The sequence below is a fragment of the Gopherus evgoodei genome, chromosome 2, assembly GCF_007399415.2.
Source record: "Gopherus evgoodei ecotype Sinaloan lineage chromosome 2, rGopEvg1_v1.p, whole genome shotgun sequence".
In the NCBI taxonomy this organism is placed as follows: domain Eukaryota; kingdom Metazoa; phylum Chordata; order Testudines; family Testudinidae; genus Gopherus; species Gopherus evgoodei.
In genome coordinates this window covers 834,564-943,640 of record NC_044323.1, presented here as the reverse complement: position 1 = coordinate 943,640, position 109,077 = coordinate 834,564, and the positions used below count along the sequence as shown (strand labels likewise).

The 109,077-nt window shown below is 51.6% G+C and overlaps 4 protein-coding genes across 5 annotated transcripts in view; 2 read left to right on the top strand and 2 right to left on the bottom strand.

The window, feature by feature from the left end:
- LOC115647268 overlaps nt 1-738 on the top strand; it is a 25,229-nt gene extending 24,491 nt beyond the window's left edge. Inside the window, exon 13 of the mRNA XM_030554172.1 lies at nt 1-738. This exon is cut by the window's left edge and continues 633 nt beyond it. Coding sequence (XP_030410032.1) covers nt 1-83 — 83 coding nt within the window. The 3' untranslated portion in view covers nt 84-738.
- Nucleotides 739-2,006: 1,268 nt separating this feature from the next.
- LOC115645290 (zinc finger protein 250-like) lies at nt 2,007-4,814 on the top strand. The gene is made up of 2 exons (XM_030549709.1): nt 2,007-2,923; nt 3,256-4,814. The coding sequence occupies exons 1-2, from the start codon at nt 2,785-2,787 to the stop codon at nt 4,278-4,280; spliced, it is 1,164 nt and encodes a 387-aa protein (XP_030405569.1). The 5' UTR covers nt 2,007-2,784; the 3' UTR covers nt 4,281-4,814.
- Nucleotides 4,815-19,782: 14,968 nt separating this feature from the next.
- LOC115647267 (zinc finger protein 436-like) lies at nt 19,783-55,494 on the bottom strand. Its single transcript, XM_030554171.1, is given in 9 exon segments — nt 19,783-20,393; nt 20,396-20,912; nt 21,110-21,226; nt 21,714-21,790; nt 22,432-22,533; nt 23,252-23,378; nt 24,326-24,356; nt 33,435-33,559; nt 55,381-55,494. Coding segments are annotated over 9 exon segments (1,821 nt in total).
- A 10,979-nt stretch (nt 55,495-66,473) lies between these two features.
- Nucleotides 66,474-75,953, bottom strand: LOC115645279. Of its 2 annotated transcripts, none has more exons than XM_030549681.1 (4): nt 75,827-75,953; nt 72,139-72,815; nt 69,679-69,882; nt 66,474-68,617 (listed from the first exon to the last, which is right to left on the bottom strand). In XM_030549681.1, exons 2-4 carry the CDS (start codon nt 72,674-72,676, stop codon nt 67,575-67,577), a joined length of 1,785 nt encoding a protein of 594 aa, XP_030405541.1. In that variant the 5' UTR covers nt 72,677-72,815; nt 75,827-75,953; the 3' UTR covers nt 66,474-67,574. The 2 variants fall into 2 exon arrangements, with proteins under 2 accessions (XP_030405541.1, XP_030405542.1); XM_030549682.1 differs by lacking the exon at nt 75,827-75,953 and adding an exon at nt 75,085-75,157.
- Nucleotides 75,954-109,077: the final 33,124 nt, after the last annotated feature.

Here is a 109,077-nt window from a genome sequence, read left to right as displayed (position 1 = left end):
CCCTCAAGGACCATCAGCGGGTTCACGGCACGGAGCTGGGGGCCCCCCCTGGGCTCCCGCCGGCCCTGGGCAGTGGGGACTAGATCCCGGGACTCCGTGGCCTAGACCACATGGCAGCTCGGGACTGGGTTGTAACCGACCACGAGTTAAATCCAAGGCAGCGAAGTGAAAACCAGTGCCAGAAACGAAGCTTTTACCAAATACGTCTGCGGGGTGCGAGGCAGCCGGGATGTCTGGCACGTCCTCGGAGGGACCCCCAGCACGTTTTTCATACCTATCTCCCATCCCCTGGACAAGCCCCTTCCATGCAACCTGCAGAGAGAACCGGAAAGGCCGGTGCATGCGCCGAACGCTGCTCCCCGCCTCCTCCCGTGCCCAAAGAGCAGCCCCGTCCCTCCCGAGTCCCCACTAATGTCCTGCTCTGGTTCTAAACCCCCTCCTGGGGCTCTTCTCTAGAACCCGCTTCCTTTCTCCCGCTCCACACCCACAGCGGCACGATTGTGTGAGAGCCTTCTCCTCTGCAGCTCCTGCCCCCAGAGCTGCCTCTCCCCACATTTCTCCTCCCACTGGATGTAGATTGACTCTTTCTCACCTGTTGCTCTGTGTCCTGCCCTTCTCCCGCCCCCCTGTTGTTTTTACATTTTAATTTCATAAGCGTGCAGTTAAACTCTGTCAAGTGTTTGGCGGTGTAGTTTTATATGGCAGATGCAATGCAAAATAAAGTTGTGTTGGCCTGTTCCTGGTGTTGGATCATTCCTACAGCTAACCCTACTCAGCCAGCCGGCCCCATGAAATCCTATGGGAGACCATTGCCAAGAACACAGCAGTCGGGTTTTTTACACTGATGGTGGCCCACCAGGGCCAGTGCACCCTGGGCGGATTCTCGTTTACACTAAAGCTCTGCTGGCATGAAGGGGCTGGGATAGGTCCACCCACTTTCCAAGCTCCTCTATGCTGCTGGAGTGGGGGCAGGGCTTCTAATGTAAATGAGGATCGGGCCCCTTTTCTCATCAGAACCCAATGGAAAGTCCTTCCTCGCAGGTTTGCTTCTGCCCACGTTGGGTGCAGTGAGAGTGCCACTGGCGTCTGCCGGGGTGGGCTCGTCTGATGTGCGCCACACTAGGACAGCCCCCCCACTGGGTCCCCACAAGCTTGCCGCTGGGATCACCGGAGCTAGGGCAGCTGCAGGCCAAACGGACCGGCCGTCAGGCAGAGGCACATCAGAACCTGGCACGTGGAAGTGGCTGGTTCTGGCCCCGTCGGGTTGGGCTGATCAGCAGTGGTGTGATTAGAGTCCTCGCATGCTAACCAGGACTGGGTATTGACCCAGCAACATGCTGCTCCTTTCCCCACGAGCTGGCAGCCCCTGCCCTCCTCTGCCGTTTCCTTATTTGTTAGCTCGGCGGGCACGAGGAAACGCTCTGTGATCTCCAGTTAGAAGCCTCTTCACCTGCACGGCCCAGTGAGTGCATAGGACTTCGGTGGTCCCTCGTCCCGGCCTCTGCAAGCACAGAGAGGTAGTGGTGAGAGGAAGCTGCTAGCTGCCTGAGATGCATACTGCAGGGGGAGGGGTTACCACCAATCTCCCGTCCCCCCAGTGCCCAAGAGGTGGTCCAGAGTCTCCGTGGACCTGATCGGCTGACGTGTCTCTGACCTTGGTCTGGTCTGGTCTGTGTTGGGCGTGCCACCGTGTTCTCCTGTTGGGTCGTTCTGGTGCATCTTGTCCCTGCCCTAGTCCTCACTGGCCTCAGTCATTCTCTCTCCTCAGTAGAGTCCTTTGGGCCTCTGGCAATGACAGGTGCTTGGTTCCAAGGCCTCGTAAAGTGGCAGGGAGCCGGTGACATGGTGAAATGTAACCGCCTCTGATGTCCTTTTCCAGATGGTGCTATTTCCAAACCTTACCTCCTGTCCTGGACAGAAGAGCCGTGTGTCCGGGACCCGGGGGGCTTAGCAGAGAGCGTGATCCCTGTGGGATTCGGGACAGGTCAGTAATCACCTGCAGCTGGAGCTGGAAAGAAAAACAGACCTAACCAAATCCTCATAAGCTCTTATGTAATGAGGAAGGCCGGTGCAGTGGTCAGCGTGCTCGCCTATAACTCCGGAGATCCGAGTTCATTCCCTGCCTGTGTGACTCACACTGTGCCGCGGTTCCCCATCTGCGTAATGAGGCGAACGGCTGCCTGTGTGTGAGGATAAACACATGAAAGCTTGGGAGATGCTTGGGGCCACAGGTGAAGTCAGTGTCCCCCCAGGCCAACAGCTCATTGGGCTGAGGCAGTTAAGGCATGTCAGCTTCATAGCCAGCCACACACGAGGGAGCTCTGGGGTCAGCATCAAACACAGCCGCCTGTGACTGCCCGAAGCCAACCAGGGCAAGGTGGCAGCCCACGCCCTTCAGGCTTGCAGTGGAGCACTGTAGCCGCTCAGCCACCGCCCCTCGAGCCCTGGCAGAGCCAGAGGTAGAAATGGCGTTTGCTACAGAATTGCTCCAGAGTCTCTTTGCTTCCTGTAGCAGCTTCCTGATCACTGTACTGCAGCAGCATCCACAAGGTGCTAGTGCTTGCCACAAGCCCTCCACATAATGGACCATCACTCATGGCTTCCCACCAATCCCAGCTGCTAAACCTGCCATTTTTGACCTTCCGACAGGTCTCGAGGCCCCCTGGTTTCCTTTGGCTCCGATCCCCAGGTGTGTCCGTTTAGCTCCCCCCGGCCAGAGAGAACGCCGCTGGGCCGAGCCCTGTTTCGGGAACTGCTTTTCTGATCTCCGTGGGATGCTTTGTAATGTTGTTCTCTCTCCCGCCAACAGAATCTCTCGTTTCCCCAGCTGGAGCTGTGGCCCGGACAGAACAAGGGGAAGAGGTCTGTGGGGGGAGCCAGCAGGACTCCGAGGAAAGAGAAACATCGGTGGCTCTGAGCGCCGGTGAGCGATAGTTTGAATGTGGCCTTTTGGCCCATAGCTCCTAACAGGCTTCACGAACTCCAGCTAATGAGAGAAGGCAGCACTGGGCTGGGACTCAGGATAATGATCTGACCTTTCTCCCCAGCCCAGACTGGTCAGTTCAGATTCTGTCTGTCTAGGTGGATTCTCAGGTGGCCCTTAGCAGCAAAGGACCAGAGCTCTGCAGAGCAGGGATGTTTCTTAGGATGTGTTTGAACCATGCCGGGCACAGTGGGGACCCGATCTTGTCTGGAGCCAAGCGGGGGCTCGTTCTCCTGGCACAAAGGTGGCTGGATTCTCTCTTTATGTTCCAGGTGGGATCATGACCAAAAAGGAGGCACAGTGTCTTGAGGAGCATCACCCCCACCGTGAGCGGCACCAGATGGCGTCGGGAAGGCGGGTTTTCTGGAGTCCCGAGCAGAGAGGTCCCCAGGATCCCCACAGGATGGAGGATCAGTGTGGAGCTGCGCTCAGTAATTCCCCTGAGCAGCCAGTCCTGCTCCCAGGGTCAGAACCTCCCTTGCCCTCTGCGGGGGCAGGATCAGGCCCTGGGCAGGCCAGAGTTCCCTGCGAGAGCCGAGACGTGGCTGCCCCTCACGCCGCGCAGGCGAGGGAGTGGCCTCATGCCTGGAGTGCTGTGAAATCCCAGGCCCACTCACCGGCAGATGAGCCAGTCCAGTGTGAAGGGAGCTTCCCCCAGCCCACGAACCTGGCCGCCCACCAGCCCAAGCCCAGTGGGCAGAGGCCCCATGCCTGCAGCGAGGGCGGCCAGGGCTTCAAGCAGCAGCAAAACCTCATTACCCACCTGAGAACCCACGGCAAGGCCAAGCCACACCAGTGCAGCCAGTGCGGGCAGAGCTTCCTCCACCGCTCCCGGCTCACCTACCACGTCCGCATCCACACCGGCGAGCGGCCCTACGCCTGCGCCCAGTGCAGCAAGACCTACAACCGCAAGGAGCACCTCCAGAACCACCAGCGGCTGCACACCGGCGAGCGGCCCTTCCAGTGCCATGAGTGCGGGAAGTGCTACATCCGCAAGGTACACCTGCAGTACCACCAGCGCGTCCACACCGGCGAGCGGCCCTTCCAGTGCGCCGCCTGCGGGAGGAGCTTCATCCGCAAGCAGAACCTGCTGAAGCACCAGCGCGTCCACACCGGGGAGCGGCCCTACCAGTGCGGGGAGTGCGGGAGGAGCTTCCGCTACAAGGAGTCCCTCAAGGACCATCAGAGAACTCACGATGCTGAGCCAGGGCTGCCCTGTGGCCTGCACCCAGGATCCGGGCTCAGAAAGCGGACACCTCTGTGTGAGAGGGGAGCCAAGGGCGGGTCTGGGAGCTGATGATAATACTCAGCCCTTGTGCAATGTTTAGGGAGCCTGGCTCTCCCCAAGCCTGGGGCAGGAAAAGTGAAAGGACACAGTGGCAGGAACAGAACTTGGGTCTCCTGAATCCCAGCCCTGTTTTCTAACCACTAGTCCACAGTGCTTTTCTGTAGCAGGAAAATTCTTTTGGCTAAAACCCCCTCTGAATGTGAGTTGGACACATTTCTCTGCTCGTGTAGAACTCATCTCTGCCACCTGGAGCAGTGTCTCAGCTACGGGCATCACAGCCTTCTCTGCAGCTCCTGCTGCTCTGAACCTCTCCAGCTGCTTTCAGATCTCCTGGGGATGTAGGTAGCCAACCTTGCTCCCATTCCCCTCTATTCTCTTACACAATGGAAAATAAAGTTTGGCTGAATTCTGCTGGAATGGGCCTTTTTTTTTCTCCCCAAGCCAAAGGCAATTCAGGCAGCTCTCTCCTGTTCTCACAGCAGGGCTGTCAGCTCTGGGGAGCCAGCATCTGCTTGAAAACATAACCCTGCAGTGGAGCTGCTGGGATGGTACAGCCAGCTGAATTTGCAGTTCACGTGTCTCTCTGGCCCTTGGGCGCCTTAGAGCGCCCTGCATGTCGATGCAAAGGTTGCCGTGCTCAGGAGAACCGCAGCCCCTTCCTGTGGGGATGCTGCCCTGGTGCAGCGCTGGTGAACGGCTGGGGAAAGACCCCCCGTTTTGAACGGCTGCAGCCCTTCTGCGTTAGGGGTTTGCACTGGGGTAGCTACATGGGCGCACGTTGCCCAAATGCAGCCAGGCCTAACTCTGTGACCCGGGGACCACTGCTACCTTGTCCACACTAACACTCCCACTACAGTGGGCAATGCTAAGGCTGTAGTCTGCGAGGCCACAGAGCAATGTTCTTCCTAGCGGTGAACCGCCACAGGCAGCCCTGCTGCTGTTCGTGCCAGGGAAGTTTCCCTGCAGAGGGTGCCCCAAGGTTGGTTTGCAGTGTTAGTTGTGCAATAGTCTGTGGCAAGGGGCTGTCCTGGAGGCAAGAGGAGGAGGAGAAATGGAAAAAAGGGGCCCGGCTAGCAGTCCTCTCTGGTGTCCCTGCCATGCGCAGACCCAGAACAAGGAGAATTGGAGCGTGCAGCGCTAGAAACGCCTGGTATAGCTAGGCCGGCAGCACCTCCTAGTGGAGACACGGGGTGTGCCAACAGACAGATTTTTTCTACCAGCAGGTACCCCATGTCCCTGAACGCTGTTCGCTAGGCCAGGACAAGGCGGGGGAGGTCGTATCTTTCACTGGACCAACCTCTGCTGGGGGAAGAGAGACACTTTGAGCCTGCGCAGAGCTCGTCGCAGTTGAAAGCTTGTCTCTCTCCCCAACAGAAGATGGTCCAACGAAAGATCTGACCTCACCCAGCTTCTCTCTAATATCCTGGGGCCGACGCGGCGACAGCAATACTGCACGTGAGCTTTGCTGCCAGAAGCATTTCATAGTTGCACCTATGCTGGGGGGTTTGCCAACATAGCTAGGGGGTATGGGGTTCCCCCTACCCTAGCACACTCTTTTGTCCCAATTCTCCAATTTGTCTAGGTCCCTCTCTGTCCTATCTCTACCCTCCAGCGTATCTACCTCTCCCTCCAGATTAGTGTCATCTGCGAACTTGTTGAGGGTGCAATTAATCCCATTATCCAGATAATTGATACCGGCTGCCAGCTAGACATCGAGCTGTTGATCGCTACTGATTGAGCCCGACAATATAGCCAGCCTTCTATCCACTTTATAGTCCAATCATCCAGCCCATACTTTAAGTTGCTGGCAAGAACACTGTGGGAGACCATATCAAAAGCTTTGCTAAAGTCAAGCTATATCACATCCGCCATTTCCCCATATCCACAGAGCCAGTTATCTCATCATAGAAGGCAACCAAGTTGGTCAGGCATGACTTGCTCTTGGTGAATCCTGATCATCTTCCTCTCCTCCAAGTGCTTCAAAATTGATTCCTTGAGGACCTGCTCTATGAGTTTGCTGGAGACTGAAGTAAGGCTGACTGGTCTGTAGTTCCCCAGGTTCTCTTTCTTCCCTTTTTAAAATATAGGCACTATATTTGCCTTTTTCCAATTGTTTGGGACCTCCCACTATCGCCACGAGTTTTCAAAGATAATGGCCAATGGCTTTGCAATCACATCAGCCAACTGCCTCGAATGCATTAGAGCTGGACCCATGGACTTGTGCATGTCCAGCTTTTCTAAATAGTCCTTAACCGGTTCTTTCACCACTGAGGGCTGCTCAGCTCCTCCCCATACTATGTTGCAGCAGTCTGGGAGCTGATCTTGTCCGTGAAGACAGGCAAAAAAAGCATTGAGTACTTCAGCTTTTTCCACATCCTCTGTCACTAGGTTGCCTCCCCCATTCAGTAAGGGTCCCACACTTTCCCTGACCTTCCTGCTAACATACCTATAGAAACCCTTCTTGTTACTCTTCACATCCCTTGCTAGCTGCAACTCCACCTCTTGTGCTTTGGCCATCCTGATTATACCCCTTCATGCTTGAGCAATATTTTTATACTCCTCCCTAGTCATCTGGAACAGGTTCAGAGACGGGCTACAAGGATGATCCGAGGAATGGAAAAACTGCCTTATGAAAGGAGACTCAAAGAGCTTGGCTTGTTTAGCCTGGCCAAAAGAAGGCTGCGGGGGGATATGCTTGCTCTATATAAATATATCAGGGGGGTTAACGTTAGGGAGGGAGAGGAATTATTAAAGTTTAGTACTAATGTAGGCACGAGGACGAATGGGTATAAACTGGATATTAGGAAGTTTAGACTTGAAATTAGACGAAGGTTTCTAACCATTAGGGGAGTGAAGTTCTGGAACAGCCTTCCGAGGGAAGTAGTGGGGGCAAAAGACTTTCCTGGCTTTAAGACAAAGCTTGATAAGTATATGGAGGGGATGTTATGATAGGATTGTTAATTTGGGCAATTGATCTTGGATTACCACCAGATAGGTCTGCTCAATGATCTGCGGGGAGATGTTGGATGGCATGGGAACTGAGTTACTGCAGAGAATTCCTTCTTGGGTGCTGGCTGGTGAGTCTTGCCCACATGCTCAGGGTTTAGCTGATCGCCATATTTGGGGTCGGGAAGGAATTTTCCTCCAGGGTGGATTGGCAGGGGCCCTGGAGGTTTTTCGCCTTCCCCTGCAGCGTGGGGCACGGGTCGCTTGCTGGTGGTTTCTCTGCAGCTTGAGGTCTTCAAACCAGTTTTGAAGATTTCAATAACTCGATCCTGGGATAGGGGTTGTTATAAAATTGGATGGGTGGGGTTCTGTGGCCTGCCTTGTGCAGGAGGTCAGACTAGATGATCAGATTGGTCCCTTCTGACCTATGAGTCTATGAGTCTATCTGTCCAATTTTCCCACTTCTTTTAAGCTTCCTTTTTCAGTTTAAGCTCACCGAAGATTTCACTGTTAATCCAAGCTGGTTGCCTGCCATATTTGCACGTTGGGATGGTTTGTTCCTGTGCCTTCAATAAGTCTTCTTTAAAGTACAGCCAGCTCTCCTGGACTCCTTTCCCCCTCATGTTATTTTCCCAGGGGATCCTGCCCATCAGTTCCCTGAGGGAGTCAAAGTCTGCTTTTTTGAAGTCCAGGGTTCGTATTTTGCAACTCTCGTTTCTTTCTTTTGTGAGGATCCTGAACTCAACCATCTCGTGGTCACTGCTGCCTAGGTTGCCACCCACTTCTACATCCCCTACCCAATTCTTCCCTGTTTGTGAGCAGCACGTCAAGAGGAGCATGGCTCCTAGTTGGTTCCTCCAGCACCTGTACCAGGAAGTTGTCCCCAACACTCTCCAAATGCTTCCAGGATTGTTTGTGCACTGCTGTATTGCTCTCCCACGATGATGTCAGGGTGATTGAAGTCCCCCATTAGTATCAGGGCTTGTGATCTGGAAACTTCAGTTAGTTGTCCGAAGAAAGCCTCGTCTACCTCATCCTTCTGATCCAGTGGTCCATAGCACACGCCCACCACAACATCACCCTTGTTGCTCTTGCCTCTAAATGTAACCCAAAGACTCTCAACAGGCTTTTCTCCAGTTTCATACTGGAACTCTGAGCAATCATTCCACTCTCTTACATACAGTACAACTCCTCCACCTTTCCTCCCCTGCCTGTCTTCCTGAACCCTATACCCGTCCATGACAGTGCTCCAGTCATGTGAACTGCCCCACCAAGTTTCTGTTATTCCAATCATGTCATAGTTCCTTGAGTGTGCCAGGACTTCCAGTTCTTCCTGCTTGTTTCCCAGGCTTCTTGCATTCGTGTACATTCACCCAAGATAACTAGCCGATTGCCCTGTTTTCTCAGTATAAATCAGGAGGCTTCCCGTCTTGTACCCTCCTTCTTGTGTTTCCTCCAAGTATCCCACTCCCTCACTTACCTATGGGTTTAGGTCACCATCCCACGGCGAACCTAGTTGAAAGCCCTCCTCACTAGGTTAGCCAGCCTGCCTGCGAAGATGCTCTTCCCTCTCTTAGTTAGGTGGATCCCACTTCTTCCTAGCAATCCTTCTTCCCAGAACAACATCCCGTGGTCAAAGAATCCAAAGCCCTCTCTCCGACACCACCTGCATAACCACGCATTCACCTCCACAATTCGATGGTCTCTACCTGGGCCTTTTCCTTCGACAGGAAGGACGGACGAAAACACAACTTGCACCTCAAAGTCCTTTATCTTTCTTCCCAGAGCAATACAGTCTGCAGTATCATTGGTGCCGCATGGAGAAGCAGGAAGGGGTAGCAGTCCGAGCTCTTGATCAGTCTCAGCAAACACTCCGTCACATCCTGGATTCTAGCTCCAGGCAAGCTACACACTTCTCGAATCTCCCAGTCTGGTTGGCAGATGGATGACTCCGTCCCCCTTAGGAGGAGTTCCCTCCTCCTCTTGTGGGTGGTGGTCATGGAACCCCCATCCCTAGGACAATACATCCCATGCCTTCTGGCCAATGGGGTCTCCTTCTGATACCTTCCCTCAGAGGGCTCTTCCAAATCATTTTCTGCTGTAGTACCTGTGCAGAGAGCCTGAAAACTGTTTCTTACCTCTCTCTGCGTTGGGGATACATGAGTTCTCCTCTGTCTTCTTCTGGAGGTCATGTGTTGCCAGTTTTCTTCCCTGTTCTGCTCCACACTCCTGGATTCTTCAGCATGTTTTGCTTCCAGAACCAAACGCTGGCTTCAATCCAGAAAATCTTCATTTTCTCTGATGAAACGCAGGGTTGATACTTGGTTCTCTAGTCCTCTAACCTTCTCTTCCAATATGCAGACCAGCTTGCACTTCGTACAGATTAAGTCCAGGGCCGGCGCTTCCATTTAGGTGACTGCGGTCGCCTAGGGCACCAGGATTTGGGGGTTGGCATTTTGCCATCCTCGACGGCAATTCGGTGGCGTGGGGTCCTTCCGCTTTCTGGGTCTTCGGCAGCAATTCTGCGGCAGGTCCTTCACTTGCTCCAGGACCCGCCGCTGAAGTGCCCCAAGACCGGGAGCGGGGAAGGACCCCCTGCCACAGAATTGCCACCAACGACTGGGGGCGCGGAAGGACCCCCACCTAGGGCACCAAAAACCCTGGCGCTGCTCCTGATTGTCATGTCTGTCCTCTGGGAGAAAGACAAACATGACACATTCTGACCAGGTCACAACAGCTGATCGCTCACTATCCATGTCTTCCTTCTAAGAGGCTCCTCAGATGTTGTATGTACTGCTCCCAGGAGTCTGAAAGGCTTAAACACTGTGTACAAACTCCCCGCAGGCAAACTCCCTCTGTTAGCCTGTCCTCTGTTCGCTGCTCACTCGATTCGCAACTGGCTGCCTTTTTATAAGGCTGCTGGCTCAAAGCATGTGACCTGGCTCAAAGCCTTCCCTCCAATCAACCACTCAAGGCCATGAGTGATGACTCAGTTATCAAGTGATGTCCCCATCTTCCACTTCTGGCTTCTGAGGATTTCACAGTCTATTTCTTCCAGGAGGGGCGGGGGATTTTAGAAGAATGGGAGGAGCTATACCAAGAGGTGACAAGGGAGATCTATGACGCATTGATCTTACTAGGTAAGCAGTAATTTATCTATGTAAGTACATAAGAACAGCTAGACTAGGTCAGACCAATGGTCCATCTAGCCCAGTGTCCTGTTTCTGACCGTGGCTGGGGCTAGATGCTTCAGAGGGAATGAACAGAACAGTCAATTTATCAAGTGATCTATCCTGTCATCCACTTCCAGCTTCTGGCAGTCAGAGGCTTAGGAACAGTAGAGCTTGGGGTTGCGTGTCTGACCATCTGGGCTAATAGCCATTGATGGATCTGTCCTCCAGGAACGTATCTATTTCTGTTTTGAATCCAGTTATAGTTTTAGCCTTCACAACGTTGCATGGCAATGAATTCCACAGGTTGACTGGATGTTGTGTGAAGAAGTACTTCCTTATGTTTGTTTAAAACCTGCTGCCTATTAATTTAATTGGGTGACCCTTAATTTTTGTGCTGTGTGAAGGGGGTAAATAACACTTTCTTATTCACTGTCTCCACACCAGTCATGATTTTATAGACCTTTATTATATCCCCCCTTAGTTGTCTCTTTTCTAAGATAAACAGTTCCAGTCTTTTTAATCTCTCCTCATGTGGAAGCTGTTCCATACCCTTAATCATTTTTGTCATGTGGAAGCTGTTCCATACCCCTAATCATTTTTGTTGTTGTTCTCTGTATTTTTTCAAGTTCTAATATATCTTTTTTAAGATGAGGCAACCAGAACTGCATGCAGTATTCAAAATGTAGGCATACTATGGATTTATATAGAGGCAATATGATATTTTCTGTTTTATTATCTATCCCTTTCCTAATGATTTCTAACAGTCTGTTAGCTTTTTTGACTGCCACTGCACATTGGACAGAAGTTTTCAAAGAACTATCCATGATCATGATCATGATTCCAAGATCTCTTTCTTGAGTGGTAACAGCTAATTTAGACCCCATCATTTTATATGTATAGTTGGGATTATGTTTTCCAATGTGCATTACTTTGCATTTATCAAGCAGATGGTATTAAGATGAGTTCTGAAGGAACTCAGATATGAAATTGCAGAACTACTATCTGTAATATGTAACCTATCGCTTAAATCGGATTATGTACCAGAAGACTGAAAGGTAGTTGATGTAATACTGATTTAAAAAAAAAAGTCTCCAGAGGTGATTCTGGGAATTACAGGCCAGTATGCCTAACTTCAGTACCTGGCAAATTGATTGAAACTATAGTAAAGAACAGAATTATCTGACACACAAACACAATTTGTTAGGGAAGAGTCAACATGGCTTTTGTAAAGGGAAATCATACCTCACCAATCTAGTAGGATTCTTTGAAGACATGGGACAAGAGTGATCCAGTGGATATAGTGTACTTCATTGAAGAGTGATCTTGCCATGCATGAGAAAAGTCACCTGCAGGAGATTATGCATAAATGCCTGGTCTGTGGGAACACCTTTGTAAGTGTTACCTTCAACTGCACTATACGTCCCACACAGGGGAGAGCCAATGGAACGAGTGTGGGAAAACCTTTAGCTCTAAGTAATACCTGAAGGCACAGCAGAGAATTTGGCATAGCACCCAGTGTGCTGAGTGTGGGCAAAATGTTCACATTCCAACAAAACCCGTAATCCCACCCAAATTGTCCCCAAGCCACTACACAAAGGCTCTGAATGTGGGAAAAGTTTAAATCCTGTCACACTAGAGACTTCACTACAAAAAGGAAGCCTATAGATGTCTGGTGTGTGGTAACCGCTACAGTTCCCAGCATTATCTTTCTATGCACCAGAGATCTCATGGGGGGGAAAACGTGTACAAAGTATGGGAGGAGTGTCATCTCCAAGAGTTATCAGTGCAAGCATCAGCAGTGGTCACCTTATCTAGTTCAGAGCCACTGACCCCCCCCCCCCGCCCTATGTTGTAACCATCCCCGGTTCAACAAGGTATGGAAGGGTGGCCGGGGCTGCTGGTTTTCTTTGGCTCCAGGAGCAGGTCTAGCTGAAGCGGCTGCATTGTCAGAAGCCTGTTAGCTGCCGGCAGTGTCCACTTACACCAAGAGAATTCAGAGAGCAGCAGATTAAACCAGTGACGGCCCCCATCCATACCAAACACGCCAGATTGCTAAGACTCAACCAGCTCTGAATGCTGGGAATCAGTGGCACCTCCTTCGGCTGAAGTGGGTGAAATCGCTCCCTCCCTCCCTCCCTTTCACTCTTTATCTCTCTGTCTATTAATTGAGACCCAAAAGCACAACAAGTCACTGGCCTAATTCCCCTTCCTCCTTCCCTGAAGCAGGCCGGGACATGGGGGTTTGTTTCTTTATGTATCTCCACCTTCATTCTCCCCTCCTCCTATTGCTCCTCATCCCCACCCTTTCCTCCTTTGCCTTATTGCCCTCCTCCATGCATGGGGGAGGCAGGAGCCTCAGAAACAGGGACAGCCTGGGGAAAATGGGGGACAGCGGGAAGTGTTGGGAGAGCCAGTGGGGCCTGGGGTTTAGGGGAGTCGGGGGGACTAGGCGTGGTGGGGGTTAGTCTAATATTCTGGGGTGTATTAGCAGGAGTGTCAGAGGTAAGACACAGGAGGTCAGTGTCCTGCTGTCTTCAGCACTGCTGAGACCCCAGCTGGAGAACTGTGATGCTTTGGATGTCACCGTTTATTGGAGAGAGTCCAGAGGAGCACAACGAAAACAATCAAAGGCTTAGAAAACCCGAGCTGTGAGGGAAAGTTAAAAAAATCTGGATATATTTAGTCTTCAGAAAAGAAGACTGAGGGGGACCTGGTAACAGCCTTTAAATACGCTCACGGCTGTTCTAAAGAGGACAGTGAGCAATTGTTCTCCAGGTCTCCTGAAGGCAGGACAGGAAGCAGTTGGCTTAATCTGCTGCAAGGGAGATTCAGGTTCAATATTAGGAAAAACTTTCCAGCTATAAGGATAACGAGGACCCAGAAAAGGTCCAAGGAAGGTTGTGGAATCCCCAGCAGTGGAGGTTTTTAAGAATCCCTGTCACAGATGGACTGGCCCTGCCTCAGCCCTGGGGGCAGGACTAGGTGACCGCTTGAGGTCCCTTCCAGCCCTCCGGCTCTATGATTCCAGGATTACCAGTGCCTCCTCTAATGATGTCTTGACCCTCTTTTTGTTGCAGCAGGTGAGAGGTTCACCAAATAAATCAAAACAAAGAGCCACCACAGGGAATGTGCTGAACAATGAGACCTACTCAAAATGGCCTCAGAGAGAGCCAGTGAAACCATTATGGGAAGTTCTCAGGGGGAGAGAGCCTGCGAGAGTCACAAGAAATCCAAAAAGTTGTCAGAGGAACCCGGCAAGAGAAATGGCCCCAAAGGCCGTACAATGTGAAAGGGGAAGCCACACAACGGTGACGCCTTATAAACATGGGGAAATGTGGCGGTTCCTGGCACCAGCACAGCAAGCGCTTGCCTGGGGAGACAAACACAGGGGGCGGTGTGCCGGTTGCCATGAGGGCGGCAGTCAGGCTGCCTTCGGCAGCTTGCATTCGGGAGGTCCGCCGGTCCTGCGGCTTCGGCGGTAATTTGGCAGGGGGCACGCCGAAGGTGCGGGACTGGCAGATCAGCCGCAGATGCGCCGCCGAAAGCCACCTGATTGCCGTGCTTGGGGTAGCAAAATACATAGCGCTGCCCCTGGTTCAGACTGAAACCACTTCTGCAAATTCACCAACGAATCCGTGCTCGAGAGAGGCCCGTTCCTCAGATGGTGAGTGGGAAAAGGATTGGTAGGAAACCAGGTCTTGAAGAACCCCAGAGAATGGATACAGGAGCGTCTACAAATGTCCCGAGTGTGGGAAATGCTGCAAGCCCTCAGCCATGCTTGGAATTGGGTTCCAGGTAGTTCGTGTTAGGCAAGTAAAACCTGTGGCCCATAATTATTAATGCTCCAAATCCAAAACCCACCGCATTTCATGGGGCCTAGATCCCAGCAGGGCCAGTGTACATGGCTGGCTGGCTGACTTCAGTGTGAGTTGTGGGGCTCAAAACCCCTGACAATTTGGCTCAGTCTTTGAACTTCCCGAACTCCCATCTATTACATATGGAACGTGGAAAATATAGAGTGAGTCTTGTCGCTCTTTATTCCAGCAGGTGATGGGTTCACTGACAGAAAACAGACAAGGAAGCTTCATGGGGCAGAGGTAAACCGTTCAGCTTTCAAGCTCTGACCAGAGCCTTTAGTATAACCATTTACCACAGAGTTTTTCTCCCAGACAGTCAACGCAGGAATCGCCATACCTGCTCAGACCACTTGCATGTCCCCTCTGCTACCAAGGCCAGTGCCAGATACTTTGGTGAAGAGTGAGAGAAACCCTATAATGGACAAGGATATAAAAAGGGGCCCATACTATGGAGGAAAATTAGTCCTAAACGCCTAATAGTTGGGTTACGCCCTGAAGTGCAATATTTTATCACTCATGTAAAAAACGCTGCCTTTAGCTAACTGTGGCTGTTTGCTAATATACAGCTCTGTTTTGATTCTTAGCCTCTGTGATATCTTGGGCTAATGAGTTCCCCAGGTGAATTACACATTGTGCTTTTAAAACAAACAAAGTTTCGTTTATTCATTCATATTTCTGTAAATAACTCCATCTGTAAATAAAATGCAAGCATGCTGCACCTTTTAAACATTCAATTTATATCCCTAACAGCTAACACAAAAGAACAAGAGAGTCCTACTGATAGTTTGACAAAAATAGGATGGGTGTTGGGTTTGGTTTGGTTTTTATTTAAAGCATTTGCCTTCATCACACGCACAAAAGAAATCGTAATGATCCCTGGCCTGACATTCACACATGATTACTTATGGTTTTTGCATTACTTATACTCCACTGGAGCATTAGAAAGAAACCCAGGCAGAGACACTGGGAGGAAAAAGTCACTTTTAAAGCAGCAGCTGGTCAGTTTCATCTCCAGGCTATATTTGCAGTGAAATTCATTAACATCAATGACCAAGATAGAAACAACCATTTGATTATTCACTGAAATTAAATATCAGAAATTAGGTGAGGTTACATATACACAGAAATATTTAACATACAATTCAATACATTTCTCAACACATAATCCTTTAAAAACGGAAGAACCCCCCCCCCAATCACAAATACCAGATCATCCTTATTCCTGACTTGAGTTCGTATATTTATTTACATCCAGTTTTAAACCCAGAGATCAAAAGCTATGACCGTTCCCCACTCCCGCCAGCTGTCCCATGGCTTTGTAAGCAGCAAGAAGATCCTCTCTCTACAAACAGTGCTTGGGCTGCGAATGGCCAAAAAACCCAAATTAAAGGAGCAGGCCCCAGCAGCCATTTTGAATGTTCACATGCTTGCCGTATGGTCCTATGTTCACGGCTGGTGTGACAATGCAAAATGGCTGCCACACAATTCCGTTGTAGTGGAGGGGTTTAAGAGGGTGTTAGGATGAGAAGGAGATTAAACAGCTAATGGAAAGGCAGGGGGCTGGGATAAAGCAATTTTCTATTATGCAAACTGGCTATGGCTTTGAATTCTGGGATGCAGCCGGTGCATTTGCAGTTCTGTTCACGTCTCAGTTTTGAGGGAGGATCAAGGGGTCCTGCTTTAAGATAAACTAGTGCGGCTGCCAAAGAGCGTTCGGGCTACTAGATAATTACCACCAGACATTTGGGGCCATCATCACACTCAGAAACAGAGCCCAAGAGATTCCAGACTGGACTGACACATGCACTCCCATACCACAAGGAGGAAATGTGCCCAATTGTTACATGCTTATAAAGGACCGAGAGGCACGTCTGCCCTCAGGTTCTGCCTGATGACTTAGGAGGGGTCACTGCAGATTTATACTGGCATAACTGAGATGCTGACCCCAAGTGTCTGCCTTAAACTTAGGAAAGCAAGTAAATAGCGCGTCTGTCCTAAAGGCTCCATCACCTCACTTCAGCCCCCTGCCAGAAGAGGCATTAAAGTGAGCCCTAGAAAGGACTCTGTGCTAACAGAAATGTTGTCAGTAAAGCAATAGTCCGACCGTGCACCCCTCAAACAGCCAGATAACAAACATCACTGTGTCTATTTATTGTTACTAGTATTAATGATTCATAAGAATGAATATTTTGCATTTTCTGCCTCTAAACGCAGGGTGGACTCGCTGGTATTCAAAAAATGCCATGTTTTGAAATGCCAACCCCCATGGTTAATGTCACTGAAGAGTCCCTCCATTTCCTGAAACTGCAGCAATTCAGGGCCAAATGATCTATGGACAGAAACTGAGGCAGCCCTGTGGATTTCAGTGGCATTGGCCCTCCGTCCCCCAGAGCCAAGCACAGCAAACATTAATGAATCTACATGACATCTCTCCCCCAGGGTTAATACACTCACCCCATTTCACAGAGGAGGGCGTGGAGGTACAGCGTGGTTAAGTGATGTGCCCCAGGTAGCATGGTCAGAGCCAGGGTCAGAACTCAGCTGTTTCTAGTGGTCTAATCCCTGGGCTAGGTCTCTAGCGCAAACAGTAGGAACTTAGTGACACATGAAAAGCAGCGCGATGGGGGGAACCCACCCTGTGCTGGTCTCTGACTCTGCAGAAGCTGCATGGCCAGGGTGCATAGAAATCTGGAGTGCATTGCTGCCTCCAATCGCTTTTCAACGCGCTAGGGACACAAGTCTCTTACCTCTGACTTGGGGACTATTTTAAGAGCAGAACGGCCACACTGGGTCAGACCAATGGGCCATCTAGCCCAGTATCTTGTCTTGTGACAGCAGCCAGTGCCAGGTGCTTCAGAGGGAATTAACTCACCAGGGCAATTATTGGGTGATCCATCCCGTTAGCCAGTCCCAGGTTCTAGTAATCAGAAGTGTAGGGACACCCAGAGCCTGGGGCTGCCCAAAAGAAGCAGTGGAAGCCCTGTCTCTGAAGTCACTGAAGCCTGGCCTGGCCTGGCAAAGACATGGAGAATACAGAGCAGGGAACAGCTTTGTGTTGTCCCCCCGGGATAAACATGATGTGATTTTACTAGGTCCTTCTATCACCAACTTTTGGGATTCTAAATCCCAGTAAAACGGGTGACGTCAATTGCATTTGGATATTGCAGGTTCATATAGCTGAGTGCCAAGAGACATCTCGTCATCGTCAGCGTCCTAAGGGTGCGTGAAAATGCCCTAATACACTGCTAGCCAACTAGGGGGTCTCCCCCCAAGTCTTGTAACAGGAGGAGGGTGATTAGCATGTCTGCCTAGCAGGGGTAGAGGGGATGAAGCAGGCTGGACCAAGCAGGGCCTGTGCAAGGAAAAGGCAGCTGTATATTTTCCCAGGTCTGGATGCCTCCCCATTGGTAAGGACTGACGCTGAGCCTGTGCTGTGTTTGGGAGCAGCCATTTGGCAACACGTCTGCTAAGAGAAGACTCCCCAGAAAGGAACACGTGCCAGGAGGCTGGGACCGAAGGGGGCTGAGGTAGCCCTAGCTTGGTTGTTGAGCGAGTTGAGGTAGCTTGTTGTGAGGTGAGCAAAAACGAAAGCAGCACAGGGTGCCAGCAGCCTGGCTGGGAAGGAAGCGCCCTGGTGCCCACACGGAGAGCCCAGCTGGAGGACCTAATGCATCTGCAGTGCACCCCCCCACCCCCGCCTCCCAGAGAGCAACGGGACTCAGACAGAGCAGCTAATGTGTGCTAGCTCAAGCAGAGGGCAATGCAGGGCCTAGGGAGTGGAGATCAGTGCAGATAAACTATGACTGAGCCCTTCCTTGGGTGGGTTTTGCAGTGCTGGAGGCGTTGCGAGTGCAAGAAGGAGCAAGCGTGACGAGTTAGGGCCCCCGAGCCTGTGTGCACGGCTCGCTGCAGCAAAGGAGGTAAAGGGCAGCGGCAGCTCCAGGCACCAGCGCTCTAAGCGTGGTGGGGAGGTCCGCCAGTCCTGTGGAGACGGCGGCAATTCGGCGGTGGGTACACCGTGTCCATGGGACTGGGGGCCTCCCGCAGGCAAGCTGCCGAATCCGAGGGACTGGGGACTCCCGCAGGTAAGCCGCCGAATCCGCGGGACCGGGGGCCTCCCGCAGACGAGTCGCCGAATCCGCGGGACTGGGGGCCTCCCGCAGGCGAGTCGCCGAATCCGCGGGACCGGGGGCCTCCCGCAGGCGAGCCGCCGAATCCGCGGGACCGGGGGCCTCCCGCAGGCGAGCCGCCGAATTGCCAGGACCGGGGACCTCCCGCAGGCAAGCTGCCGAATCCGAGGGACCGGGGGCCTCCCGCAGGCGAGCCGCCGAATCCGCGGGACCGGGGGCCTCCCGCAGGCGAGCCGCCGAATTGCCAGGACCGGGGACCTCCCGCAGGTAAGCCGCCAAATCCGCGGGACCGGGGGCCTCCAGCAGGCAAGCCGCCGAATCCGCGGGACCGGGGGCCTCCAGCAGGCAAGCTGCTGAAGGCAGCCTGTCTGCCATGCTTAGGGCAGCAAAAAAGCTAGAGCCACCCCCGGTAAAGGTCATAGATAGATGAAAGGTCCCGTGGGAGACGAAAACGCTATAGGAAACCTGGCACTGGTTCGGCAGTGGGTGTGCTGCCCACTGACCAGTACCAGCTCATTGTTTCCCTAGACTCCCCGGCCTGTCTGTCTGTCTCTAGCCATTTGTTTTCTCCTCTCTTAGCAGTAAGCTTGTTGGGGCACGGATGGCCTTTCTATTGTGTGTTGTACAGCACCTAGCACCTGGCCCAGGACTAGATGATTCTGCAATACAAAGAAATAATCGGAGCAGTGGGACAGGGCCACGTATGTGCTCACACTTGTTCACAGAGAGGCCCGCGGTGCTGTGACGGAGACCCCCACTCCACATGCATGCTACCATCTACCCAGGCATGCTGAGTGGCTGAGCTGAGTCTACCCTGGCAGGATTAACTAGGAATTTCCTGGTAAGTCTGGCCGAGAGACAGACCCTCCCCATCACGGCCACGGTCCCTTGCAGGATAACAACAGACGCTGGGGGAAGCTTGCAGCTGCCATTAAAGCATTCAGAGTGTGGCTGTCGCCAGGGGCCCAGTGGCAGTAGGGATCCCTGGTGTTACACGGGCCCGTGCCACGCTCTGGGGGCTGGGGAAGGTATGGTGCTTGGCTGGCTGTTGCCCAGTTTCCAGAGGAACGTAGACCTGGCTGAACAGAAGCAGGCTCCAACAGCCTCTGACCGCGTCGGCTGCGTCCCTCCTAGGTGCTTTCCCTGGGGCTCAGCAAGGCTTGGGCAGGCTGGCTGCACGGCAGGGCCCTCTCCGCCAGGTGAGTCCGCTGGTGAGCGGCCAGGTTGGTCAGCTGGTGGAAGCCCTTGCCGCACTTGAAGCAGTGGAAGGGATGCGCTGGTGCACTGTGAGCTGGGTGTGGCAGATGAATCCCTTCTGGCACTGGGCACAGTGGTAGGGGCGCTCGCCGGAGCGGGTGTGCAGGTGCAGCACCAGGTTGGAGTGCTGGATGAAGGTTCTGTCACACTAGGTGCAGCGGTACAGCTTCTCCTGCATGCGCTGGTGCACGATGAGATGAGAGCGGTGGCTGAAGCATCGCTGGCACTCGGCGCAGGCGTAGGGCCGCTCGCCGGTGTGCGTGCGCTGGTGCACGATGAGAAGGGAGCGGTGGCTGAAGCGTCGCTGGCACTCGGCGCAGGCGTAGGGCCGCTCGCCGGTGTGCGTGCGCTGGTGCACGATGAGATGGGAGCGGTGGCTGAAGCATCGCTGGCACTTGGCGCAGGCGTAGGGCCGCTCGCCGGTGTGCGTGCGCTGGTGCACGATGAGGTGGGAGCGGTGGCTGAAGCGTCGCTGGCACTCGGCGCAGGCGTAGGGCCGCTCGCCGGTGTGCGTGCGCTGGTGCACGATGAGATGGGAGCGGTGGCTGAAGCGTCGCTGGCACTCGGCGCAGGCGTAGGGCCGCTCGCCGGTGTGCGTGCGCTGGTGCACGATGAGATGGGAGCGGTGGCTGAAGCGTCGCTGGCACTCGGCGCAGGCGTAGGGCCGCTCGCCGGTGTGCGTGCGCTGGTGCACGATGAGGTGGGAGCGGTGGCTGAAGCGTCGCTGGCACTCGGCGCAGGCGTAGGGCCGCTCGCCGTGTGCGTGTGCTGGTGCACGATGAGATGGGAGCGGTGGCTGAAGCGTCGCTGGCACTCGGCGCAGGCGTAGGGCCGCTCGCCGGTGTGCGTGCGCTGGTGCACGATGAGATGGGAGCGGTGGCTGAAGCATCGCTGGCACTTGGCGCAGGCGTAGGGCCGCTCGCCGGTGTGCGTGCGCTGGTGCACGATGAGGTGGGAGCGGTGGCTGAAGTGTCGCTGGCACTCGGCACAGGCGTAGGGCCGCTCGCCGATGTGCATGCGCTGGTGCACCGTCAAGTGGGAGAAGTGGCTGAAGCGCTTCTCACAGGCCGGGCATGGGAAGGGGTGCTCGCCTGTGTGGTTGTGGCAGTGCACCACGAAGACCGAGTGCTTGCCGAAGGTCTTGCCACAGTCCAGGCACTTGAAGGGCCTGTCACCCGAGTGCATCCTCAGGTGCTCGGTGAGCCTCTGGGCGGTGAAGCTCTTCACGCAGTGGGGGCCCTGCAACGGCCTCGCCTCCTGCTCAGCTCTCGGGCGATGCTGCGCGGCCACGCTGCCCTTATCTCTGGGGCGCCGGTGCCGCTGCTCCTCTGCCTAGCTCTGCTGGCGGTTCGGCGGCAGCCCAGAGGTGTCCTCATGCCCATTGTGCATTGCTCCAGAGCCAGTTCCCCAGCAGCCCAGGAACTCAGGAGCCTTTCCCAGCTGGCAGCCAGGCTGCGCCCGTGGTCCAAACTCACTGCAGCTGCTACGGCCCCACTGGAAACGTGCATCACAGTTGGGTAGAGAGGGGGCTTCTCTAGGCTGCTGCGGCTGCTCAGCAGCCCGATTGAAGGGGTCCGCTTCTTGGTCAGGGCCTAGGAAGCCATTTCCTGAAAGGTTCAAATACAGCATGCCACTGACTCTCTGAAACAGCCCAGCCCCAGCCCCAGCCCCTCACTGCTCAGTCTGCGTGCTGCAAACCCCCGCTGGGGGCGCTGTCCTGGCCACTCACCTCCTGGGGCGGGAGGAAGTTTGAACAGTGGGGGCAGGTCCATCACTGAGCATTTGCTAAAGGTTCTCAGGGACATCGCTCTGTCTTACCCGTTCAGGGTTAACCCCAGCCCCGGGGCCAGGGTGGCTGTGGGCGTGGCCAGTCCTTTTGACTCATTTGAGGGTTACGGCCTTGGCTCTCAGAGCCCAGGATTTTATAAATGCAGCCACCATATCAGTCACCATGTCCCACTACAATTCAACCCCTGGGCTTCCTAGGGGTAAGCGCGGGAATATGGTCCCGCTCCACCAGGATTTTGTCTGAGATGCTGGGTACAGATTTTGTAGTAGCCCAGAGGTGGCCAAACTTACTGGCCCTCCGAGCCGCAGACGACAATCTTCAGACATTTGAGAGACAGGGTTCACCTGCTGGGGCTCCTGCTGAAGCCCTGAGCCCCAGCAGACATGCCTCCCCAGGACTGAATTCCTGAGACAACTCCACACCCGTGGGGCAGAAGCCAGAGACAATGTATGGGGGGGCCTGTAGGGCACATGCCTCCCCAGATTTTTGCCAGGGTTTGTTGGTCACATGGTGAAGCAGGGCCCCCTCCCTGCACAGCAGCTGCTGGAGCTGCGGCTGGGAGCTGCAGCTGTGGGGAAAGCTGCAGTTTCTGTGGCTGCCTCTCCCCACAGAGTTGAAGCAGTGGCCCCTCCCTGCAGCTCCCAGCTGTTTGCTGCTGCCTCTCCATGGGAGTTTACACCCCGCTGAGGATAAGAGAAGGGTGCGGCATGACTCAAGCTATGTGGGGGAATCTTTAAATTGTACACCCTCTCAGCAGGCACCAGTCATCTCTGGCAGAAGCCCCTAGCCCCACCACTTCCCCGCAGGGCAGAAGCCCTGAGCTCTCCCCCCAACCCCCAGTGTGGTAGGCAGAGAATGGGAGAGGCTTAGGGGGCTCTGCGAGTGGCACTTGAATGGTAAAAGAGCTGCAGTTCGGCCACCCCTGACATAGCCTGTGCAAACACTTTAGGAGAGAGAACTGGACCCCCGTCAGATTTGCCCACAGAACCTTGTGAGCCACACACTCACCCTCAAAGTGGGTCTTAGGTGCAGGGTCTCTGGGATACTGGACACATGCCTCACCTCCTCGCTCCATCAGGGACACGACACCTGGCCTGGGGATCTGGAATCCTTCCCGAGAAAGACGATGACAAGCTTTAGGGTTCAGACTGAGGAGTCTCTGAGAAACTCAGCAGAGCTTTTCTCCGTGAACAGGAGGGCTAGAAACTTACTTTTTCTTTTAAGGAAAGCTGAGACTCTCGTGTAATCACCTGATTCCAGGAGTTGGGGCTTTAAGAACAGCAAATATCACAAGCTGCATGATGATATCATGCGAGTTGGTAACGCCGGCTCTTTCTCGAGACGCCCTTCTTCCACTCAGTCTAACCACTCAGGCCCCGCAGTGGGAGTTTAGCTGTGGGACATTTCGTTACGCTAGAGAGAGATTTTTTAATTTCCTTGAACATCGCTGGGAGGAATGTAAGAAGGAGCATGTATAATTCTACATCTGCATTGTAACAGACCCAGGGCCATTTGGGACTTCACTGTTCTAACTAGTTTGCTTGTTACAGTCAGCTGGAATTTGGAGGTGGGATGGCACTAGGACATGGATCCCCCTGCTCCAAAATCACAGTCTTCTACTACCTGAGCCAAAGGACAATCTCATTTAGCTGTTAGCAATATGGGCCCTAGGACACACAGTTGGCCAGTTCTAGTCCCATCCACTAGAGGGCAGTGTGCACCTCTGCACCCAAGCCAGTTCATTACAGTGTAACAACACTAGAGAATCCTGCCCAAAGTAACGCAGGAGGGAGGGACCGGGTACAGGGATGGCAGACTGGTGCCTTACCTAGAGAAAGCACAGTCTCCAGGTTCTCCTTCATCACCTCCTTGTAAAGCTCCTTCTGCCATTCTGCCAAAATCTCCCACTCCTCCTCAGAGAAATAGATGGCAACATCGTCAAACGTCACCGGGACCTGAAACAGCAACAAGTGCACATGTGGTATGATTAGTCTCATAGCACAGCAGCACCCATGGGCCCTCATTGGGCCAGGGGCTAAACAAACACATGGGGAGACACAGTCCTGTCCCCTGGCATGCACAATCCAATTTTAAATCAAGATATGGTTCAATGGACAGAGGGCTGGGCTGGGATACAGGAGAACTGGGTTCAGTTCCTGGCTCTTCCGCTGACTTGCTGGGCGATTTGTACAAGTCCCTCCCTCTTGCTGTGCCTCCGTTTCCCCTTTCAGCCATTGCCTGTGTTGTTTCCCCTTCATGAACCTCCCCCCTTTATTGACTCCTCCTGCAAGCAACCTACCCCCCCCTTCCATTTCAGCTTGCTTATGGAAGTATAGTTACTATCGTTTAAAAAGCTTGTATTCTTTATTAAAAGTCATTCCCTGTAAGCAACTCACTCTCCAACTTCATTTAAAAAGCATGTAATTATAAAAAGAGTAAGAGAAATAACAAGGTATCCCGGGAGTGGTTTGGGAGGAGGATAGGAGGGAAGAAAAAGGCCATTAAAGAAGCCTTGAAAACGAGTTTCATCATGGGCCAGGGTACGGTGTGACTGCTGTGTTTGTTTCCCCTTCATGAACCTCCCCCCTTTATTGAATCCTCCTGCAAGCAACCTCTCCCCCACTTCCATTACAGCTTGCTTATGGAAATAAAGTTACTATCGTTTAAAAAGCTTGTATTCTTTATTAAAAGTCATTCCCTGTAAGCAACCCACCCTCCCACTTCGTTTAAAAAGCATGTAATTATAAAAAGAGTAAGAGAAATAACAAGGTATCCCGGGAGTGGTTTGGGAGGAGGACAGGAGGGAAGAAAAAGGCCATCAATATAATGACAGCCTTTTGGTTGGACTGTCCACGGGGGTGGAGTGGGCGGGTGCAGAAAGCCTTCCCCCACGCGTTCTTACACGTCTGGGTGTGGAAGATATGGAACATGGTGAGTACTGAGGGTGGTTAAACATGGGCTGGAGCGGCACTCTGTGACCCCACAGCTCTTCCTGAAGATCCACCAGATGTCGGAGGATGTCAGTTTGATCGCGCAGCAGCTCCAGCGTTGCATCCCGCCACCGCCGATCTTCCTGCCTACACCTCTGATCTTCCTGCCGCCACATCTCATCTCGAGCGTCCCTCCTGTCCTCACGTTGGTCCCTCCTGTCCTCACGTTCACTGGCATCTTTCCTGTACTTTGCTACCACGTCTTTCCACTCCCACAGATGAGCTCTTTCATTGCGGGTTACTGCCATGATTTCTGTGAACATTTCATCTCGTGTCCTCTTCTTCCTCCGCCTTATCTGAGCTAGCCTTCGGGCTAGAGTAGGGAGGCTTGAAAAATTTGCAGCTGCATGAGTGGGGGGAAAATAGTGATAGAAGAATTATAAGAGATACATTTCACAGAACAATGGTTATACTCTTTCACAGTGAACTACACTATTCACCTTACATAGCACATGTGATTTCACTACAAGGTCGCATTTGGATTCTTTTAGTATTTAGTGCCTGCGGCTGTGGTGTAACAGATCAACACAGATGCAGGTCCGGGGATCACAATTCAGCTTGCATGCGGTCATGGTAAGCCCTATATCTAATCACACACACACACACACACACACACCCCCGCGTGGCTAGTAGCTGGGAAGATTCCTGCTGGCCAAATGCTAAAAAACACATCTTCTCCCTGTTCTTCTGCTTTTACATGGAGCAGCAGACGACATACTCTACCCCTAAGGGAATTGTTTTCCCCCTCCCCACACCACATGGCTGCTATAATGGCAGATCACTGCTAATCACCCCCCCTTTCTCCTCCCCCCACCCACTGCATGGCTAGTAGCTGGGAAGATTCCTGCTGGCCAAATGCTAAAAAACACATCTTCTCCCTGTTCTTCTGCTTTTACAAGGAGCAGCAGATGACATACTCTACCCCTAAGGGAATTGTTTTCCCCCTCCCCACACCACATGGCTGCTATAATGGCAGATCACTGCTAATCACCCCCCCTTTCTCCACCCCCCCCCACACCGCGTGGCTGGTAGCTGGGAAGATTCCTGCTGGCCAAATGCTAAAAAGCACATCTTCTCCCTGTTCTTCTGCTTTTACAAGGAGCAGCAGACGACATACTCTACCCCTAAGGGAATTGTCTGTCCCCTTAATAAAATACATTAATTTTAACCAGGTTACCATGAACGATATCACTCTCCTGAGGATAACACAGAGAGATAAAGAAATGATGCTTCTTGAATGCCAGCAATCACCGGGACCATACGCAGCTAGGCTTTGTCATGCAATGATACCCGATTACGTGCTCCAGGCATGGCGTGGTTAAGTGTCCTACCATGGTGGACAGAACAAGGCTGCCTTGCCCAGAAACCTTCTGCAAAGGCTTTTGGAGTACCTCCAGGAGAGCTTCATAGAGATGTCCCTGGAGGATTTCCGCTCCATCCCCAGACATGTTAACAGACTTTTCCAGTAACTTTAATGCCAGCTAATGCATGCAAGCCCTCATGGCAAATCAATCATTAAAAAACGCTTGCTTTTAAACTATGTTTTATATTTACAAAGGTACACTCACTAGAGGTCGCTTCCACGGCTTCACTGTCTGGGCTAGTGGCTTGGGAGGGCAGGGACGGTAATTCCGTCTGGGTCACAAAAAGCTCCTGGCTGTTGGGGAGAATGGAGTGCTGTGTGGTCTCTGCAAGCTCTTCCTCCTCGTCATCTTCCCCCTCTGCTGAATCCTCATCCATGGGTGAGATTATAACCCCCACCTCGGAATCCACGGACAAGGGGGGGGGGGTTGTAGTGGCGCAGCCCCCTAAAATTGCATGCAGCTCAGCGTAGAAGCGGCATGTTTTTGGCCCTGATCCGGATCTGCGTTTGCTGTTTTGGTTTTCTGGTAGGCTTGTCTGAGCTCCTTGACTTTAACTCTGCACTGCACCGAGTCCCTGCTGTGGCCTCTCTCCCTCATGGCATTAGAAATCTTTTCAAAAGTTTTCTCATTTCGTCTACTGGAACGCAGTTCTGATAGCACAGAATCTTCTCCCCATACAGCGATCAGATCCAGTACCTCCCGTGCGGTCCATGCTGGAGCTCTTTACCTATTCTCAGGAGACTGCATGGTCACCTGTGCTGATGAGCTCTGCGTGGTCACCTGTGCTGATGAGAGCTCCACGCTGGCCAAACAGGAAATGCAATTCAAAAGTTCCCGGGGCTTTTCCTGTATATCTGGCCAGTGCATTAGAGTTCAGTTACCTGTCCAGAGCGGCCACTGGTGCACTGTGGGATACTGCCCGGAGGCCAATAACTTCGATTTGCGTCCACACTAACCCTAAATCGATATAGTAATATCGATTTTAGTGTTACTCCTCTCGTTGGGGAGGAGTACAGAAATCGATTTTAAGAGCCCTTAAAATCGATTTAAAGTGCGTTGTAGTGTGGACGGGTATAGCGTTAAATCGATTTAACGCTGTTTAAATCAATTTAACTGCGTAGTGTGGACCAGGCCTTAGACTATGGTCTTTGGGGAAGGGTCAGTCTCTTTCAGCTGTGGCCTCTACGTGCTATGAGCGACTGTATTGCCAACAACCGGCACGAGGAGTGACTGGCCCAGACGGAGACAAAAGGGAGATGGCAGCGGGACGGAGTCACACTGAAATCAGAGCTGCTTTTTTTAACCTCTGCCTTTGTCTCTTGGCATGTTTTAAAACCTCAGCTTTTGCCAGTTTCTGGATTTTTTTTTCAGTTCCCCTCTAGTTCAACCTGATGGCTCCTGGGGCAGCGAACCATCCAGGGGCCTTTCCAGCCTGCCAAAAAGATAACTGACAGTGGAGACTTTCCAGGGCATTTCACCTCAACAGCGCAGATCTGTGGCTGGGGCAGGAAGTACAAAGAATCTTGTCTCCTGCTGAAGCAGCCGGGGGGGAGCTAGGGAGCAGGTGAAGAGCAGAGCCTCTGTCTAGACACAATCCCAGCACTGTCTTGGACTTTCGACGCATCTGCCAGAGGCCCGCTGGGGATCTCCCCCAACCTATATGGAAGGGGAGCTTGGGAAGTTTATCGTCTATGATGGAGATGGGCAAAGTGCTGGGTCAGATTATCCCTGGGATAGCTCCAGTGAAGTGAATGGGATTAGAATCTTTCTGGCCCTGCCCATTCACTCCTTGCCTAATCATAGGTCCCAGTTGGCCATTAACTAGATCGCATTCAACAAGCTTCCTTCCGTCTTGTCTCCTTACCAGTCTCTTACCCTGATTTTTCTACATACCCAAGGTGCTGCAGGGACAGTGCTGGATTTGGGTCTGGAGGTCACCCTCTGAGCGTGCGGGATGATGATAACCCTTGAGACCCCCTGTCCTATTAGAAACCTCTCTTTAGAAAGGATGGGGAGAGAGAGAGGGCAATAGATTTACAAGGGATACAAAGACAGCCCTTTTTTAAAAAATGCAACATCTAATTAATCTGTGGAACTCATTGGCACAGGATATTCTTGAGGCCAAGAACTGAATAAGGTTCAGAACTGGTGAGAAATATACAGGTGAAATTCAGCCCCTGTAGGGACCAGCACAAAGACCAGTTACATCCCATTTCAGCCCTACAAGATTTATGCATCACTCAAGTTCCGTTTGTGCTGGTCCCCTGCACAGGGTGAATTTCACCCTATCCAGATAACTGAGATCTGCCCATTCATGTACAATAAGAAACAATTTTGCAATGTCATAGATGGACTCAATTACTTAACAGAATATTAAAAACATAAGAACGGCCATACTGGGTCAGACAAATGGTCCATTTAGCCACAGACCCCAACTTTCCAAAGTTCCGGGGGTGCTTGACATCCAGCTGTGCCCCATCCCCACTCCACCCTTTCCCCCAAGACCCCACCCCTGCCCCATCTGTTCCTGCCTCCGCTCCATCCTGCACCACCTCTTCCTTCCCAGTTCCCCACCTCCCTCGAGCGTGCCTCATCCTTGCTCGCCTCCCCCCAGCCTCCTGCATGCTTCGAAACAGCTGATCATGGCATACAGGAGGCTGTGGGGGAGGGGATGATCAGTGGGACTTGCCTGTGGGCGGGAGGTGCTGGGGGGTGGGAGGGAGCTGATAGAGGGGTTGCTGGTGGGTGCTCAGCACCCACCATTTTTTCCCCATGGATGCTCCAGCCCCGAAGCACCCATGGAATTGGTGCCTATGCATCTAGCCCGGTATCCTTTCTCTGACAGGGGCCAGTGCCAGATGCTTCTGGCAGTTGGCGGTTTAGGGACACCCAGATCATGGTGTTACATCCGTGACCATCTTGGCTAACAGCTGTTGATGGATCTATCTGCTATGAACTTATCTAATTCGTTTTTGAATCCAGATGTACTTTTGGCCTTCACAATATCCCATGGCAATGAGTTCCACAGGTTAATTGTGGCTTGTCTGAAGAAGACTGTTCTTTGGTTTGGTTTAAACCTGGTGCCCATTAATTTCATCGGGTGACCCTGGTTCTTGTCTTATATAATGGGGTATATATTTACTGTCTCCATGCCAGTCATGATTGCATAGACCTCTGTCATATCCCACCTCACTCACCTCTATTTCAAACTGAACAATCCCAGTCTTTTTTCTCTCTCCTCCCGCGTCTAATGTTCATGAGGCCATGGAAAGCTCCGTTTGTGATCTATCCTAAAGAGAAGGTGCCCTGTCCTTATTGCACATAAAGCCCACTCATGGCAAACAGACTTGGCTGAAAGGCACTTTCCCACAGCCAGAGCACACTGACGCTGTTTCTACCAGCTGGGAAGGGCAGGCCTTGGAACTGCCATGCAATGTGCAGACCTGTCATTCCATGGCAAGTGATCAATGCAGAGAGAAGGGCAGGGAGGAACATTTCAAGCCAGTGGACAGGTAGGTCAGAAAAGAATGTCCCTGGGTCCCCACCTATGGGAAAGCCTAGGGCCACAAGAGCTCTGTAGAAGTCAGTCAGGGCCCTGGGGTATAAGGCAATGGGGCTGATCCTGAGAAGTGCACCTTTCCCCCTGAGCACTCTCCGCTCCCTGTGCAGCTAGTGGGAGCTGAGGGAGGCTCTGTTCCTGGCAGACTCAACCCCCAGAATAGGAGCAAAGAGAGGGAAAGGCACAGCTGATGCTGGGGATTTATATACAAAGCTGCCTGAGCTACCCGGTCTTTTGTCTCTTGTTGCTGGGCTGGAGATTTGCGTTTAAAACACAGGCAAAGGGACCAAGGGGAGTGAGGAGTTGTCATAACTTTAGTCCCAGATTTGGACCTTAGCGTCCAAAATATGGGGGTTAGCATGAAAACCTCCAAGCTTAGTTACCAGCTTGGACCTGGTACTTGCTGCCACCACACAAAAAATTAGAGTGTTTTGGGGCACTCTGGTCCCCCTGAAAAACCTTCCCTGGGGACCCCAAGACCCAAATCCCTTGAGTCTCACAACAAAGGGAAATAATCCTTTTTCCCTTCCCCCCCTCCAGGTGCTCCTGGAGAGATACACAGACACAAGCTCTGTGAATCCAAACAGAGTGACTCCCCCTCTCCCTTCCCGGTCCTGGAAACAAAAAGGACTTTCCTATTCCCCCAGAGGGAATGCAAAATCAGGCTAGCCAATTCAACACACACCGATCTCCCCTGATTTCTTCCTCCCACCAATTCCCTGGTGAGTACAGACTCAATTTCCCTGAAGTAAAGAAAAACTCCAACAGGTCTTAAAAGAAAGCTTTATATAAAAAAGAAAGAAAAAAATACAAATGGTCTCTCTGTATTAAGATGACGAATACAGGGTCAATTGCTTAAAAGAATATTGAATAAACAGCCTTATTCAAAAAGAATACAAATCAAAGCACTCCAGCACTTATATTCATGCAAATACCAAAGAAAAGAAACCATATAACTTACTATCTGATCTCTTTGTCCTTACACTTAGAAACAGAAGATTAGAAAACAGAACTACTTCTCCAAAGCTCAGAGAAAGCAGGCAGACAGAAAACAAAGACCTCGGACACAAACTTCCCTCCACCCAGAGTTGAAAAAATCCGGTTTCCTGATTGGTCCTCTGGTCAGGTGCTTCAGGTGAAAGAGACATTAACCCTTAGCTATCTGTTTATGACATGCCCCCCAAATTGCAGACAGTGGGGAAGCTCACTGGCGGCGATTTCCTTCTAGAACTTGAAAATAAACAGATTAATACAACACATGCACCTTTACATATACCACTAAGTATATAACTAACAGACTTTTACAGTTTAAGAACACTTTTTAACTACTGGATTCTGGGAAACTCTCACGGGAGAGTGCATCAGCTACTTTGTTAGAAGCTCCTGTGATGTGCTGAATCTCAAAATCAAAATCTTGGAGAGCTAAACTCCAACGAAGAAGTTTCTTGTTGTTCCCCTTGGCAGTATGAAGCCACTTTAGCGCAGCATGGTCAGTTTGTAGCTGGAACCGCCCCCCCCAAACATATGGGCGTAGCTTTTCCAGGGCATACACAATGGCATAGCATTCCTTTTCACTGACTGACCAGTGACTTTCCCTCTCAGACAGTTTCTTGCTGAGAAACACGACAGGATGGAAGTTGTGATCTGTTGCTCCCTGCATGAGCACTGCTCCTATACCACGCTCAGATGCATCCGTGGTTACTAGGAATGGCTTGTCAAAGTCCGGGGCCCTGAGCACAGGGTCCGACATGAGCGTTGCCTTAAGCTGGGTAAAGGCTTTTTGACACTCATCAGTCCACTTAACGGCATTTGGCTGGGTCTTTTTGGTTAGGTCGGTCAATGGGGCAGCGATTTGGCTGTAGTGTGGTACAAATCGCCTGTAGTATCCGGCCAAGCCTAAGAAGGATTGGACCTGTTTCTTTGACCTTGGGACAGGCCACTTTTGGATAGCATCCACCTTGGCCTGTAGGGGGTTTATGGTTCCTCGACCCACCGGGTGCCCCAGGTAAGTCACTCTGTTTTGGCCTATTTGACACTTTTTGGCCTTAACAGTTAGTCCTGCCTGCCTGATGCGCTCAAAGACCTTTTCCAGGTGTAGTAGGTGTTCGGGCCAGGAGTCTGAAAAAATGGCCAGATCATCGAGGTAGGCAACTGCAAATTCTCCCAGTCCAGCTAGTAGACCATCTACCAGCCTCTGGAAGGTGGCGGGTGCATTTCGAAGGCCGAAAGGAAGGACATTGAATTCATACACCCCCGCATGGGTGACGAATGCTGACCTCTCCTTGGCAGGTTCATCTAGCGGTACTTGCCAGTACCCCTTGGTTAAGTCTATTGTAGAGATGAACTGGGCACGTCCCAACCTCTCCAATAGCTCATCAGTGCGAGGCATTGGATAGTTGTCCGGACGAGTTACCGCATTTAGCTTACGGTAGTCCACGCAAAAGCGTATTTCCCCATCTGGTTTGGGTACCAGAACCACTGGAGATGCCCATGCACCTGTAGATGGGCGGATTATACCCATCTGTAGCATGTTCTGGATTTCCTGTTCTATAGCAGCTTGGGCATGAGGAGACACCTGGTAGGGTGGGGTTCTGATTGGGTGGGCATTACCTGTATCAATGGAGTGGTATGCCCGTTCAGTCCGTCCTGGGGTGGCTGAGAACAATGGGGCGAAGCTAGTGCACAGCTCCTTGATTTGTCGTCGCTGCAGACGTTCCAGGGTGGTTGGGAGGTTCACCTCTTCCACGCCACCGTCTTTTTTCCCGTCGTAGTAGACACCGTCAGGCCACTCAGCCTCATCTCCCTGGACTGTAAACTGACAAACCTGTAAGTCTCTAGAATAGAAAGGCTTGAGAGAATTAACATGGTACACTTTAGGCTTTAGTGAGGAATTGGGAAATGCTATGAGGTAGTTTACAGTTCCCAGGCGCTCTTGGACCGTGAATGGCCCTTCCCATGATGCTTCCATCTTATGGGCCTGTTGCGCCTTCAAGACCATAACCTGGTCTCCTACCTTGAAAGAACGTTCTCTGGCATGTCTGTCATACCAGGCCTTTTGCTCTTCCTGAGCATCCTTTAGGTTCTCTCTAGCAAGGGCTAAAGAGTGTTGGAGGGTGCTTTGTAGGTTGCTTACAAAGTCCAGAATGTTAGTTCCTGGAGAAGGCGTAAACCCCTCCCATTGCTGCTTCACCAACTGTAATGGCCCCTTAACCTCGTGACCATACACAAGTTCAAACGGTGAAAACCCTAAACTGGGATGTGGTACAGCCCTGTAGGCAAACAGCAACTGCTGCAACACTAGGTCCCAATTATTGGAGAATTCGTTGATGAATTTTCGTATCATGGCCCCCAAAGTTCCATTGAACCTTTCCACCAGGCCATTGGTTTGATGGTGGTACGGGGTGGCAACCAAGTGATTCACCCCATGAGTTTCCCACAGCTTTTCCATGGTCCCTGCCAGGAAATTAGACCCTGAATCTGTAAGGATGTCAGAAGGCCAACCTACCCTGGCAAAGATGTCTGTTAGGGCCAGGCACACAGTGTTAGCCCTGGTGTGCATGTGGGTGTGTTGTTTTAACCCTTTTGATGCTGGGGGGATTCAGAGGAATGGCTCCTACTCATGTGGTCAGGTCTCGATCCTCCACCCCACTGCCCAGCATGGAGATTAACCACCAGGGAACATTGCCCATGACTCCCAGAGCCCTGGCCTCCGGCACTTTCAATTCAGAAACCTACTGACATGTCAGACATGTTGCTTAATTTACCCCTGTCAGGGCCGAGCAGCAGCCCTGGTCTGTGATGTGCTGGGGCCACGACCGACTGGCACCTGCCAATGTCTGAAAGCTGCTCAGAGAGGCAGATAGGGGCCGGGCTTTTCGCTCCATTGAACTAGGCCATCCAGGAGGGGGGACGGGACAACGATAAACATATTGGTGACGTGGGGACTGTTCTCCTCAATCGGGGGCGAGGCCTGGGTGAGCTTGGGGTGTCTGGTTAAGAAGAGTGGGAATGGCCACAGGGAACCCTGGGCATTGAGCCTGTCCAACAGGGACCAGTAACCACAAGCTGCTCGGGTCCGACCATACACCCAACCCTTACCTTGCGAGAGAGCCCTTCAGACATGTCGGCAGGTGAGGTGAGGTGTCCGGGACTGGGAGCCAGTCAGCAGCCTTCACCCAGATCTCTCCACCTCGCAGGGCTCCATCGCTCACGTTTTCATGTGACTGCAAGAGCCAGTTTCCAGTCAGCCAGTGCAGGCCGCCCCCTGCCCTGCTCCACAAGCTGATGGATACAGGGCTGGGGAAGATTAGCTGTCACAGCTCATAGCAGGGGCAGGGGATATAGGGAGGGGGTGGCCCTCAGAGCCAGTGAGGGGGACAAGCGGGAGCACCCCAAACAGAGCTCCAGATGTTCACTGCTTTGGCTGATCAAATCCCCCTCTGCTGAGATGGTCCTCAAATCAGGGGGGCATCTCCCTACATCAGAGCCAGCTCCCTTTGTAGGAGCCTTGGCGAAAAGGGCCGCGTGGGCTGCTGCTAGAGAGGGACCCTGGGAGACGTAGTTCTTCTGCCCAGGCCTTGCTGTGGGATGCCTGCGTGTTCCAGCTGCAGTCCCCAGCACAGACCCTCCCCAGCTTCCTATGGGAAGAGGGGATTTTACATCTCCCAGCCGGGCCTGGGCTGAGAGCCGGGCACTGGATAGGAGAGGGAAGCTGCAGAAGCACCTGTTCCGGTCCCACTCGCTCGCCCCTCTGCTGGAGTGGGCCCTGGGGCTAGTGCTGAGCCGGTGGCTTGGGGCACCTCTGAGTGTGTGGGAATTGCTCAGAGGAGACTGAAATGCTAGGTCCCATCTCCCTGGTGTGGACATTAACAAGCCTGGGGATGAGATCAGGGATTTGCCCTGATCTCCTGAGCTCATATTTCAACCCCACCTCCACGGGGTGCAGTGCATTATGCCTCTAGTTGTGGGCCTAGAATGTTGCCAAATCACAGACATTTCCTGCCTCAACTCCCTGGTGCCCTGAGACCTCAGCACTATGAGGAGCCCTTCATGTGCCTCAGTTTCCCCAATTATAAAACAGGGCCGATGATGCTTACCCACTTTGTAATGTGCTTTGAGACCCACCGATGATAAAAGACCAGTGTTTCCAGCCACAGGCAGGCTCCTGAATGCATTTATAGGCAGCTTATCTGAGAGTGGGCTGATTTCCAGAGGGACCAAACCCATTCTCAGTGGGACTGCTGGGTGCTTAGCTCTGCAGAAAGCCGGACCAATTGTATTTAGAATATACATTAAATATGTATTTAGGTGTCTAGGATGTAGGCTCACAGGTTTGAAATGATTGGCACAAGACTTTTACTATTAATGTTTTTCATTATCGTAACCATCGGCCCGCATGTGCCGGCTTCCTGGTGTTCTTCTCTCCCCTGACCTGACATCTGAGTAACTTCTTGTGGTTATGAACCCAACACCCAACGCTCAAGCCCTAAGACAGGCCCATTTCCTCATTGCGGGGGGTTCTGGCCCCACTGAAGCTAGTGGAGGTTTTGTCATTGGTGTCACTGAGGCCACAGTTCCAGTCAGGGCTCTGAAGCTGCTGACCAAGAGTAACGGGAAATGTCACCTGACAAAACACTCTTCGAATTCCAGCAAGAGAGTCTGGCTCTGTCTGGGATTTTTTTACCCCTTTAATGCATTGGCCTATCAGGCAGCTAGACCCCACCAGCTCATTTCACAGGCTTAGCTGGCAGAATAATTTGCATTTGTGTATGATCTTGGGTGAAGTTTTCGGGCCAAACCCTGAAGGCCTGGGTGTGGTCAAACTCTCTCTGAAGTTAGTGACGATTTTGTCTGCACCAGGATTTGGCTCTTTGAGTTTGTGGACTTGATGTTTTTCCTCCAGTGAAGCTCACTGGGGTTTTAGAGCTGACTCCACCACCAGCAGGCTCTGATAAGGCCACCTGAGAAAGTTGCAAGGCAGACTCTTATACTGCACTAGGTGCAAGGGGACTCCGTCCCCTCGCCAAGCCTGAGCCCTGCTGACCTGTTGGGCCCCATCGGCATAAGTAGCTGGGGAGGCTAGAGCTGGGAGCAGAGTCCCTACATTGAGGGGCGGGGCAAGGGCAGGTGCCATGTTCTCATTGCGTCCACCCAGGTCGGCCCCGTGTCAGAGGGTGGCCCAGATCCCACTCCAGCTTAGACTCCCTCTGGCACCAGAGGCCAAGTCAGCAGGAAACCTTCCGGAAGATGATGCTGCTCGCTGCACCTTCCCTGGGCCTGGGCTTGAAGCCCTAAAGACTTAGGGTAGAAGATATCTCACGGAGAGCACGTCCTTGTACTGAGTCGGACCCTACAGACCATCCTCCAAGCCTCCTTGTCTGATTGGACAGACCCTCAAAGAGGAAGGTGCCCCCCCCGCCCAGCTCAGTCACCCCACTTTATCTGGGCATGTTGCTCCCCCTCTTACTTCCAGTCAACAGCTTTGTTTAGAGGGCTCAGAACCTCGGGCATTCATAGCAGGGAAACAGATGGTCCCCCAGATCTTGTATTGGTTGGTGCGTTCAGTTGGCAGCCTCGCTAGAAAGTGACGCAGGCTGCCGATTGCCTGGGAAAGCCCAGCAGCTACCTTGGCTGGAAGGTAAATGCAGCCAAGTGGAGTAACCGTCCTGGAGGACAAGGCACCCGGCACATTCCTGTAAACCCCTTCAGAGTTAGTGGAATGCCCCAGAATTCGGGTGGCCCCAAGGTTTTTGAGTGAGGAGCTGAACAGGAAGGTGGTGGCGGAGACTTGAGCAATGGTAGAGACAGGGCCAGCGAGCTGGAGAGGCCAGGAGGTAAAGGAAGCTGGTGATAGGTAGCTGGAAGCTGGACCTCACAGGGTCCCAGAGCCCCAGTCTGAGCCCAAACATCTACACAACAATTTTACTGCCCCACAGCCTGAGCCCCATGAGCCCAAGCGGGCTGACCCGGGCCAGCTGAGGGTGTTTAATTGCTGTGTAGACATAAACTTGGAGTCATACAGCCATGGCACTGCCCACACAGAGCTGTTCCCTGCAGACTTCACCCGTGTTTCACCAGTTTTGTCGCTTGGGAGACTATCCTACCGGCCTGTCCGGAAGGCTCCCCTGCTGTTCAGCTGAAATTCTCCTTTCCTGAACTTCCTCTCACTTCTCGTGCTCATAGCAGCATGCGCCACGTCGAACAACTCTCCTGCCTGGGTGCTAACAGCCTACATCAGCTGTTATGTTTCCCCTTAGCCTTCAGTTCGCCAGATAGCACATGCCCTGCTCTGTCGATCACTGCTCAGATCCCAACCCCCACATCACTTGTGTCACTCTGCTCCAAACTCACTTCCATTTGTCAGTAGCCTACATTGACCTAAACTGAACATTATATTCCAGGTGTGCTCACACCACAGCTGTGTGGACAGAGTCTATCGCCTTCCTTCTCCTGGATGGGACATCTTTGTGGGGGAGGGAGGGAGCCAGCCTGGATTCTTCTGGCCTTACTTCAGCCAGACCATGTTGTACATTCAGGTCAAATCTCCTGTTTATGATGACATGTCTGCCTCCATTGGTCATTCCTGCTTTCCCAGTTTCTATCATTCATTCTGCTTGAAGATCTCAAAACAAGTTCTAAATATAGCTCATCTGTTGTACAGGTTGGGAAACTGAGGCACAGAGTGATTAAGTGAATTGGCCAAGATGATGCAGCGAGCTAAGGATCAGAACCCAGGAGTGGTGTCTCCTGGCCCTGTGTTCTGACATCTAAACAATACTGCCTCTCTGTAGTTTTTCAGAAGGTCTTTTCCAGATGGTCTCACCATCATTCTGTTGTCAAGTTTGCCATCACTGGAAAACAGGTACATCTAATCCTGGGTCTTGGCTCTGACAGCAGCCAGCACCTGCTGCTTCAGAGGAAGGTGCAAGAAATCCTGTAATAGACAACTATGGAATAACCTGACCAAGATGGGTTCCAGTTAAAACACAGTTATGCTGACCGGACTGGTGCCTGCTTGAATCACAAACCTCTTTGAGAGTGGTGGGGGGGGAGGGTGAAAGCACCCTTTGGATAGTTGCAAGGAACACTTTAAGGGGCCACATCTAAAACAAGGCCTAATCGAGTCTGCCCAGAAAGTGGCATCATGTGGGTGGGAGTATTGTGGCCAGGGTGTGTGTGTGTTTGTTTGAAGGAAGATGGAACACACAAACTGAGAGCCCACAGAACAGAGAGAGATGCAGTGGCAAAAAGCAAGAAAGCCAAGCAGGAGCCAGTGAGCACGGTATGTGTCCCTGGGAAAGCTACAGAGAGTTTGGGACCTGTTGGCTAAAGAGGTTTGGGACTGTAAGAAACTGCTCCTTCTGTTCTTGGTTGCTCCTGCATTCAGAGAAGCAGGACTTTGTACTTTCCTTGTAAATAACCAAGATTGTATCAATGCCCATCTCAGATTCCAGACATTTCACCTTCCAATGGGAACCTCCCCTGGGCTCTGAACTTTGACTAGCTGCTTGGATCAGTCAGGAAACCTGACCGGGGATGCAGAAGCGTCTTAACAAATGAGACCGTCTCCTCCGAAGTCTTGCCTTGTGCTAACCCACCACCAAGCAAACAAGGTGCTGCCCTTGAAAGAGAAGGTGAAAACCCTCCAGGCTCTCTCCTTAGTGTTCAGGGCAGGTAGGTCCCGCTGCCCTCGTGGCTGGCACGGTTCAAAGAGCGACCAGCATGGTGCACAGGCCAGGATGACCCAGGCGCTGTGTGAGGGCAAGCGCAGGGATGGAGAATCTACCTGTGGAGGAACTCAGTGAAAGAAAGGCAACGGAACAGGCTGCAGCACAGCCCCTGCATATAGGCCGCACCAGTGGGGATTCTACCTCCCAAGCTATGTCGTTACTGCTTATTCATTGAAAACCAAACCCACTAACCTAGGGGTAGGCTGTGAAGGGGTGATCTGGAGGGTGCTGGGCGCCGGCCACTCCCCATATTGGGCCAGCTATGGGGGGGGGTCCTCACCCAGGCCCCAGTTCTCCATTCCTGTGTGTGGTGGTGGTGTGGTGTGAAAAGAAGTGACTGTAAGCCACTGTTTCACTTCCCAGGCAAGTTAGAGCAGCCTTAGGGCTGCTCTGCCTGCAGCAGCCCTCTATGGGCCATTTGTCAGCCATTAATAGCCAGAGCACCAGGCATTCCTGGTCACTTTCCCTCCCTGTGCTGGCCACGTTCCCTTGCTGGGGACTGTCTTACAGCCCTTTCAGTAGCTTAGTGCTGGCCAGGGCACCCTCTTATGCTGGACTTAGCTCCCTAGGGGTCAGTTCTGTTCAGTTTGTGGTTCCTTTCTGCTGCCAAAATGGCACAAGGGGTGTGAAACAGAGCAGGTGGGGATAGCTCAGTGGTTTGAGAATTGGCCTGCTAAACCCAGGGTTGTGAGTTCAATCCTTGAGGGGGCCATTAGGGATCTGGGGTAAAAATCTGTCTGGGAATTAGTCCTGCTTTGAGCAGGGGGTTGGACTAGATATGTCCTGAGGTCCCTTCCAACCCTGAGATTCTAGGAGTCAAAACTGGGGGTGACCCCACCGGTGTCAACAGGGCATTTCTACAGAACTCCTCACTGCAGCAGAATTATTCCAGATTTAGCCCCTGAGCTCACAATCTGGCCTCAGTTTTCACTCAGTCTCCCTGCCCCTGGGAATTTGTCCATGTAGCAGAACCTGGAGTTTACAAACACCGACCTGCCAAATGAGTGGCTACACCAACAGAAAAAAAGAAGTAACCCACCTAACAATGAAGTGACCCTGTCCCATTCCAACATCTCCAGACCCCTGGAGACCAACATGTGGTGATTTGAAGGACAAGAAGGAAGTGAGACAATAGTCCATACAGCAATGTTTGCAGTAGCCCTACTGTTATTTTGTGATGTTCAATTTTATGAACTCCTCAACCCCAAATTAGGTTGTAAGAGAGGAGTTCTATTGCCTGAGATCTGAGTAAAGCCTCCTGGGTTTATCTCACTGCTTCGCTGCAGCAAGGGACGCTCAAGGAATGGGTCTTGAGATGTTTGTGAGTTTTCCAACCACGTTATCGTGCCAAGGTCATCTTAATGGGCTCAGGATCCAAAACGTGGCTCTGCTTTCAAACAGCCCCACAGACCTGGGGCACTTGCAACATCGGAGTTTCATTTCACACCATCCCTTATACAAACACAAGCCCAGATTCTGCTGTCAGTTGCAGGGACATATAAACATGCAGTAACTCCGCTTGATTCCAGGCAGTTATCCCAGGCTAACACAAGAGGGAGGGCAGTAAACCACACTAGGAATTTCTATCTGGCCACAGAGGTGAGAGAAAGGAAACTGCCAAGGTGCAGTTAAGTTTCTACAAGACTGTTAAATTTCACAGGTTTTTAGTCCATATGCGGTTCAAAAAGAGACCCAGCTGTAACGATGGACGTATTTCTTAAAATGGAAGAAAGGAATGCAAATAATTAAATGCATCAGAACATGCATCCACTCCTCCCAAAGTTAAAATCTAAGATTGTTCCAGGCCATCCAAGTCTGTGATCAAAGGTGGTCATTAACCCATAGGGAATTCTTCTATTATTTCAGACTAATGTTTCCATTTCTTCACCGCTTGCTGTTAGTTTGAAACTCTCTTGTGGGCAGAGAAACCAAAGTTCAGCTGTCACTCTGAGAGGCTGGTGCCTGCTTTTCCCATATGATCTTGATGGGCGGCACCATTGCTATACCATAGTTCTGCTTGAGTAGCAGGGACTGTTTAATGGGGCTTTCTCCAAGTATAAAATTCACATCCATTCCCAGACTGTCCTGAAAACTGGTGTTGTCAGACGTCACCAGTGTGGTGCTAAAACTATCCATGGCAAAAATCTCTTCCCCTAGGAGCAGTATCATAGAATATCAGGGTTGGAAGGGACCTCAGGAGGGATCTAGTCCAACCCCCTGCTCAAAGCAGGACCAACCCCAACTAAATCATCCCAACCAGGACTTTGTCAAGCCTGACCTTAAAAACCTCTAAGGAAGGAGATTCCACCACCTCTCTAGGGAACCCATTCCAGTGCTTCACCACCCTCCTGGTGAAAAGGTTTTTCCTAATATCCAACCTAAACCTCCCGCACTGCAATTTGAGACCATTACTCCTTGTTCAGTCCTCTGCCACCACTGAGAACAGTCTAGATCCACCATCTTTGGAACCCCCTTTCAGGTAGTTGAAAGCAGCTATCAAATCCCCCCTTATTCTTCTCTTCTGCAGACTGAACAATCCCAGTTCCCTCAGCCTCTCCTCATAAGTCATGGGCTCCATTCCCCTAATCATTTTTGTTGCCCTCCACTCAACTTTTTCCAATTTCTCCACATCCTTCTTGTAGTGTGGGGCCCAAAACTGGACACAGTACTCCAGATGAGGCCTCACCAATGTCAAATAGAGGGGAAATGATCACATCCCTTGATCTGCTGGCAATGCCCCTACCTATATAAGAGGGGCAAGGGTCCTACAAAATCAACCTGTAAACGTTGGAGGGGGCCTTTTAACATTTGATGCATTTACTCTCCATGTCTTTTTCTTCTAGCAGGGTCTTGCTTAGCACATGTTAAACAGCTAAGAATAGGCAGGTTTAAATGCTCTTTCATTCCAGGCCACCATCCCAGTTTTTTAAGTTTTTCTAACACCCTTTCCTGTTTTGGATGACCTCCCACAATTGAACCATGCCCCCATCCTAAAAGGAGGTACTGCATCCACTGAGGGATTACCAGGACCCAGTCATTTTCTGGTTTTGCCAGAATTAGGTCTCCCTCCTTTCTCAGTGGTTCCCTCTGCCCCATGAGAGGCATTCCACTATCCATTGCTATATTCAGTCATCTTCTATCTGCAGGTCCTGTAAAAACTGTGGCTCTTTCTGGTTGTTCTCTTCACTTTCTTGTTCTTGTTTTGTTTGTACCCGGGTGGTTACTGCCACGGGCATGTGCTCCCACAGTGTTCCAATGAGGGCTGCTTCCTTAGCCAATTTACCTACTTGTTCATTTCCCTTTGTCAATGGACCTGTCCTCTTACGGGCTTTTATTTTAACCATCCAGATCCTCTGATACGCCCTGCCAATTGCTCTCTTTGCTGCCATAAGGTCTTGTGTTAATTTTGGAGCCATCAGTTCCTGTAAAACCTACACTGTTCCATCATGGTAGGTAGATGGTGGTTCCCTTGTAAACATAATCTGAATCCGTTCCTATTATTAGCTCAATTTGCTTGTTCCTCATCCTAGCTAAAACTTCTAAGGCCGCTGACTATTCTCCAGACTGTGTTCCTCCTTTGATCAGTTTGTACTGGAAGAAGTTAACTCTTTGCAGGTTTCCAGTTAAACAAATCCCTGCAAAGCCAGTGACTCATTTCCCTTCAGTGTAATATGAGCTACTGTCCACAAGCCAAATGGTTTTTCCAATCACCTGTTCAACTGGGGTTGCTTTAAAGACAGGTGCACTTTGGATTCCCACCGGGGTTCACAAACGTGTTCTCAACCATTTATAGTCAATCCGCATCCAGATATTTCAGGTTCTTTTAGCAGGACCAATTGAACATTCTTGGACATGAGAGCAAAGACCCATTGAATGGATTTACTCACTCTCACACGTCCTTCAGACAGATTGTTCGGCTCTAGTAATTTTCCTAGCACATGGTGACTCTTTACAATCACCTTGCTTGCTCTGATGATTGCCTGAGCTTTCTGTAGTGTCCAGCTGGCAGCGAGAGCAGTTTGCTCACAACTTCCCAGTTTGTTTTCTGGAGCTGCTAATGCTCTGCTGTAATAAGGAACGAGTCTCTCCCCAGCATCAGCACCCTGTGTAAGCACACTAACAATACAGACACTCTTCACACTAGGGTACACTACAAAAGGGAATTCATTGTTAGGGGTGGCAAACGTAGGTGCCTCCATTAACCCTTTTTTTCAGGCTTTCCCATGCATTAGTTACCTCCTCTGTCCAGGTCCACTGTGGTCTTCTAAGTACCTCGTACAGGGAACCTGCCTTCTCTGCTACCCAACCATAAACTTTCTGCAGAAATTAGTGAGCCCCCAAAAAGATTGTAAAGATTTAGTATCTACCAGGAGGTTAGGTATAGGGAGGTTAATAATGCCCTTCACCCTTTCCTTGTCCACAGACCTTCCTCCTGCAGTGAGTCGAATTCCAAGATACTGCACTTCTCCCTGTTTCACCTGGGACTTAGAGGGGTTAAGTTTCAAGCCCTACGCTTGGCAGCTAGTCAGTAACTGCCGCATTAACGCTTCATGTGCCTGTTCTGTTTCATTGACTATTAAGATGTCATTTATGTACTGGACTATCCTTCCTGTTTGTAACAGTCCCTCCTTCTCTAGCATATTTCTCTGCAGCACGAAAACTACAGCATAAAATATTGTGAGTGCATCACAGTACCCCATAGGCAGAACATTCCAGCAATATTGCATACCCTGGAATACAACAGCTGTTCTGTATTGAGACTCTGGGTTAAAAGGCAAACTCCAAAAGCCATTTGCCATGTCGAGTACTGAGAACCACTTCATGTCAGGGGTTACCACCTCCAAGAACGCTGGGTAAGCAGCCACTACTGGTGCCCCCTGCTTGGCAGTTCTGTTTGACCCCCAATAGTCCATCGTTAATCTCCATGTTCCATCAGGTTTTTTAACTGGCCAGATTGATGCTGCGTTAGGCACTGGACACCTTTGAATAAATTTTCATTTTTCCAATTCTTCTATAACTTGCCTTAAAGATTCTTTTGTTTCCTGAGGTATTGGGCATTGTTTGATGTATGGGGGCATGTCTCCTACTGTAATGGAGGTCTGTATTTTTCCTGTATCTAGGGAGTCCGCTGTCCAGATGGGTTGAATCGCAGCCCACCAGCCTTCCCAGCTTTCCGGCACAGGAGGTGACTTTCACCATCTGAGTAGCCAGTCCCATGGGGATCAGGTTAGTATCATTTGTTTCTCCCGTTACAGTGAGACTTTGTCTGATACACGTTTGGGAAGTCCAGGATTATTCCCAATCGTTTGACAGTTTCTGCCGCAGTTAGATTTTCTCTCCCTGCACTAGACCCCTTCTCCTGAATAGTCCGTACACCAAACTAGAGAGGGAGGGTTTTAACATCATATGTTTACTTAGTTCATGATATGCGCCACATTTGTACAGAGTCCACAACTGGATAGACATTAAATAGATCTTTTACTACAGGAATTCCAGCCCCCAGGTCCAACAGAAAATCTGCAAGCCCATCCCTGACTCTGCTTCTTAGGTGGGGGCGCCCCAGACATCTCTTGTCATGGGGTGCTGGAAAACGCATTCCAAGTTGCTGGGAGGGCTGGCCTATGCTACGGAATTACTAACAATCAGATCATTCAATCCAGACGCCAAACCAGGCGCCTTGGCCACCTTCATCTCTGCCTTTTCTTCCTCCCTTTGAGACCCCCTTGCCAATTGGACATGCCTGTAGCTGCCCCCACAGCTTCTCATTCTCTCCTTTAAGATCTAGATTCTCCTGTTTCAGAACTCCAGGTGACACACATTCACTCTATTTACTCCTCTACCTCTGTTCATTCCATGACCTCTCCAATCCAGGACCCTCTGTTTTCCACTGTCCTAACTATGTTCACAGCTCACTGACAGGAGTTCCTTCCTGCTGTTTAACCGCAGTCTCCACTTTTTCAATCCATTCATTCCAAGGTATGTCTCTGCCTCCATTCTCATACCAAGCATTCATCCCTTCTAGCACCCCAGAAGGCAGCGCCTCCAAAATAAGTTACTTCAAATCCTCCAGATCAGTATCCCCCGCTGTTAACCTACCATATGTTTGTCTTCTGTCAGCCAGCTTGGCCGGAGCCTCTCCTGGCATTCCTGTAATTCCTTTAAGTGCAGCTAATTCACTGGATAACTTAAAATGCTTTTGAGCCCCATGTTTAACCATTTGTGTAACATCATCATCAAAACCAAGGGTCTGACAGTTCAGTGGTCCCGACGGGGTTTGTACTAGAATTGGTTCCTATAACATGCCAATTCCCACCGCTTTTAAAAGCTGCGAGCATTTATGTAGCTATGCCACAAACTCGTTAAAATTCTCAGCAGGCAGGGGGGCCGGCAGCTCCAGCTAACACAGTTAGTTCATCAATTTTTAAAGCGTCGAGCCTAGCTGGTAAGCCGCTCGCTCGAGGTGGGTGAGGTGTATCTGTACGGCATTTGGGTGCCTCCATTTCCCTTTCTGCATAAGTGCCACGGGGCCCTAGCTATTTTAAAGTATCCGTTAATTTTTTTTGTTGCAGTTTCCACTGCGTTCCATAACCTCAATGGAGGTGGAACACCAGTTTGTGGGGTAAAGTGGGTGTAGGCGGGGTGTCAGGGTCAGGTTCCGCGATAGAGTTTTCTCTCCCATTTTCCCACATTTCTCCTGTTTTAACAGGAATTGATCTAGGTTTTGGGGAGGGTTGGTCCAAAACCTGGTTCTCATGAGGTGGCAGTTGTGATGCAGTGGCCCCTGCACACGGGTTAAGAGAGGATGATCCAGCTGAGTCATTCTACAAGTCCCCCGTTCAGCCTCCATTCCAGCTGTCCCATGTTCCATATTTTAATTTAGCCATGGCCACCTGTTTCTATTTCTGCCCCCATCCATCAGGGACTGGAAAAGCACTCAAAGTCTGCTGAGCAACAGGGGATGGTGCCTTTTTCTTCTGCGGGTTCTCCACAGCTGTCTCCAATTTTTTGTTTTCCTGCTTTATCTGTTCGAGCAGATTGTGAGTCTGGACCACCTGTTGTCCTGTTAAAAGAGCGTGGGCTTTCCAGTGCTCAACTGCCTGGGTTGCTTCCTCCAGGTCTTCAGTCATCTCTTCTACTTCCCTGGTTTTCTCAGTTACTTGCCTGGCCAGTATGTCAGCGTGTTGTTTAAGCCATTTTACTGCCATGGACATTAATTGCAAAATCCATTGCCTTTTCTACGTTTACTATTATTCTTTAGAGTTTCTGTTTCTACCATTGCCTTACATAGGCCTGTCCATGTTTCCTCACTTTCTATTTTAAATTCATATGGACCCCCTTTACTGGCAATTCAGTGGGTCCACGAGTTATCAAACACTGTGGGCATTGGAAGGGAGAGGATAAGGGGGTTCCTGAGCTTGTGGTTTTCTGCCATGTTAGATCGCGAGTCCTACAGTGGGCAGCTCGCTTACTCACCAGATCAGCAGTCGGGGTCACCAATGCTGTCAGATGCTACCGGTGTGGTGCTCTGCTCTATCCAGTGTTGATCTCAGTCGGCTGCGTGTGTGTTGCCTCTGTGAGCTGCCTCGGTGCTGCGCAGGTGGCTGGCACAGCAGACCCCGAGAGAACCCCCAATGACCACAGACTCCAATAAGGTACGAAGGCACCCGGCCAGGTTTATTGTCAAACGAAACACAGTCTCTAGCTCCCCGGATCAGATGTCTACAGTTCTGCTAGAACATATGTGCTCCCTGACAATGGACCTGCTCAGTCAGTGGTGGGATTCTCCACTGCCCCCCAGGCCAGACAAAGACACCGCCCCCAGGGATGCATTCTTATACACAGGTACAAACAAGTTACACCTCACTCCTGACGTACTGAGGTACAACCTCCCCACGTAGTAAGGTGCCGCCTCTTACTTTGTATATGTTGGTTTTATCAAAACAACCCCATCCATCATATTACTATTTTGCCCCGTCTTTAGGATGGATCAGCCTGTTCCTTGTTATCTGTGTGGAATGTGCAAGTACTGGAGTGTTCTTGGTACCATCCTGGCACATGTTTCTATCTCTAGTGTCAGGTACCTTTTAGGTATGTGTGTTTGTGCAACATCACCCCTTCCTTGCCGGACTCTGAGCAGGGCCTGCCTCTGGCTAACAGCTTCACTTTGCTTTATGTTAGCAAAGTCTTGACCATTACTTTAGCTCAGGCCTTAGGCCTCAGACCAGGCCTCTGACACAAGGGTTTATGTTTCCGGGCCTCATCTAACTACAACTGGTATATCAGCAGGATGCCCAGACCAGAGTGAGTGGTGCAAATTGGGTCACTTGGCCCAGGGGTTCCTGAGATGCCCCCCAGTTTTTAATTTTTCAGATTCTTATAATGTTTGTGAGTGTGTGTGCAGAGCTGGGGAAAGTACTATGGGCAGCAGGCACGTGAATCTGATCTCACAGTGTGTCTGCTACACACACATGGATTCTTCCATGGGTACCCGGCAGCAATCCCATCGCTCATTATAATCTGAGAGGCAATAACAGATTTTCAGAGTTCAGCGCTGACACCCCGCTCCCAAGTGAGATCAGCCTCTGGGCCCAGAATGTCTTTCGCTTAGCTGCCTCTGACCCCGACGGAAGAAATCTGCAGATGGTTCTTTGCAGGAGCGGCACCAGGGTTTTTGGCGCCCTAGGCGGGGGTCCTTCCGCGCTCCTGGTCGTTGGCGGCAATTCTGCGGCGGGGGAGGGGCGCGTCCTTCCGCGCTCCCGGTTTTCAGGGCACTTCGGCGGCGGGTCCCAGAGCGAGTGAAAGACCCGCCGCAGAATTGCCGACGGTGACCCAGAGCGAGGAAGGACCCCCGCTGCTGAATTGCCGCCAAAGGCGGCGCCGCCCTCCCAAATCCTGGTGCCCTGGCGACCGCCTAGGTTGCCTAAATGGAAGCGCCGGCCCTGGTTCTTTGCCTGTGCAGTACAGCACGGCTGCTTTCTTTGGCTTTGGTGCCACCGCATGGCCACTCCATTTAACTGCGGCACAACGATAAAGCGTTAGCAGTTACACCCCCCCGCCCTTTGCTATTGGATTTAACGTTGTTGCTTTGCCAAAAAAACCCAAACCCCAAACATTGCACAAACGCAAGGCCAACTGGGCCTTGTGTGAATGCTGTCCCCTGCTCTCCTCCTGGGACTCCATGGCCCCAGGAGGGACAGAACTGAGATCAGCCTGCACCACAAGCATACTTGAATGGAAGGAGAATCTCAGCAAGATAGGGTCTGTGACACACAGGTGAAGCAGTTCCCATCCAGTGGGGGGGGGGCAGTATAAGAGCCAGTTGGTCACAGTGACGGAGGGTATTCTGTCTCAAGATTTGCCCCAAAATCAGGGACGTGGCCACATCACAGGCAGCTCATCTCAGAAGACCCAACAGCTAGGCCTGCTTGGCTTCTGAGCAGGCAAGATGTGGTGACCCCTCAATACTTTGATATGTTGCTCTCCTCACTCCATGAATCCCAGATAGGCACCAAAAGCCACCACACTGGATCCTCAGCTAGTGTCAATTTCAGCTGAGCCTCCTGGCTTGACCCCAGCTGAGCGTGCAGCGGGCGGGGGAGTTTTCCCCTAGGTTGGGAATGGAACAAGGCCACGTTCAGAGCCCACCAGAACCTGGCTTCGGCTGGATCTGAGACACACGCAGGTTAGTGCACCACAGCAAAGAACAGCTTGTGCTCACAGCCCCACGGCCTTTCCGCCGACGGCTCTGCAGCCAGCTGTTTGTTAACCCTGCAGCTCCACAGCAAGATAGGGCAATGCTGCCATTCTTGCCTCAAAGAGGGGGAAACTGAGACACAGATTAATTAACTGACTTGTCAAAGGTCACTCTGTAGCATAGCTGGGAAGCTGCCACAGGAGTCCTGGCACCCACTCTCCCGATCTAACCATTAGACCACACTACCCCTCACAGGTTGTGAAAGGGTTCAGCATTAGCACTAGCATAGCCTGGGCTTCAAGTAGGAAGGCTGGCAAAAGAAGTGATTTAGCTAAGGAGGAGCCTGCCCCATCAGGTGCCATTTACCTGTAAGCATGTCTTTGTCCTGAGCATCCGGCCAGCACACTCCTGGCTTGGTGCCCCGAGGGCCGACGGTAACATCAGCCCATCAGTAGAACCATGTTAACGGCGTACGCCAGAAACACGTTTTCACCTGCACATCCCTTGAGCTCCTGGACAATGAGATTTCTCCTCCCCCAGAGAAACCATCTTTCTGTGCTAGATCATCCGGCCACTCTGAGCCTGTTGATGTGAAGGGGTTTGCAGCAGAGATGCAGAGGTGAAGCCTCGTACCCCTAAGGCTGGGAGGTCTGCTGCCACCACTGATAAGAAACGTAGGGTAGTGGTGGTTGGAGACTCTCTGCTGAGGGGGACGGAGACACCCATCTGTCACCCTGACCGTTCATCCCGGGAGGTATGCTGCCTGCCAGGGGCCCGTATCCGAGATGTTACAGAGGCATTGTCGAGGATTATCCGGCCTTCTGACTACTACCCCATGCTACTCATCCATGTGGGCACAAATGATACTGTGAGGTGTGACGCTGAGCAGATCAAGAGTGACTACAGGGCTCTGGGAGTACGGGTTAAGGAGTTTGGAGCACAGGTGGTATTCTCTTCGATTCTTCCTGTTGAAGGTAGGGGTCCGGGCAGAGACAGATGCATCGTGGAGGTGAATGCCTGGCTGCGAAGATGGTGTCGCCAGGGGGGCTTTGGCTTCCTCGACCAAGGGATACTATTCGAGGAAGGACTGCTAGGCACAGATGGCGTTCACCTTTCGAAGAGGGGAAAGGCCTTATTTGCGCACAGACTGGCTAACCTAGTGTGACGTTATTGATATAAACTGGGACCATATAGAACATGGGTTGCAACCAAGGTCCTGTAGCGGCACCAAATCCTAGGTAAAGGGGGTCATATAAGGTGTCTAAGACCAGGTTACGGATTACTGGTTATGATTATGCTGTCTATATGTCTATCATTTTGGTAGTTGAAGTTATGAATATTGGCTGTATGCTGTCTATATTTCAAACTTGTGCTGTGTTACTGGGAAAGATCCCAGACAAGTTGGTGTCAGCTCTGTTTAGCCTGCTTGATGGCCCATTAAGGACCATCACCTACACAATTGTCCCATCGAGAGAAGGCAGTTACGCCCTGTGACTCAGCAGGGTGTGCAGGAACTGGCCCATGTGACTGCAAACTCCATTTTGCTGTAACTTTCCACAGCAGGAACAAAGGAGTGTTCTTACACTTGGAAAAGCCTATATAAGGCAGAGGCCTCATCTCCATTTGGTCTTCAATCCTGCTTCTTACCTCTGGAGGGATTTTGCTACAAGCTGAAGCTCTACACAAGGGACTGAGGACCCATCCCAGCGGGGGATGTTCTCCAGAGACTTAATTTAAACCTGCAGTTTACTCCATCACTGCTACAAGCCTGAACTAAGAACTTTGCCATCACTGTATGTAATTGATTCCCTTTAACCAGTTCTAGCTCTCATCTCTATCTTTTTCCTTTTATGAATAAATCTTTAGATTTTAGATTCTAAAGGATTGGCAACAGTGTGATTTGTGGGTAAGATCTGATGAGTATATTGACCTGGGTCTGGGGCTTGGTCCTTTGGGATCGAAAGAACCTTTTTCTTTTACTGGGGTGTTGGTTTTCATAACCATTCATCCCAGGACGGGTGGCACTGGTGGTGACACTGGAAGACTGGTGTGTCTAAGGAAGTTGCTTGTGTGACTTGTGGTTAGCCAGTGGGGTAAAACCGAAGTCCTTTTTGTCTGGCTGGTTTGGTTTCCTTAGAGGTGGAAAAACCCCAGCCTTGGGCTGTGACTGCCCTGTTTGAGCAATTGGTCCTGAATTGGCACTCTCAGTTGGGTCCCGCCAGAACCGCATCGTCACACCTAGTGAGGAGGGCTTTAAACTAGGTTCGACAGGGACAGGTGAGCAAACCCCACAGGTAAGTGGGGAACAAGACCTGGGAGATGGGTTGGAAACAGGAGGGAGCACGGGCTATAATGGCAGTGAGGAAGGAGGGTCAGGGCAAAGCTGGGAGGCAAGATCAAACCAGTATCTTAGATGCCTATATACAAATGCAAGAAGTATGGGTAATAAGCAGGAAGAACTGGAAGTGCTAATAAATAAATACAACGATGACATTGTTGGCATTACTGAAACTTGGTGGGATAATACACATGACTGGAATGTTGGTGTGGATGAGTATAGTTTACTCAGGAAGGATAGACAGGGGGAAAAGGGAGAAGGTGTTGCCTTATATATTAAAAATGTACACACTTGGACTGAGGTGGAGATGGACATAGGAGACGGAAGTGTTGAGAGTCTCTGGGTTAGGCTAAAAGGGGTAAAAAACACGGGTGATGTCGTGCTGGGAGTCTACTACAGGCCACCTAATCAGGTGGAAGAGGTGGATGAGGCTTTTTTCAAACAGCTAACAAAATCATCCAAAGCCCAAGATTTGGTGGTGATGGGGGACTTCAACTATCCAGATATATGTTGGGAAAATAACACTGCGGGGCACAGACTATCCAATAAGTTCCTGGACTGCATTGCAGACAACTTTTTATTTCAGAAAGTTGAAAAAGCTACTACGGGGGAAGCTGTTCTAGACTTGATTTTAACAAATAGGGAGGAACTTGTTCAGAATTTGAAAGTAGAAGGAAGCTTGGGTGAAAGTGATCATGAAATCATAGAGTTTGCAATTCTAAGGAAGGGTAGAAGGGAGTACAGCAAAATAGAGACAATGGATTTCAGGAAGGCGGATTTTGGTAAGCTCAGAGAGCTGATAGGTAAGGTCCCATGGGAATCAAGACTGAGGGGAAAAACAACTGAGGAGAGTTGGCAGTTTTTCAAAGGGACGCTATTAAGGGCCCAAAAGCAAACTATTCCGATGGTTAGGAAAGATAGAAAATGTGGCAAAAGACCACCTTGGCTGAACCTTGAAATCTTGCGTGACCTACAAAATAAAAAGGCGTCATATAAAAAATGGAAACTAGGTCAGATTACAAAGGATGAATATAGGCAAATAACACAGGAATGCAGAGGCAAGATTAGAAAGGCAAAGGCACAAAATGAGCTCAAACTAGCTATGGGAATAAAGGGAAACGAAGACTTTTTATCAATACATTAGAAGCAAGAGGAAGACCAAGGATAGGGTAGGCCCACTGCTCAGTAAGGAGGAGGAAACAGTAACGGGAGACTTGGAAATGGCAGAGATGCTTAATGACTTCTTTGTTTCGGTCTTCACTGAGAAGTCTGAAGGAATGTCTAATATAGTGAATGCTTACGGGAAGAGGGTAGGTTTAGAAGATAAAATAAGAAAAGAGCAAGTAAAAAATCACTTAGAAAAGTTTGATGCCTGCAAGTCACCAGGGCCTGATTAAATGCATCCTAGAATACTCAAGGAGTTAATAGAGGAGGTATCTGAGCCTCTAGCTATTATCTTTGGGAAATCATGGGAAATGAGGGAGATTCCAGAAGACTGAAAGGGGGCAAATATAGTGCCCATCTATAAAAAGGGAAATAAAAACAACCCAGGAAACTACAGACCAGTTAGTTTAACTTCTGTGCCAGGGAAGATAACGGAGCAGGTAATTAAAGAAATCATCTGCAAACACTTGGAAGGTGGTAAGGTGATAGGGAATAGCCAGCATGGATTTGTAAAGAACAAATCGTGTCAAACTAATCTGATAGCGTTCTTTGATAGGATAACGAGCCTTGTGGATAAGGGAGAAGCTGTGGATATGATATACCTAGACTTTAGTAAGGCATTTGATATGGTATCGCATGATATTCTTATAGATAAACTAGGAAAGTACAATTTAGATGGGGCTACTTTAAGGTGGGTGCATAACTGGCTGGATAACCGTACTCAGAGAGTAGTTGTTAATGGCTCCCAATCCTGCTGGAAGGGTATAACAAGTGGGGTTCCGCAGGGGTCTGTTTTGGGACCGGTTCTGTTCAATATCTTCATCAACGATTTAGATGTTGGCATAGAAAGTACGCTTATTAAGTTTGCAGACTATACCAAACTGGGAGGGATTGCAACTGCTTTGGAGGACAGGGTCAAAATTCAAAATGATCTGGACAAATTGGAGAAGTGGTCTGAGGTAAACAGGATGAAGTTCAATAAAGATAAATGCAAAGTGCTCCACTTAGGAAGGAACAATCAGTTTCACACATACAGAATGGGAAGAGACTGTCGAGGAAGGAGTATGGCAGAAAGATCTAGGGGTCATAGTAGACCACAAGCTTAATACGAGTCAACAGTGTGATACTGTTGCAAAAAAAGCAAACATGATTCTGGGATGCAGAACAAGACACGAAAAGTCATTCTTCCGCTTTACTCTGCGCTGGTCAGGCCTCAGCTGGAGTATTGTGTCCAGTTCTGGGCACCGCATTTCAAGAAAGATGTGGAGAAATTGGAGAGAGTCCAGAGAAGAGCAACAAGAATGATTAAAGGTCTTGAGAACATGACCTATGAAGGAAGGCTGAAGGAATTGGGTTTGTTTAGTTTGGAAAAGAGAAGACTGAGAGGGGACATGATAGCAGTTTTCAGGTATCTAAAAGGGTGTCATCAGGAGGAGGGAGAAAACTTGTTCACCTTAGCCTCCAATGATAGAACAAGAAGCAATGGGCTTAAACTGCAGCAAGGGAGATTTAGGTTGGACATTAGGAAAAAGTTCCTAACTGTCAGGGTAGTTAAACACTGGAACAGATTGCCTAGGGAAGTTGTGGAATCTCCATCTCTGGAGATATTTAAGAGTAGGTTAGATAAATGTCTATTAGGGATGGTCTAGACAGTATTTGGTCCTGCCATGAGGGCAGGGGACTGGACTCGATGACCTCTCGAGGTCCCTTCCAGTCCTGGAGTCTATGAGTCTATGAGAGGCAGGGGGCAGGTGGGCTCAGCAGAGAGCTGAGTGAAATCAGTCAGACCGTGCCATTTGAAGATACACCAGCTGACAGCAGGACGCCCCAACGGCCAGACACTCCAGCCGGCTCCCTGGGTCCTACTGACCCAGATGCTCTGGACAGATGGGCTAGGATGTGGCCTGCTGGCTAAGGGGGCTTTGTGTCCTGCCCCTCCCTGCTGCTCTGCTGAGGCAAGCTGATGTGGGCCAGGCCAGCTGAACTCTGTTCTCTTTGGTTAATAGGAAATCTGGAGAAAATCAATCAGACATGGATGGAAGCCATCCTGGGCTCAGAGAGATTGTTACTAGCCAAGGGCCCTTCCCTGCCCTCAATTGGGCACTCCGAGCAGAACTGGGTGTCCAAGCAGAACTGGGCACCCCGAGTCTAGCTGGGCACACCAGGCGGAACTGGGCGCCCTGAGGTTTTAAGAATGTGAGTGACATTTGGATGCCTTCTCCCCATGTTAATCTGGTATTTCCAGCACTGGGTTCATTCCTGAGCTCCCTGGTGCGCTCCTATCTCTCTGAGGGTACACCTGAGATCGTCTGTCGGCCCAGGCCTGGCTTGTACTCGAGGGGCCGCCCCCCGTGTTCCATGGCTATGGTGTTATTTTTAGCAAGCTGGGGTACGCTGCCATGTGCTGCCATCGCCCCTCCTGACGGCTGTGCTGACATCCCCTCACCTTTCCCAGCCCAAACGACCTACCATGCTAAAGGTTCTTTACATATTTACAATGGCGAGAGCCTCCTGGGAGCTTCTTGCCTAGCTAGCAAAGGACAGAGCAGGACCAACGTCCTGCTTGCTGCGTCTGCCAGCCTCTCCACAGAGGTAGCGCTACGTCCTCGCCATCCTGCTCCTTTACTTGGATGGGGGCATCATTTCAGAAAAATTCGGGGTGGGGTGGGGGACACAACAGAGCTGTGTCGGCCTATAGAGCATTATATGGGCTTCTGTTCTGGCCGGCAAAGTGGGGGCTGGGGGAGAGGAACATATAGGCCTAGGACAAGTCTGGGGGGGAGGTGATGGGGGCAAACCAAGGCTGGAGGGGCAGCTGCCCCCCTTTGCCCATAGCAAATGAGGCCCTTGCTCTGGGAGGCCCCTAGTGGAGTTGTTCTGCAAGCTGGGCCTAGAGAGAGTGGTCCTGTCATGGCAGCCGGAGAGCCGGGAAGCTACTTCCCAGCTGGGCTGGACCCAGAGAACGGAGGTGAAGGTGGGTTTAGTTTATGTGCCTGGGGTGGCAAGCCGCAGGGGGTGCCCTGCCAGGCCCCGTGAAGGTGGCAGGCAGGCAGGCAGCCTTTAGCGGCACACCTGTGGGAGGTCCACCAGTCCTGTGGATTCAGCGGCTGGTACGCCGAAGCTGCAGGACTGGGGACCTCCCGCAGATGCGCCACCGAAGGCTCCCTGCCTGCCATGCTTGAGGTGACAGAAAAGCTAGAGCTGCCCCTGCCCCAGGAAGCCAGTTGTGCCACAGAGATCCTAGACCAATGGGCCAAATCCAGAAGGGACATAAACCTGGCTGTTGTTTACATAAGGGAAGGGGGAATGAAGCAGGACAGGAGCTAGCAGGAGGGCGAAAGGTGACAATGCTGCATCCGCCACCCCACCCACCACCACTGTGCCTTGCCTCTCCCCACTCCCAGCTGCCAGCTACTCAGCTGGGGTAGATCCGCACAGATCCATTGAGCTGTACAGAACGACGCCATTTCACACCCGTCGCAAATCGTCACTCGTAACTGACACCATCCTGTGAAATCAGAACGGGCCCCGGTGGGTTCTCCCTCCATCCCCATTGGCTGGGACTCTACGCACAAGCCAGTTCACAGGCCAGGTTTGCAGTCACACCCCAGCAAAAGTCACCCAGCGCCTGGGTGGAGCAAAGAGCCTGGGTCAGCTTAGTGTGTTTTATTTAGACATCAGCAGATTCTGAGTCACAGCTGAGCTGGGAAACTGGCTGCTCCTGGCATCAACAACTAATTCCAATGCTCTCCAGGACAGCTGCCTAGAGAAGTCTCCATCGCACGAGTACCAGACCGTGGGACAACCCCTGCATTTACCGGCAAGGGGGAAAGAGGGGTCCCTTCACCCCACTATCACCTATTAAACTCAGCCCCCACCTGCCACCTCCACAGCTCTGCACCCTCCCTGTGGAGGTTTTTAGCCCTTACTGATCTTCTCCAGTTTGTTTTCATAACCTCTGCCCTTTAGGGGCCTGTGATTTGGAATTGCTGGGCATGCCTAGCCCTAGCGGACAACCACAGGAGCCAGGTGTGCTGAGCACCCTTGGAAATCTGGCCCACGCTGGGCATCAAAAGCTCAGTGGCCACTTCTGAAAACCATGGAGTGCAGATGCCTTACCTGAGTCCCACGCAGGACAGAGCTGTGGATAGGCCCCAGGAAGCTGGGCTCCTTCACAAAGTCCTTCCAGCTGTTCCAGCGAGCAACTGGGGCATTGCAGCTGCTCTTGGCCATTAGCCGGGACAAGATCATTCTAAGTGTTCATCATTTTCGGTCGGACTGGTCTCTGGATCTTGCCAGTCATTCTCACCTGGCTGGTTCTCAGTCCAGCCCTGGGGGTTTCGGCAGGCAGGCTTCCCCTTGCTCTGTCCAGGCTAAAATCAGGAACTGGAAGCCCTGTTGGCAGCGCGTGAGCAGGCCTGACTCTGGTTTGCACTGGTTTCAGTGATGTGCTGGGTTCTGAATGAGCACCAGAGGGGAAGGCGCAGCTCCCCTGCTGGAGAGCCATGGAGATGAACCCAAGCGTTTCGCTGACACGGGGAGCTTTCACCAGCGGGCATTCGATAAAAGCGGGGGGAGGGTTTCCGTGCTGGTGAAATGCACTGGGCAACGCAATCATCAGCAGAGCAGGGACAGCATCAGTGCCTGGTCTCCACACCATCAGTGGGCCTCTGCCCCGCAGGGCCGGGGTGGGGAAACCAGCCGCCTCTAAGAGTGAGAGGGGGACTCAGTCTGCCTGGCCCACTCAGTCCCACAAAGTACAATACAACAGGCTGAGCTGAAGACAAAGGGATGACATACAGATAGTAACGCAGACATAGGTACAGACAAAGGGATAATGTCCAAAAATTTCAAATATGTGCCCTCACGAAACTCACTGTGCAAGACTGTCCTCACAGATTTTCACCTTGAATCTGGACCTATAGCCTACAAAAGCCTACGATGCTGGCCAAGCTAGGGCTCAGCCACTTCCCCACTATCCACAAGGCTTGTTACCCTGTCAAAGAAAGCTATCAGGTTGGTTTGACAATTTTTTCTTGACAAATCCATGCTGACTGTTACTTATCACCTTATTATCTTCTAGATGTTTACTAATTGATTGCTTAATTATTTGCTCCATTATCTTTCCGGGTACAGAAGTTAAGCTGACTGGGCTGTAATTCCCTGAGTTTTCCTTCCCTGAGTTTTCCTTATTTCCCTTTTTATAGATGGGCACTAGATTTGCCCTTTTCCAGTCTTCCGGAATCTCTCCAGTCTTCCATGACTTTTCAAAGATCATCGCTAATGGCTCAGATAACTGCCCAATCAGCTCCTTAAGTATTCTAGGATGCATTTCATCAGGCCCTGGTGATCTGAAGATATTTAATTTGTCCAAGAAATTTTTAACTTGTTCTTTCTCTATTAACCTCTTCTGATCCTATCTCATTTTCACTGGTATTTACTATGTTAGATGTCCAATCACCACCAATCTTCTTGGTGAAAACCAAAACAAAGATGTCATTAAGCACCTCTGCCATTTCCACATTTTCTGTTATTGTTTTCCCCCGGCCCTACTCTGTCCTTGGCCTTCCTCTTGGTTCTAATGTTTTCTTGTTACCCTTTATGTCTCTAGCTAGTTTGATCTCGTTTTGTGCTTTGGCCTTTCTAATTTTGTCCCTATGTACTTGTGTTATTTGTTTATGTTCATCCTTTGTAATTTGACCAAGTTTCCACTTTTTGTAGGACTCTTTTTTGAGTTTCAGGTATCTCTGGTTAAGCCAGAGTGGTCTCTTGCCAGACTTCCTGTCTTTCCTACGCAGTGGGGTAGTTTGCTCTTGTGCCCTTAATAATGCGTCTCTGAAAAACTGCCAAGTGTCTTCTATTGTTTTTCCCCTTAGACTTGGTTTCTGCTGGGACTTCTCAGCCTGGTTTCTGTCTGCTCTCTCTCTCTCTCTCTCTCTCTGTTCAGGCTAACTGCAAAATTCATCCTCCAGCCCCTCTGTTTACAGGCTGTTGCAACACTGGCTTGCAGGCAATCACTGAACATATTACCTCGAGTCCTCTTCTTTCTCCTCCTTCCCTGGCTCAAGGTTTCTGTGGTGTGGAGGGGGAACTGTTGTGTATTTGGTTGTCATGGTTTTTGTTCCTATGGCAACTGAGTTAGATTATTAGGGGTTAGACTGGTTTCTTCCAACAGTGAAGAAAGATTGGCTCTCTCTCGATTTGCGGTGATTTTAAAGTCACCGTCAACCCAGTGTTGTGTGCAGAGCAATACCCACTTCCCTGCATCGATGACCTCTTCGCCGGCCTGGCTGGAGGACAAAAGTTCAGTAAGATTGATCTGAGTCAAGCATATTTACAGATGCACGTTGATGAAAAGTCCCAAGAGCTGTTGACTATTGTGACGCATAAGGGGCTTTATCGATACTGTCACCTACCCTTCGGAATAACGTCTGCTCCCGCCCTGTTCCAGAGGGCTATGGACCAGATCTTGTGTGGCTTGTCAGGAGTTCGGTGCAATCTGGATGATATCCTGGTCACTGGAAGGAATGAAGAGGATCACTTAAAGAATTTAGAGGCTACCCTACAAAGAGTGGAAGAGTATGGACTGCGAGCCCACAAAGACAAGTGTGAATTCTTCCAGCCCTCGGTTGAATATTTGGGACACATCATTGATGCTGCGGGTCTTCATAAGGCCCCTGCAAAAGTTAAGGCTATTGTGGAGGCTCCCCCACCTCGAAATGTAAGCCAGCTGCGCACGTTTCTAGGACTACTGAACTATTATGGAAAGTTCATCTCACAGTTAGCCACACTGCTAAAACCACTTCACGAGCTACTTGGGCAGAACAAGGCCTGGAAGTGGACTGAAGCCTGTGATTTGCATTTAACAAAGCTAAGGATGCATTGCTAAATTCTGAAGTTCTAACGCACTTGGATCCATCCTTACCCCTACAATTGTCCTGCAATGCCTCCCCTTATGGAGTGGGAGCAGTCGTGTCACACATTATGCCTTCGGGAGAAGAGAGACCTATTGCTTTTGCTTCACGCACTCTAAGCAAAGCAGAAACTAACTACGCCCAAATCGAACGTGAGGCATTAGGAATTGTTTTTGGAATTTGGAAGTTTCATCAGTACCTGTTTGGGCGAAAGTTTACTCTTCTCACAGACCATCGACCTCCGACGTCAATTTTCGGACCCTACACAGGCATTCCCCCATTAGCTGCTAGTTGTTTGCAATGATGGGCATTGTTACTTTCAGCACATACATATGAAATCAAATATCGGAAATCCACTCTGCACGGCAATGCAGATGGCCTCTCAAGGTTGCTTTTGCTGGTCAAACATGAAGATAGTGCCCAAAAGGAAATCTACTTTGAACAGGTAGAGAATACACCCAACACTGCTACTCAGATAAAGAGGGCAACTCACATTGACCCAGTATTGTCCCAAGTTATGGACCTAGTGATGCATGGAAAATCTCGACAAACCTCTCCGGTCTCACCCAACCTTGTTACCTACATGTCCAGGAGGACGGAGTTATCGGTCCAATCTGGTTGTTTGTTGTGGGGGAGAAATGTCGTTATTCCACCACCACCGAGATCACAGATGTTAGAACAGCTACATTCCGGTCACTGTGGAATAGTGCGCATGAAGGAAATTGCACAAAGCTATTTTTGGTGGCCTGGATTGGACAGTGCTATTGAAGAGAAGGCAAAAGCTTGTATGTCATGTCAGGGTGTGAGGAATGCACCCCAGTGGGCACCCCTACACCCATGGGACTGGCCTGAAAACCCATGGCAACGTATTCATGTTGACTTTGCTGGCCCTCTTGAAGGAAGCATGTTCTTGGTGGCAGTAGAAGCCCATTCTAAATGGCCAGAAGTCTCTATAATGCAGTCCACTACTGCAGAGAGTACTATCCAAAAACTGCAGGGACTCTTTAGTCGTTCGGGGCTGCCAGAACAACTTGTGAGCGACAACGGACTGCAGTTCGTCTCTCAGGAGTTTCAAAATTTTATGAAGGCAAATGGGATACACCACATCACTTCAGCACCATATCATCCATCCACCAACGGATTAGCTGAAAGATTTGTGCAGATAATGAAACACGCTTTGAAATCAGCAAGGGGACAACACTCCATTCAAAAGCGTCTGGATATCTTCTTTCTTTCCTACAGGAACACACCTCATGCTACGACCAAGGCATCCCCGGCATTTCTAATGATGGGACGACAGCTGCGCACTTGATTTGATCTGCTGAAACCTTCTGAACCCCGATAAATTGTGCAACATCAGCAGCAATATCAAGTCATCAGACAAGCACCCAGAGCAAAAGACCGAACCTTTAGCTCGGGACAGCCAGTTTTGGCTCGGAATTATACTTCCAGAGCTAAATGGGTCCCTGCCACGATCATCATTCAAACAGGACCTGTTTCCTACACAGTCCGGACTGCAGAGAATCTTACCTGGCGGCGACATGTAGATCAGCTGTTGCCAGGTCATGCCAGTCCTCAGGACACATCTGCAGTTGAGTGGTCTGACTTCACCTCTTCTGGTGAGACACCGAATCACGAATCACCTGTTCCTGACTGTTCTCCTCCATTACTGCCAGCGGCTGAGATACCTCTTTGCCCAGCACGAGCTGATACCACCTCCTCACCTGTTTGTGCTGCGGACCCTGAGCCCATGATACTTTCATGAAGTACCAGAAGTTCGCCGTAATCCACCTAGAGACAGAAGGCCTCCTCATCGGCTGCATCTTTAGCTAGGGCGAACCCACGGTTATGGGGCAAAATAATCCCCAGAGTTTAGCTGGGAATGAAGGCAGCCTACCCTCCTTCTCTAGTCTAGTGTGTGTTTTATTTAGGGGATGTTTTTATTAGGAGGGGAGGAATATGTTGTGTATTTGGTTGTCATGGTTTTTGTTCCTATGGCAACTGAGTTAGATTATTAGGGGATAGCTCATCCACCTTTGGCTGGTTAGGTGAGCTCTGTGTCTGTAAATAAATGGTAGTTTTGTTAGCTGTCTGCTCTCTGGTCTCAAGCGATTTCTTCCTAAACCAGCTGCCCCCAAGGATATAACAGGAACTTCTCCAGGCCACAGTAGCACTTGCTACAGATAAGACACACAGAAGTACCATTGTCAGTATACTCACAACAGAGAGCCAAAGACAAGGGAACACCCCCTTCCCTTGCTTCCCTAAAGTGTGAAACAAGACATGTTTATTAACACATCTGCTTTGGAGTGCTTGTGCATGGCCTCACCCACAGCACCTGCCCTGGTGAGCAGGGCCATCCCTACGCAGACCTCCATGGGGTGGGAGAGCCTCCACGAGGGGTGGGGCTGCCCCAGGCCTCCAGAGGAGAGCAGGAGCAAGCTTGGGGGACAAGGGGGAACCGCTCCCCAGCACTCAACAGTGGCGTGGCTGGGAGCCAGTGGTGCCGAGCGAGCTGGGGCTGGGTTGCTCCACTTCCCCATGAGTGCAGGCCTGGGGTGGAGCAGGGGTGGGGGCCATGGGGAAGAGGTGGGGCAGGGGCTGGAGCAGCACGCAGCTGTGCAGGAACCAGGAAATGTGGTGCCCAAAATTTCCTGGTGCCCTATGCAGCTGCGTACTTTGAGTATGGGTAGGGATGGACCTGCTGGTGAGTGTGGCCCACCAGGGGTGAGGGAAATGGAGGGAATTACTGGGCTCCATGAAGCTATGAGTACAGAGCAACGGCCTAAATCCTGGCACCATTTTCCACAGACAGTGGTGATTGCAGCAGATCTCTCACTCCCAAGTAATAAAGCCACAGAGCACAGCTGCTGCTGACATCCCTAAGCCACCTGGGCCTGTATGCTGCTAGCCTGTGTATTCCACAGAGGTGCCTGCCAAAGTTACCACCAACTGGTGTGGTGGGAAAGTGTCCTGCCGGGGAGGAAGAAACAAGGCACCCATCCCTAGAACCCTTTGAGACAGGATCAGGGCTGGCTCCAGGCACCAACTAAAGCAGCAGGTGCTCAGGGCAGCCAATACCAAGGGGTTGCCCTCTGACCGCTATTGGGGCAGCACGTCCGGATCTTCGGCGGCGGGTCCCTCAGTCCCTCTTGGAGCGAAGTACGCGCTGCTGAATTGCCGCAGAAGAGTGGAGCGGTGCAATCTCACTGCTGTGGCTTTTTTTTCTTTTTTTTTGATGGCTTGGGGCGGCAGAAAACCTGGAGCCGGCCCTAGACAGGATCACAGAGCACCCCCATGGACATTGCATTGAACTCTCTCAGGAGGATCCAAGGGACATTCCTGTGCATATAAACATGTGCCTCCCCTGCCTAACTCTACCGGGGAACCAAGAGCAGATAACAAGGCTCCCTCTCTTCGGTGTATCACTGCCTCTCCACTACGAGTAAATTAATGAACAGTTGGCAGCTGTGTCCTGTTAAGCTGGAGACACTATCAATACATCACTGTGGTGGAAATACATTTACACACTTACCCGAGGTTCCTTCCCCTGTATCAGATCCACCCGTGCTCGGCTGCGGGGATGGATTGGACTGCCTGCCCCAGCTCCTTTGCTTTCGTGGGGCACTGCTGCTGGTCCATCGGACCCAAGCAATCCGCTCAGAGAGATCCACCTTTCTGTGGCTGGTCTCTTCTCCCCACCAGCCAAGGAAGTCCCATATCTCCTGGAGTGTGTGGTCAGCATGGAGAGTGGCTAGGTGTATTCACCAAGCCGGGCAATTGGGAAAAGGCATTTAAAAAATGTGCGGGGTTTTAAAGTGGAAGGAGGTGTGGCTTCTAGTCTCCATGATCCCGGGTCAGTAGAGTTCACAACTGTGACCAGAGCGGTCAATGTCCGGCATTGTGAGACAGCTGCTGGAGGACTGGTAGGGTTGACCTAGGAAATGTAGGTTCTATGCTTGCCCAGTACTTCGACCACGGCTCAACACCACGCCGGGCAGTGTTGTTACCGCGTCGCCATAATGGGGAGCTTCAATTTGTCTCCCACTGATGTAAGCATAGACACACAGAGCTAGGTTGATGCAAGATGGCTTACGTCACCCTAACTTTGTAGCGTACACCAAGCCTTAGACATAGCACCAAGTGTAAACAGACAATAAGGTTTAAGAGCATGTTCACTGGTACCAGAGTCCCACCTAACGCATTTTAAACCCCCCTTTTTGTCTACCCTTGGTGCTAAGTAGGTAAGAATGTGTTAATTACCACCTTAGCTAATGGGTTTGCCAAACATGCCTCCTTTTCCCAGTCCAGCCAGAGCCAGGGAGATTTAATTACAGTCCTTGGAGGGTGGGAGGCACTCACAGGGCTCTTTCATTAATTAGCATTACAAATCCACCAGGATTTAAAGGCTCCAATAGTTGTTCTTACATGGCCCTAAACAGCTTTTACCTGCAGGCTGATGGCAGCCAGCCAAACATAGGGCGAGCGGCCTCTTTCCTGTCCATTGTTCTCATATTTGTGTTGTAGGCACCGGCCAGTGAGTATGTGCAGCACTGACCTCTACTGGACAAGTTCAACCAGTGTCATAAGCCCTATTCTGCTGGCACCATATGGAGATTCTCCTTTAGCCCTGTGCTGTCAGTGGAGGAGGTTCAGAGTTCGGTTCCAGCTGCCAGTGTGAAGGTTTGGGTAGCTGCAGCATGCAATCCATACAGGCCGTCGGCCACGGATTTGTTGCAGGACCCATCTATCAGCCCGGGGGGGTTCTGAGCTCACCCCGGTGCTCTGCAAGGCCAAAGGGAGGGGAATTCGGAGCCAAGGGACCCTGGATTTTCAGTAGCACGTGAAAAGCTGCCAGCTGATAAAGGGAAAGTCACCTGCTTCCTCCCCTCCTTAAGCAGTTTGCTCAGTATGTGCAGTCCCAGAATAGAGCAGGCAGCTCACACATCAGCAGGATAACACAGGCCCAGGAAGAGGAGGGGAGGCTTGGGAAGGATTAAAGTGGAGAGGGACCTTGGGTAGGCAGCAAATGAGCAAGTAGCTTCCCATGCAATGTGGCAGTCAGGAAGCCAGTGGGATTAGGAGCATTTCAGGGCAGGGAAGGGCGAGTTATCTCCGCAAGGAGAGGCTAACTTGCCTATTGCCACTGGGTTCATACAGGAACAGAGCCACTGCCTCTCCACCTGCACATAGCACTGGGCATCTCAGCCCCCGAGAGCCAGTGCGCAACCCAGCACCTGTACAGCTCCCTTCATCCACAGCTCCCAAAGGCAGAGTTAACCCCGCTTTACTGATGGGGCAACTGAGGCAGCCAGCAGCAAGGGACTCGCTCACGTTCGTGTAAGGAATCAGTGGCAGAGTCAAGGGCTAGAACCCAGCCCAGGGCCCTGTCTCTGGACCTTACCCACCTCTCCTTGGTTTGTCAACACTTCTCAGAGGAGATTAAAGAGTATATGATTATCGGGAGCGGGGCACTGCTGCCAGGAGCAGCTCTTGTAGCAGAATGCCAGCCTGGCTCTCTGCTCCACCCCAGCACAGGGCAGGAGGAACAGCAAACGTCTCTTCGGGTGGGAATTGCTCACGAGGGGGGGCCACACGGGGGGAAACGGGCTGCGGAAATCTAGGGAGGAAGATGCTGCTAATGGCTTTAGCCAAACCTGCTCACTGTAAAGACAGGCTGGATAGGGCTGGAAGGGACCACGAGAAGTCAGCAATTACCCCTCATGCTGGTAGGGACTGGTTAGAGCGTCAGGCGTGAGCTCCATACCCTTAGGCAGTGGTTCTGAACCAGGGGGACGCTTACCCCTGCAGGGGGACACAGGTCTTCCAAGGGGGACCTGAACTCATCTAGAGATTTGCCTGGTGTTACAGCAGGTTACATAAAAAGCACTAATGAAGTCAGTACAAACTAAAACTTCATACAATGACTTGTTCATACTGTTCTATACACTGAAATGTAAGTACAATATTTATAGTCCAACTGATTTATAATTATATGGTAAAAATGAGGAAGTCAGCTATTTTTCAGTAAGTGGCCTTGACACGTCTGTGTTTTTATCTGATTTTGTAAGCAAGTCATTTTTAAGTGAGGTGTAACTTGGGGGTACGCAAGACAAATGAGACTCCTGAAAGGGGTCCAGTAGTCTGGAAAAGTTGAGAGCCACTGCCCTTGGGTATCTTCTGTTAAACCAAGGTCCACTTCCACTCAAGCCCAGGCCCCAGTGCATTAATTAGCTCTGCAGGACATGAGTAATATGCCCCAGTGCAGTGCCATGCCCCCATCAGATGCTGCTGCCTTCCTCTTACCTGGGAAACACATTCCTTGGTTGGCACACGCACGTGCGAACACTGCTTCCAGGAGCCCCGGGTGGGCACAGTTCTCATGCTTGCAATGTGGAGCGAACAAGGTTTCGCTCAAAAGCACACGGCCAGCTCCTTCATTGACCTCCCTGGCAATAGCCGATTCACACCGACGGGGGTGAAGCGTGTCGCGAGGGGGCACCGCACAGCAGGGCTGGCTTGAAAACAGGAAAAGAGCCTTTCTGCTTCTAAATTAGAAATGAATGGAACATGCCCAGGGCACGAATCCTCGCAGGAAACGTTTCCAGGGTCTATTCACTCAGCAGCATCTAACTCTGGGCTGGATGGCTCTGCGGTCCACCCCCCTTGGCCATGGAAGGAGCTGCACTCCCCTTCCCAGGTCTGCAGGCTCCCCAAGGCTACCCTGGAGAATGCTACGCGGAGTGGAGAAGAGGGCCCAGTTCTGCTATGACTCCGCCAGGAGGAGCTGCCCGGAAGCAGACGGAGCTGCCTGGTGGGTCTCATCTCCACATGGGAAAATCCAGCCCAGACCTGAGCACACTCGGTACCACGATTCTGGGTAGAGCCATGGAGCGCTGCCTGGTATGGCCAGGCTGGCTCAGTTTCTGAGTGACCAGCTGATGGTAGTGAGCAGAAGGAGCACAGAAAACCAAAGTGCTGCCTGAGTGTGAACACACAGCCGAGCTGGGCAAAGCACGCCGGGGGAGGGGCACAAGAGCAATGAGCCCCCTAATGGCCAATATGACTGAGATGGCGGCAAGTCTGGCCAGACACCGGATGGATCACAGGGGGCCATCCCGTCACCTGGCTGGCACAACCCCAGCTGGTCTGTGCAGCAGGGTCCACACACACCTGGCACCAGAGAGGAAAGGAAGGAAGCCATCAGGCAATGGATACCACCACCGTGCCAAGTGGCACCTGGCGGGCACCCCTCCACATACTGCTCCACGATTGCGCATCCGGGGACCCACTCTGGCAGCCATCCTTACCACGCTGCACCCACAAGGCCCAGGCAGGAACTGAGCAGCCCCGTCATGGCAGGGTTGATCAGCTGGCCACAAGTGAGGCAGGGACCGAGTCGAACCAAAGACGGAAGGGTCAAGTCCTCGCCCTGCACGGCTCAAACCACGCTTCTCTGCCCAGCAGGGCAACAGAGTCCAGTCACCCCCGGCTTGAATTGCCCCTTACTTCCCACAGCCAGTCTGGCTCCAGGAGACGTGTTGCCTGCCAGCCAGCTGGGGAGTCTGTTAAGAGGTGTCCCACCTGGAGAGACAGTTGATGGAGTTCTCAGTCAGCTCAGGAGCTATTTGGGAACCCCGGGCATTATACCAGGGAACAGGTGTATGCAGATGCAGGATCCGGCAGGCCAATGACTCACCCTTGGCTGGATTCACACCATCCTGCCTATCAGCCCTCCGCTCAGGAAAGCCAGTGCCCAGGTAGCCATCCGTGCCCTGGGACAGGCCTTGCACTCACCCATTGTCCTCCAGCCACTGACCAGCCTGCCCCAGGAGAGCCTGGGAGAAGGAGCTGCAGGGAGAAGCTGCATTTCGGAGCCAGAGGAGCGGCATCTAAAGTGGCACTGACTATTAACCAAGAATGGGTGCAGTGCCCATCCCCGCAGCTTTAACCAGCACTGAGTCCACACAACGGCTTGGGTTTGGGGTTGTTTTTTTTTAAACAGAAGTTTATGGTTATATGCAAATTAGGTCATTAAATGATTTGCATAAAATGTTCTCGCAGGACAGCGACTATTCCTAATTTCCCTTCCCCCCCAGAAAGTAGCAACCCTACTCAGCCTAGCGCACTCGCACATCTACCCCCGGCGCGAACATGCCCCGGGTGACACGTACGTACACTTCCCAGATGCAGAAGCGCAGCCCTTTCACTCAGCCACCCCTACAAGGCCTTGCCTTAAAATAGCACCCTCCCTCCGGCTCCACGGACACCCCCTCCGCAATGCAAGCATCTCTCCTAAATGCACAACAGACACGCACCCTCCCACTGCTGTTCGGACTCACCTCCCCGTGCGTTCAGCCTCCACCCCCAGCCGCTCCTGCTTGTACAAGTGCGCTGCTGCCTGATTGTCCCTGTGCCCTCAACGTGCCCTGCCGGGCAGTCACACACTCCTGTGCACGCACCTCTTGGGGTGCAATCACAGTCAGTCACTCACACCCCTCACACCCACACAGCGTGCCTGATACATGCCCCTCCTGCATGCCCTGCACTCAACCGTTGCCATAGCTGGCACTCCCACATGGGCATGGACATCCAGCTGTGTGCACACACATCCTGTGTATGTGGACTGTGCACTAACACTCCCAGCTGCACTAACACACATGCTCACGCTCGTGCCACAGAAACCCCCCCCATGCTCCCTGCCAACCAATCACAGCCTCCCAGGGCTACTCACACTCACCTTCCCGTTCTCCTGCCACATGGCTGCCTCATTCAGACACACTGGACTCACATGTGCACACGCAGAATGCAGTATATGCTCCCCGCCTGCACTCAGACACACAACACTGCAGCCTCATACACTCCCCACTGCACACCAGCCCTGCAGAGCCCTCCTGTACACATGCCACATGCTCACACCTGTGCATTGCTTACACATTTGCAGCTGCAAGTTCACAAGCACATGCATTCACCCACACACACACAGCTGCAGTCACACCTGCAGCCCATGCATTCACACACCATTCTCACAGACACACACACCACAGGCTTGCACACTTCCCCCCACATACCCTCCCCCAACAGGTGCTGGTGCACAGATGCTCAAACTGCACCCACACCTGTCAAACTTACACAGGCACGCTCAACTCCCCAGCTCACACACATGCACCGATGCGTTTGCACACCAGGCATATTCCCAGATGCCTCTCTCTCTCCCCCTCACACACACCTCCAGCACACACACACAGCCCCCGTCGCACGCATCCCCCCCAACACTCAAGCCTGCCCTTCCATGTCCAGGCGCATGCTGCGTGCCCACCCCGTGCGCTCGACCCCAGGCTCCGGGAGGGCTGTCCACACACCATGTCCGTCACTGGAATTGACAGCCCCCAGCCGCTCCTAGCTATTGGTCAGGAAGAGGCGTCTGTGTTTGGAGGCGGAGCCGCGCGGCCGTCCCCGGCGCCGCCCCCGCCCTCGGCTGCCATAGGGGTTCCTGCTGGCCATGGCGCTCTCCCCCCAGCCGGCGCTGCCCAGGGTCGGCCCGGGGAAGCTGACTTCCACTTTGGGTGGCTGGTCTAAGAGCCCGCTGGCCTCGGGCCCCGCCTCAGCGGGCGGGGCCTGGCTCTGGCGCGCGCTGGCCCGCTCCTGCCGCAGGTAGCGCAGCTCGTCCCGGATGTCCGTCAGGACGCCCAGCAGGCGGAACTGCAGCTCCCTGTCCCGCGCCCGCTCCTCGCGCTGCGTGGCCCGCTCCTCCTGCCACATGGCCAGCTCCTGGTGGTACAGCTGGTCCCACTGCTCCTCCAGGTCCAGCAGGCGGTGGATGTTAGTCCTCCAGCTCTCCCTCCTGCCCTCCCGCAGCCAAGAGCAGCCCAGGCCCCGCGGCGGTGGCACCGGGGCGGGGGGCTGGTCCTCCTGAGGTGAGGCGGAGGAGGGCAGGGACTCCTCGGTGAGCGCGCCATGCAGTGGGGAGCGCCCCTGCTGCTGCTGCTGCTCCTCCTCCTGCTGCTGCTTCTCCCACGTGGGCCCCATCAGTACCCTGGGCAAGGAGCCCACCTCAGGGCCCTGGCTGCCCTCCTCCTCTTCCGGCTGGGAGGCGTCAAGCACCCTGCCCAAGGAGGGGATGTCAGAGACCCCTTCGTGGGCCCAGTCTGCGTGAGCGTCCACGTGATTGAGCGTGTCCTCGGGGAGGGAGCTCATGGAGCCCTGGGAATTGCACCGGCGGATGAGCATGGCCTGCCGGGATGCCTTCGCGCTGTCCTCTGCCGACAGCTGGGGCTCCGGGCCAGGCTGAAGGCCCATCGCTGCACCGGGGCACCCGTCCACCTCCTGGCCTTCCCGCTCTTCCTCCTCCGACATAGAGGCGTAGGAGACGAGGGACTCATTTCTCAGAGGCGGGGACATTGCCGACATCTCTGGAGTCCGCAGCTCCGGCCCTGATTCAGCTGAAAGAGAAGAGAAGCTAGTAGGTCAGTCTATCAGCTTCACCCCCTTTAGCACCATGCATTAGATTCCCAATCAGTCCCCTCTCCCCACAGCCCTGGAACCGCCCCAGGATCATCATCTTACTAAAAAAATCACTCAAAGCAGCCACAGACACACACACCCTGGCAGGGCTGCATGGGCGCTGGTCAGACCCAACAGGAACATTCCTTTCCCGACAGTGGCCAGAACCAGCTACTTTGCTGGCAGGTGTAAAAAGCCTGCGGTAGCAGATATGGGATAATCTGGCCCCCAGTGGGAGTCTCCTCCTAAATCCCAATACTTTGAGGCTGTCACATCCCTTCCAACATCTTTTTGAGGATTAAGTTGGATGATGCTGGATATTTTGCTCATCCATATAAATGCTCAATCTCTCTTGGAATCTTGTTAAATTCTTGACCTTGACGACATCCTGTGGCAGTGAGTTCCACAGGGAACTTGTGTGCTGCAGGAAAAATGTTCTATTGTCTTAGATCAATTTGGAATTCGCTGCCTTTTCGTTTCATTGACCATCTCCTTGTTCTTGCGTTAGGAGACCTGGACACTAGAAGGCAGGAGCGCTGGAATAGTTACCCACAGTTTGAGCATTATGAACGCACAAGTGTTTGTCCTGAAGCTAACCACTAGGCTGTTCGAAGCTGACAGTGGGGACACGTCCTTGCAAAGAGTTTCTCTAGGAGTGTGTGGAGGTCTGAGATTTGACTATGGGACCCTACTCCATTCCTGGTGTAACTTCACTGGGATTACGGAATGAACATGCTTGGCCCAGGTTCTGAGTCACAATCATTTCACCATTTTTAACAACAAAAGTAACCACGCCTGGGCCTTCTACAGCATCCCTACTGCAGCGCCTGCTGGAGACAGTGCATCACAGAAGTCATTGTCAGACCCATGCTCAGGATTCCCTGGCTGACCCTTTAACAGGCACCAGCAACTGCTGCCCCCAGCTATCAAAGAGGCCTATGCCCCGGACAGTCAGCCTGGCTTTTGCTGTAGCTGTGGGCAGCTTCCCCATCACCCCTACCTGAGCTGCTCTGCCCCTCGCCTCGGCTGTATTCACAGATCACAGAAGGGTCTGGACTCTGGACTGCGAGCCGGGGCACAGCGGAACCTTCCACATCAGGCAAAGAGGAGGGCTGCCCATTGGTGTCTATGTAGATGCTGGGGTGGCTGACTGCAGGCTGGAAGGACATGATCGATTGCTTGGACGCACCTGGGAAGAACAAGTCTGCAGGAGAAAGAGACGATTGACTTAAGAGGATAGAGACTATCATTCCTTAGGCTTCGTGTATCATTGGCTAGGATTCCCCTAGGGAAACATCCTATAGGACTTTTCAGAGATCCTAAGGCCAGAAGGGGCCATTGTGATCATCTGATCTGACTGCCTGCATCACACAGGCCAGGGAACTGCCCCAAAATGATTCCTAGAGCAAATCCTTTAGAAAAACATCCCACCTTGATTGAAAACGGTCAGTGATGGAGAATCCACCACCACCCTTGGTCAATTCTTCCAACAGTTAATTACTCTCACTATTAAAAACGTATGTGTTATTTCCAATCTGAATTTGTCTAGCTTCACCCAGCCATTGGAACTGGGATGAAACCCACAGGGGCATGTAAAAATTACTCCAACAAACTACAGAACTTAAGTGAACTAAATCCTTTCTATGGGTTTTCTGAATGGTCCTATACAATTACCTAGCAGGGAGATCATTCTCTGATCAGCTCTCTGGGACGGTCCAAAAAACACCTTACAGAAAGATCAGGATTTTCTATTAAGTCCAAGAGGATATTTCCATTGTGTTTTTATATAAGCCATGTCTAGCCCAAAACCAGCCAGGATTTTTGCAGTATATATTTAAACTAACAGTTCGTGCTTGTACGTCCCTCCTTCACCAAAAGCTAGTGGTCTGATCTGAACTTAAAGGTGACCAGCAAAGGGAACGAAAATTGGATTTGGCCCCTTTTATTTATTTTTGGTCCTCTACAAGGTATAAAAGGCTGCCTGAAATGGGTCTTTATAAACAAACGAACAAAAGAACCAAAGTTCTGAGGTTTTGTCTGTTTGATCTTCAGCATATTGAGAATGTCCACTCTGGTCTTCCCTGCTTTACTGGCAGTTCCAGACATCTGGACTAGGAGCTTGTTCCATGGTTCGTTGGAGGAGGGGGAGAGGGAGAGAGTCTTTAACCCAGAGGTTTTTCTCCCACGTGTGTCTCCTGTATTTGAGTCAAATAGTGGGTAACAAAAAGCAAATAAAACAGAATTTTAATCACTCTCTCAGTTAGGCCCCACTTCTGCAAGGTAATTAAGCACATGGCTAGCTTTAGCACCAATTCACCAAAGCACTTAAGCACGTGCTTAACTTTAAGCACATGTGGGTAAGTATAACTGAAGTAAAAGCATGTGCTTAAGTGCTTTGATTAACAGGGATGGCCTTAAGTATGTTTAAAAAGTTAGACAGGTGCATAAGTGCTTTGCTGAATCAGCGCCTTCATCGGGTGACTCTTGCATGATTTGTCTGATGTCACGTTCCTTCACGTTCCACAGTAGAGCAAAGAGTCTCCCCGGAAGACATGTAAGTCTCCTCTGCTCTCTTTTAATGTAAAACCAAGCTGAGTCCCTTGTGCCACCCCATCCCCCCCCTTTTGATTTTTGGATGGGGGGGGAGAAACTTGTCAACCCTACTTGATACACCTGAGGACTTGTCGTCACTGCAGAGTTAACTCGAGTGCTGCCCAAATCCTGCCCACACACAAAAGCTCTGAACTCGCGTTGGCTGGCTCAGCTGCGGATATAGGCTAAAGCTCAAGTGAGCACAACGTGTCAGCACACGCAACCACTCTGCACAGCTCCAGAGCTATTTCACAGTGGCACTGTTAACTCAGAAGAACACATACCCATGTAGTCAAAAGGGGGCACAAACCCATGACCTCTCCCCCTGCAAGTCACCTGTAAAAAGGATGTGATCATGCGAGACGCAGTATATAGACGTTTTTAAAAACAAAAAAGTTTTACAAAACCGAAGATCAACAGGAATATTTCCACCATTTTTTTTTTTAAATTCCAGGGAAAACTATTTCCTTTAGTTTGGCTATTTGAGTATAAATATTTCCCAGCAGCCTTTGCCACCGAGACATTACAGTATTCTCCTACTGCAGCAAAACCCAAAAAGGAAACTGACTAGTAAAAAGGCAAAACTGACAAGTCTTTTTTCACCATCCTCTCTGAGCTAGCATAGTAAGTACATGTTCACCACAAAAAGTCCCAGAGGGCCAGGGATTTGTTACATTACTATTAGGTGAGGCTGATGTGTTCAGATGGTGACAACTGGATGGAAAACAGATGATTATGAAAGCCCCTTTTCCTGGAGGAATGGTCTTCTGGCTCCATCTCCTTTACCCATAGACCTCCCTGACCCTACCACCATTGTGAGCTCATGCGCACCAGACCTGCTATCAGAGAAACCCAAAGCTTAGCTCACCGGGATCAAAGATGATCTCGGGCTCTGAATCATGGCTGGCCTGTAAGAAGGTGGAGGCCACCATCTTCTCCAGGGGAGTGAGGCGGGGTTTGTGGAGAGGCCCCCCTGCCCTGTTCATAGGGGGATGCTTCTTGGAGGTGATCTTCTTCTTGACGTCCAGCCGAAGGTCTCGCCACTTGTGCTTGAGGTCATCGATGGAGCGCTCGGTGTAGCCCAGGAAGTTGACCCGGCTCTGGATCTGGGTCCACAGCTGCTTCCGCCGCACAGGGTGAGCTCGGAGGGATTCGGAGCCGTAGAGGGCGCTGAAGTGCCGAACCACGTTCCAGACCAGAGTCTCTGTCTCATCGTTGGAGAAGTTGGCTTTCCTCTTCCGGCCAGATGCGGCCAACCCCTGGGAGGCCGCGGCAGAAGTGGAAGGGGCACAGTTGAACCTAGGTCCCCACTCCTCTCGGTCGGCTCCTGAGGAAAACATCGGGCTCCGGGACCCAGAGGGAGCTGAAGAAGGAGGAGCAGAAGCCAGAGCAGCTGAGGAATCCATGGTGCCAGGGGGAAAACAGCCTGGAGCCAATCCTGCTCCCGGACACAAATCCGGACAGAGATGGGTGGCTTGGGGAGATTAAATAACTGCTCCAGAGTGCCAGGTGGCGGGGGAGATGCTCATCCCAGCTTGAAAACACCTGAGGGAAGAGAGAAAGCCAGAGGTAAACACGGGCAGTCTAAGCACCCTCCTTAGACAATCCATCTTGTAGTGGAAGAGTTAATAACCCCCAGCGAGACCTGGCAGCCCACTCCAAGCCTGGGATCCTCCGTGGGTGGAGAACCAGAGCTAACACCTGCTCTGTCAGACATGCATTACAGAAGAGAGACTTGCCAGTCCTGCTAAGCTCTGTGTGCCTCAGTTTCTCCATGTGTGAATGGGGATAATACTGCTTCCTGGCCTCACTGGGGAGTTATGAGGACTGCAAGGTGCACAGAGACCACAGCGATGGGGACCAGTGAAGTACCGAAACAGTTGGATATCAGACCCGGTCCAAAATTGCCCAGCAGAACCCTGGTTTTCTGTCAGAAAATGCCCCTTTGTCAAAATTGAACCGTTCCATGGGAACCTGCCCATCCCTGCGAAATTCGGTTTAGAGAGGGAAAAAACAAAGAAACCAAGCGTTTGGACAAGGCTTGAAATGATCCCTTGAGACCTTATCCAGACAGAACGGTCTGACGTCTCATTTCAAAGTGACTTCAGAATTTGGTTTTGTGATATTATTTCATTTGTAGATATTACTCAATAGGTTATAAAATATAAGCTATAGTGTACACACACACCCATACCATGGACACATACACACACACACACAACCATAGCGTGCACACACACACACAGCTATACCATGCATACACACACAGCCATACTGTGTGCACAGAACCATATTGTGCACACACACCCCCGTGTGCAGAGCCATACCACGTACACACATACGCACACAGAGCCATACCATGCACACACAGAGAGAACCATACCGTGTACACACACACGCACAGGGCCAGACTGCGTGCACAGAGCCAGACCGTGTGCACACACACACGCACAGAGTCAGATGGTGTGCACGCACCCCGTGCGCACAGGGCCATACCATATACACACACACAAAGCCATAGCATGCACGCACGCACAGAACCATACTGTGCACACACACACACGCACAGCCAGACCGTGCACACACACACACTCCCAGTGTGCAAAGAGCCATACCATGTACACACACATGCACACAAAGCCATACCATGCGCGCACACACAGAGCCAGTCCGTGTGTGCACACACACACACAGACCCAGACTGTGCACACATGCACTCCCCATGTACAGAGCCATACCATGTACACACACATGCACACAAAGCCATACCATGCACGCACGCACACACAGAGCCAGACCGTGTGCACACACACACGCAGAGCCAGACCGTGCACACAAACACGCACTCCCCGTGTGCACAGAGCCGATCCATACCATGTACACACACATGCACACAAAGCCATACCATGCACGCACACACAGAGCCAGATCGTGTGCACACACACACGCACAGAGCCAGACCGTGTGCACACGCACCCCGTGCGCACAGAGCCATACCATATATACACACACACAAAGCATACCATGCGCGCACACACAGAACCATACCGTGTACACACACACACACACACACAGAGCCATACCATGTACACACACATGCACACAAAGCCATACCATGCACGCATGCACACACAGAGCCAGACCGTGTGCACACACGCACAGAGCCAGACCGTGTGCACACACACATGCACTCCCCGTGTGCACAGAGCCGAGCCATACCATGTACACACACATGCACACAAAGCCATACCATGCATGCACACACAGAGCCAGACCGTGTGCACACACACACGCACAGAGCCAGACCGTGTGCACACGCACCCCGTGCGCACAGAGCCATACCATATATACACACACACAAAGCATACCATGCGCGCACACACAGAACCATACCGTGTACACACACACACACACACAGAGCCATACCATGTACACACACATGCACACAAAGCCATACCATGCACGCACGCACACACAGAGCCAGACCGTGTGCACACACGCACAGAGCCAGACCGTGTGCACACACACATGCACTCCCCGTGTGCACAGAGCCGAGCCATACCATGTACACACACATGCACACAAAGCCATACCATGCATGCACACACAGAGCCAGACCGTGTGCACACACACACGCACAGAGCCAGACCGTGTGCACACGCACCCCGTGCGCACAGAGCCATACCATATATACACACACACAAAGCATACCATGCGCGCACACACAGAACCATACCGTGTACACACACACACGCACAGCCAGACCGTGCACACACACACCCCCCCCCCGCCAAGCTCAGCATTTTCTGCATACCACGGCGGGCTGGGGAGCTAATCTCCTCTGCTCGCCTCCCCCCGCCCCAGCGCTGAGCCGCTCCGAGGCCTCCTGCGAGCGCAGCCCGCCCGGCTGGGGGCTCGGGCCGGCCCCCCGCGCCCTGCCCCCCGGGCTGCTCCTGCGGCAGCGGCGGGGCCGGCAGGCGCAGCCTTTTGTTCGCGCTCCCCTCCCCCGCAGGGTCTCCGCCGCGGCGGGCAGCGGGGCCGGCCGGGGCCGGGATGAGCCGGGGGCGGGTCCGGCACGCCTGGGCCCCCGCACCCCGGGCAGGCCAGCACCGCCCCCTGCAGCTGCCGCCCCGCACCCGGCGGCAGAGCGCGCCCAGCCCGGGGCGCCCCGGCCGAGGACAATGGGAGCCGCGGGCGGGCGGGCTCCGCGGTGCCGCCTCCCCCCGCCCGGCGCCTGGCTCGGCTCCAGCCCGGCCGAGCCGCCGCTGCGGCGGGGAAGGACGCGCGGAGCCCCCGGGGTTCGCCCGGCGGCCCAAGCTCTGGGGCCAGGGAAGGGCCCTGGCCAGCGGGGCAGCCCCAGCCCCGTGCGGGGACCCGCGCTCCCGCCGCCCCGCGCAGCAGCAAGTGCGTCCCGCGGCCAGAGCCCGCGTCGCCCCCCGGCAGAGCTCGGCTCGGCTCGGCTCCCGGGGGCGCCCGGAGGGGGAGGGCGGCCAGGCGCGGCGCCCTCGTCCGCGAACTCCCAGCCCCGCTGCGGGGGCCAAGCGGCCCCGTCCCACCTGAGCAGGGCGCCCGGCGGCAGCTCGGGCCCCTCCGCCGCGGGCTGGGCTCCGGCTCCGGCTCCGGCTCCCCGCGCTGGGCGCTCCAGCCTCTCGGGCTAATGGCTCCTGACTCGGAGGAACTCGCCTTCATTTCCTCTGCCTGCGAGTGGCAGGCTCGACGCGCCGCCGGCGGGCCTGCTGCTGCCCTCTGCTGGCTCCCGCCCCACGGAGGCTCGTTCTCCAAAGGGGGTGCGGGGGGGTGTCATCTGCGGGGTTTGCTCGTTGGAGGCACCCTGTGAACGGGCGCCCCCCTCCCCTTGGGCTGCACAAATGCTGCCTTCTCCCTCCTCTCCCTCCTCTCTGCCTGGCTGAGCTCCCCAGCACCGAACCAACAGGTGGAAAGAAGCTCTCAGGCCAGGAGAGGTGGCCTCTACCATGGGCTCTGCCACAGCCTTCCTGGGTACCCTTGGCCACATCCCCTAGCCTTGCTGTGCTTCGGGTCCCGGCACTAAACGGGGGGACAGTAATGCTCCCCTACCTCCCCTACCTCCATAAATATCTAGGAGGAGGTGCTCAGATGTGGCGTGGTGAAGCATCTACGCAGATAAAAAGGTTGCAGTTACATGATGCATTTTTTTCTCTGTTTCTGTATCGTTTTGTTTCACTTATCTCCCAACCCCAGTCTGTTATATCCACTTGTTGCATCCTGTCTGACGGCTAGATGGTAAACTCCCCAGCAAGGACCCTTCTCTTTGTTACTCCTCTGCACAGCCGCTTGCACAATGAGGCATGTCTCTTACATTCAACCTGAGTGTAGGAAAAGGAATCTCAGAACCTAGAAAGCTACACCATTGGGTCACATGCACTCCATCTAGGGAGAGCCTGGGCAGGATTTTTCCTGGTGCATAATCTAGATAGTTTAGTCCAAAGGTGACTCTGAAGAGTTACAAAGGGGTCTCACTTAAACTGGGTGACTCGGCAACAACAGGACAGAGGAAATTTACTGTTGATAAGTGCTAGATAACGCACACTGGGAAAAATAATTCCAACTATACATACAAAATGATGGGGTCTACATTAGCTGTTACCACTCAAGAAAGTGGTCTTGGATGGTTCTCTGAAAACATCCTCTCACCCTGCAGTGTCAGTCAAAAAAGCAAATGGAATGTTAGGAACCATTAGGAAAGATAAAACAGATAAGAGAAAAGACCATAATGCCACTGTATAAATCCATGGTGCACCCACACCTTGGATACTGTGCTCAGTTCTGGTCACTCCATCTCAGAAAGGACAGAGTGGAACTGCAAAAGGTTCTAGATCATCCACGGTATGGAAAAGCTTCCATCTGAGGAGATATTCAAAAGATTAGGGCTGTTCATCTTGGAAAAGAGACAACTAAAGCAGGGTATGATAGAAGTCTATCAAATCATGAATGGTGTGGAAAACGTGAACAGAGAAATGTTATTTATCTGCTTCCACAATACAAAAACTCAGGGTTACTCAATGAAATGAATAGGCAGCAGGTTGAAAACAAACAAAAGGAAGTACTTCTTCACACAACACACAGTCAAGCTGTGGAACTCATTGCCTGGGGATGTTGTGAAGGCCAAAAGTATGACTGGGTTAAAAAAAAAAAACTAGGCAAGTTCATGGAGGATAGCTCCATCAATGGCTATTAGCCAAGATGGCCAGGATGCACCTCACTCCTGGATTGTCCCTGAACCTCTGACTGCCAGAAGCTGGGACTGAACCACAGGGGATGGACCACTCAAAATTGCCCTGTTCTGTTCATTCCTTCCAAAGCACCTGTTGGAAGACAGGATACAGGACTAGATGAACCATTGGTCTGATGAAGTATGGCCATTCTTATGTTCTATATCCAGTCCAAGATGGAGGTTCCCTTGGGAGACTAGCGCACAATCTAAATCTAATAGATTGGTAGAGAAAGTCAGGGAATTTGGCTGAGATTTGAAAAGCAGATGGTGAGCTGATAGGACAGAGGATTATATGTTGTCTACACACACATTAGAATCCATTTAACTATACTGGTATAGTGAAAGTGGTACAATCCTCCTAGTGTGCATGCAGTTCTGCTGGTATAAAGGGGCTTATAACGCTACTTGTCAGAAAGGGGAATAAGCTATAATACTGGTGAATCTGTGACCACCCTAGCGGTTATATTGATATAACGAAGTTGGTTAAAAAAATCACACCCTACTCAAAATAGTTATACCAGTACAAAAGCTACACCTACTGTTACTCACACCTTCTTGTCAATTGTTGGAAATGGGCCATCCTGATTATCACTACAAAAGTTTTTTTTTCTTCTGCTGATAATAGCCCACCTTAATTAATTACCCTCATTACAGTTGGTACGGCAACACCATTTTTTCATGTTCTCTGTATATATATACTTTTCTACTGTATCTTCCACTCCATGCATCTGATGAAGTGGGTTTTAGCCCACAAAAGCTTATGCTCAAATAAATGTGTTAGTCTCTAAGGTGACACAAGTACTCCTGTTCTTTTTCAGTACAAAAGCTATGTCTAGTGCGGTCTTATAGGAAAGTTACAGGGAGAGAGTGGCTGATCTGAGACTCTAGGAGAAATGCTTTTGTCCCTTGGGCTTCCCTGTGATGGGGTACAGGGACCAAGTCAAGGACAGGACTGTGGGAGGTTCAAGAGACTAGTAAATCCCATTCCAAATTTGAATATTAGCAGCTCAGGGACAGCTGGTGGCACTGGATGCTGAGTTTCTCTGGAGAAGAGCAGCTGTCAGAGGGAGGGAGCTGAGGAGGAGGAGGCAGCAGCAGAACTGGAGTGGGAGGGAAGAGGTGCCTGGTTCATTCTCTGCCCAGTGACAGCGCGGCAACAACATCTGCAGACCTGGAAACCAAAGGAGGGAGTGGCCAAGCAATATCTGCGGGAGTCTCAGCTTAGGCAGGAAAGCAGGTGAAGAGGGAGGGTGTTTGCCTCTGGCTAGTGAACCGCCTCTGTCCCCAAGGAAGAGAATGGCAGTAAATGGTCATCAGCGAGGACCAACCTTTCCTGGCGTTCTGTTTCCTACAAAAAGAATTTCACAAAGGGCCTGATCCTGCCACCGCCAGGTCTGCGAGGTGCTGAGCACCCTCCCACACCCTGCAATGTGCTTAATCACAACACAACACAGCCTGAGGAGCAGTTTGCTCAGCGTGGATTAAGAATATTAGATTAAGAACGGCCATACTGGGTCAGACCAATGGGCCATCTAGCCCAGTGTCCTGTTTTCTGACAGTGGCCAGTACCTGTGCTTCAGGGGGACTGTACAGAACAGTCCGAAGTTTAGGGTCACCCTGAGCATGGAATTGCATTCTTACCATCCCGGCTAATAGCCACTGATGGACCTATCCTGCATGAATTTATCTAATCCCTTTTTTAAACCAAGTTATACCTTTGGCCTTCCCAGCATCCCATGACAATGAAGTCCAGAGGTTAACTGTGGATTGTGTGAAAAATTACTTCCCCTTCTTTATGTGAAACCTACTGGCTATTAATTTCACTGGGTGACTCCTGGTTTTTGTATTACGGGAAAAGGTAAATAATACTGCTCTGTTCACTTTTTCCACACCATTCATGACTTTACAGCCCTCTATCATATCCTCCTTTAGTTGTCTCTTTTCTAAAAGAACTCATCTTTGTAGTTTCTCCTCATATGAAAGCCGTTCCATAGCCTTGATTATCTTTGTTCCCCTTCTCTGGACCTTTTTCCATTTCCACTCTATTCTTTTTGAGATGGGGTGACCAGGACTGGACACGATACTCAAGGTCTGGATTTATAGAGTGGCACTGTGATATTTTCTGTCTGATTTTCTATACCTTTTACTAATAGTTCCTAACATTCTGTTACCCATTTTGACCCCTGCTGTGCATTGAGCTGAAATTTTCAGAGAAGTATCCATGGTGACTCCAGGATCTCTTTCTGTTGAGTGGTAACAGCTAATTTAGAACACATAATTATATATGTGTAGTTGGGATTATTTTTTCCAATGTGCATTACTTTGCACTCATCAATGTTGAATTGCATTTGCTATTTTGTTGCCCAATCGCCCAGTTCTGTGAGATCTCCTTGTCATTCTTCACAGACTGTGTTGGATTTAACTACCTTGAATCATTTTGTATCATCCACAGATTTTGCCAATTCACTGTTCACTCCCCAATAATGAACACTTTGAACTCTACAGGTCCCAGTACAGATCCAGGGGGACCCTGATGTTTAACTCTCCATTGTGAAATCTGGCTCTTTGTCCCTACCCCTTGTTTCCTGTCTTTTAACCAGTTATTCATCCATCACAGGACCTCCCTATTATCTCACAACTAGTTAGTTTTCTTAAGAGCCTTTGGTGAGGGATCTTGTCAAAGGCTTTCTGAAAATCCCACTACACTGTATTGACTGGATCACTCTTATCCACCTGCTTGTTCACACCCTCAAAAGAATTCTCCTAGATCGGTGAGGTGTGACTTCACTTTACAAAGGCCATGTTGATTCTTCCCCAACAAATCATGTTGATGGATGTGTCTGATAATTCTGTTCTGTATTATAGTTTCCAGATGAGTTACTACTAGTCCATAATGCAGGAGTGGCTCATTTTGACAATTCTCTTTGGTAGCTGAGCCCCTCACAGCAACTGGATTAACAGAAAAGTCCCTAGAAGCAACCATTTAAAAAGTCCCAGCAGATTCAAGGGGTCCTGTATTTAGCTTTGTTAGAACTCTGCAACACCCATCACAGCATGTTATCAGAGTCACCAGCTCAGCAATCCATGGGCAGAGGTGCCAGCATCTGATAAACGTCTTGAGTTAACACCGATGCAGCAACATGCCAGCAAAGGAGAGAAGAAATGCCCTGGCACAAAGGCCAACCAGATACCCTCCCTGCAAGTGGCACAGAAAATTAGAGCCAAGGCAGCAGTGAGACCATTTACCCCAACAGCTGATGTCATAACCACCCCGAGGCTCTGTGCTACTGGAGGTGCAGGAGACATGTCGCTAGAACCAAGGGGCACATTGGCTCCCTTGTTTATGGACATCCACAACGCTACCGCCTGTGCTCCTGTGATGTGCCGTAACCAGCCCCACTGCAGGGAGTGGCTGAGAGCTGGTGGACACCAGTCGCGAGTGGCGTGATAGCTCACAGGGTGCACCATGCACTCAGAGGCCAGCAATGGAGTGAGCTCTGCAGGCTCTAGCAGGGTTGGCACCTGCCCAGGCTCTCCTAGGACTGTCCCAGGGAATCTGCCAGGGTGCTCTGTACCCACCACCAGCTGTCCAATCTCATGGGCTCAGGATCGTCCCAGCTGTCCCAATTCTTTGTACCTCAGACTCCAGCCCTTCTGGGGTCCACACACAACAGGCACACACTCTGAGTGACAGAGGATTCCTTTCCTAGGGCTGGCTGAAATAAACAGGGGCAGGCACCCTGGGCATGGTTACAGCACCAGTTAAACCAAGAGAACCCAGCCAATCCTCGGCCAGACCTTTGCAGCAGTCTAGTCCAGCGATATGGCACCTAACAAAGGCCTTGGTAACCTCACCACATTGTCCGCTTGCCTGCAGGCCACAGCCCTGTGTCCTCCTGCTGTAGCTACAGCCAGCACCAGGATGTGTCTGTCCAGCTCTCAGGGCCTCCAGCCCCAGCTCTCAGGCTGCCCACTATTCAGCCACCCTCTGCAGCCAGCTTCCAGGCTGCTGCCTCCAGCTCCCTCCTGAGCCAGGTCCACTCTGACCTCCTTTACTGATTGCTGTACTGTAGGGATTAGGGAGTCTCTGCAGGTTGGGTGTTAAACTAGTGGCTAGCACAGTGTCCCCCTTTCCCCCCCTCACCCTCCCAAATGAGCCAGCAGGCTCCTTACAATGTCTCCACCCCCTTGGTGAAAATGAAAACCAGCAGCCACTGCAGCAAACACAGGCTCTAGGACGCAGTCCCACCATGGCCACTGAGCAGAGTGGTTCTGAGACCAAGAAGTGGCTGTGTGACCGGTAAGCCACTGAGGTCGAGAGGCTTTTATCTGTCAGGGGATGAGGTCGTTCCCCAGCCTCCTTCCTTGACATGTCCACAGATGGGTTTATCCACAACCTGTCTTGGTCTGTGAGGGTTGTTTGTGATTGGCATTATCGGGATTATGAAAGATGTACCAGCAGAGAAAGGTCTGACACCCTCCAATGGCTGGGAATTGAAGCTAGAAACATACAGACTGGAAATAAGTCTAAATTCTTAATGGTGAGAGTAAATAACTATTGGAACAATTTACCAAGGGTCGTGGTGGACCCTCCATTGCTGGCAATTTTTAAACAAGACCAGGAGTTTCTCCTAAAGGATCTGCTGTAGGGAAGTGATTGTGAGGATGTTCTCTGGCCTGTGCAATACAGCAGGTCAGACTGGATGAGCACCGTGGTCCCTTCTGGCCTTGGAACCCATGAATGGGGGCAGCTGGCACGGCGTCCCGTCATCACGTGAGAGGGGGAGGAACCTGTGTAACCCTGACCTCATCCGGTGACTGGAGCCAGGAAGTAACATTCAGTTGTCTCTGGCCAAGCACTCCTTTATTACAAGCTGGCCAGCTCCAGCGTAGCCCGGTGGCTGCTGGCATTTAACCCAGCACAGGGTCTCGAGCTGCCCTGAATAGGATTCAAATGCCTGGTGGTCCCAGTGCTGGCGACCTGTCTACATTAGGGAAACTCCAGGTAAAAACAAAGGATGGAGCAAACCTGAACAGCTGGTCACGCAATGAGTGACGGATGTCAGCCGGGGGAAAGGGACGCAAGGGAATGCTACCCGAGGAAAATAAGAATTTGTGGACCAGAGGCAGTAGGTGGTGATGTTGGGCCCCACAGATCTGAAGAGCTCATTTTCCAAGCCAGAAGTTCATTTCCAACGAGTGAGCAAAGCAGCCATTAGAACAGACTGATCTGCAAGGGGAGGGAAAACGTAGAGGACCAGGCACCAAAGAGCTGGCTCTGCTGCCCTCTGCCCAGCAAGCCTGAGGCTTGGTCTACACTATGTGTTTAAACCAATTTTAGCAGCATTAAACCGATTTAACGCTGCACCCGTCCACACAACGAGGCTCTTTATATCAATATAAAGGGCTCTTTAAACCGGTTTCTGTACTCCTCCCCAACGAGAGGAGTAGCGCTGAAATCGGTATTACCATATCGGATTAGGGTTAGTGTGGTCGCAAATTGACAGTATTGGCCTCTGGGCAGTATCCCACAGTGCACCACTGTGACCGTTCTGGACAGCAATCCAAACTCGGATGCACTGGCCAGGTAGACAGGAAAAGCCCTGCTAACTTTTGAATTTCATTTCCTGTTTGCCCAGCATGGAGCTCTGATCAGCATGGGCGACAATGCAGTCCCAAATCCAAAAAGAGCTCCAGCATGGACCATACTGGATTTGATTGCTGTATGGGGAGACAAATCTGTTCTATCACAGCTCCATTACAGAAGACGAAATGAGAAAGCATTTGAAAAAATCTCCAGGCTATGATACAGAGTCCACAGCACAGTGCTGTGTGACAAGCATAACGGAAAGCCAAAAAATCAAATGGACGCTCATGGAGGGAGGGAGGGGGGACTGAGGACTCCAGCTATCCCACAGTCCCCGCAGTCTCCGAAAAGCATTTACATTCTTGACTGAGCTCCCAATGCCTGAAGGGTCAAAAACATTTTACCGGGTGGTTCAGGGTATATGTCATCAATTTACCACCCCTCCCACCCCGTGAGAGAAAAGGGAAAAAAATCATGTCTTGACTTTTTTATATCTCATTCTATGTCTACTGCATGCTGCTGGTAGATGCAGTGCTGCGGCAATGAATAGCAGCATCCTCTCCCCTCCCCTCCCCGGTGGCAGATGGTACCGTACAAAAGGACTGATAGCTGTCCTCATCATCCTATGAGTGCTCCTGGCTGGCCTCAGGTGAGGTCGGCCGGGGGCACCTGGGTAAAAATAGGAATGACTCCTGGTCATTCCCGGTAGATGGTACAGAATGGCTGGTAACCGTCCTTATCATAGCAACTGGGAGCTGAGTTCCATCAGCCCCCCCTCTTTCATATCTAAAGAAAAGATTCTGTATTGCCTGGACAGCAGCGGGATGCTGGGCTCCTCTCCCCCACACTGCTTAATGTCCTGCCTGGACTATCACAGCAGCTGGAGGCTGCCTCCCCCTCATTTTATCTCACTAAAAACTCACTGTTTCTTATTCCTGCATTCTTTATTACTTCATCACACAAATGGGGGGACACTGCCACGGTAGCCCAGGAGGGTTGGGGAGGAGGGAAGCGACGGGTGGGATTGTAGCAGGGGCACCCTCGTGAATGACATGCAGCTAATAATTTCTGCGGGATCTGACACGGAGCGGCTGTGCTCTCTGGTTCACTGCTTCTCTAGTACACTTGTCCCATATTCTAGGCAGGACTGACTCTATTTTTAGATAAACCATAAAGGAGGGATTGACTCGGGGAGTCATTCCCATTTTTGTCTTTGCACCCCCGGCCAACCTCAGCCAGGAGCACCCATGACAGCAGCAGATGGTACAAAATGACTGATAACCGTCATCTCATCGCCAACTTACAATGGCACAGCAGACGGTACAGAACGACTGGTAACTGTCTCTGTTACCTTGCAAAGGCAAATGAATGCTGCTGTGTAGCACTGCAGTACCGCCTCTGTCAGCGGCATCCAGTACACATACAGTGACAGTGACAAAAGGCAAAACGGGCTCCATGGCTGCCATGCTATGGCGTCTAGGGCAATCCAGGGAAAAAGGGCGTGAAATGATTGTCTGCCGTTGCTTTCATGGAGGAAGGAATGAGTGACGACATTTACCCAGAACCACCCGCGACACTGTTTTTGCACCATCATGCACTGGGATCTCAACCCAGAATTCCAATGGACGGGGGGAGGCTGCGGGAACTATGGGATAGCTATGGGATAGCTACTCACAGTGCAATGCTCTGGAAATCGACGCTAGCCTCGATACATGGACACACACTGCCAAATTAATGTGCTTAGTGTGGCCGCGTGCACTCAATTTTATACAATCTGTTTTACAAAACCGGTTTAAGTAAAATTGGAATAATCCCGTAGTGTAGACGTATCCTGAGAAACGCTAGAATCTGTGGATGGCTAATTCAGAGGTGATAGTGACAGGGGAAATGGCTGCAGGGGCTTCTGCCAAGGTGAGACTTGGGCAAGGACAATCAAGATCAGGCAGGATCTCAGGATTTGTCCTGTCAATGGCTCTCCGTGGTCCTCAGAGTCTAACATTTTGTTAGTAATAATGGCACATTTCCAGCCCTTCTGGTTGGGTAGAGGCTTCCGAATGTAACCCTGTTTCCCTGGGGGATCTGCATTGGTACGGGCTGCACCAGCAGCTCCGAAGGAAGCATGACCTGTCCAGGAGTGATGGTGCCCTTTAAAGGCTGATGTTGTTAACCCTTTCATTGCTGATCTTCATGTCAGAAACACCCAGCTGGAGCCTTCATCCAGCAAAGCTAGACGCTCCTGAAGTCCTGCTCATTAGAGAAGATGTTCTGTAGCAATGAGGCTGGGAGTTTGGAAAACACACAGAATATTTGACTCTCTGATCACTGAAATAACAGCAGATAAAAATCTACCCTGTGGGCTGGATTCTGAGGGGTGCCGAGCTCCTGCAGCTCCCCCCAAATCATTCCATGGGGTTTACAGAACAAATCACAGGGCAGGGCCTTCCCCCAAGCACAGTGGGTTTCTCAGCTATCCCTTATCCCACCCCCACAGGATCTGGAGACTGCGGCACCCACATTACCTCACCCCCACCTCCCAGCAGCACGGATCTAATGTAGCTGTGTTACCAGGGCCATTCCTGTCTCCACCTCCCCTCCCCAGGACCCCCACTCAAAGGGGGATTTCCCTCCTACAGAAAGGGCCCATGGACGAGATAATACAGCTCAGGATTCACAACATTTTCCCACTCCTCCCAAAAAAACAAAATCAAAAACAAAACCACACCAGGCTGAGTGTTAGGGCCAGCCAGTGGATGTGGAGCAAGCTGCTTACTATCAGGACCGAAGCGAAGGGCAGAAATCAGTCTGGGGCCAGGCCAGGCCAGGTAAAAGCTGCAAAGTCAAAGTCCATTACCAAACTAAGAACTGGGGTCAGGCCAGACCCGGCCAGGGTCTTTCACTAGGGTTGTTACCGGCACAAAATTCTCTGTTATACACGCTCTAAGGCATCTAACTTTACCCTAAATTGGTTGTCTGCACACTCTAGGACATCCCACCTCTACCCAGTTCCTAGGGCTCCAGGCATAAGCCGGTTGATTTAGGCACCCACCCCTTTCCCAGTTCCTAGGGCTCCTGGCAAAAGGCACCGAACTTTACCCCTCCATGGGCTCCGGGCTCTACTCCTCTGAGGGCTCCAGGTAAACACCATTCCCTGCGGACTCAGAGCAAACACCCATTCCCTGCGGACTCAGAGCAAACACCCATTCCCTATGGACTCAGGGCTTAATCTTTTGTGGGTTTATGGTGTCTTTTATCAGTGAAAGAGCCTTACACATGTAAGCAGAGTCAAAATTAGCTCTGTAAAAGCAGCAAAGAATCCTGTGGCACCTTATAGACTAACAGACGTTTTGGAGCATGAGCTTTCGTAGGTGAATACCCACTTCGTCAGATGCATGTAGTGGAAATTTCTAGGGGCAGGTATATATAAGCAAGCAAGCTAGAGATAACGAGATTAGTTCAATCAGGGAGGATGAGGCCCTGTTCTAGCAGTTGAGGTGTGAAAACCACACACAACTATTTCAAATTTGATGACAATATATATCTCCAGATCAGTGGCACCACTATGGGAACCCGCATGGCCCCACAATATGCCAATATCTTTATGGCCGACCTGGAACAACGCTTCCTCAGCTCTTGTCCACTCACGCCCCTTCTCTGCCTAGGCTACGTTGATGACATCTTCATCATCTGGACCCATGGGAAGGAGACTCTGGAAAAATTCTATCATGATTTCAACAGCTTCCACCCCACCATCAACCTCAGCCTGGACCAATCTACACGGGAGGTCCACTTCCTAGACATCACGGTGCAAATAAGTGATGGTCACATTAACACCACCCTATATAGAAACCCTACCAACCGCTATGCCTATCTTCATGCCTCCAGCTTCCATCCCGGGCACATCACAAGATCCACTGTCTACAGCCAAGCACTGAGGTACAACCGCATCTGCTCTGACCCCTCAGACAGAGACCAACACCTACAAAATCTCCACAAAGCATTCTCAAAACTACAATACCCACATGAGGAAATAAGGAAACAGATCAACAGAGCCAGACGTGTACCCAGAAGCCTCCTACTGCAAGACAAACCCAAGAAAGAAACCAACAGGACTCCACTGGCCATCACATACAGTCTCCAGCTAAAACCCCTCCAACGCATCATCAGGGATCTACAACCCATCCTGGACAATGATCCCACACTTTCACAGGCTTTGGGTGGCAGGCCAGTCCTCGCCCACAGACAACCTGCCAAACTGAAACATATTCTCACCAGTAACTGCACACCGCACCATAGGAACTCTAGCTCAGGAACCAATCCATGCAACAAACCTCGATGCCAACTCTGCCCACATATCTACACTAGCAACACCATCACAGGACCTAACCAGATCAGCCACACCATCACCGGTTCATTCACCTGCACGTCCACCAATGTAATATACGCCATCATATGCCAGCAATGCCCCTCTGCTATGTACATCGGCCAAACTGGACAGTCTCTATGGAAAAGGATAAATGGACACACATAAGATATTAGGAATGGCAATATACAAAAACCTGTAGGAGAACACTTCAACCTCCCTGGCCACACTATAGCAGATCTTAAGGTGGCCATCCTGCAGCAAAAAAACTTCAGGACCAGGCTTCAAAGAGAAACTGCTGAGCTTCAGTTCATCTGCAAATTTGACACCATCAGCTCAGGATTAAACAGAGACTGTGAATGGCTTACCAACTACAAAACCAGTTTCTCTTCCCTTGGTTTTCACACCTCAACTACTAGAACAGGGCCTCATCCTCCCTGATTGAACTAACCTTGTTATCTCTAGCTTGCTTGCTTATATATACCTGCCCCAGGAAATTTCCACTACATGCATCTGAGGAAGTGGGTATTCACCCACGAAAGCTCATGCTCCAAAACGTCTGTTAGTCTATAAGGTGCCACAGGATTCTTTGCTGCTTTTACAGATCCAGACTAACACGGCTACCCCTCTGATACTTGACATCATGCCAAATTAGCTCTGTTATTACGCAGTGGAGAGAGGAGGGGTCAAAGTGGTGTTTAGGGCCCTCAGAAGGGGCCCACACTACAGGGGAGGAGCCTGAAGACATATTGGTGAGCGGCTAGCAGGAAGGCTGGCGGAGAGGAGCGGCCAGCAGGGCGGTTGGCGGAGAGGAGCGGCCAGCAGGGCGGTTGGCGGAGAGGAGCGGCCAGCAGGGCGGTTAGCAGAGAGGAGCGGTCAGCAGGGCGGTTGGCGGAGAGGAGCAGCCAGCAGGGCGGTTGGCGGAGAGGAGCGGCCAGCAGGGCGGTTAGCGGAGAGGAGCGGTCAGCAGGGCGGTTGGCGGAGAGGAGCAGCCAGCAGGGCGGTTGGCGGAGAGGAGCGGCCAGCAGGGCGGCTGGCAGAGAGGAGCGGCCAGCAGGGCGGTTAGCGGAGAGGAGCGGCCGGCAGGGCGGTTGGCGGAGAGGAGCGGTCAGCAGGGCGGTTGGCGGAGAGGAGCGGCCAGCAGGGCGGTTGGCGGAGAGGAGCGGCCGGCAGGGCGGTTGGCGGAGAGGAGCGGCCGGCAGGGCGGCTGGCGGAGAGGAGCGGCCGGCAGGGTGGTTGGCGGAGAGGAGCGGCCGGCAGGGCGGTTGGCGGAGAGGAGCGGCCAGCAGGGCGGTTAGCGGAGAGGAGCGGCCAGCAGGGCGGCTGGCGGAGAGAAGCGGCCGGCAGGGCGGTTGGCGGAGAGGAGCGGCCGGCAGGGCGGTTGGCGGAGAGGAGCGGCCGGCAGGGTGGTTGGCGGAGAGGAGCGGCCGGCAGGGCGATTGGCGGAGAGGAGCGGCCAGCAGGGCAGTTGGCGGAGAGGAGCGGCCAGCAGGGCGGCTGGCGGAGAGGAGCGGCCAGCAGGGCGATTGGCGGAGAGGAGCAGCCAGCAGGGCGGTTGGCGGAGAGGAGCAGCCAGCAGGGCGGCTGGCAGAGAGGAGCGGCCGGCAGGGCGGTTGGCGGAGAGGAGCGGCCGGCAGGGCGGTTGGCGGAGAGGAGCGGCCGGCAGGGCGGTTGGCGGAGAGGAGCGGTCGGCAGGGCGGTTGGCAGAGAGGAGCGGCCGGCAGGGCGGTTAGCGGAGAGGAGCGGCCGGCAGGGTGGTTAGCGGAGAGGAGCAGCCAGCAGGGCGGTTGGCGGAGAGGAGCGGCCGGCAGGGCGGTTGGCGGAGAGGAGCGGCCAGCAGGAAGGTTGGCGGAGAAGAGCAGCCAGCAGGGCGGTTAGCGGAGAGGAGCGGCCGGCAGGGCGGCTGGTGGAGAGGAGCGGCCAGCAGGGCGGTTGGCGGAGAGGAGCGGCCAGCAGGGCGGCTGGCGGAGAGGAGCGGCCGGCAGGGCGGTTGGCGGAGAGGAGCGGCCGGCAGGGCGGTTAGCGGAGAGGAGCGGCCGGCAGGGCGGTTGGCGGAGAGGAGCGGCCAGCAGGGCGGTTGGCGGAGAGGAGCGGCCGGCAGGGCGGCTGGCGGAGAGGAGCGGCCGGCAGGGTGGTTGGCGGAGAGGAGCGGCCGGCAGGGCGGTTGGCGGAGAGGAGCGGCCGGCAGGGCGGTTGGCGGAGAGGAGCGGCCGGCAGGGCGGTTGGCGGAGAGGAGCGGCCGGCAGGGCGGTTGGCGGAGAGGAGCGGCCGGCAGGGCGGTTGGCGGAGAGGAGCGGCCGGCAGGGTGGTTGGCGGAGAGGAGCGGCCAGCAGGACGGCTAGTGGAGACGAGAGGCTGGCGGTGAAGACTGCAGCAGAACCCCACGGAGGGTCATGGAAATCGGCGGTCGACCCAAGCAGCAGAGCATGTAAGGTGTCCCCATACCTCCCCCCTCTTCCACGCAGACTGGTAGGTGGACTCTGTGGATGAACTTCTGAACTCTGGGGGGGCTATGCTGACCACGGACAGAGACTGTGGGTGGGGTGACTGTTGGGTTGCTGGACTTAGGACCCTGAGGGGAAAAGGACACTGCCAAACTTACTTGGGGGTGGGTCTTTTGCTCATGGTTTGTGTCATGAAGCCTGTTTGTGGTGTTTCCCCAACGTAATGCCGCATTGTTTCCCTCCTTTATTAAAAGGCTTTTGCTAAACTCAGACTCCGTGCTTGCAAGAGGGGAAGCGTTGCCTCTTAAGAGGCACCAGGGGGGTGGTGTATAATTGTCCCAGGTCACTGGGTGGGAGCTCAAGCCGGTTTTGCATTGTGTTATTGAAACGGAACCCCTAGATACTGAACCCGGCCCTTGCTGCTGCCAACTCTGACGGGCAGAAGGGTTACACACAGTAATATCCTACTTAACCTCTATTTATTAACAATTACCAAGACAGAAGGCGCACACTAAGCATGCAATGCTCATCATTCCCAATAAGACAGATGAACTTTTCTTGACGGCGAGTCAGGATCAGGTCATCTGGGGAACTCCAGCTTCTGCCCAGGGTCATCGGCAGGGTGTTGAGGTCTGGCAGCTCTCAGCTTGGGCTGTGCCCTGGAGTTGGTTCCAAAGAATTTCCTTTTGGACCCCAGTTTATATAATGAAACTTGAGACTTGCTTAGCTGCACCTTAACCAATCATTTTACTAAAAAATTTTCTAACCAATCCTAACATGTCGTAAACCAAACGTTAGCCAATCATACCCCACCACCATGGTTGATTTACACCCAGGGCCGGCTCCAGATTTTCTGCCACCCCAAGCAGCAGGGAAAAAAAAAAGAAGCCGATCGGTGGCAGCTCAATTGTGCCGCTCCATTCTTCGGTGGTGGGTCCTTCGCTCCCTCTCTTCCTCTTCAGCGGCACTTCGGAGGCAGATCAAAGAGGAAGAGAGAGACTGAGGGACCTGCCACTGAATTCCTGCAGAAGACCCGGACCAGCCGCCCCAATGGCGGACAGAGTATTGGCCACCCCAAGCACCTGCTTCCTTAGCTGGTGCCTGGAGCCGGCCCTGTTTACACCCAGCAAAATTAGTTATGAAACAGACAGAAGTAATCAAAGAACCAGACAGAGCCCAGACAGATAAACAATAGAGAAGTGGGGATTTCACAACCACAACTTGTTGGTAAGTGATTTCTCAAACCCCATGCTCTGGGTGTCCCTACACTTCTCACTGCAAAGACAGGGGATGGATCACTTGTCCTGTTCTGTTCATTTCCTCTGAAGCCTCTGGCACCAGCCACTGTTGGAAGGCAGGATACTGGGCTAGGTGGACCATTGGTCTGATCCACTATGGCTGTTCTTATGACCTGGAGCTGGGCACTCTCCCAACCCACCTCACAGATACCCTCACCCCAGTTCGTCTCAGACAGTGAGTGCTGCAATCCTATGGGAGCTGTATCTGTGAACTCAGAGCTGGAATCTTAAGCACCAAACTCAGATCCTGGAGGGTTATTTTATTTTGATTGATCTTTTCCATGTTGAACTCACGTCTAGTTCCCACAGCCAGCTCGTCTCTGGGGTGAGACATGTGGGGTCTCCAGAATGAGAAACCTAGGGCTGTGCCTTGTCATTCTTTAGTCCCTCTGATACGGGGCTGGCCCACAACGCGCAAAGTTTAACAGGTCTGTGAGGCCCCCCCAAAGCATTGGCCCAGCCAAACAGAACGAGAAAGAATGCTCAGCTGTAGCTGTTGTGACTGGGAGTAGCAAGAGATGAATTCCTACTTCTTTCATCCCAGGAAACAGAGCACAAAGATCGGGTCAAGTCACTAGTGCTCATAAAAAAGAAGTTGCAGTCAAATCTTCATTCATTCATGGTATGATATTCCACTCTGTGTTCAAATTCTCTATTCTGTCCTGATCACATAGCAGCCCCATTGCTGGCAGTGCCTCACTCCACTCAACTGTCGGTGTTTTATATGACAGGCATCAGTAAAAACTACACAGCGGTTGAGCAGAATCCAGAAGTTGCTGTTGTAGATTTGTAAGAACCAAGTCTGTGTACTTTTCAGCTGTCTTAACAAACACTTCTTGTTCTCTTCATTTAAGGATTCAATATAAGCGGTTTCATTAGTCAACTTCTGGACTGAAGTCTTTGCTTCTTCCTGTATGTTTTCAGTGGATCTCTCTCTGATTGATCCAAATGTAGCTTCCATTGCTGGACAGGGATCTACTACTGTTGTAGCAGATGCCTGGATGGCATTTTATAGTGACCCAAGTGGTTTCAACAGTAGACTTACAAGACAGAGAGACTGGTGATACTCTTCTCTGAACATAGTAGCAAAAGTAGTCCACCAGCCTCACTACTTAGATCCATCCCATCTTGGTAGATACTTTCCAAAGCCAGTAATAACGGTTGCAGTAATTTTAAGACAACATCCAAGGATCACTCATGAGAAAGCCAGCGGGTTTTCCCAGGGTGGACTAACGTGAACTTCAGACCCAGTGTATCTTCTGTTTTTTCCAAAATGTTCAGTCTTTTTGGACTCTTGCTAAAAAAAAGAGTATAATGAAGCCATTAAAATTTGTAGCTTTGTTAATGTCTTTTGAAGAGTCTGTACTAGCACTAGCTGGAGTAGATGGTCTCTGCAGTGTGTATAAGGTAAATTAGGGTTAGACTTTTCTCTGAGCAAAGCTTGTACTCCACCATGTCTTCCAAAAGTTTGCAGCTCCATCAAATGCACAAGCAGCCATCTGTTTGGGGTTCTATTAACGAGCATTTAACTCTTCTAAGATGTGGATTGTCACAGATGCAATTGATGTGTCTTTTATAACCAGAACATCTAGAAATGCATCTACTGGCCTACCACTGACATCAAGATAAGATATGCAATGACTTAATACTTGACACCCTTTTGCATCAGGCCATTCATCAGTCATGTATGCAATTTTTTTGACTGTGGTGAGAGATTTTCTTCACTTTTTCAGTTGCTGAGTCTTTCACTGTTGCACTGCATGCTTCTAACCAGTCAGTTGAGTTTCTTGCAGAAAGATAGTGAGCATTTGCTGGTCTTGGTCGGAAACAGTGTCCACCTTCAGGATTAATAAATGACAATGCACTTAACATGGCCTCCAGTTTGTCGTATGTGGTATCTCTTGCTTAAATACAAATTATGATGTGACAGCCATGTTTGTTCACATAAACTGGGTTGTGTCTCCAGCATTCTTAACAGCCTCATTCAGTACTTTTACAATTGGCTTTGGCAGTAACTGGCTAATAAGGCATTCTGCATGCCAGTACAATCCAGAGGCTTGGCGTTTCGTTCACGTAGTTTGCCAGCATTGGCTTTGCTGACTGGTCTAGCAAACCAAGCTTCCCCACTTTTACCAATTGAAGCATTAGGAAGATTTCCTTCTTGGTAAGCTTTTTTGCAAGAGGTGCACCAGTAACCATCTGTAACTTCACTAAATTGGAAAACTTTGACCAAAAAACATCAGGAACTTTAGGTTTTGGAGAGACTCTTTCTTCAGTAGGTAGCTGTATTTGTGCTTTGGGCTGGTTGGATGTAGATACACCACTTGAACCTTGAGATGACATGTTGGTATATTCTGGGTTCTTGGTGGGCTCTTCATCTTGCTTGGTTTTTGAGATCTTTGAGTGCAAAAATTGTAGCACTGATTTTTGTCTTTTCATTTTCACTTTGACCTGAAACATATAAAACATATATGAATAAATTAAATGTTCTGTTAGGGTAATGCAAACTTAACACATGGATAATGCAAGTTACGCCAACACACATAAAAGTTCCAGATTTTTATAACAAAAAATATCAAAACATTTTTAAAATTTATTTAATTTAAATTGACTTTGGAAAAGCAAGCAGTCATGGGATAAGAGGGAAGATCTGTAACTGGTTAAAAGACAGGAAACAAAGGGTAGGAATAAATGGTCAGCTCTCAGAATGGGGAGAAATAAATAGTGATGTCCGTAGGATTTTTGTGCTTGCAGGAGGAGCTGTCATCATGATATGAGAGGCTCCTCCCATGATTTTCAAGGTTGGGCAGAGCTCTGTGCGAGAGCCTCAGGGCTGAGGACACAAACCTGGCCTGCCACTGAGTCCTGCCTTCACACATGGCCCTAGAGCAAAGAGCAGATCCTGGCACACTAGGGACAGGAGACTGGGGAGGCAGGGAAGTGGCGTTGCTGGATCAAGACAGTAGCAGGAAATGGCTGGCAGTCCCCTGTCTTAGGGACAAGAAGACGGTAAGTGCCATCTTCATATGGACAACCATGCTGAGGCGTGCATTTGGTATGCGTTAACGGTTGACTTTTCAACCTAGGTTGACCAGATGTCCCAATTTTATAGGGACAGTCCCAGTATTTGGAGCCTTGTCTTATATAAGCGCCTATGACCTCCTGCCACCTGTCCTGATTTTTCACACTTGCTCTCTGGTCACCCTATTTCAACCTGAAGTTATCACACAGGTTGGCAGAGGAATAGAGGGGAGTTTAAAATGTCAAAGCACAGACTACACCATGATTTGATTATTTTTTCTTAAATCTCGTGGTGTTGGAGCTGATCTCATGATTTTTAGGGTCTGACTCATGATTCTTGATCTCTTGAGGCTGACAGTCTTGTGGCTGAGGGGTGCTTTGGTATGGGGAGGACATGAAGGCTGGTATTCCTAGCGTTAAAGCTATGGTGAGTGTGTCGTCTTTGGTGTGGAGCAGTGGGAAGCTGTGTACCTTTGGGGAGAAGAGCAGAGGCTACGTACTGTCAGGTAGTTTAACTTTTCCTTTTCTTGCTGTTGGGGCTTTGTGTCAGGTGTGCAGGGTGTGGAAGAACCAGCACTGTTCCACAGCAAAGCCGGGTGTTAATTATCCTGCTGGTGGCGGCTTTATACTTTGTGACTCTCACATATCACAGGGTCTCATTCAATCCCCAGCAGGCTTCACTTAACAGTGTTCAGCTTCATCCTGCTCCAGCCCCAGCAAACTCCCCCCACCTCCCAGCTTCCTGCTGCTTAGTTAGGCACTGAGCCAACAAAGCACTTAAGCACGTGCAATGGGACTGCTCACGTGCTTAAAATTAAGCGCACATTTTAGTGCCTTGCTGGGTCAGCGCCTTGAGGACTTGCTGCTGTCAGCAGGAAAAAGACCCCCAAAACCCTGATCCAGCAAAGCTCTTAGGCCCCACTCCAACAAAGCACTTAAGCATGTGCTTAATTTAGCATGTGAGTCATCTCATTGGCTGGCTACTCACATGACTTCATGCTCGACTGGTTCAGGGCCTTAAGCATGTGCAATGGGATTACTCCTATGCTTAAATCCTTTGCTGGACAGGGGTCTCTGTCTGCTCTAATCCCACTCAGGAGCAGGGGGAGAAAGCCCTGCTGAAACAACACTGCATTGTGCGTTGCTGCACATAAACCTCCCTCACACACAACTAGCACAGCAAGGGAATGAGGCTGAACCACCTAACAATACAGACCCGTCCAGAGACATTCAGCCTTAGTCCCAGTCGCACAAAGGGGACGTCTGCCCTGGTGCTGGAGCAGGGCCGGCTCCAGGCCCCAGCGCGCCAAGTGCACGCTTGGGGTGGCATGCCACGAGGGAGCGCTCTGCCAGTTGCCAGGAGGGCAGCAGGCGGCTCTGGTGGACCTCCCACTGGCCTCCCTGCGGAGGATCCACACCTGCGGGAGGTCCACCGGAGCCACGGGACCAGCGGACCCTCCGCAGGGACGCCTGCAGGAGGTCCACCGGAGCCGTGGGACCGGCAAGTGGCAGAGCGCCCCGGCGGCGTGCCGCCGTGCTTGGGGCGGCGAAATGGCTAGAGCCGGCCCTGGCATCAAGTGAGTGCTTGGGGCAGCATGCCGCTGGGGGCGCTCTGCCGGTCGCCGGGAGGGCGGCAGGCGGCTCCGGTGGACCTCCCGCAGGCGTCTCTGCAGAGGGTCCGCTGGCTCCATGGCTCCGGTGGAGCATCCACAGGCACGCCTACGGGAGGTCCACTGGAGCCGCGGGATCGGCGAGTGGCAGAGCGCCCCCTGCGGCGTGCCACCGTGCTTGGGGCGGCAAAATGGCTAGAGCCGGCCCTGTGCTGGAGGGGTAATTTCCAGATCAAACTAGTGCCCTCAAAATGGAAGTGTAGCTTCGGTGGTGGCCTCTACTTCTAGCAGGGGAAAGTGGCCTTAAAATGCATCAGTTACATTTACTCGCCTTTTCAGGCTCCTCTGGACTGCCAGAGCAGCGTGGAAATCCTTGTGGTAAATGAGCATCAGACGTCACTATTAGTACAGCCAATGTATGCTAGAGATCGCATCTGTAACCCGGACTGCCTCAGACTTGTAGCATCTCCTTCCCCAAGCTTCCCATCAGGGCAGAGTTGAGGTTGCAGCTCTTCTGTGAAGCCGGACTGTTGGGCACCACCTTATCTTCCCTTGGCTCTCCCTGAAGACTCACCTCTGCCTGGATCCCTCAGGACACTGCTGGCTCATATGGGCCAGGCAGGCGCTGAGCTGCGACTGCTGCTTATTTCTGTGTCACGGAGTCACCGGGCGATGCTCTGGAACTGCTCCCCACCAAGCCAGTCAGGACTTTGGGGAGCCTCCTCTCCCTTGGAGCAGACTTGTTCAGGGCAAGAAGCTCACACGTCTTCACCTCCTGGGTCTCTCCTTGGAGCATTCAGCATCCTCTGCCCCTCCGTGCGCTTCCCACAGCGAGCCCGCCTCAGTGGAGTCCTGGGGAAGCCACAGGGTCCTGCACCCCCACTTCGCAGTCAGACGTGACTCTCAGCCAGCCAGTAAAACAGAGGTTTATTCGATGACAGGAACACGGTCTAAAACAGAGCTTGTAGATACAGCAAACTGGACCCCTCAGCCGGGTCCATTCTGGGGGGCAGTGAACCAGACCCCCCACATCTGCACTTCACTCCTCGACCCCAGCCAGCTCCAGACTAACCCTCCCCCAGCCCCTCCTCTCTGCTCAGCTCCTTTCCCGGGACATGAGGTCACCTGATCCCTTTGTCTCCAACACCTTCAGCTGGCACCTTTGCAGAGGAGGGGCCCAGGCCATCAGTTGCTAGGAGACAGAGTGTCAGGCATTTAGGTGCATTGGCCCTTTGCTCTGCCAGATACTTAAGAACTGCCATGGGGACACTGAGGCACCAACACAGTATTCAGAGAAAACATTAAGAACATTCCTAGTTCATCACATTCTGCAATGCTTGTTCTACCGTTACCCAGCCTTCTCCCTCCCTCTTGTCTGTTTCATCCACCAGTGATTCTTATCCTAAATCTAGATTGTGAGAGGTGCACAGCATCAAACACCTTGAGTCGTGACTGGGGCATCTACATGCTATAGTAACATAAATAATAATCTCTCTGCCTCCAGCCAGTTCAGGAGCCATCTCCCATGATTCAATGGCTGCCTTTGAGCTAATTCTGTTGAGTGTCTGGGAATGCATGGCTAGCAGCAGAAAATGCCAGCATCGGAAGTGGAGTCTGGCTCAAAAAACTGCCAGGGCTCAAATCCCTCCTCTGTTCTCCTCACCCACCAGAAACAAGAAATTCCATTATGGCCATTTGACTGTTGACTCCAAGCATGGGGGCTGTTGGCCAGGATGCTGGAGGTACCAGCCAGAGACTGGATTGGGCAGGGTGAGGGGAGGCCCCCAAAGGCCTAATCTGGGCCAGTGAGCTCCTGGGAGAGGTGAAGCTACATGGATAGCCAAAAGAAGGTGACCCAGGGCAGGAACAGGCAGCCTGACGTGCCCACCCCAAGACAGTGCAGAACTGGCTGCCGGCTCGACTCCAGCATAAGGGAAGGTCCCCAGGCAGTGGCAGCTGGAGGTGACCCCAAGGAGATGGGGCTGGCCTGGAGGGAGGCAGTAGGAAGCTGAGGTGCTTGGGCTCTGGCTGCCCAGGGAGAGCGGGTCCCAGCAGTAAGCTCCGTGGTCAAAGGCAGGACTGGAAGCAGCTCAGGACTGGAGCTGTCCCTTGGCTGGGAGAGGAGGGCCTGAGGGACTGCTAGCCCTCACCCATGTAAACTACGGAGGCCGATCCAGGGCAGACCAAGGGAGGAACTCGCCTCAAAGTAGAAGACAGATACACACACTCTGGCCACCAGGGCAAGCTTGGCCGTTCTGTGCAGGGACAGTTCCACAGGAACTTACCAGGAGGATCCCAACCCAGCAATGTGGCCGCAGGGGGAGGAATGGGACTCCCCTAGGAGAGGCCCCATGAAGGGTAACACTCGCAGTGGCATATCAGTTAGCAGTATAGAGAGCCAGGAGACTGCCCGCCTGGAAACTGGGGAGATGCCAGTACCCCAAGGAGCCCAGTGCCTAGGAGCCCAGAGAGGAGGGGGAGGAGTCGCTGACCCCACCTGGGAGCTGGCCTGATCGCACAGCAGAGGTGCCTCAGGATTCAGGCCACTTTGACAAAGTTGGGGAGGGTCATATCTGGAGGCCCCAGGACATCAAGGGCTGCAGTATTTGGAGGGTCCGCCCAAGGCCATCTGTGTCCTGGCCTCCATGGGATTGATGGGCAACAGCTGTTCTTGGCCAAAAAGCCGTGTGGCTTAGCTCTCCTCAGGGTATGTACACAGTGTAGCAAACACCTTGAGACAGCGAGAACTGGCTCACTGCTAAGGATGTTACATGCCTAGTTTTCTGTATCTGTCTGCTGAGGTACCTCCTTAGGGTCTAAAGCCCCTGATCTGAGGAGGGGCTGGGGATCTGGCCCTGTGTGTGCCAATGTGCTACGCTCCATTTTGATCTATGCAGCTTTCTGCTTAAATAGACATCATTGACTTAAAATAAAATCACATTCCTGCCTGAGTATCAGAGGGGTCGCCATGTAAGTCTGGATCTGTAAAAAGTGACAAAGAGTCCTGTGGCACCTTATAGACTAACAGACGTATTGGAGCATAAGCTTTCCCATTTCGTTGGATGAATGTGGTGGAAATTTCCAGAGACAGGTATAAATATGCAGGCAGGAATCAGTCTAGAGATAACGAGGTTAGTTCAATCAGGGAGGATGAGGCCCTCTCCTAGCAGTCAAGGTGTGAACACCAAGGGAGGAGAAACTGCTTTTGTAGTTGGCTAGCCATTCACAGTCTTTGTTTAATCCTGAGCTGATGGTGTTCAATTTACAAATGAACTGAAGTTCAGCAATTTATCTTTGGAGTCTGGTCCTGAAGTTTTTTTTGCTGCAGGATGGCTACCTTTAAATCTGCTATTGTGTGTCCAGGGAGGTTGAAGGGTCCTTCTACAGGTTTTTGTATATTGCCATTCCTAATATCTACTTGTGTCCATTTATCCTTTTACGTAGGGACTGTCCAGTTTGGCCGATGTACATAGCAAAGGGGCATTGCTGGCATATGATGGCGTATATTACATTGGTGGATGTGCAGGTGAATGAACCAGTGATGTTGTGGCTGATCTGGTTAGGTCATGTGATGGTGTTGCTGGTGTAAATATGTGAGCAGAGTTGGCATCGAGATTTGTTGCATGGATTGCTTCCTGAGTTAGAGTTACTATGGTGTGGTGTGTGGTTGCTGGTGAGAATATGCTTCAGGTTGGTAGGTTGTCTGTGGGCGAGGACTGGCCTGCCTCCCAAGGCCTATGAAGGCGAGGGATCGTTGTCCAGGATGGGTGGTAGATCACTGATGATGCGTTGGAGAGGTTTTATCTGAGGACTGTAGGCCAGTGGAGTTCTGCTGGTTTCTTTCTTGGGCTTGTCTTGCAGCAGGAGGCTTCTGGGTACACATTTGGCTCTGTTGATTTGTTTCCTTATTTCCTCGTGTGGGTATCGTAGTTTTGAGAATGCTTGGTGAAGATCTTGTAGGTGTTGGTCTCTGTCTGAGGGGTTGGAGAAAATGCAGCTGTAACTCAGCGGTTGGCTATAGACGATGGATCATGTGGTGTGTCCAGGGTGGAAGCTGGAGGCATGAAGGTAGGCATAGCGGTAAGTGGGGTTTTCAGTATAGGGTGGTGTTAACGTGACCATCACTTATTTGTACCGTGGTGTCTAGGAAGTGAACCTCCCGTGTAGATTGGTCCAGGCTGAGGTTGATGCGGGGTAGAAGCTGTTGAAATCGTGGTGGAATTTTTCCAGAGTCTCCTTCCCATGGGTCCAGATGATGAAGATGTCTTCAATGTAGCGTAGGTAGAGAAGGGACATGAGTGGACAGCAGCTGAGGAAGCATTGTTCCAGGTCAGCCATAAAAATGTTGGCATATTGTTGGACCATGCGGGTGCCCATAGCGGTGCCATTGATCCAGAAGTATATATTGTCACCAAATTTGAAATAATTGTGCGTAAAGTCACACCTTCTGTGAGGATAAAGTCACAGAGCTCAGCAACCAGTTGTGCTGTAGCATCATCAGGGATACTGTTCCTGACAGCTTGTATTCCATCTGTGCGTGGGATGTTTGTGTAGAGAGTCTCCACATCCAGAGTGGCTAGGATGGTGTTTTCTAGAAGATCACCAATGCATTGTAATTTTCTCAGGAAAAATCAGTTTTGTCATGCAGATAGCTGGGAGTGCTTGTAGCATAGGGTCTGAGCAGAGAGTCCACATATCCAGACAGTCCTTCAGTGAGAGTGCCAATTCCAGAGATGATGGGGTGTCCAGGATTTCCAGGTTTGTGGATCTTGGGTAGTAGATAGAATAACCCCAGTTAGAGCTCTAAGAGTATGTTGATTTGTTCCTGTGTTACTGTAGGGAGTGTCCTGAGTAGATATCTGAGTTTTACCTCCAGTTACTAAAAGGAACACCTGTGAGGGCTGTAGCAGAAAGAAGTTAGAGAAAAAAATCTGTTTTTCCAGTGAGTTTTGTACATTCAACAGTACTCTGGGTTAAGTTGGTGTCACTGTTCCTTGTGTAGTCAGTCACTTTCCTCTGCTGCTTCTGCCAGACTTTCACACAGCAACAAGGGAGAGAAAGATGTCTGGAAAAATAGGAACCTACGATTGTAAACAACAACAACAACAAAAAAACACCCAAAATTTGGCAGTGAGACTTCTTTGAAATTGACTAGATTTCAAGTTGCCCGTGTTTAATTGATTAATAGTACAGTCATTAATAATAAGGAGCAGGCATATTTTTCCAACATCCAAATGAACTCAACACAGACACTATCCCATATTTTCTACTTTAACTTTATTTAACTACATTTAGATACGCTCAGTCTCACATACAATTATGCCCTTACAAGTTCTTTATACAAATTACAACAAAAATTACATTGACTTTGAGTTCCAACCAATATTCTCATTTGGATAAGGGTAAATTGTGAAGGGCTGTTTGAAGCTAACGAATAAATAAAACATAACATGTTACATTGCACATTCTGGCTGTAGACTCCACTGGGCAAGTTCTCTGCATTGTGAAACTTTCTGCTACTTATGACACCCACAAGAATAATGCAAAAATGCTGAGTAGGTTAATCCTGAAACTATTACAGCTGGGGTATTCAGAGTCGGACTGAGTGGGGATATGACAGAGGTCTATAAAATCAGGATAGTGTGAAGAAAGTAAATAAGGAAGCGCTATTTACCCCTTCACATAACACAAGAACCTGGGGTCACCTGATTAAATTAATAGGCAGCAGGTTTCAAACAAAGAAGAGGAAGTACTACACACAATGCACAGTCAACCTGTGGCACTCGCTGGTCATCAGTTCACGAGAGTTACACTATATCTGCACTGTGGACCTTACAATGGCACAGCTGTGCCACGACAGCAGCGCCTTTGTAAGGGACACAGAGTAGCTGCCCTCTGTCACCAGGAGAGAGCTCTCCTGACCACAAAATAAAATCACTCCCACCGGTATTTTGGGGCAGTATTTTGGCAGCAGCAGAGTGTCTCCCACCAACAAAGCAGTGTCCCTACCAGAGCTTTCCTTGTTAAAACTTTTGTCATTCGTGGTGTGTTTTTTTCACATCCCTGAGCAAAGAAAGTTTTAATGATGAAAGTGCAGCATAGACGCTGCAGCATGGCCTTCCTTTCCCCGGCTACTTGGAGGGGACTCCCCTTCCCCACCCCACCCCCAGGCTGGGGGAGCTGCCATCCAATCTTGTCCACCTCCCACCTCTGTCACTGTCCGGTGCACTCCCTCAGCCTCCCTCCTGCCCCCAAATCCCCCCAATCCACTCTCAGCCTCACTCCTATACAACACTTCCCCCTGCTCCCCCCTCAGCCTCCCTCCTGCCCCCATACTCCCTTCATGCCCCCCATACTCCCCTGCTCCCCCCTCAGCCTCCCTCCTGCCCCCCATACTCCCCTGCTCCCCCCATACTCCCCTGCTCCCTCCTCAGTCTCCCTCCTGCCCCCCATACTCCCTTCCTGCCCCCCATACTCTCCTGCTCCCGTCTCAGACTTTCTCCTGCCCCCATACCACCCTCCTCCCCACTCAGCCTCCCTCCTGCCCCTCACTCCAGCTGCATCTCCCTCAGCTTCCTTGCTGCCCCATACTCCCCTGGTCCCCTATCACCCTCCCTCCTGCTCCCACAATCCCTGCACCACCTAAATCTGCCTCCTGCTGCCCCCCACTCTCCCCATCTCCCTTTCACAGGGTCTCTGCTGCTCCTCACAGTCGCTGTGCCCTGTCCAGCCCCCTGAACCCTGCAGTGGCAGCAATTATGCCTGTGGTCAGGGCTTCAATCCCATTGAAAATACTGGGAGGTGGCAGCCATCTTTACTAAGGGCAGCCTCACACTTCCATGGGGAGACATCGACTATAGGGCCATAGCAGTGACCTTTCTGGCTTCAACCCGTTGGCAGTAATAGGAGATGATGGCCATTTTGAATAAGGGAAAATTCAGAGTAGGCCTCTTTCATGGTGTTTTCTTGAGACAGGTATAAAACCAGTCCCAGATGGCTAAAGCTGCAATGCTGCATCTCCTCCGCCTTGCCCTTGGCATGCCCCCCCGGCCCAGCGCTGGTACTCTGCGGCACTGGAGGAGGACTGGAGCAACACTGAAAAAACAAGCACTGAAAAATCATCCATCAACCCTCAAAAAAACGGGCGCCCCAAGGCTTCCTGGCATAGGGAGCAGGCCCCTTTCCTGTGGGTAACCTGGCTTCACTCTTCTTGGTAACAAAGAGAAGCAGCACCTAAATCAGTGGTTCTCAACCAGGGGTCCACGTACCCCTGGGGGTACACAGAGGTCTTCCTAGGGGTACATCAACTCAGCTAGATCTTTGCCTACTTTTACAACAGGCTACCTAAAAAGCACTGGCAAAGTCAGTCCAAACTGAAATTTTGTGCAGACAATGACTTGTTTATACTGTTCTATATAGTACACACTGAAATGTTAGTGCAATATTTATATTCCAACTGATTTTATGATTATATGGTAAAAATGAGAAAGTCAGCAATTTTTCAATAACAGTGTGCTGGGACACTTTTTTGTATTTTTATGTCTGATTTTTGGAAGCAAGTAGTTTTTAAGTGAGGTGAATTTTGGGGTACACAAGACATATCAGACTCCTGAAACGGGTACCATAGTCTGGAAAGGTTGACTGCCACTGAACTAAATCTTCTTCTACATAGGCTGTACCTATGGTGCGTACTGGGCCGGGCAAGTCCAGTCCCCCCAAAAACAAAGGTCCGCTCCCTCAACTGAGAGGGAGGAACCATGGAGTCCAGTCGGCAAGTGAGGACGGAACTGAGAGTCATAGAGCCAAAACAAGGGATCCAGAGGGGGAAACCAAGCAGAGAACCTCACACCACCAAACTCCTCACTACATAGGCTGTAGGGAAAAGGCCTGTCTCATTGGGGGAGATGGTAGTAGACATTTTAAAAGAGGACACTTCTTTGGGAGTTTCTCTGAAGGAGATTTTATGTGCCAACCTCCACTGAAAGATAAACTTTCAGTTACGAAAAACAACAGCAAAAATAGTCCTTAATCCCAGTTATTTCTTGCAAAAATGCCACCTTGTACCAGATCTTCTCAAGATGCACCTCTCAGCCAATGTTTGCGGAGATACCCAATATTGTTTGGAAGATATACATCAGCAATAATGTATAAGAAATACAAACAGGGAGGGGGTGCAGTGGAGGTGGGGAGTGGGGCAAAGCGAGGATGGGGTGTTGGGGAAAGAAGCAGAGTGAGGGCAGGGCTACGGGGCAGAGTAGGGTGGCCAGGAGTCTGGTTTTGGACCGGAACACCCGGTCGAAAAGGGACCCTGGCAGTTCCGGTAAGCACCTCTGACTGGGCCTGTTAAAAGTCCAGTTGGTGGCACAGCAGGGCTAAGGCAGGCTCCATGCCTGCCCTGGTGCCACTCCCCAGAAGTGGCTGACATGTCTGGACCTGAGGCACAGGGGCAATCAGGGAAGCTCCATGTGCTGTCCCCGCCTCCAACACCTGCTCCACAGCTCCCATTGGCCGGAAACTGTGGCCAAATGGGAGCTGCAGGGGTGGCACCTGTAGGCGTGGGCAGTACACATCACGCAGAGTCCCCTGGCCTCTCTGCCTAGGGCTTGAACATGCCGGCTGCTTCCGGAAGCAGCATGGAGCCAGGGCAGGCAGGGAGCCTGCCTTAGCCCTGCTGCGCCACCGACTACGAGCCACTTGAGGTAAGTGCCGCCCAGTCAGAGTCTTACCCTGAACCCCCTGCCCCAGGTCGGAACCCTTTCTCATACCCTAACACCCTCCCAGATCCTGCTCCTGCACTTCCTCCCACACGCCTACCCCAGCCCTGAGCCCCCTCCTGGAGCCCACACCCCCTCCTGCACCGCAGCACTGATCCCCCTTCCACACTCCAAACCCCTCATCCCTGGCCCCATCCCAGAGCCTGCACCCCCTCCCACACCCCAATCCCCTGCCCCAGCCCTGAGCCCGCTCCTGCACTCCAAACTCCTTGACCCTAGCCTGGAGCCCCCTCCTAACCCCCAAACCCCTGATCCCTAGCCCCACCCTGGAACCTGCACCTCCAGCCAGAGCCTTCACCCTCTCCAGTACCCCAACATCCTGTCCCAGCCCAGAGCCCTCCTGTACCCTGAACCCCTCATTACTGGCCACACCCCAGAGCCTGCACTCCCACCCACACCCCAACCACTTCAGTCCAGTGAAAGTGAGGGTAGGGGAGAGCGAGGGGGGGGGGCTGGAGTGAATTGGGACAGGACCTCCGAGAAGGGGCGGGGCAAGGGTGTTTGGGTTTGTGCAATTAGAAAGTTAGCAACCCTAGGGCAGAGCCAGGATGGAGCACCCACCCACCTAGAAAACTGAAAGTCAGCGCCTGTGCCACTCATTACAAATGGATTCCACAGAACCCAGCCGACACTACACCGGAAGTTCAAGGGGCATGACAGCTAACACCATATGAAATTTCACATGGAATAAGGCTGCCTTCCAGAACTGAACTTTTACTATGGAGTTGTTACTTTCTCCCAAGCTGCTTTGTGTAAGCCGGCTTTGCGCTGTCCTTGACTTGGTATTGCAAAGGCAAAATCCATCTGTTTCTTTGTTCTGGCCCCCAGCACTGATTTGTAAGACCACACACTCTGGCCTTGGTCCAGCAAAGCACTAAAGCATGTGCTTAATTTTAAGCATGTGAATAGTCCCATTGCACGTACTTGAGTGCTTTTCTGGACCGAGGCCAAGCTAAGCAGCAGGAAGCTGAGGTGGGGGACGTGGCATTGAATGGAACTGAACTTTTTTTTAGTGAAATCTGCTACGTGATTGAATAAGATTCCATGTAGCTACAAAATCTAAACCAACGTATAACAGTGGCGTAATCTCCCAACCAGCTGTGTGCAAGGCAGTTTTACACGGTCCCCTACCCAGTGCTTCAGAGGCACCTTCCAACCTGACGTCTGTTTTTTTCATTACAGCAGCCGCCAGTGATTTGTGAGCCCATGCCCGCTGGCCCATCTCCAGCAAAGCACTTCAATACGTGCTTAATTTTAAGCATGTGAGTAGTCTGACTGCATGTGTTTAAGTGCATTGCTGGACAGAGGCCAAACCAAACAACCAGAAGTTGAAGTGGTTTTTGGTTTTTTGCAGAGGTTGGTTGGGGGATGTATGGAGCTGAAGTCTGTGTGTGTGTGTGTGTGTGTGGGGAGGGGGGGAGTTACTGAATGACTAATAAGGCTTCATGATGTTTCATAGTTCCATATAAACCAGCAAACACCAATCAGATCTCCCAAGCAGTGGCCTGCTAACTAGTTTTACACTGTCCCTCACTCAAATTCCAGCCTACCAGCATACACCTGTGTTTTGCAAGGACACATACTCTGGCTCTGAGCCAGCAAAGCACTTAAGCAAGTGCTTAATTTTAAGCATACAAATAATCCCATTGCATATGCTTAAGTGCTTTGCTGGAGCAGGGCCTAATTAAGCAGCAGGAAGTCGAGGTTTTGGCAGTCTGACATTGTAGAGACCGGAACACTTTTTGTAGTGCTTAGCTGCCACCTCCTGTATCTGATGAGCAATGAGCTGAATAGTAACCATCGCTGGCCATGGTCTCCTGTGTGGGAGAGCAGCACAGTGGGTGCGGTGCTGGGTGCGCAGTGTGGAACAGCGTGTGCTCCTGACAGAGGTGTGCTGCAGGAGGGAATCTTCTGATCACAGAGTTATACAGCCGCAAATTTTCAGTCACCACTGATGACAGATGTCTCAATTTGGGCTCCCAGGCAGTCATATACCCAAGATTAGAGACCAGCAATAAAAATATAGGCACAGATCCACAAAGATATTCAGGCTTCTAATTTCCTCTGGGCCCTAATCCCTAAGTAGGAATCATGATGGCTTACGACTTAAAATCTCAGCTAGTCTGAACACCAGAGTGTTCCATACTGTCCGTGCATATGTGACGAACCTTTGTTACCTTGTTTTAACGGACTGCAAGTTAATTTGAGCTGTAGAGGGGAGCTTTTATCTGCTATTTAGGTGCCTTGTAGCTGAGTGTCAGAGCGATTTCTATGGCAGCTTAACATCTTGATTGTGAAATACTGCATTTGCCTGGGCAGGCTTTGCACATCCATGCTGGAGATTGGCATGAAATTCAACCATCTGGGGAAGTTTTGGGGAAAGCTGTGGATGGTGCTGTTCTCCATGGGCCTATGCAGTATATGCCCAGTTGCATCCCTGCTAGCAGTCATGGAGGGTGTTTCACACATCATAGTGACTAGTGTATTTCTGAGTACACAGCAGCAATAGGATGCTGTGTGCCCGTCCCTGCAAGCTGGTAATTGAGAAGTACTGCATTGCGTAACGGCCGCTTGGCTGGGTGTGAGTGGGCGGTGGGGATGGGGGAATCTATCACACACTAAATAAACTTCTCCCTCGTTGGTAATTATTTCTTGTGCCTCTTTGGTGTTTACCCCCATCAGATATTGGTAGACTATTATGTGCCCCTCTCAAATGTCTCTCAGCCAAGGCAGGAGGATCCCTCCAGCCTCCTCAATCTTCTTGTGGCCTTTCTTCAAATAGGGGCCTCTGGACTCCAAATCCTGCCTTCTCTCTTCCTTTTTGACACCTTCTGTTCTTCTACTTTCTTGGTTTTTTTATCCTCTTTTCTCTCTGCTCCTTCTTCTTCTCTCTTCCCTCATCCTTCGATCTATTCCCTCTTTCTGAGCCCTGCCCAGCTCTCACCCTCTTCTCCCCACCTGCTCATTCACACCATCATTGTCATAGGCTCGGCTGCTCCTGGAGGTGCCTGGTGGGCCAGTCTGTATTCTGCCCTGATTCCCTGGCCTGCGGGGGATATTAGTTGGCAACTCCTTCATGGAGCCGTGAGCAAGGGCGTGTACCTGGCAGGTAGATGGTGCACATCTACCTTGAGTGTGCCAGGTTGCAGCCCCGGTTCCTTCTGCTCCAGAATCTTCTGCTTCGGTTCTGGCTGCACTTTTCCCCACACCTCCTGATTTACACACGCTCTGTCCGTGGCCCCACGAAGTCACGAGACCTCCTCACCAACCTCCTCCTGGTGGAATCGATGGCCTCCTTGGCCAGCACCAGGAGGAGGATGCTGGATAGAGAGGTGCTGTGGGACTGTGGGCCCACTTCCGTTCCTTCCCTTCGATCACACGTCTGAGCAGAGTTCCTCTGGGCCGTGTCCGCTGGCTCCCTAGACTCCTTCAAGGAGCAGTGGGCGCTGCCTGGGGTTCTCTGCTTGGTGTCCCCCTCTGGATCTCTGATTTTGTACCTAGCACCCTCAGTCCTGCCTCTTATTTGCCATTATCCCCCAACCTCACTTGAACCCTGGGTTTGGTTGCTCCTCCCCTTCGGCTGGGGGAGGGGCCTTCAGGTGTGGGCAGGCACACGCTCCTCCCAGAACTCAGGAGGTGCCCCTGGAGATGGCCAGTCTGCAGGCATTCCCCGAAATGGAGGACAAACACCGTGGAGGAATAAGCTGGAGTAGTGTGGAGAACCTCTGTGATGTGAGGAGAGCTGGGTTTGAAATCCCGCCCCATGTGTGTTATCAAAGAACCAGGTGCATGCGAACCGAGAAGAACTTCCAGTCCGCACCATTTCAGCACAGAACTGCCGAGGTTGTAGCGGAGCCTCGAAATTGGGTGACTTCTGGGTCGTTGCCAGGAGTGAGGTGGGACAGGAGAGTGGGCTGTGGATTCAGTGATGCGGAGGGGAAAGCCCAGGGCTCGATGGTATCCTGTGTGCAGTGTGACAGGGCTATGAAGGGGTGCGAAGGGGTTGTTAAATCGCCCAAATGTGGGGGAAGCAGAGTCACTGTCTGAGCATAGAGCAAAAGCAGGCAGCGCCCTGTCCGGTACAGGGAGAAGGCAGAGCTGGAGGGTGCAGGCTATGGGCAGCGCTCAAAGAAGGCAGAGTTAAGGTTATGTTGGCGCATAACACAGCATGTCCTGGTTTTCAGACATTTGCGGTTTGCTGAGTTCAGCGTTCTCGAAGGGCAGAAGCTGCAGAATCACAGAACCCTAGAAAGGTGGGGCTGGAAGGGATTGGGTGTGGGGGGGGTCGCCACCTCCAGCCCCCCTGCGATGAGGCAGGACTGAGTAAACCCAGCCCAACCCTGACCGGGGTTTATCCAACTTGACGCGCACCCGCAGCCCCACTCGGAAGCCTTAAGGACCTTGCGAACGAGAGGTTTCCCTCACATGATCTCACCTAACTCCTCCTAGCTTAATGACGC

Excerpts from the sequence above, each read along its gene's own strand:
- LOC115645290 (XM_030549709.1), top strand. The coding sequence starts at position 2,785 with ATGTTGTTCTCTCTCCCGCCAACAGAATCTCTCGTTTCCCCAGCTGGA. Across the intron at positions 2,924-3,255 it reads ATCGGTGGCTCTGAGCGCCG|GTGGGATCATGACCAAAAAG; the intron begins GTGAGCGATAGT and ends TTTATGTTCCAG.
- LOC115645279 (XM_030549681.1), bottom strand. The coding sequence starts at position 72,676 with ATGGATTCCTCAGCTGCTCTGGCTTCTGCTCCTCCTTCTTCAGCTCCC. Across the intron at positions 69,883-72,138 it reads CGAGATCATCTTTGATCCCG|ACTTGTTCTTCCCAGGTGCG; the intron begins GTGAGCTAAGCT and ends TTTCTCCTGCAG. Across the intron at positions 68,618-69,678 it reads CGAGGGGCAGAGCAGCTCAG|CTGAATCAGGGCCGGAGCTG; the intron begins GTAGGGGTGATG and ends CTTCTCTTTCAG.